The sequence below is a fragment of the Ovis canadensis genome, chromosome 11 (assembly GCF_042477335.2).
Source record: "Ovis canadensis isolate MfBH-ARS-UI-01 breed Bighorn chromosome 11, ARS-UI_OviCan_v2, whole genome shotgun sequence".
Lineage (NCBI taxonomy): Eukaryota > Metazoa > Chordata > Mammalia > Artiodactyla > Bovidae > Ovis > Ovis canadensis.
Genome location: NC_091255.1, coordinates 59,047,810 through 59,168,703, shown reverse-complemented (window position 1 = coordinate 59,168,703; position 120,894 = coordinate 59,047,810). Strand labels below are relative to the sequence as shown.

At 56.9% G+C, this 120,894-nt stretch overlaps 11 protein-coding genes and 2 long non-coding RNA genes across 29 annotated transcripts; 5 read left to right on the top strand and 8 right to left on the bottom strand.

Moving 5' to 3' along the window:
- Positions 1-2,502: 2,502 nt before the first annotated feature.
- MAFG (MAF bZIP transcription factor G) lies at positions 2,503-7,826 on the bottom strand. 5 transcript variants are annotated; one of them, XM_069541924.1, is made up of 3 exons: positions 7,481-7,826; positions 3,676-3,739; positions 2,503-3,578 (listed from the first exon to the last, which is right to left on the bottom strand). In XM_069541924.1, the coding sequence occupies exons 2-3, from the start codon at positions 3,709-3,711 to the stop codon at positions 3,126-3,128; spliced, it is 489 nt and encodes a 162-aa protein (XP_069398025.1). In that variant the 5' UTR covers positions 3,712-3,739; positions 7,481-7,826; the 3' UTR covers positions 2,503-3,125. The 5 variants fall into 5 exon arrangements, with proteins under 5 accessions (XP_069398025.1, XP_069398026.1, XP_069398028.1 ...); XM_069541925.1 differs by having other exon boundaries at positions 7,485-7,802; XM_069541927.1 differs by lacking the exon at positions 7,481-7,826 and adding an exon at positions 4,436-5,451.
- A 3,353-nt stretch (positions 7,827-11,179) lies between these two features.
- PYCR1 (pyrroline-5-carboxylate reductase 1) lies at positions 11,180-16,026 on the bottom strand. 3 transcript variants are annotated; one of them, XM_069543760.1, is made up of 8 exons: positions 15,795-16,026; positions 15,258-15,370; positions 14,929-14,999; positions 14,007-14,186; positions 13,536-13,757; positions 13,134-13,226; positions 12,822-12,985; positions 11,180-11,994 (listed from the first exon to the last, which is right to left on the bottom strand). In XM_069543760.1, exons 2-8 carry the CDS (start codon positions 15,322-15,324, stop codon positions 11,829-11,831), a joined length of 963 nt encoding a protein of 320 aa, XP_069399861.1. In that variant the 5' UTR covers positions 15,325-15,370; positions 15,795-16,026; the 3' UTR covers positions 11,180-11,828. The 3 variants fall into 3 exon arrangements, with proteins under 3 accessions (XP_069399861.1, XP_069399864.1, XP_069399862.1); XM_069543763.1 differs by lacking the exon at positions 15,795-16,026 and adding an exon at positions 15,523-15,659; XM_069543761.1 differs by lacking the exon at positions 15,795-16,026 and having other exon boundaries at positions 15,258-15,409.
- A 2,391-nt stretch (positions 16,027-18,417) lies between these two features.
- Positions 18,418-22,681, bottom strand: MYADML2 (myeloid associated differentiation marker like 2). Its single transcript, XM_069543764.1, has one exon. It carries the CDS (start codon positions 20,585-20,587, stop codon positions 19,664-19,666), a length of 924 nt encoding a protein of 307 aa, XP_069399865.1. The 5' UTR covers positions 20,588-22,681; the 3' UTR covers positions 18,418-19,663.
- Positions 22,682-31,716: 9,035 nt separating this feature from the next.
- NOTUM (notum, palmitoleoyl-protein carboxylesterase) lies at positions 31,717-39,795 on the bottom strand. Of its 2 annotated transcripts, none has more exons than XM_069541920.1 (12): positions 39,587-39,795; positions 38,556-38,914; positions 37,375-37,427; positions 37,197-37,292; positions 36,620-36,680; positions 36,307-36,365; positions 35,796-35,898; positions 34,938-35,129; positions 34,711-34,811; positions 34,004-34,151; positions 32,741-32,788; positions 31,717-32,503 (listed from the first exon to the last, which is right to left on the bottom strand). In XM_069541920.1, the coding sequence occupies exons 2-12, from the start codon at positions 38,885-38,887 to the stop codon at positions 32,197-32,199; spliced, it is 1,500 nt and encodes a 499-aa protein (XP_069398021.1). In that variant the 5' UTR covers positions 38,888-38,914; positions 39,587-39,795; the 3' UTR covers positions 31,717-32,196. The 2 variants fall into 2 exon arrangements, with proteins under 2 accessions (XP_069398021.1, XP_069398020.1); XM_069541919.1 differs by having other exon boundaries at positions 39,699-39,789.
- Positions 39,796-45,875: 6,080 nt separating this feature from the next.
- LOC138414454 (uncharacterized) lies at positions 45,876-48,107 on the top strand. The gene is made up of 4 exons (XR_011246837.1): positions 45,876-46,019; positions 46,307-46,470; positions 47,453-47,550; positions 47,646-48,107. It is a non-coding gene; the product is annotated as an uncharacterized lncRNA (long non-coding RNA).
- Positions 48,108-53,186: 5,079 nt separating this feature from the next.
- Positions 53,187-81,591, top strand: ASPSCR1 (ASPSCR1 tether for SLC2A4, UBX domain containing). 5 transcript variants are annotated; one of them, XM_069541916.1, is made up of 16 exons: positions 53,226-53,406; positions 54,326-54,381; positions 58,058-58,172; positions 59,446-59,546; positions 65,146-65,203; positions 66,039-66,112; positions 66,456-66,891; positions 75,555-75,694; positions 75,906-75,987; positions 76,350-76,416; positions 76,827-76,889; positions 77,418-77,470; positions 80,799-80,850; positions 81,085-81,154; positions 81,237-81,412; positions 81,497-81,591. In XM_069541916.1, exons 1-16 carry the CDS (start codon positions 53,305-53,307, stop codon positions 81,508-81,510), a joined length of 1,659 nt encoding a protein of 552 aa, XP_069398017.1. In that variant the 5' UTR covers positions 53,226-53,304; the 3' UTR covers positions 81,511-81,591. The 5 variants fall into 5 exon arrangements, with proteins under 5 accessions (XP_069398016.1, XP_069398014.1, XP_069398017.1 ...); XM_069541912.1 differs by lacking the exon at positions 53,226-53,406 and adding an exon at positions 53,560-53,969; XM_069541915.1 differs by lacking the exon at positions 54,326-54,381 and having other exon boundaries at positions 53,187-53,406.
- Positions 81,592-82,782: 1,191 nt separating this feature from the next.
- Positions 82,783-86,403, bottom strand: CENPX (centromere protein X). The gene is made up of 5 exons (XM_069541917.1): positions 86,332-86,403; positions 83,977-84,028; positions 83,723-83,776; positions 83,347-83,435; positions 82,783-83,259 (listed from the first exon to the last, which is right to left on the bottom strand). The coding sequence occupies exons 1-5, from the start codon at positions 86,359-86,361 to the stop codon at positions 83,245-83,247; spliced, it is 240 nt and encodes a 79-aa protein (XP_069398018.1). The 5' UTR covers positions 86,362-86,403; the 3' UTR covers positions 82,783-83,244.
- A 185-nt stretch (positions 86,404-86,588) lies between these two features.
- LRRC45 (leucine rich repeat containing 45) lies at positions 86,589-94,434 on the top strand. Of its 2 annotated transcripts, XM_069541902.1 has the most exons (17): positions 86,589-87,277; positions 87,795-87,856; positions 88,237-88,307; positions 88,586-88,764; positions 88,984-89,112; positions 89,927-90,039; positions 90,390-90,448; positions 90,740-90,817; positions 91,274-91,409; positions 91,490-91,567; positions 91,668-91,779; positions 91,866-91,936; positions 92,341-92,433; positions 92,531-92,623; positions 93,149-93,322; positions 93,412-93,559; positions 93,805-94,434. In XM_069541902.1, exons 1-17 carry the CDS (start codon positions 87,058-87,060, stop codon positions 93,999-94,001), a joined length of 2,013 nt encoding a protein of 670 aa, XP_069398003.1. In that variant the 5' UTR covers positions 86,589-87,057; the 3' UTR covers positions 94,002-94,434. The 2 variants fall into 2 exon arrangements, with proteins under 2 accessions (XP_069398003.1, XP_069398004.1); XM_069541903.1 differs by lacking the exon at positions 88,984-89,112 and having other exon boundaries at positions 86,626-87,277.
- RAC3 (Rac family small GTPase 3) lies at positions 93,805-97,477 on the top strand. Of its 4 annotated transcripts, none has more exons than XM_069541908.1 (7): positions 93,917-94,673; positions 94,843-95,092; positions 95,683-95,754; positions 95,947-96,064; positions 96,211-96,273; positions 96,674-96,833; positions 96,962-97,477. In XM_069541908.1, the coding sequence occupies exons 2-7, from the start codon at positions 95,058-95,060 to the stop codon at positions 97,090-97,092; spliced, it is 579 nt and encodes a 192-aa protein (XP_069398009.1). In that variant the 5' UTR covers positions 93,917-94,673; positions 94,843-95,057; the 3' UTR covers positions 97,093-97,477. The 4 variants fall into 4 exon arrangements, with proteins under 4 accessions (XP_069398008.1, XP_069398009.1, XP_069398011.1 ...); XM_069541909.1 differs by having other exon boundaries at positions 94,388-94,513; XM_069541907.1 differs by having other exon boundaries at positions 93,805-95,092.
- A 645-nt stretch (positions 97,478-98,122) lies between these two features.
- Positions 98,123-112,470, bottom strand: DCXR (dicarbonyl and L-xylulose reductase). The gene is made up of 9 exons (XM_069541904.1): positions 111,183-112,470; positions 100,666-100,934; positions 100,491-100,588; positions 99,853-100,007; positions 99,713-99,755; positions 99,537-99,636; positions 99,372-99,436; positions 99,163-99,280; positions 98,123-99,043 (listed from the first exon to the last, which is right to left on the bottom strand). Exons 2-9 carry the CDS (start codon positions 100,715-100,717, stop codon positions 98,940-98,942), a joined length of 735 nt encoding a protein of 244 aa, XP_069398005.1. The 5' UTR covers positions 100,718-100,934; positions 111,183-112,470; the 3' UTR covers positions 98,123-98,939.
- On the top strand, positions 103,441-108,132 carry LOC138414450 (uncharacterized). Of its 2 annotated transcripts, XR_011246836.1 has the most exons (4): positions 103,441-103,570; positions 104,138-104,342; positions 106,621-106,780; positions 107,069-108,132. It is a non-coding gene; the product is annotated as an uncharacterized lncRNA (long non-coding RNA). The 2 variants fall into 2 exon arrangements; XR_011246835.1 differs by lacking the exon at positions 103,441-103,570 and having other exon boundaries at positions 103,818-104,342.
- LOC138414449 (L-xylulose reductase-like) lies at positions 111,601-114,227 on the bottom strand. The gene is made up of 8 exons (XM_069541911.1): positions 114,088-114,227; positions 113,968-114,007; positions 113,331-113,484; positions 113,191-113,233; positions 113,015-113,114; positions 112,850-112,914; positions 112,641-112,758; positions 111,601-112,521 (listed from the first exon to the last, which is right to left on the bottom strand). Coding segments are annotated over exons 3-8 (432 nt in total). The 5' UTR covers positions 113,333-113,484; positions 113,968-114,007; positions 114,088-114,227; the 3' UTR covers positions 111,601-112,417.
- A 2,480-nt stretch (positions 114,228-116,707) lies between these two features.
- On the bottom strand, positions 116,708-119,218 carry LOC138414447 (carbonyl reductase [NADPH] 2). Its single transcript, XM_069541905.1, has 8 exons — positions 119,010-119,218; positions 118,401-118,498; positions 118,142-118,296; positions 118,009-118,051; positions 117,823-117,922; positions 117,636-117,700; positions 117,298-117,415; positions 116,708-117,200 (listed from the first exon to the last, which is right to left on the bottom strand). Exons 1-8 carry the CDS (start codon positions 119,059-119,061, stop codon positions 117,097-117,099), a joined length of 735 nt encoding a protein of 244 aa, XP_069398006.1. The 5' UTR covers positions 119,062-119,218; the 3' UTR covers positions 116,708-117,096.
- Positions 119,219-120,894: the final 1,676 nt, after the last annotated feature.

The following is a 120,894-nucleotide window of genomic DNA, read 5'->3' as shown; positions in this document are numbered from 1 at the left end:
CATGTTGGGATAAGGGAAGATGGGCGAGGGCAAAGTGTAAAGGAAGGTGCACATTATGGTTTACTTAGCGGACAAGTTTGGGAGAACTGGCCTGGGCCAAAGTCCTCAATTCGCTGTGTCAAAAAGTTGAGGAGAAAGAGAACACGACACACTCACAGTAGGAAAAATGAATTAACAAGAATCAAAAAGACACCAAACAGCCACATATGGACACAGGATCTACTGTCTAGAACCAAAGTGAAGTGGGGGAGGGGCAGAGCAGCCCCAAGAGGCTGGCTTAAAGGGAGCAGGATGCTCCCCAGATCCAAGGAAGAGTCGCTCCAAATCCAAAAACCTCAAAAGGAAGCATAGCCTCACTAACTCCAGACGTGTCTATAAACCAAACCAAGGACCTGTAATTCTGTTCAGCACATGCCCACCCTCAAACCTCCTTTCTCCAGGTCTACAGCATGGCAAGAGTGCACAGAGATGGAGGCCCCACCTCTGAACAAAAGTGGGGACTGCACTTGGACAGACAGCCTGTCCCTCCCCTTGCCCAGGACAGGGCATGATCTCTCTTTAGAGATTCTTATGATGTGATTCCAACTTGCTGCTACAAGCAACATCAACCACTCTCTTCTGGACCTTAGGTAGACAAAGCCAGACTGCAGGGAGCCAAAGGAAGCCACTAAGTGATTCAGAGTCAATGGTCAAAATCTCCATTGCAGGCCAACCTGGGTATAGCCAGGAATGTCTCTGAGTGTCTAGGGTCAAGATCAAGCCCATCAAGACAACAGAAGTTGACAGCCCCAGTTCCCCAGAGTTTGGGTATGCTGCGTCAAACTCTGGGATGAAGATTCTACTGTCCACAAGGTTAAACCCTGCCAGGCCACATTGTTTTTCTTTTCACCAGCCCACTTCTGTGCTTTTTCGAGTGTTTCAAGGCCCCCAGAGAAGCCAACCAGCGACCCCAAGTAGTAGCCAAGCCCCACATGGCCAGAGCCAGGGGAGTAGCCTCTTGGGGGGAGGGAGGGGCAGGCACCACAGGCAGCCCCCATCACGTGCCTACAAGTAGCGGCCCAAGCCAAGTCTGAGACTGGCTGCCTCACTGAGTGGCCACGATGGGAAGGTGGGCTCAGCCCTGGGGAAGCACCTCCACAAGCCAAGCAGCGGATCCCTGGAAGACACAGACCCCAAAGGGTGGTGAAAGAAGGCCCAAAGCCGAGAGCTGCCAGCATGTTTTGGGGGAGAGGAGGGACAGGACCTGGCCCTGGAGACCGTAGCCCTTGTCTGGCACTGGTGGGAACCCCCAGGCCTTCAGGCAAGAAGGGGCTGCTCCAGGTGGGCCCCAAAACCACCTGGCTCTGCCTGGGAAGCACCGTCCCGCAGCATGGAATCAGCTCTGGGATGAGTGGGCAGTGGGTCCCCTGGGCTTCCCCTGCTGAGGCCCACCTGAAACCCACAGAAACAAATCTCAGATCGGTGGCTGGAGCCCAAACACGGTGACTGGAGGCCAGAAGGAAGACAGCTAGGGGCAGCTTGGCCCTGGCCTGGTGGGCACCCACAGTGACTCCTTGATCCCTGCGAGCCCCCACCCAGGGCCAGAGGCCGAGGATAAGGAAGTAGTGCGGGGGGCGGGGGGCGCCCAGGATGGCCCCCAGTTTCACCTACACTGCTGCTGGACCAGCCCAAGCCTGAGACACACATGCGAAGCCGAGGGTCAGCCCGGGGTATGGCAGAACCCTGCAACTGACCCCCCTGACCCCGGCTCTGGGGCTCAAGTTGAGTGCCAAAGCAGAAGAGGCAGGGCTGGCGGCACAGACCCCCAAGCTCCACAGGAGCAGGCGCAGCCTGGCACGACAGCCTGGGCCTGACAAGTCAGCAGAAGCAAAACCACAACCAAATCCAAAAAAACAAACACGGGAGAACAGACACAAGAAGTGACACCCACAGGTCAAAGGTCACCAGAAGCACCAGCACGTGACGCTGCACAAGACCTCACCAGGCACGGACGACACCACGGCACCGGCAAGAGACGGAAGCAGGAAGGGGCAAGGGAGTAAGTCACTTTCGGTACAATTGCAAAAGAGATAGCAGGGAGGACGTCAGGACGCGCCTTCCGGTCGCTCGCGGCTTGGCTTTTTTTTTTGTCTTTTTTTTTTAAACTAAGTTTTATAAATAACGTCTGATAACTCTGTGTATATAAAAACTAAACTCCAACAGCCACAAAGACTTGTCTGTAAGTTTACAAGAAAGGATTTTTTTTTTCTTTTTTTTTAAACTAGCAAAGTTTCTATTATACTTTCTTCCCTTTTCCATGTATATGGTCAAATGTTCTTGCTTTTTTTTAAAAAGACAGTTTTATAAATACTCTGCAGCTTTTTTTTTTCTCTAGCTTTTAAACATATAATTTAATAACTTCGTAAAAGGAACTTCTCTCTTTTAAATAAAGGGCTATGTAACCACACAAACAGGTCATGTAAACAGTGACACGGGACCCATCGAAGGACACTGGACACACCCTTCACGCTCACAACCAGTGATTTGGTCTTGTTCAGTGCAACACGTCAGGCGTGAGTGCCAAGGCCCCTGGCCCACAGCCACACAACGCCCCATCCCCCTAGCGCCAGACTGGTGGCCCGCCTATCCAGGGCTCTCGGGAACAGCCAATTCTGTCTAGGCCTGCGGGCTGGGCTGAGAATGAACCTCCTGGGCTCCTGCTAACCCAGTGGCCAACAGAGCCTGTGGGCCACTTCGTAGTGAGAACAGCCTCTCCTGCCCTACAGCCTTCCGTGTTCGGGGACACCCATGCCCCGGAGAACCCACTTGATCTTACTCTGTCCACTCCCACAGGCTGACTCTGGACTCCAAGCCCATCTGCCCGTGGTACACAGGGGGTGGGGGCGACCCCACGTCACCGCCAAACTGACCAATCCCAACGTACAAAACACACGATGACAAAGACGAGATCAAAGGGGCTCAGCCCAGCGCCCCTGGGGTGCAGGTTGTGCTTTGCAGGGAAGGGAGGAGGTAGGAGAGGAGGAAAAGGAGAGAAGAGGAAGAGGAGGAAGGAAGAAGGGGACAGGGCTGCCGAATTTGCCATGCGCCTACTGGCCCCTTGCAGACCCGCCTGGCCAAGTGTGTCCCTACGACCGGGCGTCCGTCTTGGACTTTACTATTGTGATGACACTGGTGGCAGCCACCTTGCCAGGGACGAGGGGCCCCAAGCCAGCAGCAAGGGGACCCCGAGCTGGCGCCACAGGGCTTCGGGCTACGGTCCTGGCGAAGTTCTGCAGGGCCTCGTACTTAGAGCGCAGGGCATCGAGCTCCAGCTTCATGCTGGCGTTCTCGGAGGCCAGCTTCTCCACCTCCTGCTGCAGCTCCGCCTTCTGCTTCTCCAGCTCCTCCTTCTGGGTCACCCTCTTCACACGGCAGCTGGCAGCGTAGCCGCGGTTCTTGAGCGTGCGCCGGCGCTGCTTCAGCTGGATGATCTCCTCCTTCGACAGGCCCCGCAGGTGCTGGTTCAGCTCCCGCACTGACATGGTCACCAGCTCCTCGTCAGTCAGGCTGGTGCCATTCTCTCCCGGCTCCCGCTTCACCTGAGGAGGGCACAGCGCATGAGGTCATGGGCCAAGTGGGGGCCATCCGGCCCTATGCCACCCCAGCCCTGAGATGCTGCCCACCCTATCTGCTCACCTTCAAGGCCTTGTTTCCTTTATTGGGGGTCGTCATAACCCGGAGGGCACAGCAAGCAGGCACTCTGCGAGACAGGGAGTGAAGGTCAGGACCCTGGAGACCACTCCCTTTCCCTCCCCAATCCACACAGACCCTTGAGCCCCCCTGACACCCTCTGTCTACCCAGAGGAAGACACCCATCCACCTCCCACCCCAGCCTCACCCCTTGCCTGCCCCTTCCCTTTGATACCTGGCCTCTCCCGAGCTGGGTTGCTCCCTGTCCACCCTGCCCCTAGGGAACTAGGTGGGAGGCTAGGAGGGTCAGATGGGGGAAGGGGAACTGAAGGGCTATTAGGGAGGCAGAGGCAAGAAAAGGGGCCGGGAGTGGGGTGGGGGGGGTAGAGATTAGAAGGATGCGGGAGGGGCCAGCCTAGAAGGAAGCCGGGAGCTTTAAAAATAACCCCAGTGCGCCCCAGAGCAAGGCTGTTCCTGGCGAGTCATGCTGACTCAGCACATCGCTCCCGCTCTCTGCTCTCTCACCGGCCTGGCACTCCCCGAGGCCGCCAGCCAACACAGCCCCAGGGGACTGGCAGCAGCAAGCTGCTGGGGCGGTGAAGACCAGCCTGGCCAACAGCAGGTGAGGGTCGGAGCCAGGGTTCTACCTCCCCTAAGCCGCCTGGGACAAAGCCCTGCTACCGTGAAGGCTCAGTGGGCTGTCCCCACTGGGGACTGGAGCAGAGGGGAGGATGCAGGAGACTGCCAATTCTCCTAGACTGCTCACTTTGAAGAGTAGCAAGTGGAGTTGTCCAAGCCGCTCTGATTGCTCTGATTTTGTCTTTAGCACAGGTGGGAGCTCCCCACCCTCCTGGTGGCAGAAACTCCTGCCAGGGGAGCCCAGCCCTGTGCCCCTCCGCCCTCTTTGTCCACCTCTGCTGCTGATGGAGTAACCATCCTGTGGCTTTGGTTGCAGCTTTTTGTACCCCTGCCCCACCCCATCCAGGGTATTTCACAAGAGTGCCCACAACTGACCCCCCAGGGGCCTGCTCAGCCCTTTCTGGCCAGTGACTGTTCTCTGGCAGGGAACAAAACTCAGAGGGCCCCCTCACCCACCCATTGGTCATCTTTTCTGCATCCTGCCCTCACTTTCTGCAGCCCTGCCTAGGACATTTCTCCCCACTGAGTCCTGGATTCCTGGCTCAGCTGGACCACTTCTGTCCCCTTGCTCCCTCTGTGACCTTCCAGGTTAGATGCAGGGAGGTAAATGGAGGCCTAACCAGGATTGTGGTGCCCTCCTGGAGAGGCTATGGAGCCACCGCTCTTCCAGAGCAGAGGGTGGGGCAGAGGAACCGGAGGTCACAAGGTCTTCAGGGCCCCATGCCTACCGCAGGAGCCAGGTCCTCCAGGTGGAGCCAGAAGGGCTCCCCGAGCCCTGAGTCCGGGTCCAGGGTCTGTCAGCGCGAAGGAAAAGCCCTGGCACCAGCTTTTCCCACACGCCATCCTCCATCCACCCCCCAACCCTCAAATGCTGAGCACACGGTGACTTCCTGAAGAGATCACACAGAAAAGTGCCGAGCGTGGCGGCTGGGAGCTGAAAAGTGCCTCCTCGGCAGATTTCACCCTCCACAGAAGCCCTGAACTCAGCACAAGTGTAGCCAATCGCCTCCTAATCAAAGGTGTGCCTGTGTGCTACTCGTGAGGGGGAGGGGCAGGTCTCAGCAAAGCAGGGGCTTCTGACCTCCTGGCCTGGTCTCCGCTACCCGAGGACTCTCACTACTGGGATGGAGACAGCTTTTGGGCATGGGCTGGGACTGATGGCTCAGGACCGTCAGTCCCAGCCCACCACAAGAAACCAGAGGGAGGGCATTTCAGAGGTTGGATCAAGGAGAACCTTTACCCTGCCTCTCATCTCTGCTTCCACTAAGGCTGAGCACACCTTGTGGAGAAGGCATGGGTGGTCCCAAGGGCAGGAACCCACCAAGGTACCCAGGGCCACTCATTCAAGGTGAGAGCCAGCCAGAAAGGGGAGAGAGCTCCATCCTCTTTCCCAGGTGTGGACAGCAGACAGGAGGCTAGTCGCCCCTGCTCCTTCTCCTGATCACAAACACCAGTGGCTAAACTGCCCTGGCAGGTGTGGCGTTGGTCACTCTGGCACCCTCACCTAGCCCACTGCACTCCCACCCTGCCCTTTAGACCAACCTTCTCCAGAAGCCCTTTGTAAAAAGTCTAAAACTTAATTTCCACCAGAGCATAAGTAGCTGAGAAGAATCTACATGTTCCTGGGGCATAGAATTTCAGCCAAAAGATCAGCTTAAGTGTTAAAACACCTGGCATCTATAAGCCCAGGGCTGGAGGGGAAGGACAAACCACAAGGTCAGCCTTGGCTAGCCATGAACCTCTGGGCAAGAGCAGTCAGCTCTGGTCTAGACAGAGTGCTCCCCTAACCCTGAAGACCAGGAACCACTCATACACCCAAGAAAAATAGTTCAGGCCACACCACCCTCAGGCTGTCACTCCCCAGGAGTCCCTACCACTGGCCTGATACCCAGAAGGGCCACGTTCTTTGCTAACCTGCACAGTACTGAGCCCCAACCTCAAGTGGAACCACTCTGGGGTGACGGGGATGCGTCAACTCCTGCCATCCACACCAGTCCACCCTCAAAGTTACCACCACTCAGACCCCAAGGCCAGGCTGTGAAGAAAGCCAAAGCCTGTTCACCAGACACCTCACTCCCCTCAAGTCTAAGTCCTTATGCTTCCTCTCCTTTGCCAATTTCCTGGTAAAGCTGCACTGACTTGCCCCGTGAACTGTCCACTGTCACCTAGGACTCAAGTACAGGCGCCCCTCCTTCTCCCACTGCCTCACGTCTTCCCACCTGAGACAGCTGGGCCTGGCCAACCACGCCAGCCACAGGGAAAGCCTACTTCCCAGCCCGCTAGGACGGCCCCCCCCAAGCTCCTCCCCTCTTCTCAGAACTATTTCCCAGTTTGGGGAACTGTCCCAGAGGCGGGTCAGGGACCAGCAGCCTGAGAAAAGCTTGCCTGGGAGGGGATGGACACACCAGGGGTTTCACCCTCTACCCCGGGATAACCTGCACCGTGACTGCTCCGTTTACTCCTCACCCTCCTATCGTAAACTCGTATCAGTCCAAACTTAAGCAGGCGCCCCAGCCTGGGGCCTGGCCCCTTCTAACTTCCCACGGTTTCCCTCTCACCCCTCGTTTCCCGGCCTCTCAGGCCCCTAGCTGAAATCCCCCCAGGCATTAGGACAAGCATCTAGTGACCTCATGCTGATGACTCAGCAAGTCTCCCTCTGGGCTCTGGCACGCGTGTGACGGAGTGAAGCCGGCTCGGGCAGGGTCTTCCCAGCCCGCCCCCCACGTGCCGCCTCCTGCCCCCGGCTTGCTAAAGACCCCGCGCCAGGGAAGCCTCGACACAGACACCTGATGAATCAGCAGCTCAGGCCGGGGCCGCCGAGCTCTTCCGCGGAGCCCTGGGCGCCCTGCTCGACCCCACCCTTTCCTCCCGCCACCCAGGCCGCCCCTCCCTCCAGGACGCCCGGCTTTACCTAGCCAGCCCAGAACAAGCCCCGCCCTGCCCCTGAGCGCCCCTGCGCCCACCCCATTACCCCCGGCTCAGAGGCCAGGAACTGCCCCTGACCGGTGGGGAAATCGAGGCATGGGCCGCCAGCAGGGCACAGGCAGACCCAAAGACCTAAGTACCCGGCCCGCGCCGCCGGGAGGAGCCGCAGCCCCGCGAGCACCCGTCCCCGGCCTGGAATCCCTGGCCACCCTCCGTCCGGCCCTAGCCGGGCCGCCGCCGCACTCACCCACCACACTGCGGGCCCGGCGGGCCGAGGCCGGGGCGGGGCGGGGCGGGCACTCCGAGGCCGCGCTGGGCTGGCCGAGCGAGTACTCCGGGCCCAGAGTAGGGGCTCGCCGCCTGCGCGGGCCGCGCCGAGCGCGCTGGGAAGGCCGGGCTGGACCAGGCTCGGGGCTCGGGATTCTTCGCCGCCGCCGCCGTCGCCACCGCCGCCACAGCCACCGCCGCCGCCGCTCCACAGACGTCACATGATGTTTGGTCACGTGGGCTCCATTCATGAAGCAGCGACGCGACCGGCTGGGGCTTAAAGGGGAAGGTGCGGCGGCGGCGGCGGCGGGGGCGGGGCACGCCTGCACTGCGCTTGCGCGCCCAGGCGCCGTCGCCTGGGCAACGCGCGCCGCTCCCGGTGGGTGAGGTCTCGCGGGACTGGCCCAGGAGCGCGCTCCCGGCCAGCCACGCCCCTTTCAAGGTGGGGTCTGGCTATCCTGCTCAAATAGTCTCCTGTGCCTTGTGTGCAGGACAATTCAAAGGCCACGTGTCCAGAGTGCAGGTGCGGATTAGAGGTCCCACGCATAACGGAGAAGATTCTCACGGTAGTTCTGATGCCGCCTGTCAGACTCTGCATGCACTGCCTCGATAACTGGAGCGGGCCTCAGCCCTGCCAGGAACGTTGGCCTGGCTCACAGAAGACCCATATACTCCCGGAGGTGAAGGGCTTGTCCAGGATTCAAAACTTAGGTCTGTCTGCCACTTCCAGCATCCTTCCAGTAGTGTAATCTGTCTTTACCCAACATCCTGAGACCTCACAAGGACTCAAGTGGTCCCTGGAACACGTCTGGCTCAGAGTGGGTGAGGGGTAAACATCTGTTGAATTAACAGTTGATGTAGGAATTGTACCTTTCCTTTCCTGTTTCATCAGCATCTGGCTGGAACTCAGGTCACCGATCCATGTCTGCTCCTGAACTTTCTCTAAGTTCTCACGGCTCTTCAAAATTCCCAGAGAAAAAGGTGACAAAAGGCAGACGGGAAATTGAAGGGATCCAATTTCTACCTTGAAATTCTGGATTTACCTTCTTAAATGAAAAGCCAGGAAGGGGGACCTACCCTGCCAGGAAGGTCAGAGGGATCAGGTGAGCTGAAAGAAGGGTGAGTGAGAGGTTGCCTGTCCTCAGGGGAATTCAGTGCCACTGATGGAGGCCAACCCAGGAGGCCCCCAAAGCCTGGAGACAACAAGGTGTTAGCAGCTCTCTCTCCCAGACTCTAATTCCCTCAGAATCCCACAGGACCTTGTCACCTACTTTGCAGGGTTGCATGTGTTTGTCTTATCAGCCTGTCTGTGTTCTTTAAGGGCAAGGCGTGTCCCCTGTACTGGGTGTAGCCTGAGTCTCACAATGTACTAGACCACCAAGACTTGCCCCTGAGGCCAAGAAAGAGGTCTTGGACCTCTCGCATCCTCACCACCAGCTTCAGGCTCTTCTGTCCCTGCTCATACTTGCAGGGATTTCCACAAGTGTCACGTTTTGCAGGATACCAAACACTTCATAGCATTCTCCCCACATCACACCCTTTCTCAGGCTTGTATGACTCTGCCACACTTCCCCACCTCTGGCCTTTGGTGGTTGGAATCAAGGTTCACAGACCTGCTGGCTGAAACCCAGTGTGTTCTTCACGGGGTAGCACAAAGCTTGTTGCAAAGCTCGTCTGGATCCCTGTGCCTCCTCCGAGGCTGTGACAGGTGATTCCTTACTTTGGAACCATCTTCTGGCTTTCTCCAAACGCCAGCCCAGGGCATGTGTGGGAGCAGCAAGACCCCCTCATCTTATTGGTAGACACCTGACACACAGGAGGTGCTCCAACAGTGAGACTGACTTTGACTTGAAGGGAACAGTCAAGAAGTTTGGTCCTGGGCAGATGTGCGGTCTGTGGGACCATCTCTTCCAGGACATGTTTCCCCCAAGGGATGATGCCGGGGCCTCCGTGCACTGTCAATTACTCTGCCAGGTGAGGCCCATAGCCCACTCATGCTTCTACCCACCAGCATGGAGTGCCAGGGGCTCATGCCCTAGGGAGGCCCTGCAGGGATTCCAGGCCTCAGGAGGGCCTTGGGCACTTGGTACGTGGGGAGTGACTGGGACTCTGGAGGCCACCCTGACAGGGATGAGGGGGTATAGTCTTGCCCCTTGTGTGTGTGCGTGCTCAGTTGTGTCCGACTCTTTGTGACCCGAAGGTCTGTAGCCCACCAGGCTCCTCTGTCTGTGGCATTTTCCAAGCAAGAATACTGAAGTGGGTTGCCATTTCCTCCTCCAGGCGATCTTCCCAACCCAGGGATCGAACCCGAGTCTCCTGTGTCTCCTTCACTGGCAGGCGGATTCTTTACACCTGAGCCACCAGGGAAGCCCTAACTGCGGTCATCTTGCCCCGTAACCGCTGTCTTTTCTGTCTCCCATAGATTTGGAAGGCCATGTCCTTGTCCCCAGAGTGCTCTCTTTACCCACCACATTTGCACAGGGCTTTGGTTCTAAGTGGGCCCAGGGGAAGGAAATGAATCAGAGCTGAGACCTTGCAATGCGGTTCCTGGAAAACCTCTGCCCAGGGGCTCTCCTGGTCCCCTCCCCTCACCCTCCCAGGACCCATTGCTTTACCTGGATGCCCTCCCACCAATACCCTACAGATGCCCAGTCTTGCTCCTCTGACACACTCCCTTAGGTGTGTGTGAGTGTGAACCTCTGGAGGCAAGGGGCCTTGTCTTTATGCTTAGTAACTGTTCATCAAACAAATGTGAGCTCTCTTGGCCCCAGAAAAGGTTCTGACCCTCAGCAGCTCCTCTGATCTTGTGGGCCTCTGATGATAGATAATTTTAAGTCAACCTGACTGGGCCATGGGGTGATCAGATACTACTTCTGCAAGGGTATTTTTGTATGAAAGTAACATGTACATCAGTAGACTTCAACATTAGACCAAATTAACATTTTAATCAATAAAGCAGATTGCCCTCCTTATGTGGGTGAGCATCACTGGAGCAGTTGAAGGCCTGAATAGAAGACTGACTCTGCAGAGTAAGAATTGTCCATCAGCCTACTTCAGACCTCACCTGCCTACATCAGTTCTCCCTGCCTGATGGCCTTCAAATCAAAATACTGGTTCTCTGCGGGTCTCCAACCTGCCTGCTTGACTCCATAATTGTGAGCCAATTTCTCATGATAGATCATGATATGAGCTTTGCAACATATATAAAACATGATAAACCCTGTTATATATATATATATATATATATATATATATATATATATGCCATCTCCTACTGGTTATTCCTTTGAAGAACTCTAACACATCTTCCTAAGGGGCTCCTTCTTTATCTGCCCTTGGCCTTGCCTGGGTGAGCTGGGGAGACATCTGTCTCCACCAGCCCCCACCAAACCAAAAGGTGCAGAGTGCTGAGGCTGATACCCCTCCCCACCACAGCAGGGCCTGCCAAGACCAGCTATGGTGCCAGCTTCCAGTCATTCCTCTAGGGACTTTCCCCAGAAGCCCTCTTGTCCTCTGCTCACTGGGAGACTCAGCCCCACCAGCCAGGCTGGCTGCCTTAGAATGTAGGGCTCTGGAAATGTGGGCAGCCAGCCTTCAATGTTACACCGGACAGCGATGACCCTCCGGCACAGGTGGGAGCCTCCCTCCCCACGAGGGGACAAAGTTGCAAGTCCAGGCATTGGGGCTGGAAACCAATTTATTTAACCTAAAAAGTTGAGACAGAGCTGACAGCGTCTGTGGGTCAGGCTAGGAAAGGGAGATGATGGCGTGAGTGTTGGGGCCTCGGAAGTCCAACCAACTGAAGAGCCTTCTTCTCAAATGTCCTGCTGGCCAAGAACCATGCGCCCTTCTGCGGGATGTTAGGGACCCTCAGGTCCTTCCCACACTGAGGAAAGAGGTGTGAGTGGGGAAAGGGCAGATGCTCTCCTTGGGTAGGCCTTTGTGGTGGGGGTGGGGAGGGGTGGGGCCTTGACCTTTGTACTAGAGCTGAAACCAGCTAATGCTGAGTGGGGAGGGTAAAGCCCCCTCAAGCCTCCTGAGCTTTGGAGGAAGGTGGTCCTGACATGGTTTGGGGACGGATGAATTGGGAGGCTGAGGCCAGAGAATCCTTGCTTTGGACCAGGACGCACTTGGGGGACCATGCAGGTTCCCACTGGGAGGTGATGTGACCTGTTCCTGGCTATGACTCGCAGATCCGAGTGGACCAAGCCATGGGCAGTATGGATCAACATGAGGACACCCTGTGTAGCCTGGGGCTAGATACTCCCAGTGCAAGAGCTGTGAGCCCAAGAGAAGACGGAGAGTGGCCCACAGGCAGGTCGGACCCCTCAGTCCTTCTTGCCTGCTGGGGCCATGCTGCGGGGCAGTAGCTTGGAGTAGCCAGAAGGTGCCAGCGAGGCGCCAGGAGGGGAGTCCAGTTTCACCTTGTCCAGGATGGTTTTCTTGATGGCAGCTGGTGAGACCTTCTCCTGGTCGGCCATGGACTGCAGCTCTCTGGGAAGACAGGAGGGATGCATCCAGGGCCCCATCTCCTTCCAAGCTCAGGGGCCCAAGAGGGAAGTGGGAGGAAGTCCATGGCTTCCAGTAGGGAGCTGCTGCACTGTCACTCCCACCTCAGGGCCTTTGTCCCTGCAATGCCCTTTGCCAGTGACCCCTCCCCTACACTACCATCCATCTGCCGCTCACCCCATTCAGGTCAGCTCAGGGTCACCAAATCTACCAGCAGCACCTGAGACACAGAACCGTCTCGGCCCTGAGCACGGGACATGGGCCTCATCTGCCTCCCTTGCAGGCTGGCACCCAGAGGGCAATGCTATGTTCTAGTCTCACTGTCAGACAGTGGTAGAGAAACCTGGGGGCTTGGACTGGAGGGCAGGCGGGATGCTGAGAAACAGGCCTGTCCATCCCGCAGACCTGAACTTGCAACAGGGACTCTGAGCCAAGATGCCACACCTGGTCTGTCCCCTGCTCTTTCAGCTTTCACTGACTGTGCTGACGTTGTGCCAGTACCTCTCATGCATCTCTTACTCTCCCCGCAAGGCCAAGAGGAAGGTGGTATCGTCAGCCCCACAGAGATTTCCTCCTGGCCTGCCTCCCTGGCTTGGATGACCACCCCGGTCAAAAGGCCACAAGTGATGAAACAATGAGGAGCACAGCCTGGGCCCGGGAGGCAGCGCCTCCTCACAGCATGATGGGGGATGGTGAGGGGTGCTGTACACTGCAACCCCAGGGCTCCCCGTGCCCTGCCCACTGCCAGACCAAAGCTCGATAACCATCTGCTGAGCCAGTGACAGAGTGGGTGGGCAGTGGCTGAGGCCCACCGTGTGCGGATGCAGGAGGCCTCCACGGCCTTGATGAGCAGTGAGCGAAAGCCCCCGCTCTCCAGCACGTGCAAGGCGTGGATGGTGGCCCCGCCTGGTGAGCAGACGTTGTCCTTGAGTTGGCCTGGGTGCTGTTCAGAGTCCAGTAGCATCTTGGCAGCCCCCTAAAGCCAGACAGAGGGGCTGAAGGTTGTGAGGGTACTGACCCCCCCTCCCAGCCACACCCACTGACTCTCCAACCATCCCCCCAATGCACCAGTCTTGATCCTGGCAAGGAGTGGCCCCCACCAGAGGGTCAGGAAAAACACTAACCAGCAGAGCCTGGGCCCCGAGGCGGACTGCCAGGCGTCTTGGAAGTCCCATCTTCACGCCTCCATCAGCCAGTGCATCCAGGGCTGTGAATGCCTGCTGGGAGAAAGTGCTTAAGCTGCTGTCCCAGGCCCATTCTCATTTTTCTGCAGGCACTGCTTAGAACAGCAACCCCAGGGAACCTCATGGCTCCCCGTTCCCTACCCACTGCCCAGCCAGAGCTCTATGAACAGCTGCTGTGTGAATGACCGAGTTGGTGGGCAGTAGTTGAGAACCACCGTGTGCAGTGGGTCTGTAGTAGCTCTGCTCGCAGGAGCCCAGAGCAAGGAGGAGGGTGGAAGATGGGAGACATGCCCTGAGGTCCTGGGAACTGCCTACTTGCCCCTGCCCTTCCCCAGTTCTCACGTAGGCTGGGCCACTGCCGCTGAGCCCTGTGACGGCATCAATCAGGTCCTCCTCCACCTCCGTGCAGAAGCCCACGCTGCTCATGAGCTGCTCCAGGAGCCTGCCGTCCTCCACCTGGGCGTGGGTGCCTGTGGCATACACTGTGGCCCCTTCCCGCACTACGACTGGCGTGTTGGTCATGCAGCGGATGACTTTGGGAGCTGGTTGGAATGCTGTCAGCTTCTGGAGGAGAAACCAGCTGTGTGTCCATCCCAGCCCCTTGCCCTGCGGGCTGTGCTGGATGTGGGTGTGAATGTGCTCACCCAACTCACCCAACCGAACACTTCCTGAGCTCTACGGGCTGCACCAGTGCACCCACTTCACAGGTGGGGACCCCGGGTGTGGAGCAGGCCAGGACTCCTGAGCCCTCTGCAGTGCACACATCTGCCCCATCTCCAAACCCTCGAGCCAGCCTCGAGCCACAGTGCCCACCTTCTCGATGGAGCTGATGGTGACACCGGCTGCACAGGACACCACGATGTGCCGAGCCTCAATGTCCGCGGCGATCTCATCCAGGATGAAGGGGATGATGTGTGGCTTCACGGCCAGGAAGAGCACGTCGCTGTGTTGCACAGTCTCCTTGTTGTGGTGCGTGAGGTTCACCCCCATCTTCTGCAGGGAGCGCCCAGGCAAGCTCAGCTTGTGATTCGTGGCTGGCTGGCCCCCGCAGGGTCCCCCCCAGGCCAAAAACCCCTCACGTAGCCCCTCATCATAGAGGATTCTGGGAATGTCGGCATGGCAGGGCTAGCGGCTCAGGGCATGGGGCGCTGACATTCTCTGCCACTCCCACCCCAAGGTGGAGAAGCATTCTGCTCTGAAAGGTAACCCTTTTGTGGATGGAAAAGGGAAACTGCCTGCTGTCTGGGCCACCTGGCTCTGTAGCCCCTAGACCCCTGCCCTGTGCGCTGCAGGTGTGAGTAGTGCTGTAGATAGTGGTCTTAAGCTGGGAAACTGCCAGCACCCTTGGAGCCCTCACTCAACCATGCCAAACTGAAGCTGCGTTCAGCCCTTGGATTTCAGTCCTGGCCCCCACACTGTGACTGTGATCCCTGTGGGGGCTCCACTCAGGGAACCGCATTCCTGACCAGCACCCTTTCCCCACCAGCTGCGCATGTGCCCGATGAAGGTCCCAAGAGCCGAGAGAGGGAAGCCATCTGCAGTCTGAGAGGCAGAGTCTTTAAGATAGTCTTGCCCAGGGACCGTCTTCTCATTGGCACGGGGGACTGTAGCATGGTGCCGCCCACTGGGGCCCCTACTCCTAGTCTTCCAGGGTCAAGGCTGTCACTGGCTTCCAGAAATACTGACCAACCTCCAGAGGGACAGCCGCCCAGTCACCCTCCAACCCTGCACCTACCCTGAGGGCAGAAACGGTGGCCATGTCCATGTCTGGAGAACTGGCCATTATCTTGTGGGCAGCCACAACACCTGCAGGAGACAAGAGTCCCTCCCTCAAGGCCAGGTCTGGCATCCCTCCCCCACATTCCCAGGAAGAACAGAACCCCCCCCCTACCCCCCACCCCCACTCCAGGGTAAAACAGCAATCACCGCCTTACTCTCAAGGCTACCGTTTCCCACAGGGCTCAAATGAGGCATGTTATCCCGACTCCCTCTTCACCTCCCAGCCTGGGGAAGGGTAACCGGCCCACCCTCTTACGTTTGTCCTTTCCTGGCCGTAGAGCCTACCTGCTGCTGTGAAGCCCTTAGCCAGGGCAAAGGCCAACTGGCCAGCGCCGATGAAGCCCACACTCATGGTGTCTGGAGGTCTGCGCCCACCGCCCTCTCAGCTGGCACCGGCTCTGCAAGAACAAGGCGGGACGATGGGGCAGAATCCAGCCCAAGAAGTTAGGCAGACAGTGCCAGCTCTGGCCACTCCACCGCCAACGGGAGTCCCCCGCCCCCGCCCTATCTCAGCCAGTCTAACTCTCCCCTAATCCGGTGCCCCGCCCACCGCGGCTTCCCGATCGGTTCCCGAGGGTCCCGGACACAGGGAGCAGGGAGAGGCGCGCCCGCCTCCGGAAGAGGTCGGCAGCTGCTTGGGGTGGGGAGGCGAATCATCTGCTCCCCGACGCACCCACGCCCGAATCCCTTCCCCACGCCCACACCTCCCCAGGTCCGAGCCCCCTCCAGGCCGAAGGCGAGGGCACGGACCCACATTTCCCTCCCGGAGTACCACCACCCGCCCAAGCCCGACTTCAGCCTGGCCCCCGATAACCCAGTTACCCTGTACGTGTCGCCCCCAAGTCTGCAGCGCCGCGCCCGCCACGCGGCACCCACTCCCTGGGGCCCCACCTCCGCCGCCCCAGCCAATCCGCGGCGCGGCCGCCTTGGAGCCGACCAATCCAGGAGCGCGGGAGGTGCCAAGGGGCCGTTGCATCATCCGCTAGCCCCGGCCCCCGGCCCCCGCTCCCTAGGCCCAGTTGCCCCTGCGCTCGAGAACCCGCATCCCGCTACCCCCAGCCAGGGCTCCGGACTCTTACCCACCCGAACCCGGACCGCGCTTGGGGACCGAGAGCGGCGTGGGAGGGGCGACAGGAGCCAGGTTCTCAAAGAGTGGCCCTGGGCTTCGGCTCCCCTCCTGGGGCCCTGTAGTTTGAACACGGACGCGGCTCTCGCTCGTTGTGAATCCAGACATGTTATTAACTTGATCGTCGAGTATGGAAGAGTACAACTAGCTAGGATTTTTTTCCTTTCTTTCTTGTAATGCTTTTTTTTTTAAAATTACTTGCTAGGCTTCTTGCTTTATTTTCGGGAAGCGGGGATTGAAAACAATTTATCAAATAGCATTTAAGGTATAACACTATTTTGATACTGTATTTTGTCACTGAAATTTTTTTTTTAATTGTATCGGAGGTGTGGAAACTGGAGAGACAGCCCCGGGCTTTCTCAGAATCTCAAAACTGGGAGGCACCTGGGAAGTCCAGGTCCCTCCCCTTTCCTTCCTCACTACAGTTTCCCCTCTGTTAGTCTCAGGCTCAGGTGCCCTTTTAAAACTACATGGCTCTGGGGGTCACTGGCCTATTACCATCGTGACCCTCCCCAAACACTCTCAGGGTGGGTAGTGGTCAACCAGTGGATAGAGGAAGATGACCTCCTAATGGCCCAAGTTCCCACAGAGCACCCCATATCTCTTGACATCTTGTCTGCAGGGTCTGTGAAATCTTTCAGCCCTGGATTTTCAAAAGATTCTCAAAAGATCTCTAGTTATCTTTGTGAAGGACATGCTCAGGGCTCATTTGAACTGAGCTTGCTTTTGTGGTTCAGAATAGTCTGGAGTCCCAGTCAGTAGCAAAGTTAAGAGCAAAAGTAAGAAGCGATCCTCATTGACAACCCATCCCCTACCAGGGGAGGGGATGAGCTGCTTTTTTTTGTTGTTGTTCTGTATCTTAAATGATGACAAGCTGTTCTGAAATGTAATTTCAATGCATTTGGATGTTTGTGCCCCAGAAAGCAGGGCTGAGTTCTTGACATAATAATGACCAACACTGACACCACGAGACCACTGTGCAGTGAGCTCGTGTACACAGCAGATGTTCAGGCCTCCTTGTGTTTATCGTGGTGTTCAGTCCTCACCCTCTGAGGGAGGAGCTGTTGTAAGTTCCAGTCCAAAATGGATTGCTCAGGGAGTGGCCCAGGCTCAAATGCATAGATGCAAAGCTGGGGATCCTACCATGTTTTGACTGTATGTTATTAGAGAGGGAGCCTCCCAGGTGGCTCAGTGGGTAAAGAATGTGCCTGCAATGCAAGCGACCCAGGTTCGATCCTGGGTATGGAAGATCCCCAGGAGGAAGGCATGGCAACCCCCTCCAGTATTCTTGCCTGGAGAATTCTATGGCTAGAGGAGCCATAGAATTCTACATTCCATGGGGTTACAAAGAGTCAGACGTGACTGAAATGACTTAGCATTCACGCACGCACATATCATCAGAGAACAAAGTCTATCCTTTAAAAAATATTGTTTTTCATGTGACAACAACACATAACTCCTTCCTCCAAAAAGAAAGAGTCCTCTGATCCAAGGAGTGAATATCATGAGGACATTCCCCAGTACAGCCTCCTGGGAGACAGAGGACATCTGCTACGCTTATCTTGAGCCCTGGAACCCCTCTCCTCCTCTGTCGCCCCGCTCAGGACCTTTGAAATTTAGAGTGGATGGAGCTTTGGGAGCAGAAGAGCACAGGGCAGTGAACAAACTGGGGATGCGTGACAGATAACTCATTTCAGAAACTAGGTTAGAAAAGAAAGGAAAACTGTTAAAGGCCTCCCTGTGGGCTGGGAAGGGTGTGGCCTGTAGGCGCCTTTGTCACCTAGCAACATGCTCCCAACCCCCACCCTCCTTAGCCAGCAGGGCCGTCAGGACACCTCGGGACACAGGGGCTCCTGCCCCCTCCTGGATCTGCTGCTGAACTTGGGCCTCTGCAGGTGAAGGGCCCCTGTGCGTGTGCCCTCCCTGGTGGGCAGACAGGCCATGTCTCTCTCACTGTGCATGGTGCCAGCACAGGGAGCCCTTGGACCCTGTGCCTAAAAGCTGCTTGGGCTCTGCTACCATGAGTGTAGTGGCCCCTCTGCCCACTGCCATGCCCAGGACCCCTGGAAACCCCAGTGGTGGTGGTGAGTGCTGAGAACTCCCCACCCCCATCTTCCCCTTGTTGTCACCCACTGCTTCTTGAGGAGGCTGCCCCCCGCCACCCAGTATCCCAGCACCCCCCTCCCCGCCCAAGGCTGCCTCCTTCCTCAGCCAGGTCTAGTCTAGGCTCTTCTCTGGGAACATTCTGGCAGATGGCCCAGGAGGTGCAGGTGGCCACCACCCCCTCTGGCCACCACCCCCTTAGCAGAAACTACTCAGTGCAAATCAGTGTTGGTGTTTATTTCCTGCTCAAAGCCCTGGCCCAGGCTATGGGCTGAGCAGCTACTGTGCTTGGGCAGCTAGTGGTCTGCTCCAAGCTGGCCCAGTCTGGGCCATTGAGTGGGAGAAGCTGGCTGGAGTGTGGAGAGCAGTGGCCCCAGCAGGCTCTGGTGGTCAGCTAACAGGCAAAGGAACTCTTGAGCGGAGATCATTGGTCTGTGAGCACCAGGGGGTGTCTGGTACCCAGGTTCGTGTCTCAGTGGCCGCCCCAAGCTGGTCCTCCTCTGGATCAGGGCTGCCCCAGGCCAGGCCCCCTGGGTCCTTGGCAGGTACGGCAGAAGCTGCTACTTTGGGGTAGACGCTGGGGGCTCAGTGGTGACTCCCTGGTGGGTGAGAACCCAGTGTCTTCCTAGCGTGCTGTGCCCTTAGCAGTATTGCTGGCTGCTATGGGCCCCTCCAAGCCTGCTCTGTCTCTAGCTTGCTGAGGCTGCCCTATGCGACCACTCTAGAGTCCTTGTTCGGCTTCCGAGGCTGTGGCCACCAGAGGTGGGTAAGGCAGGGTCCTAGTTCCCGGCTCCTTCTCCTCATGTGGGCACAGATACCCCAGCAGAAAGGCATCTGCCTGGATCTTTCCAGGGTTCCAGAAACTGCCCCTCCCCAAAGCCAGAGGAAGCACCGGCTTCCCACATCCCTCCGCTGACCTGGCTCTGGCACTCATCCTGGGTTCCCTTCTGACCCCTTCCCACACCTCTGGGAATTGTCGCTTTTCAACTCTACTTAGGTGACTCAACCTAGATGTGGTCTCCAGATACTGATGGGCTTTTGGGGCAACTTTGTAATCCTGGTCTCAAGGTTCCCATCTGCATAGTGGCTCACAAGAGTACCTGCTTCGAAGGGTTCTCATGTGTTACAGGAGCCAGCACTAAGGGAGGGCATGCCAGGAAATGGAGAGAGAGGAAAAGAGAGAGAGACAGAGACAGAGAGATAGAAAGACAGAGAGATAGAGTGGGAGTTGCCTGGCGAGACTCCTCCCCGGTGACCTGTTCGTGGCCTCCTGCCCTCCCTGCCTCTCTGCCCCCTCTCTGTACCTCCCTGAGCTGCACCGCTGAGCACTGCCAGAAGCCGAGGCATGGCTCTCTCGGCTGCCTCCTTCCAATTCGTCTTCACGGGTATGGGTTCACCTGGGTCCTCTCATGATGCGAGCCCCTGGAAAGCAGAGGTGGGCGGGCTGCTGCCACCTGTTATGCTAGAAGGTGGGCACGAAGCGGATCCTCTGGGAGTAGGCCAGGTCGGCGACGTAGAAGAGTAGGTTGACGTAAGTGAAGATGGCCACCACCAGCTGGCTGTCCCAGGGGCAGCTGCCCCTTGGGCAGTCGGGAGGCCGCCCAGGCTCACCGTACTTGGGGTCGAAGCAGAAGACGGGCCAGATCACTGCAGCGCTGAGGTAGAGGAGCGTGGCCAGGAAGGTGTACACCACCACCACACGGTCGAAGGGGCAGCCCAGGCCCCCTGTGTGACCCAGCACACTCAGGACCACCACCGCCACTGTGGCCAGGAAGCAAAGGCTGTAGACGGCCACACACCACTGGGTGGCCACGTAGCGCCCATAGCGGCTATCATGGACCAGCGCCCCAAATATGATGCAGGCCACGAAGGCCTGGACGATCTTGAGGAGGCCTGACACTGTGGCCATGTAGCTGGCTACCTGGCCTGGCCGGGCCCGGGTCAGGGCCACCTCCGTAGCATAGGCCAGGAAGAGGAGCCCGGCGAAGATGCTGGCTGCCAGGCGGAAGTTCCTGGCCGTGCAGCCCTCGGGCTCGGGCGGACACTCCAGCCGAGTGAAGTACAGTGGGTAGATGACCGCTGCTGTAGCGGATAGCAGCGTGGCGAGCATGGCGAAGGCCGCCGTGAAGTTTCCCCAGGACAGGTGCAGACAGCCGTGTAGCCGGGTGAACTCGCAGGCCACCACCAGGACGGAGAGTGCAAAGCAGAAGCCCCAGGCTGCCACGCAGAAGGTGCCCTGCACGCCTGAGAAGCCGCCCCGGTGGGCCACCAGGCTGAAGGTGGTGCAGCCGAAGATCAGCTGCAGCACGCGGGCCGTGCCCACGGGAGACGTCACGGCACCCAGGTGCAGGTAGCCGCCCCCGGGGGGCTCCATGGTGCTGCCCATGTGTCCGGCTGTGTCCTCGCCTCACACAGCGCCCGGAAACCCTGGGGTCTCTCTCAGCTCCGTCTCCTGCGGCAGTGGCAGGTGCCGGCAGCCTGCAGTGGCGGTGGCAGTGACGCCGCCGGTGACATTGCAGCAGAGCAGGCTCTCGGCCGCCTGTGTGTGTGGGGGGGTGCCGAGGCCCCCCCCAGCGCTATAAATAGGCGACCGGGATCAGAGCCCCGGAATAGCAGCCTGAGTGCCTGTCCCCATCCCAGAGAGACATCTGACCCTTGCGTCCCGCCAAGCCCAAGCCGTAGCCATTAACCCCTTGGCTGCTGGGCCTCTGAAGCACCTGCTTCTGTCGGTCAGTCAGCTCTGCTGCCTGGGGAAAGGGGGAGGGAAAAGAGCAGAAGGGACCAGGCGCCCCAGCTCAAACAGCTTCGGCGGCAATGGTGGGGGAGGGGCACAGAGAGAAGAGGGCAGCAGCCACTCTGAGGCAGCGATCTATCTGGGAGGCCCACGGGGCTTGGTTCAGAGCTGGGATGGTGTCAGGACCCCATTGTCCCCGTCCCTCAGCCAGCACTCAGCTCTGATTCCTGGGAGGTGGTGGGGAAGGGGAGTGGAGACCCTCCTCCGGAAGGTGCCCACCCTCATTCTCTTCACCCTGACCTGGGGGCTGAGTTTTAGCTTTTATTTGTGGGGATTATAATGGAACTTTTTACTTGATCCTCCTAGTCATGTAAACTCTTAGGAAAAACTCAACTCTCCCATTTTAGCCTAAAATATTAACAATAGGGACTTCCTTGGTGGTCCAGGGACTAAGACTCTGTGGCCTCCTCAATGTAGGGGCCCAGGTTTGACCCCTGGTTGGGGAACTAGATCCCACACACCACTGCCAAGAGTTCGCGTGCCACAACTAAAGATCCTGCATGCCGCAACCAGACCTAGGGCAGCGCAGCCAAATAAATAAGTATTAAAATAAAATATTAAAAATATATGAAATGTTTTTGAAAAGGAAAAAAAAAATTTTGACCGTGAAAGTAGTTTTTGTTCAGGCCCAATCAATTCTATCACCTGGGTTCAGTTGCCTGAATATTGACTTTCTATTAGGTATTATGTTACCTAGAGATGATTCAAAGTAGTGAGGAGAGGAATTACCTGGTGTTCAACTGATTAGAACTTGGCACTTCCGCTCTCGTGTCCCTGGGTTGAATCCCTGGTTGGGGAATTAAATCCTGAAAGCCACAAGGTGTGGCCACTAAATAAATAAATGAAAATAAAATAAAGTGTACGAGAGGAAGTGCATAATATTATGCCATTTTATACAGGGACATGGGCATCCATGGATTTTAGTATCCTGGTGGTGGGACTGGGGGTGGTCCTAGAACCTATCCCTTCTGACACAGAGAGGCAATTATAAGTACAGTCTTATGTGTATTTCCCCCAACTTTCCATTTAGAAAAGTTTCAGATTTACAGATGAGTTTCAAAATAGCACAATGAACACTCGTATGTCTTTCACCCAGATTCAAGAATTATTAATATTTTGCCCTGTTCATGCTGTTTCTCCAGACCTCCATTAACAATTAATAAACATTAATTCTGGCAGTGTGACAATTCTCCACTAGATACTTCCATGGACACCTAAGAGTGAGGCCGTTCCCCTGCAGAACCTGAACTCAGTGGCCACACTTGGGAAATTGAAGAATGATCACCTAATGCACAGTCATGTGCTTCCCTGGTGGCTCAGTGGTAAAGAATCCACCTGCAATGCGGGAAACCTGGGCTCGATCCCTGGATTGGGAAGATCCCCTGGAGGAGGAAATGGCAACCCACTCCAGTATTCTTGCCCGGAAAATCCCCATGGACAGAGGAGCCTGATGGGCTACAGTCTATGAGGTCGTGAAGAGTTGAACATGACTGAGCGACTAAGCACATCATACGCGTTCTTTCAGTTTCCCCACCTGTCCTGAAAATACACCTTATAGCAGTTAAAGTTTTTGTGCCAGGATTTAATTGGAATTATACATTGCATTCGGCTGTCATGTTTCTCACTTTCCTTTATTCTAGAATAGTCTCTCTTTTTTCAAATATATATTTCATAACACTGATTTTTTAAAAATGTCCCAGCTGGCAGCTTTATTGGTGGTCTTTCAGTGTGTTCTGTCTGTTTGCTCATGTTTAGATCCTGGCTAAATGCCCTTGGCAGGAAAACCATGTGAGAGATGTCACCTGTCAGGAGAATCACAATGGCTGTACATCCAGAGTAAGAAGTTTGACCATCTGGTTGGGGTGGTGTCCATGTCTCGTACTCTGGTGATTCTCCCAGGCATCCTGGCATCCCTTTATGCTTCTTATGGGCAATGTTCTCCTTGAACACACACCCCCTTTAAAAGCTGAATTGTGCTGGTCATCTAACGTGATTGTTGGCGATGTTTCCAGAGCAGTTAACATGATTGTAAACACAGGATTCCTGTTGCTGTTTGGGGGCTTTGCAGGCTCTCTGAGACACTGTCTAGACACTGCAGTGGAGCAGAGTGGGCAGTGAGGTCTCACCAGGCAAACTTTTTATGGAGCCCCTTAGGAAGGATAACCCACCTCCTCTCTCTAGGCATTCACAGCTCCAGGGTGCTCCTGACCCTGGACAAGGGAATGAGGGGACACGGGGCCTTAGGCTTCAGGGGTACAGACAAGCTGGTTCCAGACCTTTCTGCCCTCTGATCAGAGAAACCTGAAAGGAAGTCTTACACAGAGCGGATGGTTTAGTTTATCTCAAGCACACATGTGCCAACTTCAGCCCAAGTTCATAGCTCAGTGAGTCCTAACAGTGAACATGCCCACATTTCTCAACCACACAAACTGTCCTTGGGTCATCAGCCTTGCAGTGCTCTTGGCCCCTGCTTCCATTCCCTTCATACCCCCAACCAAAGGGGTTCAGGTTGTAGCACCTGAAGGCTTGGGCACTTTGGGGTGTCAGGGTGCTCAGGGATACTAGCACACCTGTGCAGGTAGGAAGCAGCCTCTCAGGCGCTCTGTGGCCAGCGTGGCGGGTGAGAGAGGCACCTGACTGGCCTTCTCCACCAGAAGTTGGTCCCCTTCCTCAAAATCAGACACTGCCCTGTGCCTGCATCTTCTGGCACAACGAAGCCTGGAAATCAAATTGAAAAATGGGTTGACAAATGCTGGGCAGAGGCGAGGCATGACAACATGACCATCCTGGGAAGCCAGGCCGAGAAGCTCCCTTGAAAGTGGTTGGGGCCACCAGGTTCTGAGTGAGGGTATGGAGCCCAGGTGAAGTGGCATCCTGGGACCCGTGTCCGTGGCTGTCCGGCAGTGCCCAGGAATGCCAACTAGCCCTCCACCTGGCCCCACTCGAAGTCCAATCGGCCCTTCGGAGCCTGGAGTCTTTCATCTGGGCCTGACCAGGTGAGAGCTGTGGCTGGTGTAGCTGGCCTGCAGGCCTGAACATGGCAGTGGGTGCTGTCCTGGGGATGGGGGTCAGTGTGTGGGTGTGGAGACCTCAGTGAGGGAATCTCAGATGCTAGTCAAGCCAGAGTCAGTACCATATGTTGGAACTCTCTGGGAAGCAAGGTGCCCACCTTTGGCATCCTTACTTTCCTTCTCCATGTGAGGAAACTAAAGCTGCTTGGCCTGAGCTGCCCAGCTTCCAGCAGCCACCTTGTGCTTGCATGGGTATGCCTAGAACTGCAATCAGCCATCTGGCTTGGGCCTGCTAGGGAGCTATGTCCAGACTTGAGTCCTCTCCTGGGCCCAGCTTTTCCTGACCCACTTAAGTGACTGCTGTGCCCACGTGTGGGCTTCCCAGGTGAACAGCAAGGTCCTACTGTATAGCACAGGGGACTATATTCAATGTCCTGTAATAAACCATAATGGAAAAAGAATACATACATACAGTCATCAAGACAGTATGGTACTGGCACAAAAACAGAAATAAAGACCAATGGAACAAGACAGAAAGCCCAGAGGTAAAGCCCACACACCTAATGGCACCTTATCTTTGACAAAGATGGCAAGAATATATAATGGAGAAAGGACGGTCTCGTCAATAAGTGGTGCTTGGAAAACTGGACAGTTATACATAAAATAATGAAATTAGAACATTTCCTATCACCATACACAAAAATAAACTCAAAATGGAGTAAAGACCAGAAACTATAAAACTCTTAGAAGAAAACATAGGCAGAACTCTGTATGACATAAATCACAGCAAGATCCTCTATCACTCACCTCCTAGAGCAATGGAAATAAAAACAAAAATAAGCAAATGGGACCTAATTAAACTTGAAAGCTTTTGCACAGCAAAGGAAACTATAAACAAGGTGAAAAGACAGCCCTCAGAATGGGAGGAAATAATATCACATGACGCAACTGAGGAAGGATTAATCTCCAAAATATACAAGCAGCTCATGCAGCTCTGTACCAGAAAAACAAACAACCCAATCAAAAGTGGGCAGAAGGGGTTTCCCTGGTGGCTCAGTGGTAAAGAATCTGCCTGGCAATGCAAGAGACAGATTCGATCCCTGATCTGGGAAGATTCCACATGCCGCAGAGCAATTAAGATTGTGAGCCACAACTATTAAACCTGTGCTCTAGAGCCCACATGCCCTAGAGCCCATACTCCACAACAAGAGAAACCACAGCAATGAGAAGCCCGTGTAGCGCAACTAGAGAGTAGCCCCCACTTGCTGCAACTAAAGCAAAGCCGTGCAGAAACGAAGACTCAGCACAGCCAAAAATTAACAAATAAATAAAATCTTTTTTAAGTGGCCAAAGACCTAAACAGACATTTCTCCTGGGAAGACATACGGATGGCTAATAAACACTTGAAAAGATGGTCAACCTCGTTCATTATTAGAGAAATGCAAATCAAAACTACGATGGGGTATCACCTCACACCATTCAGAATGGCCATCATCAAAAAATCTACAAACAATAAATGCTGGAGAGAGTGTGGAGAAAAGGGAACCCTCTTGCACTGTTGGTGGAAAGCAAATTGATAGAGCCACCGCAGAGAATGGTATAGAGATTCCTTAAAAATACTAGGAATAAAGCTACCATATAACCCAACAATCCTGCTACTGGGCCTATACCTTCAGAAAACGATAACTGAAAAAGACACGTACCCCAGTGTTCATCACAGCTATGACATGGAAGCAACCTAGATATCCATTGAAAGAAAAGTGGATAAAGAAGCAGTGGTACATATACAGAGTGCAATATCACTCAGTCACAAAAAGGAATGCATTTGATTCAGTTCTGATAAGACGGATGAACCTAGAGCCTATTATACAGAGTGAAGTACGTCAGGAAGAGAAAGACAGATAACGCATATTAATGCATATATATGGAATCTGGAAAGGTGGTATTGAGGAACCCTTCTGTAGAGCAGCAATGGAAACTCAGACATAGAGGACAGAATTACGAAGGAAGGGGAAAGGAAAAGGTGGGACAAACTGAAAGAGTAGCTTTCAAATGTATACATAACCATATATAAAATTAGATAGCCAGTGGAAATTTGTGGTATGATGCAGGGAGCTCAAATCTGGTGCTCTGTGACAACCTAGAGGGTGGGAGGGGGTGTGAGGTGGGAGGGAGGTTCAGAAGGGAGGGGACATACATATACCTATGGCTGATTCATGTTGGTATATAGTAGAACCCAACAGAGTATTTTAAGCAATTATCCTCAAATTACAAGTAAATAAAAAAGGAATACATACATATATGTATAACCGAATCACTTAACTATACAGCAGAAACTAACACAACATTGTAAATCAACTATATTTCAATATAAAAAAGTATCAGCTCCTTTTCTGAAAGAGGTCTTGAGAATCTGAGAACAAATCACAGCAAAGTCATCTTTCTTTGCTTTGCCAGTCGGGTTCTGCCCACCCATGAGGCCCCGGGGGAGCTCTGGGCCCCACCGTGGTCAAGGGAAGCGCTTCGTGGCTGGACCTGTGGTGAGGATCCCTGGACCCTGCCATGGGCCATGCTTCTGGGTCTAGACACCGACTCCCAGCTGGTTGGCCACTGGGCTGCTTGGCGAAAGTGTCTTCTGCTTTTGAGCTTTTGCTAATGTGTCACAATTACAGAAGCACAGTGATTCTGGATTGACAGCTTCTCATACTATGGAAATGCCAACAAAATTTTAAGTGAGTTTGGCTGGAAATCACCTAAAGTTCAACAGTAGGGAGTGGTGAGTAGACTAAGGAACATCTGTGTGAGGTACACTCAGGCTGCCTTGAGGTCACCTTGTAAAAGAGCAGGGTGACGAGGCAGGAGACCACAGGGGCAGTGCGGGAGACTAAAGGACCCGTGGCACATCTGCATCCGAAGATAGAAAGGCTGGGTAAACGCCTGAGAATGCCCTGCCATCACCTCTGAGGTGTGGGGCAGCGGGTGCTTCTGCTCTTTGGATTTTCAATATTTTCCCAGTTTTAAACGAAATAGCTACTACTTCCTAAACCAGGAAAAGAAAATAATTTTAAAAAATAAATGAAGTACATTTTGCTACAGTTCTAAACATGGTTAGGTTTACATTCTTGTATACATTTAAAAAAAAAGCTTCTTTAAATTTTTTTTAAATAAATAAAAAATATAAATAAAGAACTTCCCTGGAGGTCCAGTGGTTAAGACTGCACTTCCGCTGCGGGGGCCATGGGTTCAAGCCCTGGTCAGGGAACTAAGACCCCATGTGCCACACAGTGTGGCCAAAAAAAACACTTGCTTTTACAAAATTTTAAAATAGACTTTATTTTCTAGAACAACAGTAGACACACAGAAGAAATTGACTGGAAGAGCTCCTATATTTCTCACATCCAATGTGTTCTATTGGAAACATCTTTCGGAACATTTGTTACAATTAATGAGACATTGGCATATCATATCAATACATTATTATTAGCATTTATTCAGGCTTCCTCAGGTTTAGCCTCATGCCCTCCGACTGCTCCAGGACCTGTCGTGACCTCACATGACGAGTAGTTGTCACGCCTCCTTCAGCTGCTCTTGGCCAGGAGGGTCTCTCAGACTTTCTTGGTTTGAATGACCCCGATGGTTTGGAGGAGGGCTGAGCAATGATGCACAGACTGTCCCTCTGCTGGCCTGTCTGATGTTTTTCTCGTTATTATTCTGGGCTTGTGGGTTTGGGGAGGAAGACCACAGAGGGGAAGTGCCCTTCTCATCATGTCCCATCAGGGCTGTGCTCTCAACCTGACTCCTCACCTTTTGCCCTTGATCACTTGGCTGAGGTGTGTCTTTCAGGTGTCACCTCTGAGGAGTTCCTCTTTCTTTCTCCCCCTTCCCATCCTGTTCTCTCTGGGGAGGGGACCCACACTTGTGGCCCACACTTAAGGGGAGTGTATTCTCCCCCTCCTTGAGGGGACAGTATCGACATAAATTACTTGGAATGCTGCAAAGAGGTTGGTCTTTTCTCCCCCACTTAGCTTTCTTCAATTATTTACTTATATCAGGATCGACTTGAGGATATTCATTTTATACTTTGGGTTACAATCCAAAACTACATTCTTTTATTCTGTTGCTCAAAGCCTTCCAAGTGTCCCCTGACATACCCCATCAGTGGGGGTTGGGGTTTGTTTTCAGCACCTCCTCACTGCAGGCACTGCAAGATATCCCGGTTTCATCCTGCGCATTTCTCGCCAGCCTTACAATCAGGGGTTTTCGAAGAAGCCCTGGTTCCTGTTACTGGAGACGGTGTAAGAGACCAAGATCTGGACTTTTCTGGTGGTTCAGTGGTTAAGAATCTGCCTGCCAGTTCAGGGGACAAAAGTTTGTTCCCTGGTCTGGAAAGATTCCATATGCCTCGGGGCAGCTAAGCCCATGTGCCACAACTACTGAGCATGCACTCTAGAGACTGAGCGCAGTACTGCTGAAGTCTTCGGGCCCTAGAGCCCATGCTCTGCAACAAGAGAAGCTACTGCAATGAGAAGTCTGAGTGCCACAGTGAAGAGCAGCCTCTGCTCACTGTAACTAGAGGAAACCCTGGCAAAGCAATGAAGACTCAAAGTAGCCCAAAAAATTAAATTAAAAACAACAAAAAAAGAATTGGCCACTTCCACTCCAGAGGGCATGGGTTTAATCCCTGGTTGGGGAACTGAGATCCTACCTGCAATGTGGCTCAGCCAAAAAAAAAGAAAAGAAAAAGAAAAGAAGTTGGGATGTCAGGGTAGACAGTTCTGTCTATCACGTTGATCATGCACTGAACACTACATGTTTGGCATCACTCACTCTCCTTATGGATCCCAGGCTCATTTTGCCAATGGTACCCACAGTACTTTGGCCACCTGATGCAAAGAGCCAAATCATTAGAAAAGACCCTGATGCTGGGAGAGATTGAAGGCAGGAGAAGGGGACAACAGAGAACAAGATGGTTGGATGGCATCACTGACTCAATGGACATGAGTCTGAGCAAGCTCTGGGGGATGGTGAAGGACAGGGAAGGCTGGTGCGCTGTGGTCCATGGGGTCGCAAAGAGTCGGACACGACTGAGCGACTGACCAACACCACTTGCAGTAAGGCGCAGACGCTGGAGGTAAGCCAAGCCTCCTTCCTTCTTTATCAGGAACATGGGGAGAAAGGAGTTATTCATTTGGTGAAATCCCATTGGGCCTAACCCACAAGTATAATGTTCAGTGGGACTGGCACGCCCAAAACACAAAAAGCCACCCTGTTACTCTTTTCAGTCTACCTCATACAGAGTAAGGCACCTGTCTGTGCTGATGTCACCACCTGCCGCCCTTCTCCGCACAAAGAACTGGCCTCCAGCCAGCGCCTCTGGGGTCCCTCCCCCAGAGGCCCAGCTTTGACCGAAGCATGGACCCCTCCCTCCATGCAAGTCTCCCCCAGTAGGTGAAGGCCAGGCCCCTTTTGGGTCCTCCCAGCCCCCATCAGGCAATGGCATCCCACTCCAGTACTCTTGCCTGGAAAATCCCATGGATGGAGGGGCCTGGGAGGCTGCAGTCCATGGGGTCGCTAGAGTCAGACACGACTGAGCGACTTCCCTTTCACTCTTCACTTTCATGCACTGGAGAAGGAAATGGCAACCCACTCCTGTGTTCTTGCCTGGAGAATCCCAGGGACGGGGGAGCCTGGTGGGCTGCCGTCTATGGGGTTGCACAGAGTCGGACACAACTGAAGCGACTTAGCAGCAGTAGCAGTAGCAGCCCTCATCACTGACTCGATGGACGTGAGTTTGAGTGAACTCCGGGAGTCGGTGATGCACAGGGAGGCCTGTTGTGCTGCAATTCACGGGGTCGCAAATAGTCGGACACGACTGAGCGACTGGACTGAACTGAACTGAGCCCCCTCTCCCACTGGAAGCCCACTGTCATGCTGGGAACCCTGTTCATGCCCCTCCAAAGAGGCTGTTCCCCAAGCCAGCAGGCACCCCAGGGTCCCCCTTCTTTCATCTCCAGCCTTTGGCCACAGCCCTCCCTGACCTCACTGACTCACTGGGTCAGTGAGACTCTGTGGCCTCCCATGGGAGCTGTCCAAAGAAGAAACCACAAGAAACTGGGCCATTTAAGCTCCCCTTGGGGAAGCCAACTTTGGTGGGTCCAGAGCTGGTCAGACATTAGGGCATACTCCCAGTCTTGGGGGGCCGTTGAGAAGATGGGGTCTCTGTGATGCTCCCTACTCTGAGATTGAAGCTGCAGGCTGCCTGAGAGAGGCTGGGTGGTCGGAGGCTAGGAGCAGGGTCCAGGCATGAATCCTTCCTCTGTCCCTTCACATAGCCTCTTCAGGCCTCAGTTTCTTTTTTAAAATTTGTATTAAGATATTTGGTTGTGTCAAGTCTTTCCTCTATCCCTTCGCATAGCCTCTTTGGGCCTGTTTCTTTCTTTCTTTCTTTAATATTTATTAAGATATTTGGCTGCATCAAGTCTTTCCTCTATCCCTTCACAGAGCCTCTTTGGGCCTCAGTTTCTTTTTTAATATTTATTAAGATATTTGGCTGTATCAGATCTTAGTTTCAGCATGTGGGATCCTTTGTTGTGGCTGGAGGTGGGGGGGTGGGGGCTTACTGGCCTCAAGGCATGTGGGAGATCTTAACTCCTCAACTAGTGATCGAACCCATGTCCCCCGCATTGGGAGGCAGAGTCTTAACCACTGGACCACCAGGGAAGTCCCAGGGCCTCAGTATCCCAATCTGCAAATTGAGGCTTGTAATAAGACCTACTTGTTGGGCACCTGGGGGAATCAGGGTGTCCTGTGTGTGGGGCACTTGGTGCAGGGAACGCTGAGGAAGCCAGGTCTGTTGGAGAGTCATGACCTGGCTACCTTCCGAGGGGGTGCTTATCAGTATGTCACAAAACCCACAGGGGCTCACTATGCCACCTCGAGGTGCCTCCATGGAGATGCCAGCCTGTGAGCCTGTGTGCAGTGGCGCTGACACAGACTAGTCACGCGGCCCTTTGTACCTGAAGAGGGTATAAAGCACAGAGCTCACTGAAGACTGGGAATGTTCTCTTCAGCCCCAAGTTGCAGCGGGAGGTAGAAACCAGGCAATGAGTGTGTGGTGTGCAGTCACATGTGGAAGGACAAGATTGTGTGTGTGTGTGTGTGTGTGTGTGTGTGTGTTTATGGGGAGGCTGTGTCCTCTGGGACTAACCACAGAAGCAGAGCCAAGGGCTGGCCTAGAGGGAGAATTTTCACCCTCCAAAATTCTGCCTCTTTCAAATTCTGGACCATGTGCATGTGTGATGTTGTGAAAATAAATACAATACAAACTTCAAAGAACGTGCTAGCTGGGTAGGGAGTGTTTTGCGATAAAGTTTTGAAAGTGGAGGTTGCTGTTGGAGACACAACATTGTAGATGTACAAATGCCGAGTCATGCCCTTAGAAATGGAGGGGGTGTGGCGTGAATGTCACCCCAAGATCAAAATAAAGAAGAAAGGGAGCTTAAAACCATGCTGGGGGCTTGTCTGAGATAGGCCCGTTACTGCTGTGTGTGGAAAGGATGAACAGAAGGAGCAGGGGTTGGAGGTCAGGAGGCCCCAGAGTCCTTCTCAGCTTCTCCCTGCTGCCCTGGGTTTGTAGGGGGTCCGGGTCAGGTCGGGGTGTGAAGCAGGCAAAGTGCCCCCTCAAATAAACACGTCTACAGGGTGAGGCTCTTTTGTTATCTTTTCTTCATTATTTAAAAAAAATATGTTACAAAACAATATCATTCACTATATATTTGTTATTTTTCTTTTTTTAAAAAATTAATAAAAAAGTCACTTTATAAAATAATACAAAAGGGCAGAAGAGGCTGGAGGGCTGGGCTGGGGGAGGATGCCTTCTGGGCTGGAGGCTGAGGAATCCAGTGCTTCTGGCTCCCTACCATGGGTTGGAGGTGGAGGGAGTGAGGGGGGTTAGGAATGAGGGGATGGGGATGGGGGGGTGTCAGGAGGGAGGGGCGGGAGGGGGCCAAGGACCACAGCCAGGCTGATGGCAGGTCCACCATCTCTGGCTGGGGGCCCTCAGAGGCAGTAGGAGAGAGACAGTGAAGGTTGCCAAGGGAGGGCGTCCAGACCCAGGGCGGGGACAGCCAGGGCCCTGCGGTCCTAGGAGAGCGGGAGGGCCTGGAGGGGAGATGGCCAGGGCGAGGGGCCCTAGCTCCCGCTGCTCAGCATCCCCAGCAGTTTACTGGGCTCCAGGCCCTGCTGCTGAGCCACCGTCTGCACGTCGAAGCCCATGTGCATCAGGAACTGGGCCACATTCATCTCCTGCCCCGTGAACTGGTCCCGGATGGTGGGGCACGAGGGGTTGCAGTGGGGCCAGGGGCAGCTGTCCACCAGGTGGATGGGGCAGCCCTTTAGGGGGGCTTTGCTGGCCTTGTGGCTGTCGTGGAGGCTTCGGTCCCAGCAGTGCAGCGCCCGGGGCAATGAGGTCCCCTTCACCTGGACGTCTGTCCAGTGGCTGCAGACAGAAACCCAGGTTGGGGATCACTCGGGTGTGGCCAAAGCAGGGGACGGCATTGCCACCACTGAGTTCTTGCCACACAGCTGGTTGTGCAAGTGGTTTTGAAAACCCTCAGAAGAAGCCAGAGCTGGGGAGGCTGGTGGGCAGGCCTAGGCCTGCCGGGGATGGGGGCGTTGCAGATGTCTGGATCGAGAGCCATGGATACGAGCTGTCCTGGGGCCAGGGGCCACTGACCTTCGGATGATGATCTCGTGAGAGAGGCAGGCGGGGGCAAAGCTGGCCCTGTTGGGGAGAAGGCAACCTGTGAGCAACCACATCCCACCTCAGCTCCTTTCGCACCCCAAAGCGCACAGGTCACAGCTCCTCTCCTGGGAGGCTGTCCCCTACCTGGCTCCTACTTCCCTCCTGCCACTTGCTGGGTTGGCCAGTGGCTCCCCCCAGGCCTTATCCCCACCAGCTCCCAGGTGCCCTACTAACCCCTGTCCCTTTCTGCCTCCAAATCCTGCTCAGAGTGGGGGCTCTGCTGGACAGGTGAATATTTGTTTTTTTAATAGACTTTAGTTTTTCATAGAATTTTTAGGTTCACATTGAAATTGAATGGAAGGCATAGATTCTTTTTCATCCCCTGCTCTTATACATTCACAGCCGCCCCCATCATGAATATCCCCCACCAGTTGTTATGTTTGTTATAATCAAGGAACCTAGATGATACATTATCACCATCCAGAGTCTGTAGTTTACATCAGGGTTCATCTTTGGAGCTGTACTGTCTATGAATCTGGACAAATGTATAATGACACGTGGGCTTCCCTGGTGGCTTAGATGATAAGAATCTGTCTATATGAAGGAGACCAGGCTTCAGTCCCTGGGTTGTGAAGGTCCCCTGGAGAGGGGAATAGCTACCTACTCCAGTATTCTTGCCTGGAGAATTCCATGGACAGAGGAGCCTGGCGGGCTACATGTCGCCGAGTCGGACATGACTGAGCGACTAACACTAAGACTGTAATGACATGTGTCCACCATTGTGGTACCATACAGAGCAGTTCCTCAGCCCTAAATATCTACTGTTCTCCACCTATTTATACCTCTCTCTCCCAACCCCTGGCCACCACTGATCTTTTTACTGTGTCCATAGTTTCGCCTTTTCCAGGATGTCACAGGCGCTTCCCAGGTGGCACAGTGGTAAAGAATTCGCCTGCCAATTAAGGAGAGGCACAAGACTTGGGTTCAACATCATGGAGTTGGAATAACACATGTGACCTTTTCAGACTGGCTTCTTTCACTTGGTAATATGCATTTACAGTTCCTCCTCTTTTGGCAGCTCAGGTGCTCACCCCTCTCTAGCACTGGGTAGTACCCTTTTGTCTACATTGACTGCAGTTTATCACCTCAAGGACCCCTGGGCTGCTTCCTGTTTTCCATCTTTGCGGCCTCTCTTTTCAAGTCAAGTGGTTTACTATGGATCTGGGGGGCCAAGTGGGGTCCCCACACACTCACGGCACATCCTTGAGTGTGTTCCGCAGCTCACGGCCCAGGTTCTGGATATACAGCCACTGGCCCTCCTGCACCGGCTGCCCCGTGAGATGCACATTGTCCACAGTCAGCTGGGCCTCGTCAAACAGCCACTGCACCACGAAGACTGGGCCTGCGGGGACGGCTCAGCTGGGCCTCGCCTCGGAGCCCTGCCCCCCGCCCCAGGCTCCAGGGGCGGAGGCCACCGCCAGCTCCACAGCAGGCTCACAGGCCGGCCAGGCTCTGGCTGCAGAGTGCTGGCGACTAGCTCCCCTGGCATGCTGCCTGGAAGAGGTGTCTCGTTCCCTCCTCCCACCTTGGCCTGGCTCCCAGGACTCCGCTTTGACCAAAACACGGCGATTATGTCGCTTTGAGTGTGGTGCTGGCGAGGGACAGCCAAGGCCCCACACAGGGACAGCACTGGGATTCAACTCCAAGGCACGTTCCTCACTGTGGGTGTGGTCAGCGTAACCAACCATCCTAGTTTGCCTTGAACCGAGTGGACTTCTAGTGCTAAAACCGAGAAAGTCCCAGCCAGGCTCAGATGACTTTGTCAACCCTTCTTGGGTGTGGCAGTGGTCTCCAAGCCTCGCCTCTGAGGACTGGACTCCAGGCTGGGTTTCCAGCAGACACAGAAAGGCTTGCACACCCCCTGCCGCCCGCCCCCTCCGCCGCCCTGCATGCCCACTCACAGCGCAGAGTTGGGTAGACTTTGTAGCCAAAGAAGCAGTTCCATTCCTCGCCCTCCTTGAACTGGCGCCGACAGCGCTCCGGGACCACCCCATTCCAGTACCTAGGCCACACACGGCAGGTTAGGCTGCTCACCCACCTCCCACCCAGCCCCCATGAGCTCCTCCACCCCCCGATGCCACCCAATCCCAGGCCCTCTGCACAGAATGGGCCCTCCCTCCTGGGGCACCTGATGCCCCGGCGGATGGCCTCTGTGGGCGCGCAGGTGATGGTGTCGATGCAGTCTGTGCGGCGGTACTGCTTGTTGTCCAGGAACCAGCCGGAGTCAGCCAGGCCCCGCACCTGGATGGCTGGATAGCCCAGCTCCTCCAGCTGCTCGGCCACACGGTCCACGTTTAGCAGCACCCCCGTGCCCCCCGCACTGCAGGGAAGGTGGGAGGTCAAGCCGGGCAGATTGAGGAAGGACACTCACCCACCAGGCCTGCCCAGCCTCAGCCCATTCCCCAGGGCACAGGGAGCCAAGAGCCTTCTGAGCTGCCACCACGTTCTGGGTTTGTGTGTAAGGCCCCTGGACCCTTCCAGGTCTTGGAGGCAGAGAAGGGCTGGCGGAGCTCCAGGCACTGACACAGAGCTAAGTGTTGGGTCATCTCACTTCCTCCCACCCTTCTTTCCCTCCCCTGCTTCTCACTCTCTGACTCGGTTCCCTTATCTGAAAATGAAGGTGAACTCTGTGGTCCAGGCCCCTCTGTCCATTCCTTAGACGACCCCTGAGTCCCTTACATGCCCGCTGGGATACAATGACCAGCGGGTATGATCTTGCCTAGAGGGACCCCAGCCCTTGGCGGTGCATTGGTCCACAGCTAGCCCTTAGTCAACTGCCTAGGTCACTGTGATCCAAAGCCTCCCTCACACCCAAAAACCACGGAGCCAGAAGTGACTGCAGGACAGCTTCCAGCCACATGGCATTCAGGAGCCAAACCTCAGAGATGCCCCATGTTGCTGAGCCTCCTGGCCACGCGTCTGCCCTGGCTCAGCCCCATCTTCTCCCTTCCATCCACACTCCCACCCCAGCCCCTGCCCAGCCCACCTGCTCCCTGCCAGCAGCAGCACCTTGGCCCCACTCAGCCCTTTGCCCAGGAGCTCTCGCACAACCTCCTGGATGATGAGGGTGCCCATGAAGGCGTACTCGTCTGCACAGAGGAGAGCTGGCTTCAAGTGGTGGCCTGGACAGCCAGCCAGTCCTCCCATCCCCAGGTTGGAAGGAGGTCAGGTATAGCTGGGTGTCTGGAGGGTCTTCCATGGGATGGGAACAGGGGCAGGGGTAGATTGGAGGAAGGTGGGTCAGGTACGCAAGACTGTGCTGGGGGCCCTTCCCCGGGGAACACCTAGAAGTGAGGAACCCCCTCCCCCAGGGTCAGGCCAGCCATGGACAAGCCAGGCAGTGGGTGCTGGGGGCAGGCACCCTGGGACACACTATTGAAGAGTTAGAGGGAGACACAAGGCTGAACGTCTGTATTTCCCCAGAAGTGCTGTCCTCCCTGCCCTGCCACTGTGGGGGCGGGGGGGAAGGGAGCGGAGGGGGGAAGCATGGGACTCACTCTTCTCAGACTTGGACGAAGCCCCACTCCACACATCGCTGGAGCAGTAGGGGATGAAGCTGTGACACACGGATGGTGTGAGCCTGCCGTGTTCCTCTGTTGCCCGAGGACCCCAGGAAGGATCACCCTCCTCGGGAAGGACTCCTGAGGACAGGACCTCCCTAGGAAGGACCTCTCCCAGGACCGGACCCCCTTAAGGACAGGCTCCCCCAGGATAGACTTCCCCTAAGAACCTCTTAGGAAGAAGCCTCCAGGAAGGACCCCCAAGACAGGACTCCCCCCCGCCAGGAAGGACCTTCTGGCTCCCTCTTACACCATGTTGGCGTTCCACCAGTGGGGGTTCTCCTCTGGCTGGGAGGACAGGATCCCTGTGCCTGTGGCCGGGAAGGACAGAGGCAGTGGGTCTTTCTGGTGGGAGCAGGGCATGCAGGCAGGGGTGAAGACTACAGGAAGGTAAGCGGATGTGGAAGGATCCTATCAAGCTCCAGCAAGGAGGTGGGTGGTGACACCCACCTGAACTAAGGTTGTGGGGGAAGTAGGGAATGGATGGGTTTAGCTACTCCAAGGAGTCTCCATGACCAGGATGCCCAGCCGGGCTGTGACTTTTGGACATGACCCTCAACCTCCCCCCTTCCACCAGCTACTTTGACTAGGGACCAGCTCTGTACTGTGTAGCCAGGGTGAGCCCTGGGAAGCTGCCTGTGGAATAAGAATGAAATGTTAGAGTGAATGTTCCCTAACCTTGGTGGGGTGGGGGATAGATGGGGTGGGGCCTCTCTGGGGCTCTAGGGAATGAAGGAGAAAAGGCTTCTTCCAGGACTTCCAATTATGAGCCCCTTTCCCTTCCCCTCGCCTCCTGGGGATTCCTGGGCAAACCCTGGCACGCTGACCTGTGCGAGTGCGGGGCCAGTCCTTGGAGCTCATGAGGCGCCGCATGGTGTCATATCGGGAGTCGCAGTTCTCCCGGTTGAAGCAGTACCAGCCTCCTGCGGGCACAGCCCCCAACCTCAGGATCTAGTGCCGAGGAGACCCTCCTCCTACCCCGCTGCATCCGCACCTGACACTCACCTTCCAGAAAGAGTAGCCATCGCCGGCTGCCCTTGGATTCCTTCAGGTAGTAGCTGCAAGGGAAGTGGGTGGAGTGCGTGGTCATGGGGCGGGGGGCGAGCGGGGGCTGTAGGGTCCAGCTCCCGGGAGATAGGGGTCATTCCACCTGTCGCCGGGCACGCGCCGGCCGCACGGGGGCGCCAGCGGACAGGCCCCCGCAGAGCGCGCCCGGCCGGGCGAGCGGCGGTCAGTCCCGGGAGGTGGCGCTCGCGAGGCGGGGAAGGGCGGCGAGGGGCTGTGTGGTCCGTGGAAAATCCCCACGGCCCGCCCCGCGCGGGACCCGCTGTAACCTCGGCGCCGGTGGCCAGGCGGGGTGGGGTCTTCGCCAGGGCTCAAGATCCTCCTGGGATGCGCAGTGGGGCTTGGAGAGTGAAAAGCACTCTCGAGGGTGCGTGGGGCAGGAGCACCGGGGTCGTACAGGCGGGCATGGAGGGGCGAGGGCGCCATCGGAGCGGGGTCGCATCCTTCCTACCAAGGCCGGACCTAACGTCGTGTTCCTCAGGCTGTGCAGTCACTGAGGGCATGGGCACCCCTAACCCCTCCCCAACCCTCAGCCTCGCATCCTTCCATTATCTGCTAGGGGCTGGAGAGGGGGTGAATGCGGCACCCAGGTCCTTCTGTCCCACCTGCGCCCCCTGCCTATTCCTCCGGCTGGCTGGATCTCTGGCAGTCCCAGCAGCAACACGGAGCAGACGGGCGAGTTGAGCTGGGATGGGGGTGGAGGTACGGACGCCAGGCGTCTCTCCGCCCCCCTGTGTCACCTCCTCTTGCTGGAGTCAGGGCCACTCGAGGACTGCCATCTCCCCGCCCAGGGAACGAAGAACGCGAGCACAGGGACTGGGTACCGGTGGCCGACGGGTCAGTGCCCGGGGCTGGCCCAGGACCAACGCTGCCCCAACCCCCGCGCAGCTAGTTGCCTAGCAGGGCCCTACCCGGAGCCAGCACCTCCGAGGCCCGACGGGAGCCCTTTCCCCTGTGGGCGACCACCGCTGCGGCCAGCAGGGACGGTCCAATGCAGGCTCCGTGCGTCTGAGCGGGGACAGGGAGGCGGGTGGTGCGCACCCGCTGGCGACCAGGCAACCCGCGGTCCCGGGACCACAGACGGGGGCGCGCTGGTCGCGGCGGGCGGGTGCAGGCCTTACCCGGCCGGGCTGCCGTCGTTGCAGGTCACCGACGTGTTGAGCAGGAGGTGCAGGCGCAGGTCTTCGTTGAGCTGCTGCGCCGAGCAGGGGTACAGGGACTGCGCCAGGCTCTTGACCTGTGCCATGAAGCTGTCCATGTTGCCCTCCACGGCCGTGAAGTCCAGAGGGAAGCTCTCCACCGGCTGCCCGGCTGCCGGGGCCGCCTCGGCCCGCGGCGGGGGCGGCGGCGGGGGTGGCTGCTGGCCGCGGCGCCGCCAGGTCTTCCTGCCCTCGCCGCCCCCGGCCCAGTGCAGAAGGCCCAGCAGCAGAAGCACGCGCACCCCTCGGCCCATGGCCGCACCGCTCGGGCCCGCGGCCACCTGCGGAGAGCAGGCGGCGTTGAGGCGGCGCGGCGGCGAGGGCGCCAGGCCGGGGGCGCCCGGGCCGCGGCGCGCCTGCTCGCTCGCCCCGCTCCCCGCGTTGGGCCCGGCCAAGGAGGCGCGGGCGGCTTGGCGTCGAGGCTCTCGGGGCCGGGCGCCGTCGGCCTGGGCAGCTGGGACTCCGCGCGCGGCCGGCCGAGGGCAGCGCAGGGTCTGGGTGCGCTGGCTCTGGCCCGCGCCAATGAGCGGCGGGGGCCGAGCCTGGGCGTAGTTTGCGGGGGCCGCGGCGGCCCGGGTGCCCGCGCGTTAGATGTGCCGCCGCCGCCGCCGCCCCGGCTCGGCGGAGGGGGAGGGGGCCGCGCTCGCTCTTTTCTTGGCGGAGGCATCGCCTTTTCTTCCCAAACCGCAAGCCTGACGGAGGGGCCTGGACTACCCCGCCGCGGCCGCCGGAGGCGCTCCCGGCCCGGCTCCGTGGGGGGCAGCGCGGCCCGGCGGCCCCGGCGGCTCATTCACCGCGGCCAGCCCGGCGCCGCCGCCCCCGCCCCCGGGCGGCTGGAAGGGGCGGCGGGCGGGGGCCAGGGGGGAAGGAGCGGGGTTTTCCGCGCGGGGGCAGCTCGGTTGGCCACGCGGCGGGTCGGCCCGACGGGCTGGGGGCGCAAGGGGAGCGCTCACCTGAGCCGCCGGAGGCCCTTCGCTCCCGCCGCCCAGGCCCAGAGCAGCGGCGGGCGACTGGCACCCCGGTCGGCACTCCCCACCCCGAACCGGCTCGGAGTCCCGCGCTCACCGCGGCCCGCGCGGGCGGCCCCGCGGCCCCGGCTCCTTGGCGTCGCTCGCCCAGCGCCAGCCCGCTGTACGCCCGGCTCGGCTGCCTCCCCTCTGGCGCTGGCGCGGAGCCGCCCGGGACTTTTATCCAGCGGGGCCCCCGGGATCAAAGCGACGGCGGACACAGGGCTCCGCGCCGAGGGGCCGGCAGCAGAGGCGCCGGGGCCTCCCGGAGGAGCGGACAGGTGTGGCGCGAGGCCCCGGCGCCCTCGGCGACCTGCCGGAGGGACTGGGCGCCGCAGCACGGCGCCACGGGGGAGTCGCCCTGTCCCGCGCCTGGGTGGACAGATTCTGGGCGGCCCTCGGAGGCAGTGGGGGCAGAGGGGGCGCCACCACTTACCGAGGTCGGTGGGCCTTGGGGTGACGTCCTGGTTCCTCCCCGCGTGTTCTCTGGCTTTGCATCCTGTGCCAGGGACCCCCAAGAACCTCTCCCCGCCCCGGCCGGCACCCGGGCGTGGGCCAGGATGGAAGAGCTGCCGGCTTGGTCTCTGTTCAGTGACCTCCGGGCGGTAAAGTGTATCTGTGCCTTCTATCTCACCTTCCCAGCGCTCCTCACTGGGGTCAGAAGGAGAGTCCTCAGAATCCAAAATGGGGTATGTGTGGGGGAAAGCTGCTTACTTAGGGGCTTGTTCCGGGCTGCGTGGACAGACAAAAGGAAAAACGGGGCATTTATTTGCCCTGCACACAACACACACAAAGCACCATAGACAGCTTTGGTAGATAGACCTCTCATTCCCCTCCCAGCCACAGCATCGCGGATGTCATTAAGCCATTTCAAAGATAAGAAATAGACCTTGCCTTTCAGAACAGGGGTCTAGAGCTGGGGCACAGCTTCCTGAGCTCCCTCTTGACTTGGGGCAGTAGAGAAGCTGTGTCCCCAGGGAGGCAGGCACCTGCAGCCCCTCTGAGGCAGGAGAAGAGAGGTTGCCAGAGCCTCTGGCCACACCAGGGACCCCTGCCCCTGCCTTCCCCTCCTGCCCTGTTGGCCCCGAGCACTGTCCTCAGCAGTCCCTGGGCTGGGTAATGAGCTGTGGGGTAAACAGTTACCACACCCACCCTGCACACACACACACAGCAGCCTGCTCCAGCGGTCTCTCAGAAGACACAGTGAGAGACCAGACAGGGCCCTTGAGAGCTTCTCTGTGAGGCTGAAACTGTAACTTCAACCTCGAAGCCTGGTATCAGGCTGAGGTGCCCCAGAGGTCAGCCTTGGCTGGAGTCACGCAATGGAGAAGAGGGCAGATTGTGACAGAGGGCCTCCCCACAAGAACCCATGGGGCAGCTGGGCACCCGTTTTCCTGCTGAGGGGACCTGAGACTCAGAAGTGCTAGCAGAAGAGCTGAGTGTGAACTCTGTTCATTCAAAAACCCACACTTGCCACACTGCGGTTTGTCAGGTCAGTATACAGGCTCTCCATAGGACTGGCCAGAGGCAGGCACTTCAAAGACAGATTCCCCCATTTGAAGGTGTCCCTAGGCATTGGGGAGAACGTGCCCCAGGAACCTTCTCCGTCTAAGAGTCTGTTATTCTAAGTCCCAGGCAGGGAAATGCTGCTTCCAGCCGGATGGCAGGATTGCATAGAGTTCTGCTTCACACGGACCTGGCTCTGAGCCATTTCCTGGCAGGAGATCCTGGGCAAGCTCCATGACCTCTCTGTGTGCCTCCGTTTCCTCTTCTTTAAAGCGGGGCAACGACCGTACCTCCATCAGAGGGCTGTTGTGGGATTACGGGAGCCCATGCGTGAAAGTGCTCAGCGCTGCGGGAATGGCAGTTACGACTGCCAGTGGAATTCCAGTGTGAGGGGGGAGCTTGCATGCTGCACTCACTGGCATTGCTGTAATGAGATTTAGCCTGCACTTTGACCAAAACGAGTTCCTGTTTGCTTTATTCAACACTACTAGCAGTAGTGAAGAGCCTTCCCCAGAACTTCCCTGTCCTTCCGTGTCTCTGCCTTTCCCACATCCTCTTCTTTAAAGCTTTAGACCCCGGACCCCAACTCTTGGGGGCAACAGCTCCTGAGAGCCTTCTGGAGCGGTTCATACCTCCTTCTCCTCTCGACTGTCACAGACTGGCTCTGTTCCCTCAAGGGCCAGCTTTACCTTCTGCACCTCGGACTCCTCCAACTTAGTCTTCAGCTCCCAAAATCTGGGAGGGAGATTCCCAGGACAGCAGGTTGGCCTCAGTTTCCAGGCTGCCTGCACCTAGCCTAGAGGCTGCTGTGGCCCTGACACGTGGGAGGAAAGGGATCCTGGACTGAACAGTGGAAATTCAGATAACACCTCACACCCACTAGGATGGCTGTGATAAAAAAAATATGGAAAGCAGGGAATTCCCTGGGAGTCCAGTGGTTACGACTCAGTGCTTTCACTGCCAAGGATCGGGATCAATTCCTGGTCAGGGAACTAAGGTCCAGCAAGCCATGTGGTGCAGCCAAAACAAAAACAAGCAAAGGAAAACATTGAAAACAATGAGCATTGGCGTGGGTATGGAAACACTAGAGCCCATGCATTGCTGGCAGGAATATAAAACAGTATAGCTGCTATGGAAACAGTTTGGTGGCTGTGCAGTAAGTTACATACAAAATCATCACATGGCTCAGCAATTCCACGCCTAGGTATAATCCCAAGAGAGTTGAAGACAGGTGTTCAAACAAAAGCCTGACCATCACTGTTCACAGCAGCAGTACTCACTGTAGCCAAAAGGGGGAAACAGCCCAATGTCCATAATGAATAAAATGGATGAAGAAAATGTGGTCCATCCACACAATGGACTATTATTCAGCCATGAAAAGGAACAAAGTACTGACATGCTTCAACATAGATGACCCTTAAAAACAATAAGCAAGTGAAATAAGCCGGAAACAAAAGGCCACCTATCTTATGATTCCATTCACATGAAATATCCAGAGTAACCAAATCAAGAGATAGAAAGGCCTTTCTTGCTCAGTCCTGTCTGACTCTTTGCAACCCCATGGACTGTAGCCCTGCCACGCTCCTCTGTCCATGAAATTCTCCAGGCAAGAATACTAGAATGGGTAGCCATTCCCTTCTCCAGGGGATCTTCCCGATCCAGTGATTGAACTCTGATCTCTTGCATTGCAGGGAGTTAACTTCCGGGGGACAGGGAGGAGCCGGGAGTGACTGCTAAAGGGGACAGGTCTTCTTTCTGGGATGATGAAAATGTTCTAGAATTGACTGTGGTGACGGTTGCACAACATTGTGAATGTACTACGTGCCATGGGATTGCGCACCTTAAGGTTTTCTTTGTTTGCTTGTGTTTTGGTTTTGGTTGTGCTGGATGTCCAGTGCAGCATGTGGCCTCTTCCTTTCAGCACTGGGGCTTTCTCCATGTGCGGCCCATGGGGTCTTCTCTAGTTGTGGTGCGTGGGCTTAGTTGCCCTGTGGCATGTGGGATCTGAGTTCCCCGACCAGGGATTGAACCCATGTCCCCTGCTTTGGAAGGCAGATTCTTAACCATGGACCACCAGGAAAGTCCCTAAAGTGGTTCTATATTATGAATTTTACCTAAACCCCCCCCCAAAAAAACCCCAAACACCTAAGGGTCTGACCAGTGGTGGTCAGCAGGCTGGGCCTGAAGCACCAGGTAACTGGCAGGGAAGGAGGGTAGGTGAGTGAATGTGGTGGGCTGGTCCCACCCTGGAGATTCTGTTGGGACATGGGATATGCATGCCACTATTCACTTATTAGACAGATGTCTATGGGACCCACACAATAACAGATGTAGCCGTGGGGCTGAGAGCCTACATCTGCCCCTGCTGGGCCTGCAGCTGGTTCTCTGAACCTCAGGCTTATTATCTGTAGGGTGGGGATGAGAATACTACCTGCCTTCCAGGGTCATAGGAGCATGAAATGGGGCAGGACTTGTATAGGCCAGTGAGCACGTGATCAATGATAGTTGTTGCCCCCCAGTGGATGCCAACCATTCTTCAGGAACCAAGGCAGACGCGGTCCTGGGCACAGGGGGCTTGTGTGATGTCTGGAGGGCTGACACTCAAGCTTGAGGAGGAATAGCGGGAACAATGGCCCATGGACACCAGATATGCTGGACGTGGGACTCACTCTTCTGCCGACCCCGCCCCAAACCATTGCCATGTCCAGGTAGTTTCTGCATCATTTCTGTCTCTTGGCTTCCTGGTTCCCGTTCAGGTGGGCGATAGGTGCTTCTAGCCAAGCTTAGATCCTGTGCATGCCCAGGTCCAAGGAGGCCTAGGAAAATGAGAGCCCAGAGGGGAGCCTCTGCCTCTTTTGAAGTGCCATCTTTAGATATAGGATGGGGGTTCAGGGGCTGGGCCTTTTGGGAGGAAGTTGTAGGGGAGGGAGCACAGAAGGAACTGATGAGACTGGTCCATGTGTGGCACGCGGGCATGCTCAGCCACTTCAGTTGTGTCTGACCCTGTGCGACCCTATGGACTGGAGTGTGCCAGGATCCTCTTTCTATGGGATTTTCCAAGGCAAGAATACTGGAGTGGGTTGCCAAGCCCTCCTCCAGGAGATCTTCCTGACCCAGGGATCGAACCTGTGGTATCTCCTGCGTCTTCTGCATCGCAGGTAATTTCTTTATCACTGAGCCACCCAGAAAGCCCTGTCCATATGTGTCCACATGTGCCCAGTTTCGGAAGGGGGCATCAGAGATGGAACATTTTGGGAAACAAGACCTAGAGCCCGAGTTGGGACAGGCTTGGGGTCCCTGCTGGCCAGCAGGCCCTGGGGAGGAATGTATGGTGGGGGGAAGTCAGTGGTGCAGGGGATCCCACCTGTTGGACTGGGCCTTCAGGGTCTCAGGATGTCCAGCAGCTCCAGACTCAGTGTCTTTACCTGGATATGGGTCGGCCCCGTATCACACAGCCAACTCCCTCCTGGGGATCAGCCCAGGGGCCTGAGCCCAGGGCTCCAACAGCACAAGGCTGCTCTGGGATGCAGCTGCTGCCTGCCGTCTGGGGCCCAGCTGTTCCTTGCTGGCCTCAGCCGCCCCGCCTTGCACAACCACCTGGGCAGCTCTGCATCCCAGCTGCTGGCCTCTGAGGCCCAAGAGGGCAGGAAAGTGGGGCAGACCACCACAACCCCCACCAGTGGCTTGCCCTGAATGGAGGCCCTACTCCCCAGCCAGCCAAGAGCCCACAGCTAGCTTTGAGCTGGGGGAGGGGCCTCAAGTCGAGGTCATGCAATCGCAGAGCTTGAATCCGCCTGGTTTCCCGACCCCTGCTCTCCATCAGCAGGAACCGCCTTCGCTTCACATCCTGGGGCCTTGATGAGAAAAGCCCATCACTTGGAGCTGTCTGGTACAGGGGCTGGGGCCACCTGGTCAGTTCCAGGCCTTTGCAAACAACTCTGAGGCATGATGTCAGAAGTTGTCCTCTCCTGTCTGCAGGTGGCCATTTGTAGGCCTGGCCTGAGCAGCCTTGGGGTCACCTGCAGAAAGGACCCATACGCCCCTCACTGTAGGACTGGGAGCACGTGGGAATCAGAGCCCCCTTTACTTAGGGGTGAGGAAGATGAGTACCAGACGTGCCCGTCACTCTGCTGCAAGCCCTGCCCTCCCATGCCTGTGAATGGAGGACTGATAGGGTTTTCTGGCCCCAGGCTTGACCCCAGCCCACCCTCCCCACACAGCCCCACCTGGCTGGTGGGCAATCCTGGCTGAAGGACTGTCCTGGATGCCAACCCACAGCTGACCTGGGCTAACTATGGAGTGTCAGGGTCCACTGGGGTCCCCCTGGGACCAGCCACATTCCAAAGCTGAGGGGAGGAAGGCAATGGGGATGGGAGGGGCTTCCTACACATCTGTGGAGACGGGGCTTCTTGGGGGTGTCACCAGAGTGTCTGCAAAGTGCCAGGGCATGCTCCTCACTATATAGGTGAGAGGGCGCGGGGGAGGTCAGGCTGCCCCAGGCCTGTGGAGAGGGCCAGAGACAGCTCCTCCTTAGCTTTCCCAGCTGCTGGCTCTGCTGAGCCCTAATGAGCTCCAGCCGGCTGATCCCCATCCGAGCAGCCTGCAGGTCCTCAGCGCTGGCTGCAATAGCGGCTGCAGGCCATGTGACCTTCGGCCCTCCCTCCCTCTCACCCTGTGATCCGCACGTGGCCTCTGGGGAGGCAGAAACAAACCCTCAGATCTGCCACTGGGAACCTTTCAGCGCCAGCGACTTCAAAGGGGGCAGCAGGGCGGCGGGGGCGGCGGATGCTTTTCTTAAAGAGCTACACCACTTTTTAATTCAAAGCAGATCCTGGGAACAGCTGTCAAGCCGCTGCTTGGGAGGGATGAGGAGGTGAGGAGGAGCAGGAAGGTGGCTCCCCTGTCCTCTCCAAATCCCACTGTGTTTGCTTACAGAACTGACTGGAGGGTGGGGCGGTGGGGACTATGCTGAGCACTTTCCTCACACCATCTTGCAGAAGCACCACCACCCTCCACCCAGGAATCAGGATCCACTTCTCAGAGGAGGACACTGAGAGCCAAGCAAGCTCCTGAGTGAAGGGTGTTGATTCTTCTGCCAGCTGGTGGCAGCTTAGAAACGGAACTAATTTCATGAAATTAACAGTGTGATCTCCTTTGCAGGTGTGAGTAGGAGCCGAGATTCTTACCTGTCCAGGTGTCTGCCTGGCCTGGAAGCCACCGAGACCAAATGTGGGGCAGCTCCATGCATGGTGGTCCATGCGTGGGGGTCCCTGACGATCTCACATGCACTCACCAGAGCCCTGTCCCAGGCTTGTCTGCTGGGGGTAAGGGGGCAGATGATGGAAACAGCTGCTCATGGGACTCCACAATGTGAGGTCAGCAGTGGGCAGAAAACGAGAAAACGAGGCAGAGGGCAGCAGGTGGGAAACTGTCAGGGAAGCCCCCCAGCAGATGACCTGTGGGCATCATCCTTCTGATGGGAGGCAGCTGAGGAAAGGCCTGGAGAATGGGCTGAGCAGGCGGCCGTGAGGTGGAGAGTGCTGAGGGTGGACAGCAGGCCGCCATCAGGAACTCACATTTTTTTTTTTCTTTGGCAGTGGAAAGCCTGAATGATAATACAGATAATTGCCCAGAGAATCTATGCTGGAAAGTAGATTTAAAACTTATTAAATTTAAATTGCAATTTTACTACAATTATATCTGTCTATATAATCTTTATGTATATTTTAAATGCATTCAGCTGTAGTCTAAGCACAGAGTGAGGCAGGGCTGATCCTCCCCAGGTCCAGCTCAGAGGAGCCTCAGAAGCCACTTGCTCTGAGAATGAGCCACAACTTTCCCAAAGAAACAGGTGGAAGGAGCTTTAGTCCCCAGGTCAGCCCAGCCAGGGGCTTTTAAACCTTAACCTACAACCTGAAGTTCTAAGAGAACTAGTTTGGGACATTGTTTCTTTGGAAGATACAGCCTTGGTCCCATTAGGGGCACTGGGGAAAATAACCGCTATTACTGGCCCCTCACCCCCACATTCAGGTGGGTTCTGGGCCAATGTTGAAGGGAGTCTGGGCAGCCTGGGGTGAGGACTCTGGCCTCACCTTCTGACCTGGCTCAAGATTTCCCACAGACACTGAGTGGAATCGCTGCCTGTGATGTTTGTCTGGCTTACCTGCACTGAGTCTCCACCTCCCTGGGTCTAGCTTTACAGATGAAGAATAGAGGCCCAGGCAGCCAGGAGATGTCAAAGCTCTGCTTGGTGTAGGGAGGGGAGCCTGGACCCCAAGCCCTGACCACTAACCTATATGACATCAGGACTTCATGCTCTGGATGTACCGTATGGTGGAGTGGAGCAGAGTTAGACGAGGTTCCAGAGTGAGTCGTACAGGCTGCAGAGAAGACAACAAATGAGGGTATGTTCTGTGTTACCTGCTGTGTAAAAAGGAGGGAGAGAATCTGCATCTGTGTCCACTTAGCTTCTGATACATGCACATGCTCATCTTTGCAGAAAAACAGGAGGGCTACTGCGGAACTGGAAGATTACTTCCTATGTGGGTGACAGTTGGAGTGATGAAGAGGGAGTGACCCTTTTCTGGCTATGGGTCATTTTATATTTATAACTTTTGAATCAAATAATATTTAACTCAAATGAATATTCTCCATAATCAAAATATTAAATAGAGAAAGAATGAAAAAGACCCTAAAATTCAGTCATAAATGATTTTTTGATTCCTTTATTGTATATCAAATCAACATAACCACACAGAAAAAAAGAGAATTCAAACAGCTTTGAACACCATATTCTGAATTTCAGTGTGATATATTCTGAGGACAAAAATAATTACAAAGAGATCTTGAGATTTCCTTAGTAGGTTTGGTTAGTAGCAGGATTGTTATAGTAATTCCAAAGCTATTTGGAGGGCATTTTGGAACAGAGTAAATTAATAAATATGTTGATACCACTGAAAAAGGGTTCTTACTGTGGATAAGGGTTTATCTGGTTGTGCCTTTTTTTTGTATATTGAAAATGGTTTAATATTTACAAATGCATACAGTTCAGTTCAGTAGCTCAGTTGTGTCCGACTTTTTGCGACCCCATGGACCGCAGCACGCCAGGCCTCCCTGTCCATCACCAATTCCTGGAGTCCACCCAAACCCATGTCCATTGAGTTGGTGATGCCATCCAGCCATCTCATCCTCTGTCATCCCCTTCTCCTCCTGCATCAGGGTCTTTTCAAATGAGTCAGCTCTTCGCATCAGGTGGCGAAAGTATTGGAGTTTCAGCTTCAACTTCAGTCCTTCCAATGAGCACTCAGAACTGATCTCCTTTAGGATGGACTGGTTGGATCTCCTTGCAGTTCAGGGGATTCTCAAGAGTCTTCTCCAACACCACAGTTCAAAAGCATCAATTCTTCTGTGCTCAGCTTTCTTTACAGTCCAAATCTCACATCCATACATGACTACTGAAAAAAACATAGCCTTGACTAGGCGGATCTTTGTTGGTAAAGTAATGTCTCTGCTTTTTAATATGCTGTTTAGGTTGGTCATAACTTTCCTTCCAAGGAGCAAGCGTCTTTTAATTTCATGGCTGCAGTCACCATCTGCAGTGATTTTGGAGCCCCCCCCAATATAAAATCAGCCACTGTTTCCATTGTTTCCCATCTATTTGCCATGAGGTGATGGGACCAGATGCCATGATCTTCGTTTTCTGAATGTTGAGCTTTAAGCCAAGTTTTTCACTCTCTTTCACTTTCATCAAGAGGCTCTTTAGTTCTTTTTCACTTTCTGCCATTAGGGTGGTATCATCTGCATATCTGAGGTTATTGATATTTCTCCCAGCAACCTTGATTCCAAGTTGTGCTTCATCCAGCCCAGCGTTTCTCATGATGTACTCTGCATATTAGTTAAATAAGCAGGGTGACAATATACAGCCTTGACGTATTCCTTTTCCTATTTGGAACCAGTCTGTCATACAATTCAGCCAAGTATAAATACGGAAGGAGGGAAGAAGAGGAAGAATAAGGGGTGGTGAATTCAGGATGCTAGCACTGTCTCCTAGGGGGTCTACAAAGCAGAGGCATCCCGGTAGCAATGAACACCTTCAACTCCAGACCTTGGTCGCTAAATCCCACTCCCCTCTAGCAGGGACTAGGGCTTCCTTGGGAAATGGCATTCAGGGCTGGGGCAGGGACAACCTGGGTAAGCTTAAGACACTTTCTTGTGGCTGAAGTGAGGAAGTGCTCAGAGAACAACAGAAACATCAAAAAGATGCAGGAAAAGTGTGAGTGCTACAGGTGACTGCTGAGTAGCTCAGATTGTTGTATCAATTAAAGATCTCCCAATGTTGTATCATAGTTTGGTGGTGAAGTAAGAGTGGCCCTTCTTCAGAAATACATACTGAGGTATTTAGTGGCAAAGGTGTACAATGTCCCCACTTACTCTCAGATGGTTTCAGAAAAAAAAAAGATATATATACACACAGTGACAAAGAGAGAAAAAAATATACATAGAGAGAAATGATAATGATGAAGCAAATGGGCAACATGCAAACAAATGGTGTGTCTAGGAGGTATGCATGCAGGAGTTAGTTTATGTACTGTTCTTGTAACTTCTAAGTTTGAAATAATATGAAAATAAAAAGTTACTGTCCTCCCTTCCCCAAAGAAGCACAGGAGCCAGCTTGAACGGAGGGTCTAACTGGTCAAATGTGGATCAAATTTTAGCATCAAAAGCATAACTGAATGAAGAAAAAGAATCCATGCGTTCATGCTAACATTTAGGAATTTTAAAAAATTCTCAATCAGAAAATGCCTGTTAAGTATAGAGGGAATGATAAGGTTGCAAGACTGATTTTGCACCATAAATGTAATGATGGATTCAGGCAAGGACTATCAGTTGGTGCTAAAACCACTGGGTCAGTGGTTCTTAGAAAAACATCATATTTGTGCTCTCAAAGAATTACCTCCACACACAGCTCATTCAGTTTACAAGGTACCTGGAATGGGGAGGTTCAATCTTTGCATTCTTACTAATGGGACAAACTGAAACCCTAGAGCTTCTGAGAGGCTGTCATCTACACTGCCTCACTGCCCTGAATGTTTAACTCCAGGAAAAGACCATGCAGATCCAGCCTGTGGGCTCTAAAATATGTGAATGTCATGAAAAATAGAAACAAAACAAAAAACAGAGGCACTGTGGTTATTATTATTATTATTTTTGGCTGTGCCACACAGCTTGTGGGATCTTAATTCCCTAACCAGGGATCAAATCCATGCCCTCAGCAGTGAAAGTGCAGAGTCCTAACCACTGGACCACCAGGGAATTCCCAGGACTGTGGTAGATTAAAGGAGTGTAAACAGGCCCAACAACCAAATGCAATGTGACAACCAGCTATAAAGGACCATTTTGGGACAAAGGAAATTCTAACGTGGACTGTGTAGATATATCATTAGATAATATCATTATATCCATGGTTGTTGCATGTGGTGACGGGTTATGATTAAACAGGAGAAGGTCCTAGTTCTTAGGAGCAGCTGCTGCAATATTTGGGGAGAAAGGGCCTAGATATCATCAACTTACTTTCTTTTTTAACAATACTCACTCATTTATTTGGCTGTGTCGGGTCTTAATTGCGTCACTTGGGATCTTTCGTTGTGGCACACGGGCTCCAGAGCATGTAGGCTCAGTGACTGCAGTGCTCAGTAGCATGTGGGATCTTAGTTTGCTGACCAGGGAGTGAACCTGCGTCCCTTGCATTTCAAGGTGGATTCTTTAACCACTGGCCCACCAGAGAAGTCCCTCATTAACTTACTTTAAAATATAAATACGTATGCACATATTAACACAGAGAGAAAAAGGCAAACACTGTCATTTCCATACAATTGCAGCCTTTGGGGACCAGCTCTTTTTTATTTTCTTTCGCCACGTGATGTAGCATGCAGAATTCCCCAACCAGGGATAGAATCCGCACCCTCTGCAGTGGAAGTGTGGAGTCTTAGCCACTGGACCACCAAGAAATTCCAGGACCAGCTCTTTTCACTCAGCGTGACTCACCCAGGTTGCAGTCAGTATTCATTCCCTTGATTTCTGAGCAGTGCTCTGAGTGTGGATGTGCCGCATTGGTGAAGGACATTTAAGTTCACTCCAGCTTTCGACTATTAGATAAAGCTGCTGTGAATATTAATGGACAGATATGTAATTTTTTTTAATGGCAAATTTGGAAATAAAAAATAAGAGCTACAAAAAGAAACTGAACTATGAGCACCAAGAAGGACTCCCCTTTAGGACCTTGCATGATTCCCAAAGATAATCTTTGACCCCACAGTCATCTCTGTGACCCCTATTGTGATCCCACTCTCAAGGCTGTAACCAGACCCCCCGTAGGAGGCCCTGAGGCCATGAGGGAAGGTGCCAAGTTGCAGTGAGGAGCTCAGGAAGGCAAGCGCAAGGAGGCAGCCTCCTCATGGAGCAAATGGAGGCGTTCTAATGGAGGAGTTCTGACTCAGGCTTGTGAGTTCTAATCTGTGGCAAACTTGCCACGAAACAGGTAAGGGTCCTTCCTGCTGTGGTGAGGAGCTGGTATGTCAAGCCTGAATTTTTGCCCCTGGCCTGAAATTATCCCTTGTCCCAGGGGAGCCTCTGCTGGGCATTTCCAGCCTCTGGAGGCTTCTCAAGCTGTGTCCAGCATCAGAGGTCGGCTCTGGGGCTTGCTTCATGGATGCCTCACAGACTCTGGTTTGTAGTGCTTCGTCTTCAAAAGGTCACACCCAGCCAGGCTACTAAGGGAGGCGGGTCTGCTCTGTCTCTCCCGTCTCCTAATGCCACCACCAGGACACAGACCCCATGGAGCCGATCTGCCTGGCGGGCGGCAGCAGCCAGAGAAAGCACATGTGGGGGACTGCGCATACGTTTGTCTCCCCATCAATAGTCATTCCTCTCACAGATGTTTGCAGAACTCCCGCCCCGTGTGAGACTCCGGTCTGCGTGCCTGCCAGTGGATAGCCAGGCAGACAGGGCTGCCCTGAGTGGAGACAGCCAGTAAACAAGTGAGCAGGCACGAAAGGCCTGTCCCAGCAGATGGGGCTCTGAGGAAACCCTGCAGTGCTGAAGAGGCCAGGTTGGGGGCAACCAGGGACCTGGCAGCCACAGAACTGCATGGGAGGCCCTGGCGGGCTGAAGGGTGGGTTAGAGAGCTTGCAGGCAGTGATCAGAAGTGCCCCCCAGGAGTCTGCTCCAGGTCTTGTGTACTCAGCTACACATGGATGGTGTGACCCATGCGAGCAGGTGGGAAGGGAGGGGCAGGTCAACTGAAGCTGACTCTGAGCCAGAAAACTTCTCTGCCCTGTATCCTGTGCGGCTCCTCTCCCCAGAGGGGACTGGCTGATAGTGACTAATTTGGGGGCTGGGTGAGGCACTGAGGTTGCACAGTCAGTCCAGTAGGACTGTGAGGCAAACTGTGAAGGCTGGCCCTGGAGCTGTGGCTACCCTGAAGCTTTCCCGTTTTCTCGCATACACATGCGGTCAGTATGAGGCTGCCGGTGAGACGGATGTGTCAGCTACACGAGGGCGCCTTGCAGCACCCACTCCTGAGAGGTGGCAGGATTCACATGCCGCTCCTCCCGGTACCTTCCACTGACTTGGGCAGCTGGAATCGGAGGACAAGTTCTGTCACAGGAAACGGTGAGAGCACGGAGAGTCAGAATGCTCGTCGCAGACTTTCACCGAATCTGCTCTCTGATTTGGAGTTTCTGGCGGGCCCTTCTCCAAAGCTGCTCCCAGACTTTCACACCACCCCTCGGCCGGCAGGCATTCACTCCACAGAGGTGCGGGAGCCTGGCTTCACCCCTAGGGACCATAGGGGGCAGGAAAAGGGGCAGTGGGGCCCAAGACGGGCCGGAGGGGATAGGGAGCCCAGGGCACCCCAAGCCCGGACCCAGGGCCACGTGGCCCAGCTGGTGTGACCGCGCTCAGGTGTCGGGCGCGCGCTCGGGTGTGGGGGTGGGCCAGCAAAAGCGTCGGGGCGTGGCCACGCAGGGGCGGATCCGGAGGCGCGCTGGCCCCGCCCCATCCAAGGCCCCGCCCCCGAAGCCGCGAGGGTGTGCGTCCGGCTGTTGCGGATAAAGTTGTTTGACGCCGGGCGGGCGGGCAGCGGGTCACGTGAGCGGAAGATGGCGGCCCCGGCAGGCGGCGGGGGCTCCGCGGTGTCGGTGCTGGCCCCGAACGGGCGGCGCCACACGGTGAAGGTGACGCCGAGCACCGTACTGTTGCAGGTGCGGCCGCGGGCGGGCGGCGGGCGAGCGAAAGGCGGAGACGCGGCGGCGGAGACGTGGCGCCGGCGTCTCCTGCGGTTGCTGCGAAGGCCGCGGGGGCGGGGCCGGGAGGGAACCTTGGGGCGGGGCCTGCTGCGGCCAATGAACGGCCTTATGGCGCGGCGGGCCCTCCCTCTTCCGCGTCCGGCTCCGGGCGCATGGGGATGGGGGCTGGCTATCCTCCTTGAGGGGATGGGATGCCTTGGGTCGCGGCCCCCGCCACCCCCATCCGAGCCCGCGGCGCTTCGAGCCCAACTCCGAGGGTTCCAGCCCCATGTCTCCACTCTAGGGTCACCTTCCGGCTCGGTGCGCTGTGGCGGCGTGTGCTGAGTCACTTGCTGCCCTTAACCTGGCAGCTGGCCCATGTCGAACCCGTTATGTTGGAAATGCTTGTTGGGCCCTGTTATGTAGGGGCCGGCGCGAAAACACGGTGGGGATGGGGGCTGAGCCGATAAATGGCAACTCAGTGTGTGCAGAGCATGATGAAAGAGGGGTTTCTGTCGAGTGGGGAACCCAGGACCTCCGTGAGTTGGCTCTCTTTGGAGTTTGAACATTATTCTCTGGGGGTGGAGGGGCGTCCCTGAGTGTGTAGGAAGATATCTGTGGTGGCCAGTTGTTGAGGGCATGATGTGGAAGGTCTTGCAGAACTGAGTTGACACAGCAGGCCCAGTGAGGAGAGAGTAAGCAGGATTTGCAGGTGAGGTGTGTGGAGCTGCTGAGTGAATGGTCCACCACTTGTATTACAGGCTTTGTCCTGTGGAGCCAACGGGCTCTGCAAGAGGTGGACTGTGTGCCCTCAGCTGCCTAAGTGGCACTTGCCTGCCCCCGCCTGGGGCGACCAGGCCTGACACAGTGGCTCACACCCTCATCTCACCCTTAGGTCCTGGAGGACACGTGCCGTCGGCAGGACTTCAACCCCAACGAGTACGACCTGAAGTGAGTTTGCTTTGGCCAGGCCACGGGCTCCAAATCCATAACCCACCCTTCACCCAGGGCCCTGCTGGGGCTTCAGCCCACGTGGGTTTATTGTCTCACCTCCTGGAGGCCAGAAGCCCCTGATGACGGGGTTGGTGGGGCTGCATCCCCTCCAGAGATCTGGGCGAGTACCCTGTCTTACCTCTTTCAGCTTTGGGGGACTCGAAGTGTTCCTGGGCTTGTGGTTGCCTCCCTCTTATCTCTGTCTCCCTGATCCTTGTGTGTTTGTGTCTCTTGAAAGTGAAAGAGGAGAGCAAAAAAGTTGGCTTAAAGCTCAACATTCAGAAAACGAAGATCATGGCATCTGGTCCCATCACTTCATGGGAAATAGATGGGGAAACAGTAGAAACAGTGTCAGACTTAATTTTTTGGGCTCCAAAATCACTGCAGATGGTGACTGCAGCCATGAAATTAAAAGATGCTTACTCCTTGGAAGAAAAGTTATGACCAACCTAGATAGCATATTCAAAAGTAGAGACATTACTTTGCCGACTAAGATCCATCTAGTCAAGGCTATGGTTTTTCCCGTGGTCATGTATGGATGTGAGAGTTGGACTGTGAAGAAGGCTGAGTGCCGAAGAATTGATGGTTTTGAACTGTGGTGTTGGAGAAGACTCTTGAGAGTCTTTTGGACTGCCAGGAGATCCAACCAGTCCATTCTGAAGGAGATGGACCGTGGGATTTCCTTGGAAGGAATGATGCTAAAGCTGAAGCTCCAGTACTTTGGCCACCTCATGCGAAGAGTTGACTCATTGGAAAAGACTCTGATGCTGGGAGGGATTGAGGGCAGGAGGAGAAGGGGACGTCAGAGGATGGGATGGCTGGATGGCATCACGGACTCGATGGGCCTGGGTCTGGGTGAACTCCGGGAGTTGGTGATGGACAGAGAGTCCTGGCGTGCTGCGATTCATGGGGTCGCAAAGAGTCGGACATGACTGAGCAACTGAACTGAACTCTTCTGTCTCTTATCAGGGCACTTGTCTCTGAATTTAGAGGCTAGCAGATAACCCGGGATGATCTCATCTCGAGATTCTTAATTACATCTGCAAAGGCCCTGTCTCCAAATAAGGTTACATTCATGAGTTCTGGGGGTTTGGCTATGGATATGTCTTTTTAGGGGCCATATTCCAACCACGGCAGAGGGCTTTGAGCCTTTGGTTGTGTAAGTTCCTGGTGAGGCTCTGAGGGCAAGAAGAGGTGATCATGGAGAAATGGGAAGAAACCTGCAAACAGCAGGTAGCTTCTGGTGGCCTCAGGCCCTGGAGCACCAGTCTTCGTGTACAGGCATTTTTCCAAAAAGAGGGCTTTCACCAGATTCTGGAATCTAGGGCAGTGAAAGAGTCAAAACCCCACACGAGTGGGTGCGGGTTTCTGTCGCATATGGGGAGCTTCCTACCTTAAGCACATCCATAACAGTATGGCTGTCCTCACATCAAGGGTACACAGGAGCCAGAGGTGTGGGAGACTGCTCTGCTAGACCTGGCTCGCGCTGCCTCTCACGTGGGGCTCTATAGAGGAGGTCTGAGCAGGCATGCCTCCGTGTCATCCCAGATCCCTGCCTCCTGCCCAGCCACGGAGAATCCCAGGGCCTGTACTGGGCCTTCCCCTGGCATCCTGTCACAGAGCTGTGTATTCTTTCTTTGCTCTCCCTGAACCTGCCTGAGATTTCCATGTGGTGCCTGGTTGGACTCTTACAACACGTATTGATTTTTCTCTTGTTTTCTTTGTATCCACTGACTGTGTAATTTGTTTAAAAACTGCTGCTCCTGCCAAGGAAGGCAGCCTCTTGCCCACGTGTGTGTGTGTGTGTGTGTGTGTGTGTGTGTGTGTGTGTGTACTTCATGAGGCCCCTTCCCTTCATCTCCAGGGCTCCGAGCGCCTCCCTTCTCGAGTTTTCTGTAGCTTTGCTGTCCTGTCTTGCACTTAATGTTGAAGTTGTTGTGTGGCAATTTCTAAAGTGCTGAAGATGGGTATCAAAGTTCTTTCTTTCTTAGGTCTTCCAGACGCCCTTTGCATGTTCAGAAAACCGTTGTTTCCAAAGGCATCTTGGTATTCATGCTGCTGGGTGACCACTTCCTTGTGTATTCAAATCTCATGTTCTCTTGCCAGTGCTGTAGTTCCCCCTCTTCCCCTAAACTTTCATTAAAAATGGAGCTCAGGGTCTGACTTCCGAGAGGCATAAATAAGTTCTCTTATTCACTCTTCTGGTGATTCATTCTGGCCGCTGTCTGTGTCTTATAAAATCACGACCGCACGGCTCCTGTTTTCTGTTATGGGCAAGAGCTTTCCTCACTCCCAAGTGATCTGTAGGGTTAACAGTGGTGGTTCTCCTTTCCATAGCATTCGTGGGAGCAGAGAGGATCAGGGGAGGGCCCAGGGTCAGGCAGGCTCCAGGGCCACCTGGCTACCACCCTCCCTCCCCTACCCAGGTGAGACAGTGTCAAGGCCTCCAAGTCCCAAGCCCCTTTCTGTCCCTCCTCTTGTCAGGTGTGGGTATCTGACTCTTTCAGTCCACAGACAAGATATGATCTGAGCTGAATATCAGGAGCTGTATAGTGTGGTCCTAGCACTGCCTTTGGGTGGCCTGGGCTACCTGTAGGTACTTCCCATCTTGGTTTCCTGTTTGTGATGCAGGCTGATCCCAACCCTGGCCATGCTTCCTAGGAGGGCTGGCTGCCAGTGGAGACCAGCAGGTGTCTCGGAGGTCACTGGATTCTCTACCTGTCCTCTTGGCTGTGGGTATTTCCCTCCTGACTCACTACTTCACTTTCCTCGCACCAGTTCCTTGCAGGAACCATCCGTCTTTGGATCCAGGAGCTCTGTAGATGAGGGTTAGAGGAGGCTGTGGGCCCATGCGGGCCTCTTCCTTGATCTGCTGGAGGCTCTAAGTTGCCAGGTCCCCAGCTCTAAAACATGCAGGACATGGACAGAGAGATGATGGGCCACTCCAGGGTTGGAGGACCTGGCTTTGTGAGCCAGGAATGGTGGTCTCAGCCCTTTACCCCCATATTCCAGCCACTGTGAGGGCCTGGCTCTCCATGGGGATTTTAGGTCAGGTCATTCCATTTGTGATTCTCTAAAACCTTTGCCTCTGTCACTGGCTTTTGGGGTTGTGGCCCTGCTTCCAAGGATAGCAGGAAGCAGGGCGGACGGGAGCAGGTCATTTTGGCCGGTGGCCTGCAGTACAGGGGCGTGGCCGCAGTGGCTGGAGTGCTGCAGCTCCGGGCAGTAGCAACAGGGCTTTGTTCCATTAGAACTTTTCTGTGCAGAGCAAGGTGCATGCCCTTCAGTCGTGCCCACCTGTGCTTTCATTTTCTGAGTTTGTAGTTGGACTGATCACTGCTTCATGGTCTGAGGGAGCAGGTGCTTGCTTTGCCCCAGAGGTGACCTGTGTTCTCACTGTTCCTGCTCGAATTGTATCAGTGCTCACTCTCTTTCCTTCAGAAGATCCACTACTGGAGTCAGGGACCCACCCTGTCTTTGCAGGCTCTCAGGCCGACCCTCAGTTCTTGCAGCTTTGCCGCCAGGGACTGTGGAAGTGCTGGCCAGACATGGGCGTCTGCTCACACGCTGCTCCTGGCAGTGCTGGGCTGTGTTCGGGTCAGGGGGCAGCCTGAGGCTTTGATCTGTTTTGCAGGTTTCAGAGGAATGTGCTTGACCTCTCTCTCCAGTGGCGATTCGCCAACCTGCCCAATAACGCCAAGCTGGAGATGGTGCCCATCTCCCGGAGCCGCGAGGGGCCCGAGAACATGGTAGGTAGCTCGGCGGCCGCGCCTCCCAGCTCTTCTGTTCAGACCACTGGGGCCGAGCAGATGGGTGGGGTGCGTGGGCTGCGCATGTGAGGCACTCATCCCCATCCTTGGGTGAGACTGGCTTCTCTCGGTCAGGCGACAGCCACTTTTCTATTCCCCAAACTGATGATTGGAAATGAGACTTTTCATTCTTTGTGCTGACTGTGTTTTGGGGTGGGGGCGGTTACTTATGTCCATGTCGGCATGCTGGCAGCGTTCACCGTAGAACATCGCCAAGAACCTTAGAGCCGGCAGGACTCTCTGTGTGGCGTCCAGTGCAGCCTCAGCTCTGGGATGAGGACACACAGGGTGAGGCGCAGGCTTCCTCTGACTGGGCGCAGCAAGAGCACAGCCTGAGTCTTCTGACCGCAGCTCACTGGTTTCTACCAAATCCGCAGCTTTTGCTTCCTAGGGATTTAGCAAACGGTGAGAATCATGGTGATAGCTGCCCTCTTGTGCTCAGGCAGGTCCTTTAAGAACGAAAGTGCAAATCCTCCCAATACTGCAGGGAAGCAGTTTTCATCCCGGTTGAGAGACCAGGCTAGAGCCTCAGGGGTGTGAGCTTAGCGCCCACCAGAGTCAGGCACCTGGGGCTGAGCCTGATAGATCTCTTTTTCCATTACAGTTGTGGTTCGCAGCCTTTGATGTGGAAAGAACCCTGACTTCCATAGGGGATTCCTTGGGTGTGGCTGGAGACCCCCTCTCGCTCTCCCACAGAGCGGTTTCTCCTTTGTCTTTTATTGGGATTTAATGTAAACAATGGCAACCCACTCCAGTACTCTTGCCTGGAGAATCCCTTGGACAGAGAAGCCTGGTGGGATACAGTCCATGGGGTCGCAGATCGGACCCGACTGAGTGACTGACACACACAGTGTAAATAAATGTGCCCTGGAGAAGCCCCTTGGCCAGAAGGTCAGGAGTAGCTGCGACCTAGAGAATCACTGCACTGTGGCAATGGGCTGAGCAGGCCCTCACCTGGGGACTTTGAGCTTTAGTGTGTCTGTCACTTGACAGAGGGACCAGAGTATTTGTCCCTCTTGTGGGTTAATAGACTTACGTCTCTATTTTGGGAGATAATTATTAAAAGCGTCTCGTGAAACAGTATGCTCACTTATTTAAAAAAAATTCAGCAAACACAGTACCTTCCGCCTGTGCCCTGAGGACCAGACCTGGGCAGGGTCCAGCCAGGACAGTGCTCCTCTTCCTGACCTGGCTCCAACGTCTCACCCCTCAGGTGCGCATTGCTCTGCAGTTAGACGATGGCTCTAGGTTGCAAGACACTTTCTGCTCAGGCCAGTCGCTCTGGGAGCTTCTCTGCCACTTTGCCCAGATCAGGTAAGTGCTGATGAGCAGGTTCTGGGCTGTGCCTTCCTCCACCAAGGGGATGTTGCCACGGTCACTGGGATTGATCCAGAGCTGCAAGCCGGAGCTGTGCTTCGGCCTCCACCAGCTACTGCCGGTACCACCTTCGGCCTACACCAGTAGCTCGTCTGTCTTTATGGATGTCCTGGTGTGATGGCTGGGCCTCACCCTCCTGAAAGAGCTTGTGGGGGACCCAGGTGACCCCCTCCAGTGTGGTGAGCATTGAATAGAGAAGTAGGGTGCTGACAAATGCTACAGCTATGAAACTCCCTTGTCATGAGAATGGGCTGTATTTAGAGAAAACACTTTAATGACAGTTGCCATGGTTCAGTTTCTGTCTCGTGATTAACGGTTTAAACTTTGTTTCTGAAAGTGTCAAAATGGTAGTGTTTTAAGTTTTGATTTTTCTTTGTGGGCTGGAAGTCTTTGTCCACTTTTAAAGGTCTCCAGCCACAGAATGGAAGGGACCATGGAAAGATATAGTGGTTGCTGTGTGGCCTTGGGCAAGTTGTTTGCCCTCTCTGGGCCTCCCAATGGTGATATGATGATATGAGTTGATATTTCTCAAGTGCCGAGAACTAGGTTTGTCTCTGTGGAAGAGGGGACTCTGGGTGGGGTCCTCACAGTGACAGGGTGGAGAGGGCGAAAAGGGGAGGTGTGGGGGGGGGCCACGGCAGGCGCTGGAGGAGATGAGGTCCTAGATCCCCGCAGACTCCACACTGCTGATGCCGGAGGTGGTTCCCTGGGTAGGGTGGGGCTCTGCCCACACTATCCCGAGAACAGGGATAGGTGAGCGTGAGAATTCTGGAGGCTCCTAGTGTTGGGGGCACGGGTGGCTCCTCAGATCACCACCTGGTTACTGATAGCCAGCTGTACCGTGACCAGAGTCCCAGTGTAATTGGGAGCTCACAGCCAAGGGGCCCAGACATTTGAGTGAGCCTGACGTGAGAGTCCAGTGCAAACAGGAAGGGACAGCAGCTGTCAGGACAGGCCAGAGCATTTGATCCTTTTCTTAGAGGATGGGGAGGCTGTTGGAACTGGGGAGCTGGATGCCATTAAAAAGGAGGGTTCAGAAACAAGAACTCTCGGAAGCAGATGAGGAAGCCGCAGTAGAAGGTGCCGGGGTCAGCCACAGCTGTGGATCAGATGGCAGGATCCCAGACACATGCCAGTGCGCTGCATGTCTGGGAGCGCTGGAGCCATTCTGCTGAGGCACCCGAGGGTTAGCTGGCCTGGCTGGTCTGTGGCCTGCCCAAGCGCATTCTTCCCGTGGTAGCAGATGCCTGAGGGCACATGGGGCCCCAGAGGCGTGGGAGCAGGCCTTGGACCTGGGGTGCAGAATCGCTGCCCTGCCTCCTCCTGGGAGGAGCCACAGAGCCAGTGGCCAGGCACGAGCACAGAGGCCAGAGGACGGGGAGTCCGGACAGGCCAGCCTGCCAGCTCCCGCTGCCTCAACTCTAGCAAGAACACAAAAGCGCAGGAGGAAGCTGGTGGGGAGTGGTCCTGGAATCGAAGGGCATGCGTTTCCAAGTGACAGGCTGGCTGTGCCTGGGCCAGTGGGGCCCCACCTGGTGGCATCACTGTGACTCGTCAGGAGCTGGGGATGCGGGGATGGTTCCGCACTCTCAGGGGGCTGGCGGGCTCGGGGTCAGGCTATCTGTGGTGGCACCAGGATGGTGGCCGCACAGTGCCTTCAGAACACTGTAGGAAATGCATTTGTTCTAGAATTCTGTTTTGCTAGACAGTTCTGGGGATGAGGATGAAACAGAGCCATTTTTAGACACACAAGGTCACACATGCACCACGTGCACTCTCTGAGCAAACTGCCGACGGCTCCATCCTGAGATCTATTCTGGAGGCAGAGTTGCTGGACCTGTAGATGGCACTTGCCAAGGCTTCGTCTCCAGAATCGCAGATCTGGGCCTTTGCTTGGAAGCTGGCATTAGCTAACTGTGAAGCAGGGTTCAGATGTGGGAGGGTGGGTGGCGGGTTTGGCCCCAGAGCCATGGCCAGATGCCCAGTGAACTGGTGTGCTCACGCTGGGGCCGCTAGAGGGCCCTGCTGCTGGAGTTGGGGGCGGCCACCTGACAGGTCCAGTGTGGTGAGGGAGCTCCAGCTGGCTCACAGCAGCTCCCTCACTGGCTGGGTGGGTGAGCGGCTCTGGGAATTCCAAGTGTCCATGTGCCCGAGAGTGGGACAAGCAGGAAGTTAGTTTTTCTCACTTGACACTTTCAGGAAGTGGTTAGTGTCCCTGAGTGACTGGTGCCATGCATGGCCGGGAGCTGCGGGTTTGAGCTCGGCATCCCAGGTCCACTGTGGGTCGGGCGGTGGGTCCTCTGCTTGGGGATCACTGTGGACAGTGGCCCAGCCCTGATGGCGGCATCTGGAGCGACAGACTGTCCACGGGATGTGCCATGTGGGCCACATGTGCGGGACAAGGAGGTAATTCAGAATTTTCTGGTAGCCACATCAAAGAAAAGTAAAAACAGGGGCAATTAATTTTAGGAATATAATTAACTTGACTCAGTATATCCAAAATATTATCCTCTGAACATGTAATCAACAGGAAAACGGAGATATTTTACATTCTTTGTTGGTAGGAGGTCTTTGAAATTCGGCGTGTCTCACACTTGGAGCTGGCCACCCTCTGGGCCGGCTGCCCTGTGTGTGCTCAGCACCCGTGAGGACTGGCAGCTGCTGCGGAGGATGGCACTGGCTCCATGTGGGCTGGCCATCCCCCTCTCTGCTTCCCAGGTGTCTGCGGCAGGGAGGCTCCAGGCGTGCCATGCAGGCTCGGTTCTCCCCTGAAGCCCATTGCCCCTCGGCACCTGGCCTGATTTCATGGCTGAGCTTGCTGGTCCATCTCAGCCATGTTCACTCTGTGGATAGGAAGAGCAGGGATTCAGGGGTCCTTGGGAAAGACAAGCTGTCTGCCTGTTCTTTTGGGATTGTACAGCCCCCAAGGCATTGCGGGCTGCAGGGAAGGGCTGCCTGTGAGGTTAGGGACCAGCTGTGGTCACGCAGAGCCCAGACCAGGGCCTTGTGGGCGGTTAACACAAGGCATAGATGCTGGGCTATTCATTCCGTGGTCTCAGGCGGGCCTCCCTCCCCGCCCCCAGCCTTGTTTGGAAAGGCCAGAGGCCGCTTTGCTCTCGAAACTTCCCATTCTGTCTGCTCAGGGGAAGGAATCCCTGTGATTTGGCCAGTCCTTGTCCTTCTTGCTCCATCTGGCGCTACCCTCATCTCTTTATGGGCTAGGTTGCTGAGTGTGGTGGGTGTGAGTCACCTGGCCCCTCAGGACATAGCTTCGCCCACCCTTGGGCCTTCTGGTGGCCTCAGGGCCCCCTCTGAGCGTGCAGGCACGGCTGTTAGTTTGGGTTGGTTTCTGTCAGTTTTGGTTCTTCTTGCATGGGAGTGTTGTGGTGCCAGGCTTGTGTCAGAGGCACCTGAGTTTGTACCAGCCCCACTTGGTCAGGCCCAAACGCGAACGTGAAGTCCCTCAGTCGTGTCCAGCTCTTTGTGAGTCCCCATGGACTGTCGCCTACCAGGCTTCTCTGTCCATGGGATTTTCCAGGCAATAGTACTGGAGTGGATTGCCATTTCCGTCTCCAAGGGATCTTCCCAACCCAGGGATCCAACCCGGGTCTCCCGCGTCGTAGACAGACGCTTTACCATCTGAGCCACCAGGGAAGTCCAAACAAGTGACAAAAACAGAAGGGGCTCCAGATAAACTGCCTTGCCCCCCCATTCACAGCATCACTTCCCTGGGGGCCCTGCCGGGAGCCCACGTCTGTGGCGGGGCACTCTGTGGTGGGTGAAGGACAGCAGGACCTGCCTGGGCTGGGGAAGCTGAGGGCAGTTCCAAGGGCACAGGGGTCCCCGGGAGGGCCCTGCTAAGTTCCCTCTGAGAATGAGGATCTTCAGCGAGGCCTGTGGCAGGGAGTGGCGGCTTCAGCTCGCCAATGAACTGGAACCTCTTGGTCCGCTGTCCTCGGCTGGACACAAGAAGGCTGCTAATTGGCCAGGAAAGTCTGGAAGCGATCGCGGCTGCCACTCCCCTCAGCGTGTTTAGGGGCCTCCTCTCAGATCCCACATGCGGGAACCCGATCCCTCTGGAGGGGCCGACATCAAAGCAGGGCTGCTGTTTGATGTCCAGAGGCCTCTGAGGACAGCAGGCAGGCAGGCCGGCCTTCCCGGGTGCGGCCGTGCTCTCGTCCCTGTTTGTGATTTGCGGTTCCCGGGCTGCCCTCAGGTGCCGCGGGCGAGGATTTTGGAGGGAGGACGCGTGACCGGAGCCCCCAGGAGCAGAGAGGGCTCTGCTGTCTTGCAGTGGGCAGTCAGCCAGCTATCTGAGCCTGGGCAGCTGCTGTCTCTGTTGCCGTTGAAAGGAGCAGGACCTCTGTGTCTCCCCTTCCTTCTTCCTCTCTGGGCCTGGGATCTTGTTTGCTGGAGTATCTTCCCTTGCTCCTCCTCTGTTTTGGCGTCAGGATGAATAGCGTGTGGGTCTGGCAAGGGCTGACTCTCTGGCACTTTGGGGTCTTGTGTTTTCCTGAGGCCTGGCTCTGTAAAACGTGAAAGCAAACAAGAGAGATGGGAGAAAACGTGCTGAACCCGCCCAGAGGACATGGGTCCTCTGTCACGGGTCTGGGGTGGCCCAGGCAGTGTTCCAGTGTCCGTACGTTTACCAGCTCAGCACCTGTGTCATCCGGTCCCAGCCATTTCTGTGCTTGAGCCCTGGGGCCCGGCTGGGGCTGAGCTGCATGGCCTGAAGGGGCTTCAGGTCTCCTGCTTGCTGCACGTCACCCTTCCTGGAGGAGAGGGACAGGCCTGGGGCACTGCTGGTGGGTCTGGGATGGGCCTTTATTTGGGGGCTGATTCTGTGGTTGTGTCAGGAAATGCAGAGATGAAGAAAAGAACTTGAGTCGGTTGTCACAGGCCTGCCATCAGCAATTTAACCATCCAAAGCCAGGGCTTGGCCACCGTGTGCTTAAAACCTCGGTGGCCATCGAGGTACAGGCCGGTGCAGGTGGTATGGACTGTCCTGAGAACGTGTGCCAACCGTGCACCTACATGCCCTCCACCCTCCAGCGTGCCAAGCTTCCCTAGGGCCCTCCCCTCCCATCTCAGGGTCTGCTTTACAGGTGGCCGGGCCTGTTGCCTGCCTCCCTGTTAGTCCCGGGGTTGTCCCACTCTCTCCTTGGAGTCCATATGATAGATCCATGCCAAATGATCCTGGCGTCTCTGGTGGCAGCAACCCGCTCAGGGGACAGGTTCAGATAAAAGCTCAGATCATGGTCCCCCAGGACTTGTCGTCACCGACCGTGGGGACAGTTGCCAGAGACGTGAGGCACATCCGGGAGGTGACTGGTGCTGCCCGTCTCCCTGTTCCGTGTCCTTTCTTTGCTCTGAGCCCGGATGCTAGGGGCGGGTGGGAGACTCCGCCAGGCTGATGACCAGCTGTGGGGCGGCCAGGGTGGGCGGGTCCCCATGGCGCTGGCCAGGGTGCCATCCTGAGGGCAGCAGCGTCCCCAGGCAGTGGCTGCCTTTGATGCTTTCTTCACTCTCCTCACAGGGAGTGTCTGGAGCGGCCGTGTGAGGCCAGCCCGGTCTGCGTGTATATGAGGGATGAGGTAGGTGAGCTGCGGACCCGCCCGCCTGGCCCACACCCCGCCGCCCACTCCTAGCTGCCACACAGGCCCAGCCCCACTTTCCAATCTGGAAAATTCACTCCCTCAGACCTGCTTTCAAAGCAGCGACCGGCAGACTTGGGCCCTGAAAGCATGATGTGTTTCATGGAAAAAAGGCAGGACGCCGGCTCCGCTGGAACCGACCGCGGGCCGCCCGGGCTGCTCCCAAACCTCCCTCAGAGCCCTGTTTGTTTTCTCAGCTTCTCTCAAAGCCCAAGAGTCACAAAAGTGGTTTCATTTTAATAAATATTTGCTTTGCTCCCTGTTTTGATCTTTTTCAAAACCGAGTGTGGCGTGGTGCAGGCTTGGCCTGGCACCGAGGCCCTGCCTGTCCCCGCCCGCCTGCCCGTGACGGGGGACCCTCCTGGCGCTCAGTGCCCTGGCTCACAGGGGCTTTTTGTTTCAACCCTGGCCAAGTGCCCTTTCCTGGCCCGGGGTGGCCACTGTCCCCGAGGGGCCTCTGGTATGGATGGGCCACACCCACGTATTTATCCCAGCTTGAGGTTCCTGATCCAGGGCTCAGCAGGGTGAGGGTTCCAGGGCTCTGAGGGGGAGGGACCTGAGTGGAGACATCTTTTGCAGGAGAGAGACCACTGGGCCTTGGGCACCTGGGCCGGATTGAGGCCATCATGGGCCTTTTGGGTGCTGGGGCTGGCAGGGCGACTCCACAGTGCTGGTGACATAGTGCCCAGGTTGGGGGAGGCAGCATGCGGCAGCCTCAGTGGATGGGGAGCTTCATCAGCACGGGGTCAGCAGGATGTCCTGTCCCCCCTCACAGGTGACCGGCAGAGCCGCCTTGCAGAGCACAACGCTACAGTCACTGGGCCTTACTGGGGGCAGTGCGATCATCAGGTGAGGCATGTCTTTGAGTCTGGTTTAGAAAACAGGGGTCTCATAGGAAAGGGAACAGGAAACATGGGGATGGCCAGACCCTCGCCAGTGGCTTCTCCCGCCCACAGCCTGGGGGGCTGGGTACCGGTGCAGCATCAGGTGGGGGATCGGCCCTTGGCAGGGTTGCCATGGTGACCCTGTGCCCGTTCCTTCCCCTGGGAGGTGAGGTGTGTTGGGAAGGGCTGTGAGGTGCTTTCGGGGCACTGGGTTCAGTTTGGTAGTCATCAGAGGCTAGGGGGCGGCACCGTGAGACCCAGGGCTCCACGTGTGGAGTTTCACTTGCTTTCTGGGCCTCTCCACTCAGGTTTTCCATGAAGCGATGTGACTCTGCCAGCAAACAGGAGCCTGGGGCCTCCTGGAGCAAAAGCCCAGGAAGCCCGACCCCCTCCATGTCGGCTGACCAGGCAGCCAGCAGCCCTCTGCTCCCACTGAATTCGGCGGGGCTCAGCCAGGGCGATGTGAGCCGTCAGGATGAGGCAGTGAGCCCAGGTGCCAGCTGTGTGGATGGCTTAGGCCCGAAACCAGTGGATGCTCAGGCGAAGCAAATCTCGAAGGAGCCCCCACCTGCCCCTTTTGTTCCTTTCTCTGGTGGGGGACAGCGACTGGGGGGCCCCTCCGGGTCTGCAAGGCCTCTGATGTCATCTTCAGCCAAACTGCCAAAGTCCTTCTCCAGCCCTGCAGGCCCCTCCAAGCCGAAGAAGTCGAGGCCTGGCCAAGAGCCCCAGCCAGAGCCAGAGCCGGTAAGGGGTGAGCTGGGCTGGGCACTGGGGTCTTTTTTCTTGACAGCACCTGACCTCTTGGCTGGTCAGCCTAGGGTACAGTAGGGTCACTTGGGTACGTTTCATCTTCTCAGGGAAGTGATGTTTTGGCTTTGTTTTGCTTGAAATTAACTTTCTTGAGGCACCATTTTAGATATACTGTTGATGGGTTTTGACAAACCTGTGTGTCCCTGTGGCCGCATCACAGTCGACAGGGCCATCCTTCCAGAGCCTCAGAGCTGGCACCTCGCCTTCTGCTGGGCTGGTGGGCTTGGCCGGCACTGATGCAAAGGTGGTTTGGCCTTGATTGTGGCACGCCACCTCTACTCCTGAGCCAGGCGTTCGCCAGCTCACCCGTTGTGTCCCATCGCTGGCCAGCAGAGGGTGAGTTTGCTCACTCTTCACAAACGTTGTGGCCTTGTGGTTGGGCCTTGGACATCTCTTCTGGACATTTCTGGGAAGTTCCTGGTGGCCACCTGAGCCGTGGTGGGGAGGAGGGTGCACGGCCCTCTCTGAACTCGGATGGAAGGGTCCAGGCTCTGGATTGTCTCCGTGACGCCATTTTCCTGTCTGACCAACTCTGTTGAAGTGTTGGGTTGGCCCAAAAGCTCATTCGGGTTTTTCTGTAAGATATTATGGGAAAACCAGAACGAACTTTTTGTCCAACCCAGTACAGCTTACTGCATAGACACCTGCCACCAGGGCAGCGTGGGGCTTTTGTAGATGTTGAGGCTCTCTGTGGGCACCTTTGAGCTGTCGTGAGTCTCACACCCTCCCCTGCAGTGAGGCCCGCTCCCATCTTTTCTCTGACCACACACAGACATGCACAGTGGCCGGGTCCCTGCATCTTGGATCATGCTGAGCAAGGGGACCCCCAGGTGGCCAACACCTCTGCAGAAGTCAGGCATGTGGCCAGTGTCGGCCTCCCCACTGTCTGATGGTGCCAGCCTCCAAGGCCATCTCTGGTCTTCTGTAGGTCAGGCCAGCCCTGCCCTGGTCAGTTGCAGCCTTGGCAGAGCTCCTAAGAGGGAGGACAGGCGTGACTTCTGTTGGATCCAGTGCTTGAGCTGAGTGCTGATGCAGGGCTTTCCCCTCGGAGTGCCTCTGGGACTTTGTCCAGTGGGGCTTTCATGAGCCGTAGGGCAAAGCTCCCATGGGCTTGTGTCCCTCTGTGTGACTGTTCCCTCAGCAGTGCTGAGACCCTGTTTTCAGGAATGGCCTGTTGTGGATTTCTTAGTGTCTTGGGTTCCTGGGCACCAAGGAATGTCTTGCCCTGGGACTGTCCTGGGCACCCTGCCTCCTGGGCTTGGCCCCTAAGGAGGCTCTGTGCGTTCATCCAGAGTCCAGCTTAGGCCTCTGGCTTGTGGCTGGAGAGGGTCTTTCCTAATGGAGACCTTACGGTGGCGCCGGCCTGGGTTGGCAGCCTGGGCGGCAGGTTCTCACCTCTGGAGCCCTTGCGGTTGCACAGGTGTGTGTGGGCATTGTCTGAGACGCTACTGCACCTTCGGAGTGGGGCCCCCAGGTTCTCCACCCTCCTCTCCCCTTCCTTCCAGCCAGAGTGACTCCGTGTGCCCACACTCCACTCAGGGTCCACTTGAGGTTTTATGTGATGAGAAGGATGCCCCTGCCAAAAGAAACTGCTCTTTACAAATCACCTTTCCAGGTGATGGAGAGCCATTGGAGGATTCCCTGCTTGGACTGGGAGCTTCTGGAGTGAGGGTGGTGAGGCTCCACCTGGGCGGTAGGATGCTCACCTGCTTTCCTGGTTCCAGCAGTTTCTCAGTGTCAGTTGGAGTCTGCAAATAATGTCAGGTTTATCTTTTTCTTTGAGGTCCTTCTTCCATTTGTTTTTTTGCTTGTCGTATAGCAGTGATTGGGTTTCTGGTGTCTGTTGAATATCAAATTTAGTGAGCATTCTTGTCTTGACCTTGATCTTACAGGGAGTAACCTTAGTTTATCTGTGAAGTATGCTGAAGACAGTGAAAAGTCTTTTATTAAATCGAGGGTTTCTGTTTCTAATTCTCTGAGAATTTTTCTTTATCATCAACATGGTTATTTTATGAACGGCTTTTCCTGAATTGAGGTAACTCCACACCTTATGTCTGCTTCAGTTCATTTGCATGATGTGAGTTTGGGTAGATTTCCCCCATCAAGCCATCCTTGCATTCCAGGGCAGTTCCAGTGATGTGTTAGTGCTGGAGCCTGCGTGCACCCTGTCTCTTCTAGAGCCCCCTCCTCACTCTTGCTCCAGGTCACACACCGGAGGATGGTGGAAAAGTAGGGGCACCTGTGTTGTGGGGAGGTGGGGCAGCTCGGCCATGAAACAGAGCCCAAGTCCCTGCAGGGGAACAGGCTTCGGAGATCTCCTCCTGCTCCCCGAGTCACCCTTCGTGTGTTCTTGCTGAAATGGATGGTGGTGGGAGGGAGGTACTGGAGGTGGGGTGGGGACTGAGCCAGTCCCAAGCCCCATGAATGGCCATCCTAGGGAGTTGGTGGTGGCACCCTGGCCTTTCAGGGACCCCACTGGCTTCTACACTGATGTTTGGGCTGCATTAGATGGTGGTATAAAGCCCCCAGTCTCATCACCTGGGCCCAGAACCAATGGTTGAGTGCAGAGCCTTGTGGTTGGGGTGAACCAGGGTCGGGCTCCTGAGTCCCTTCAGGCCTGCCCTTTAGGGGAGGGGTCCCTGAGTTTGGGGGTCAGAAAGCTAGAACTGGGGCTGGCTGTCTCCTCCTCCCAACCTAAAGCCTGTGGCTCTCTGCATCTCCTGGGAACCCCTGACACCCGTGGCTGTGTGGGGAGTGGCTTGGGTTGGTGCCGGCCTGGTAGTGGTTGCTGTCAGGCGCAGGTTCCCAGTGCATCCCCGAGTGCTGACCCCAGGGGCCCCAGGAAGGAGAGGTCCTGGGAGGGTCCGCCTGGCCGCCAGCAGTGCGTGTCTTTGATCTGGGAGCCCCAGCAGCTGGTTGATTGTGGAGCGTCCCCCGCCCGCCCGCCTGCCTCGCGCCTCCTGTCACACTGACAGCCGCGCACCCGGAGGCCCGGCTGGCCACATGGTGTCTGCTTTGTGTCCCCTCGAGTCCTGGGGGAGGGGAGAAGGGAACAAAACAGAACTTTTGGGGGAACTTCAAAGGTACATTTTAGTAATCAAGAAGAGTTTCCAAGTTTCCCATTAATGTTTTGCCTGTGTGTGGTTTTGGATTTGAATGAAGAGTCAGAAGAGACAGGATGAAATACAGGCAGGTCCTCGGCTGAGGCCCAGGATGGTTTACAGACCCGGGCGGCTCCTGCCTTTGATGTCAGAACATTAATTATTAGAAGGTAGTTTTACTGGCCGTCAGAACCGGGTGCGGGGAGAGGTTGGGGCTGCCCGGCGGCCCCTGGCCTGTCCTTTGAAGTCCTTCCGCTGGCCCGGGAGCCTGCCCCGCAGCTCTTTGTGCTGCTGGGCCATGCTCCCAGCAGGCGTCCCCTCACGCAGCTGGCACAGGGGTTCGTGATCAAAGGCTCCGACCCCCTAGGCAGGGCTGGCTGGCCACAGTCCCCCCTGCCTGTCCCCCACCCTCCGGGGGGTGGTCTCTTCCCTTGGAGACGTGGTCCCGCGGACTTGCTCCGCACCTTGCACCCACACCTTGGAGCAGGCGTCAGCTTCATCTCTGGCTGTCCCCGGTTACTGGAAGGTTTAGAACACACGGGACTTGGGGGACCCTGGCCAGGACCTGGGGGCTGGAGTGGACTGGGAGCAGCGCCCCTTGCTGGCTTGCCTCCCTCCTTCTCTTGGTCTGGGGTGTCTGTCCATGACAGCCCCCAAGAGCACAGCTCACTGTCTCCTGTGTGTGAACCCAGGGTGGGGTATGAGCTGTCCCTGATCTGCTGGTGATTGTGGATACCCGCGGGCGTCAGCCTTGGCCTTAATTGGGATGTCCTCTAAGGGTTTTTGGCAGCTAGGTCAGCCACTTTGAAGGCCCCAGCTGAGTCTCAAGGCGGTTTCTGAAGCCTGGTGACCGGCAGGTGCCCTCCAGCTGTCCCTGTGCTGTGTCAGCCGTGACTGGACTCGGGGGAGAGACAGACACCCAGCCTGCAGAGCCGTGATGGAGAACAGACGGGCAGAGCACCTCAGCCACTGGCACATCTTCTGGTACCCAGAGCTGCCCACAGGGCCAGGAGGCCTCTGATTGGGCCCCGGGGGCTCCCTGTGTGGGATTGCTCCTGGCCCTGGTCCGCTGTGTGCATCCACCCCCGGGCCTGCTGGTCTGGAACATGCGTCTTCCCCTGTGGATGAGGAGAGCTACCCCATGCCCCGCGTCTGCTTATTTCAGTCCTTTGGGGGTCCGTGCACTGCACAGAGAGATGCCAGCTTCAAACTGCCCGTGTCGCTGTTGCAGCCCAGCATTTCTCTTTTAAAGATCTGCTCTGTTTCTTCCTGCTCGGAAGGTGGGCAGAGTCAGGTGTGGACCTCGGCCCTGGGCTGGGGCAGACCTGGCTTCAGCCTGTGTCACAACGGGCCCAGCGGGTGAGGGGCTCAGGTTCAGTGTGGCCTTGCCCGTCAGGCCTGGCCTCACATTGGCACAGCGCGCGCTCCGGAGGGCGGCCGGCTCTGAGAGTGACGGAGGCTTGGCCCACGTCCCTCCCGCGTAGTGATTCATTTCAGCTCCAAGCCTCAAGGGGAAACGCTCCACATTCCCTGTTACCAAAAAGCATTGTCAGAGGACAGTCTGGGCAAGAGGGAGGCAGGAGGGCGGGAGGGACACAAGAGCCCTCACAGGGAAGCTGGAAAATCTGGGGTTGAGGTCACCTCCAAATAGTTTTTGCATTTTTTCTCCCTGTGTCATCACGTCCTGGAAAATTACTGTCAAGAAAATGAAACCTCAGCGGGCAGTGAGGCTGCTTCTGACACGAAGGGACCCTCGTGTGCCCAAGTGGGTCCTCAGCCACTTGTGCAGCGGCCCCTGGAGCATGTCCACCAGCTGTCGGGGGACGCCATGGGCCCAGATCTAGGCCTGGTGCCCTGTCCCCTCCAGGCCCAGCCCCTGGCTGTGCCTGTGGCCTTGCTGACCTGGAGTGGTGCTGACAGTGGGCAGTGCCCTCACTTCCTCCCCTCGGGTCTCCCTCGCGGGGTCTGTCCCCCTGTGGCGGCGGCTCTTTCTAAAGGCACAGGTGGCCGTCACAGCTGGTGGCTGGTTCCCAAGTCCCCATGGCTGAGTGGCCCAGGCGTCAGCCCGGTGTCTTTCCAATCTCAGGCATTGCTCGGGGCCTCCTCTGAACGTCACCCGCAGAGAGTGCTATCACCCCACCTCCAGAGGGTCTCTTCCCTCCCCAGGTGCTGTCTGTTCCCCGCACCAGTTTCATCCAGTTTGCAGACCCCCTGACTCATCCCCTCTTTCCATCTACCTTCCTCCTTTCTGGTTTTCTGGGTGTTGTCTCCAACTTTGGTGGAGGCTGAGACAAGGGAATCTTTGCCAGGGTCACGTGTTTGCAAGAAATGAGGGACCCCCGCGGGGTGTTTCACCAGCAGGGTTGGGTCCCTTAAGGCCCTACCCTTGGAGCCTGCAGACACCCACTGTGCCTCCCCTCCGGATGGTGCCTGTTTGCTCACCTGTCAGGGGCAGTTGTATAGACCCCCCCACCTCGCAACTCCATGGACTCAGGCCCCAGGCCCTGGCTGCTGCCTCATCATTCTACTCATCTTCTTGCTGACAGATGCCCACAGCGTTGAGGCCATCAGGGAAGAGACCAGCTCCTCTGGCATTCCGGGGGTTAAGGGGTAAGGGAGTCAGAACCAGTCTCTGCCCTGAATACTGACAGCCTTCAGGAGCTGGACTCTGAGCCAATGATGGAAAACTTGCGGTTTTGCCAGGATGACCCAGGCCTGGTGACATTGGGTTCTTGGTGGAGGCGCATCCTCTGAGCGGCTCCCACAGGCTCTTGGAGTAGACCTGGAGTTCTGGGCTGTGAAGACAAGCTGTCAGGCGTACTGAGGAGGTTCCAGGCCTGCCACCCCACAGGGGGCGTTTCATCTCGGAGCCCCATCCCAGAATCGGGGGCTCTGGCCCTCGACCACCACACAGGAGCCCAGTCTCCGTGGTGAGGGTGCCAGGGCCCTCTGACAGTGGCCATTGTGTGCCTTTCTTTTTCCTCCCCTAATGGTCTCATCCTCGGCCTCTAGTCTCTATCCAAAAACATCTCCATAAATCCATCTAGGATGGGAGCTGTGTGCGTAATAACTGCCCATGACCACGGAACAGCGGGTGAAGGGACAGCAAATGAGGGCCAGATTGCCGGCAGAGCATCCGAAGTGAGCGGGGCCAAGGCTTGGCCTCCCCCGGTGCCGTGTCTGCCGTACTTCCTCCCACGTGGAGCTGCCAGGTCCTCTTCTCCTTTCCTGGTCTCTCTCCTCTTTGCAGTGGGAATATCTCCACTGGGCAGGCTGTGTGGAGGTGTTTGAGGCCCCTGGCTTCTCCCTTGGTCATTTGGCAGGACAGGGTGATGCGTCCTACCAACCAGCCATGGAAATCCACTCTTCTCATGGGACGGGGCCCTCCTGGGGCCGGGTCAGGGTGGCAGCTCTGGGACTTGGGTGGTCTGGGCTCTGATGGGCGGCATCAGACCTCTGGCTCCTCTGCCCAGGAGCAGGGAGTTTCCCCAAGGTGCAGGCGATGCGGGCGGGTCAGAGTCATCCTGAGGTGGCCCTCTCCTGGCCCTCTGGCTCCTGTGTGGGACCCTGGCTCCAGGCTGCTGTCGGATAGAAAGACAGGCTTCTAGAGGCTTCTAGAGCAGAGCTGAGGCGTGCGTGGGAGGAGGGGCATGAATTGAGGGTGGATCCAACACTGAGAGAGAGTTTTCTCAGTTTACTGTCTGACTGAAGGTCAGTGGCCCCTGAGCAGCATGAAGCCAAAGGCTGATGTCGCCTATGTCCTTGTTCTGAAAGTTGTGGGAGGGCTGTGGAAAGTGCTAGTGGCCCGCGGTCTTCCAGGTCACCCCTGGGCTGTGCACCGGAAGCACCCAGGATGAGGACGCCAGAGTGGCCCCACGCTCTCCGGGTCAGGCTTCACCAACGTGTCCCCCGGAGATCAGGGGCACTTCTGGATGGTCAGGCTCAGCTCCAGGCCACAGACCACAAGTCACCCGATGGCTGGATTCTCAGGGCAACTCACTCGTGTGCCCACACGGGGCCCTCTGAGGGCAGGACTGGGGCAGGGTGGCCTGTGGGCTCTGTGCTCGCGCGTCCAGGGGCCTGGCACTGGTGGACACTGCAGTGCCCAGCTCAGGCACATCCATGTCTGCCCTCCCCCTCCCCCAGGAGCCCAGGCAAGTGCTCGGCCCTTCTGGAATGCAGGCGCCGTGGCTGTGGGGGGCAGCCTGGCGCCTGGCATCTTGTTATAAAAAGCTTGGCGTGGACTGCCTGTGGGCTGCAGGAGGGTTGTGGCTTTGAGGGGGCAACCCCTGGGGGCCTTGGTCAGCCACCTACCAACCCCACTGCCCGGGCCTCAGCCAGTCTTTCCTAGCCACCCTGCCACCAGTGCCCTAAGATCAGAGGGGCTTCGTGGCGAGAGCCCACCGCCCTTTGTTACGAGGCGTGACGCAGCTGTGCGCTCAGGAATGGCAGAGACCTGCCGGCCTGGGCAGTCAGGGCCTTGGGGGTGGCTGGGGGAGCAGCCCTGAGCTACCTGGCAGGTGCGCTGGCCAGCCCCAGGACGGTGAGTCTGACCTTCAGAGCCAGAGGGGCTGGGTGCAGGAAGGGACGATGAGAGAAGCCTGCCAAGCCTGGCGTTGGGTTTCAAAGGCAGAGGGTGGGATTCCTGTGCAAGGCTGGGGCGTGGAAGAGAGGGCAGGCAGGAGCAGGAGGCAAAAGAGGCCTCACCCCAGACGTTTGTGGACAGTCTGTGCAAGGGAGGGCAGGACCTGGCGTGGGCCCCGTGGGACACCTCCATCTGCCCGGGCTCCATAGGCAGCCTCAGCACCGCGAAGGTGTCTTCCCCCGTCATCAGTTGGGCCACACCCGGAGGCACCGCAAGCAGAGTGAGCCCTGCCTTGTAATTTCCGTTGCCGTTGGCTGCCAATTAGGAGAGAGGCTGTCCCTTCTTGTGTCCCCGTGGTGGGCGGAGGGAGGGGCTGACTGCTCCCCCAGGGAGGGGAGGTGGGGTCAGTCTAGCCACGGGGCCAGCGGCTGGCAGGTTTTTGCCAAACCTCTAATTTAGGGGCTGTTGCTTGTCCTGCCCCTCCCGTGGAATCCCTGACGTGGCCCTGACCAGGGTGCTGCTCTCCAGTTTTGTTCCCCGCTTTGGTAGACTGTGATAACAGGTGGCTTCCTGGGGCTCGTGGGGAGCCCTCGTGAAGACAGGATGCGAACAGAGATGCTGCCGTTCACTCACTGTCCAAGTCCCCTCAGTAGTCAGGGTGCCCTCTGACCTGGCTGCACAGAGACCCTCGGGCCCTGCGCCCTGTTGGTGAGGGTCTCGGCATTGTCACTGCTGAGCAGGCGGGCCTGGGGGGAGGGGCCCTGGTCTTGGAGAGGCTCGGGCGCCCCACGCCCCACCCTGGAGCCTGGCCACGGGCTGACAGGTGGGGCCGGCAGCACAGAGCTCAGCTGGGGTCTGCATGGCCAGCCCAGCCCCGGGCCTTGCATCAGCTGAGCTCTCTGCCTGCCCAGCCAGTGGACCGAGACCCCGTGGTGTGCCACCCGGACCTGGAGGTGCTGCTCCAGGCCTGGCCTGCGGAGCTGCCTGACGAGTTCTTCGAGGTGACTGTGGACGACGTCAGAAGACGCTTGGCCCAACTCAAGAGTGAGCGGTGGGTGTGCCCTGGCCCCTTCTGAGACACCCATGCGCTCAGCAGCACCTTGGAGGGTGGGGGGGCCCAGGCAGGGGTTGCTTAGTCCTTTCTGACCCTGTGAGGGAGAGCAGCTCATGGAGCCTGAGGGAGAAGCTGAGTCCAGCTGGTGTGGGCCTCCGTTCTGGCTGGGGAGACCTGGGACCTTCACCACTCCCCGCCCCCTCCCCAGGAAGCGCCTAGAAGAAGCGCCCTTGGTGACCAAGGCCTTCAGGGAGGCTCAGATGAAGGAGAAGCTGCAGCGCTACCCTAAGGTACCCAGGGCAGGGGGTGCAGTCTCCACACGGCTCTGCGCTGGGGCCTCTTGCGGTTCCCACAGCCCACAGGTCACTGGCCATGGTCTCCTGTACTTCAGCCCAGGCCGGCAGGGCTGCGGTTTGTTAATGAACCAGTCAGCCCTGTTTTAAGATGAAAACTGGCACTGTGTTTTCACAAGTGCACGTGGGTGCTTGTCTGGTCCTTCCGTCCAGCGCGTGGCCAGGAGTTTCAGGGGGCAGCCAAGGTGAGGGGGTGCTGGCCCAGTGTCGGGGAGGCCTGGACATTGTGGGCCCAGGGGTGCAGCTGCCTGGGTTGGACTCCAGCTGTCCTGCTGACAAACCGGCTTGTCCTGGCCTAGGTGGTCTTGAGGGTCCTCTTTCCTGACCGCTACATCCTGCAGGGCTTCTTCCGCCCCAGCGAAACTGGTGAGGAGCCCCGTCTGGGCGGCCAGGAGGGTGGGAGGCCCCACGAGCCCCTCCAGGCTTCTTCCGTCTGGGCTCTGGGGCAGGCAGTGGGCACGGGGCTGGGGGCTGGCTCTCGCCAGAGGCCCTGCAAAGCAGCTAGGCAGTGCCTCTGGAGCTGGGTGCCCTTCATGCACCCACCTGTTCTGGGCATTGGTGGGACAGAGGGGCAGAGAAGGTGGGCTCCCCTACACCCAGTACCGGGGTCTCTGGCCTGGGACTGCAGCTCACCTGGAAGAAAGACAGCCATGCCACCAGTTCTGAGTGGGGTCCTCCGTGGCCTGGGGGGAGTGAGGTTGGACCTGGCTCGTCCCGTTGCAGAGGGGGCGTGGCCCAGGAGTGGGGTGCTTGCTTACCCACTCTTCCTCCTGCAGTGGGGGATTTGCGGGACTTTGTGAGGAGCCACCTGGGCAACCCGGAGCTGCCGTTCTACCTGTGTGAGTGCTTCCTCGGGACCTCCTTTCAGCGGCCCTGGCCCCTCTCATTTGGGGCTTGAAGTAGCTTTTCCCACAGAAGCAGCAGCGGGGCTGGTGGGTCTTGCGCTGGGGTCTGAGCATGAGCTAGGGGAGTAGGGGAGGGAGGGTGACCATTGCTCTGCTCAGTACACCTGTGCCCTCGGCTGCCCGCCTGCCCTCGGGGAGGTGGGGGCTGGGGGCAGGGGTGTCAGGGAGAGCTCCTGGCCACCTTTGGAGAACATCCGGGGGTTGAGGGGTCAGGTGTTCCCCTGCAGTGAGTCTGCCCCTGGTCCTCTCCCCAGCTTCTGGCTGGGCTTTTGCAACAGCACAGAGACGGACAGGGAGATGTGAGCTGAGGGGGCTGCTTCAGAAATCCTCTGACTCATTCTCAAGCCTGTTCTGGGAGTGGGGTCGGGGGTGTAGGGGCAAGCATGGGCAAAAGGTGGGGGTGGTGATGGGGGGAGGGGAGGGGCAGGACACTTCCTGGTGCAGACAACCACCTCTCCACAGTCATCGCTCCTCCAAAAACCATCCTGGACGACCACACGCTGACCCTCTTTCAGGTACCATCTGGGGCTGGCCTGGGAGGGACAGTTGCGAGGGAGGGTGGGTGAGGCCACAGTCAGAAGTATTATAAGGCCTTGTCGAGGGGTAAACTTGTACTAGAGTGCCTCTGAAGGCAGTTTTGGGGCTTTCCAGTCTCTCATGCCTCCTGCTTCAGTGGGGATGGGCTTGCTCAGTTGGCTGCCGCCGGCTTGAGCCAGGGCTGCCTCTGGATCTGGGTGAGAAGGGGCTGGCACAGGGGGCTGCTCAGGGAGCCCCCGAAGGACCAAGGGTCAGAGGCCTCAGTTCAGGTGGCCAGCCGCCCAGGAGGCCCCTGGGGTGCCAGCTGCCGGGCAAGTTTGGCTGCAGACTGGAGGGGCTGTTGCCAGGCCTGCTGCCCTGCCCCTGCCTGTCCCCTGGATCCCATGGCCTCTGCTGGGAATACCGCGACGGGCCCTCCCCAGGCACTGGGGCCCCCCAGAGCTCCCAGGGTGAGGGGTGTGGATCCGGTGCCCTGCTGGGCTGCAGTCCAGAGCCAGGAGGAATGTCCTGTCCCTTCACCCCAGGAGAGCAGCCCGGGGCCTCCCCAGCCCTCTGGCCTAATGGTTTCCTCTTAAAGTCTCTTCAGATATTTTAATTAGTAACAGAGGCTGGCCTTTGTTAAATGGCCAGTAGGCCCTGCAGAGGTCTGAGTTGGGGCAAGGGGATCTGCTTGCCACCATCTTGGGGGGATGGGGCCAGACCAGCAGAGAGGCTAGAAGCCCACCAAGGAAAGGAGTCGAGGTTGGTGGGATCAGGGTGCTTCCCTGCACCCCCACTCCCCCTTAGCCCCCTAGGAGCCCCAGAGGCACTGGGCTGCCTCCTTCTATCCCCACCCGCCCTGCCTCCCTCCCTCCCCACTCTCCCTCTTTGGCCAGCCTGTTGATAAACATTGAATTTGGAAGATGCTTTGGGATGGAGGGAGGCCAGCGTCCAGGCACCCCCCTCCAATTACGAACCCTGGGGTGCCGCCTGTCCCACCCACGTGGCCTGATTCCTGGTGACACTCTGCCCCCTGCTACTAGCAGCCGTCTCCTTTCATCTGTCAGCTCGCCCTGGAGCCGTGGGGCCTCCGCTCGGGGTGGTGTCCCTGCCCGCCCGCGATCAGAGAGCTGGCAGGGCTAGGGGAAGGAAGCCTTCCTCCCACCCGCGGGTGAGCGGGCGCGGAAGCTGCCGGCTTTCATGTCCCTGGCAGGGCCTCGTGCTGGCTGCCGGCTGCCCTGGAGGCTGCCCGGGGCCAGTCCTGCGCCCCGGGAAGTGACAGCTCAGGGTGGGTGTGGGGGCTGGAAGCCTAGCTGCCTGTTTTGGCCACGGGGCCAGGAGAGTGACTGTTCGTTGGGCAAGACGAGTGAGGTTGAGGATGGGCGGTTGCCAAGGATGCCGTCCGTGGACACAGAGGTGCCCAACAGCCCATGTCATATCTGCTTCCTGGGCTCGAGCCCTCTTCATGCTGGTGCAGCCCCGAGCCTCAGGGACCTCCCTTCGCTCCTGTCAGCCCCCCGGCACTGCCTCACCCAGAGCCCCAGCATCAAGCCCCACCCCTTGGTGATGCCCTTAGAGGGCCCCGAAGACCACCACAATCTATGAACTTTGTCAGCCTGAGCAGAGGGGTGCGCCTCCCTCCTGGAGCCATGGTGGTCTTCTGTGCTTTCTGTTCACCCTTTTTTCCAGTGGGGTTGTCCCCTGGGATACAAGCAGGCGGGTGGGGGGCTTCCAGCAGGTGCAGAGGGCAGGCAGGGAGGCCAGGTTACAGAAGAGCGGCCTCTAGGGGCCCAGAGGGGTCCTTCAAGGCTTTAAGCTCTGCAGCCCCTAGACGGCCCCACTGGGATGATCCGACCAGTGCCTTGGGTTGGCCAGGTCAGCGTCTGGCCTCACTGGGCCACCTGAGAAAGGGTGAGGCACTGTCCTACCTGTTTCCAGCCCCTCCAGATTCCGGTGCCTCCAGGGCCAGGGGCAGCCCCCGAACACCATCCAGGCCATCCCTCCACAGTAGGCTGGGATCCCAGGCCTCAGAGTGGGGTTTCAGAGTGTTCATGGCCCTTCTCTGTCCCTCTGTTTTGCCTGCAATCCCAGCGTTCCTGGTCTTTGAAACTTCCTTCTATGAATAAGTCCCCACCCAATTTCAAGAGTTCAGAGCTGAGAGGACACACTCAGCTGGCAGCTGCGGCCCTTCCGCTGAGGGCTGAGGACACGGCCGTGGGTGGTGACCTTGCTGTTCCTCAGGCCAGCTCTGGGGGTTGCAGCCACTCCTGCCTCAGATGCAGAGGTGGGAGTGGAGGCAGGTGATGATGCTGGGGGGCTCTGGGATCCTCTCCTACAGCCCTGATTTCTGCACCATAGTCTGGCCTCCTGCCTGGGAGGCCTCCAGGGACGTTTCAGGGGCTGTGTGATGCGTCCTATGCAGGTGGGGCCAGTCCTTGAGCGGAAATCTTGTGCCACCACCCCCACGGATAGGATGCCAAGAAGAATGTGGGGACCCCCCTACCCTGCAGGAGGGCCTTCTCGCTGGCTAGCACTGGCTTTTCCTCATAAGGTGACCTAGTGCCGAGTCAGGGAACCCTTATGTGAGCTTTCAGGTCAAGGCAGTAGGCCTGGGGGCACCTCTGGGCCCAGGCTCCCAAAGCAGCTTGGCTCCAAGAGGCCCCCTGCCCACTTCCCCATGCCTGGGCCCCACTGGAGAGCCCTGCACATGGCACGCCCACCTCCCATCCAGCTGCTCCCAGGGGACCGGGCTCACCTGTCAGCCCCTGCAGAGTCCCCCCTCCATTCTTCGGGCAGCAGAGGTCGGGGGGGCTGGTGGGGGTACAGTGGGCTGTGCCTGTGTTGGCGGCCACCTTGCGCCCCATGCCCCCATCCCCATCCGTGCACTTCTGTTCATCTGCATCTCCTCTGACCTCTTGATGTCTCCTGTAGTCTCTGGTGAGGGTGGGGGTGGCCACAGCCTTCAGAATATAAAGTGTTGACCCTGGGACCTGGGCAGGAAGGGGAGGTAGTTAAAAATGCCAGAGCACGCACACCACAAGAGCTTCCTGTTCAGCTGGTGCTTGGGGCTGGGCCCTGGCAGGACCCTGTGGTTTGATGCCCTGGCCTGGCTCGCACTGGGGTTGGTGCCAGAGGAGGAACAGGTGAAGCTGGGCAGTGGGCGGCGTGATGGGAGGGGCCTGATGGGGCTGTAGGCCTCCTCAGTGGAGCCCTGGGCCTAACAGATGCGGTGCCCGTGAGGCCAGCACGGAAGCCCTGCTCCTCCCTGCCATCCTGTGCCCCACGGTGCCCACTTGGTCCCTGAGCTCCCCTCCGCCCTCCCTGCAGGCGAACCTTTTCCCCGCTGCCCTTGTGCACTTTGGACCTGAGGAGCCGACAGGTGGGTAGGGTCCCCCTCTGCCCACCAGCGCCGGCCAGCCCTGGGCCCCACATCCCAGCTCCTGAGATGCTCCAGAGCAGAGGACTTCGGGTCTGGGAGGGAGACCTGTGGCCCCAATACCCCCATACCCTACTACTCCCCAGGGCCAGGCCATACTCCCTCCCAGAGCAAAGCAGCTGTAGGCAGGTGGGGTCCCCTTGTCTGTGGCCTGAGGGTACACTGGGCCTCCTGCAGGCATCTACCTGGACCCCAGGCTGCTGGAACACACCGTCTCCCCGTCTGCAGCTGACGTGCTCGTGGCCAGGTGCGTGTTTGCAGAGGGTGGGGGAGCACACTGGCACAGCGCCCACCCTCTGGCACCTCGGCCCTTGTGCCTTTGTTTTCAGGTGCATGTCCAGGGCTGCGGGAACCCCACCCCCACCGCCAGCCCCTGACACTGCACCCCTTGAGTTGGAGCCAGCTGCTGAGGAAGGGACAGTGGGGCCCCCTGAGCCCAGCCGGGGGACAGCCCAGCCTGTGAGGAGGGATCTGGGCAAAGTGCCCAAGTGGTTGAAGCTGCCAGGTACCCTGGGGGTGTGGCCGGGCGGGGTGGGGCTGTGGGCAGGAGCCCAGGGCCCCGAGGTCACCCTGTGTGTTTGCCTTGCAGCCGGGAAGAGGTGAGAGCCGCCAGAGGTGCCCACTCTGCCAGCCACAGGACCCCTTCCCACCCTGAGCGGGAATAAAGACGCGAGCCTCTCTTGAGACCCTCCTGTCATCTTTTCCAGGGGAGGGTCCTTTGGTCCTCTGCCCTGTGCCAAGCTCCCAGCCAAAGGCCCCCTAGCCTAGCTAGATGGTGATATGTGAGCCCAGAGGCTGCTTGCTGGGGCTTGTTCTTGTTAAGGACACAGGTGTCTTCCTTGAACTGCCTGCCCTTTGGTTTTGAACCTCACTGACGTTAACAGCCCCCCCCCCCCCCCAGTGGAGGACACGAGTCTGGGGAGAAAGGCCTCCGGGCATCGCCTGCTTGGCTGCAGCTCAGGCCGGGCCCCCAGCCCCTGACAGGAGAGGATGTTGCCTCCACCCCCGGAGGGCGGGGCGGGCAGGGCCGGCCTGGGGTTTCCCGGGACCCCACCCGCCCCACCGTCTGAGTGCACTTCAAAGTGGCTGGGGGGGGGGGGGCACAGGCCCTGGCACTTGTCGCCAGCCTCTCCCCTCAGGTCTAATTACTTCCACATGCGCCCAGAGCTTTGAAGCCCTGAGACTCCTTGTGGGAGGGGGGAGAGGAAGATGGGGGGCAGAGGCGGGGAACGGGTGCAGGAAGGAGCCAGCGGGGCTAAACTAGGGAGGGCGGACGGGCTGGCCCCCTACCTATGCCACCCTTTGGCGGTGGGGGGAGGTGGCTCCTGGGTGCCCATGGCAGTTGGGCAGATGTCCCTCCCCAGCAGGCCAGATCCCGCTGCTTCATGAGAGTCCTGACTCTGAGGTCACTGGGCCCAGAGCCCTCGGGGTGTTTCAATCCTAGGTTGACAAGTCCAGGCAGCTTTCAGAATTAATGGGAGGTAGGTGCTGGGGGGTGTGGGGGGTTGGTTGCTGGGCCTCAGAGGGCAGCCAAGCCTCCTGACTGGGTTCCTAACAGGTCCTGAACAGCCCTGACCTGCCTGGCCTGGGCCCTGGGGGCAGTGGTCCTTTCCACTGGCGTGACCCTTCTCCCCCCAAACAGCCCTGCCCACACATCCCTGGGCATCCCGGCCAGTCGGTGGCACCCCACGCCCTCGGCAGCCCCGGGCAGAGGCACCATCCCAGGTGGGCAGCCACACGTGCGAGGGCTCCGATTTCACAGCCCTCGAGCCCGGCCCACGGCAGGGTACTCACACATGCTCTTTGTTACTCTGTCCTCTCCCAGCTTTGAAGCAACTTGACTTTGGGTGATTAATGGCAACAGGAGGCTGTGCCTGGGGAGGTGGCTCTGATTTATTGATGTTGCTTTGTTGAAAACAAATATATAGCTCAGGGAAGCATCTTTTGAGGGGAGTATCAGATGGCTAGAAGGTGACACGCTAGCTTTGGGACCAGTGGCAGAACCACACCATTCTGCGTGTTCGTGGAGGACACATGGGCTACCTGTTCAGGTGGGCGGGTCTCCCGCACCCGCTTCCCAGTGACCAAATGCTTCCCTCACACCAGCGGGCGCCTAGCTGCCCCGGGAAGTGGGGTGGGCACCTGGCCCCTGATCCTGTCAGCGACCCCTCCCCTCCATATGCTGTGTCCTGGCCGTCAGCAGCAGGCAGAAGGAATGACCTGGGGAAGAGGGGTGGTTTGCTGGGAGCTGGAGAACGTTGTGGGTCAGCAGCTTCTGTCATGTCTGCAGCCAGAGGCCATGACTCCCGACAGGCGGCCACAGTGAGGGTGGAAACCCTAGAAGTCCAGAAGCTGTGGGGGAGAGGCGCGCTCAGAGCCTATGGGTGTGGGCCACCCACCCGTTCCCGGCCCAGGCCCTGTTCCTGGAGGCCCACTTACCAACTGAGGCAGCACCTTCTCCAGCTGTTCCACGTCCACACGGGCCAGGCCCTCTGCCTGGGCCTGCCGGACGCTGCGGATGGCCGCTTCTGCCGTGATGGCCGGGGGAAGTAAGGTAGAGAAAGCGGGGGGGGGGGGGCTTGAACCCCAACCCCCCTGGGCCACAGCCCTGGCTGTTCCCCCACCCCTGTGCCAGCTGACAGCTCAGAAGACTGAGGCTGGGGCTTCTGAAACACAAGTTTTCAGGGACAAGGTGCTTGTGGGAAAATGGGAAAAAGGTGTCTTGATAGCCTCACTGAAAAATGTAAATGGATCACGAGTGGTCCAGACAAGCCTGGGTGGGACCCAGAGGACACTATCGGGTCCCTCTGCTCACCTACAACGAAGATCTTGAGCAGCTCGGCCATGAGCTGCAGCGCATCCCCACTGACTGCAAGGCGAAGGGAGCAGGTTACAAGCATTAACTCTCCCTGCCGCCCCACTCCGCCCTCACCCCTTCGGACTTGGCTCAAGCTCAGGCTGGTGACCTCCGCCCTCTGTCTGGTCCACCCAGCCCTCCCTAAGGCCCTGGCTCCCGCAGAGCTGCAGTGCAGGGTCCCAGCACCCCACCCCTGCCTCGGGCCCACACACCTTTGGTCTTCTTGTCTTTAAAGTGCAAGTGCAGCAGTTTGCTCACCAGCTCCTGGGGAACGGAGGGCACATCAGTGAGCCACTTCCCCCACCCCTCCTGCTGACCCTTTAGTCATTGCATTGCGGATGGGATGGGGTTATAATTTCCAGCTGGAAATGCTGTCTGTGGGGCTGGGTCTCCCCAGGGTGGAGGACTAGGCATGGGGGGCTACCTCCCTGCAAGTGCCTCCAGGAGAGCCAGAAATCAGATGCGTGTGGCAGACATGAGGAAGCAGCCCAGGTGCCTGCCCACTGCTCTGGGGCTCCAGTCCTCACGGTATCCAGAGTGGTCTTGTGCTCCTGCCCCCAGAGACAAGTTGCTTTCCCCACAGTGGGCCCCTCCACAGGCCTGCCCATGTCACTAACACTGCCTGGCTTTGCCAGACCCTGTTCTGAGCACAGCGCCAGCTCCACCCCAGGTCCCTCCTTGGGGCCTACAGCACAGCATGGAGAAGGGGATCTTCCTGTAACGGGGAAGGGAACTGTGAGAACCCTAGAGCTGAGCAGGAGCCAGGCTTCTTTGTCAATGGGCAGTCAAGGTAGGGGACCCAGGAAGGTTGCTGAGGGTAGGGACTAGCTGGAAGGAGCTGTGAATGAGGAGCCCGCAGAGCGCCTGGGGAGGTAGGACAGCAACAGTGGGTGCCCAGAAGCCGGGTGTCGTGCAGAGGTGAGCTGAGGACCCACCAGGCCTCCAGCCTTGGCCATGGAGATGGCACTGCCTCACCCAGTGCAGCTCAGCAAAGCTGGAGAGCAGAGGGGAGGGAGTGGACCCCGCCAGAGACCCAGCTCCGGAGGGGAAGAGTTTGCCACAGGTCACTCGGGCAGCGCTGAAGCAGCTTCACCCTTCCAGCTGTGACCACGGGAGCCTGGCGCCATCTGCTGGTCCTACTCGTGTCCGACTCTTTATGACCCCATGGCTGTCCATGGAATTCTCCAGGCAAGAATACTGGAGTGGGTTGCCATTCCCTTCTCCACAGGACCTTCCCGACCCAGGGATTGAACATGGGTCTTCTGCATTGCAGGCAGATTCTTTACCAACTGAGCCACTGGGGAAGCCTGTGTACCTGGAAAATACCAGGAAGGGCCCAGAAGGCTCTACCGCTCCACCGCTCCATCAGCTCCCAGACCCAGGCGAAGAGCTAAATCAGTCAGATTGCTGCTGGGGGGCAGCTGCATGGGGTGGTTTGTGACAGAGGGATCAACACCAGCTGGGAGCGGAGATTCCCGAAACTTGCAGAGGGGAGGATGGGACCTGGGACGTGGTCAGCCTTTGTCCCACTGTGTGGAGGCAACACAACCACTTCTCCTCCAGGTCACCCTCACGGGGACAGCCCTGGTCATGGGGAATGGCCACAACCCCAGCTCTCGGTGATAAAGACCGAAAATCCCCACTAAAGACAGGCTGGACAAGGCAGCGCTCACAGGGCGCTGGGATGCTCCTTCCCGCCCCAGGTTCACAAAGGCCTGACATCAAGGGCTCAGTGTCTTCTAACCTTAAGGCAGAGTAACAAAGAGACTCAGATCACTCATAGCTGGCAGGCCTCCCTATCCATCCACCCAGGGCAGCACTCACCAGGTGCAGGGCAAAAGGAAGTGGATGGCCTGGGTTTGACCCTAGTTCTGCTGATTTCTCCCACTGGCAAGTAGGGACAGTACTAGGACCCATGTCCTAGGGTGTTGAGCATTACACGGGCTAATTCATGCCTGGTGCATATCCAGTGCCTGACTGTGCTGGGTGTGTTGCTAAGAAGAGTACTCGTAGAGCCACAAACACACCAGACAACCGAGCCAGCCCGGCTAAATCAAGACGCAAAGCACAGGGCTGGCATGACAGCAAAAAGGCCAAAATACACAGCTTTAGAATACACAGCCGAGACTACCAGCGAGCTGGGCCGCACTGTGCTCTGCGCTAAAGCCTTGAGGGAGGAGAGTCCTGCCGATCCCGTAGCAGCGGGGCGAGGGGCAGGGGTCGGCGGCCCAGGCTCCTCTCCGAGTCTCCCTGCATTTGTGCCAGCACCTACCCCTGCGGGATTTCTGCAGACCCTCTCCGTCTGGCCACAGACCAGGGCGCCTATTCAACCTTCTGCTACCGGGCCACGGGACCACGGAGGACGAAGGGCGCTCGGGATGGGGGTCATTGCCGGATTCTGGAAACCGGCTCACCCTAGATGGCACCGGGGGCGCCGGCTCAAGACCCGCACGTGAGTCAGGCAGGGAGCCGGGGTCGCAGCGTCCCCGCCGGTCCGTGCGCGTCCCCCAGCCGCGGAAACCTCGCCCGCCGCCCCCAGCCCGCCCAGCCAGCACACCCTCTCTCACTTTCCGGAAGACAGCTCCGGTTTCCTCCATGACTGCCACAAAAGCGCGCGCCCTCTGGAGCCCCGCCCCCGCCTCCCCAGCCAATGAACCCTGAGCGCGCCCTCTGGATCCCCGCCCCCGAGCCGCCAGCCAATCGACCCAGAGCGCGCCTCCCGGAGCCCCGCCCTCGCACCGCCAACCAATGGGCCCGCCGCGCGCGCCCGCTCCTTCGCCTTCATTGGCCCGTGGTGAACGCCCTCCTCCGCAAAGCGTCCTGGGAGTCGTAGTTTCTACCAGGCCTTCCCGGCGCGCCCTGCTCTTCCTGGATACTGAGGCGCGCGGAGGCCGCGTACACCTGCGGCGAACGAGCCAGGGTCAGCTGCAAGAGGGCTAGGACCTTGGGCCCGAGGCCCAGGGGTACGTCCGACGCCCGGACAGGCTCTGCCGCTGGAGGCTCCACCCCGAGGACGCCCACCTCCTCGGTCCCCCGTTCTTGCCGTCCCCTGAGCATCAACTGCCCCCTCCCTCCTGGGGCCTCTTGCCTGTTGGACCAACTCAGTTTGTTCCTTGTTCCTCGCCTGCTGAGGACTTAGGGTCTTTGTGCCCCCACTTAGCTGCCGGGGTCTCTGTAGGCCCCCATGGGAGAGGCCTTGCCCTACTGCCTTTCCCTGGCTTCCTGGCTCCAGCTGGCTTCTGGTGAGTCCTGTCTAGGAATTTTGAGGGAAGCCCTTCCTGCACTCCACGGACATGGAGGAGTTCCGGCGCGCCTACAGCCGGCTGTGCAAGGAGAGTGGAACCGAACCCCAGGAGACTGTCCTGCAGCAACTGCACCAGCTGCCACAGGGCCGGCTGGACCTGGCCACACAGAGCCTGACAGTGGACACCTGCAGGGCTCTGGGCAGGCTGCTGCAGAAGGAGTCACTGCTGACGGAGCTCATCCTGAGTGACTGCATGCTGAGTGAGGAAGGTGGGCACCAAGGGCCGGCAGCGCCCAGGGCAGTCCTTGCAACTTCAGAGTTGGGGCTGGGTTCAAGCCCTTTGCTTCAAGCCCACTTCCCCTGACTGCTTTTGCACTGCTGTTTGTTAGCTACATATACCCCAGTCCTTGGTGCTTGGCACCTCTAGCAAAGAACTCTGTCCCACCTGATCTCTTTTTTTTTATTTTTGGTGAAGTTTCTCAGTTTCATTGTCATTAAACCAACACCTTTGGAGACCTGGGCGCAGAAGGAGATTTCTCTTTTTAATGGGAAAGCCCTTAGCGTCCCCCAGCTTCAGAGAGTCCTGCCGTGCTGATGAGCACAAGGGTCAGCAGCCTGACTTGGCACTTGGAAGCAGTTTCAAACCTGACTCAGAAGTGGGGTGACTTTTGGCATGAACCCTGGCGGGTGGGGGCCAAGTGGACTGCCATCCTTCCCCTGTGCCTGGGGAGCTGCCCCAAGATGGAGCCACCAGGGGTGGGGAGTGACTGCCCTGCTCTCTTACAGGGGCCACACTGCTGCTGCAGGGGCTGTGTGTCAACACTGTCGTGCGGTTTCTGGATCTCAAGGTGGGTGGATCTGGACTCAGGGGCATGCCACCTGAGTGCAGGAGTAGAGAAGATGCAGGTGTCCCGGCCACCAGGAGTCTGCCTGGTGGCTAGAGGCCATGTCTGTAAGCGCTCTGGGCACACAGGCTCCACACTGTTTTCTCATGGTCTCATGCATGTGTGCTGGTGTTCTGAGGGTGGAAATGTGAGTTCCAGAGGATTCTCACAAGCACACTGAAAGATCCCGCATCAAAAGGCCACTCTGGTCAGGGAAGGCAGAATCTGAAAGGAGCCACACGTCTGTCCAGAGCTCACCGTGGCCTCACCCACTGCCTGACCAGGGTATTCAGAGCCCAGCCCAGGACACCGGGGAGTGACTGGATGGCCTCTTCCTGTCCTAGGGCAATAACCTTCGAGCAGCAGGGGCCGAGGCACTGGCAAAACTCCTCCGACAGAACAAGTCCATTCAGAGGTAAGGTTGCCATTCAGAGGTAAGTCCCAGCCCCCAGCTCTTCCCCTAGCCCCTGCTCTCTCTCTCTCTGGTTCTGGGTTGGCTCTCCAGGGGACATTTTTCTGCAACACGAGAGTTCACACCTTCATGGCAGTCTTTTCTGTTGGGGGGTAGGTGGGTATAAGTTACTCAGTTTCTGCCAGAGACACCCCAAGCCTGTGCTCCTCCTTGAGCCCACTGGATCCCATGGGAGGAGGATGTCCTTTAGGGTATGCACCTCATGTCCACCCTTCCTGCAGCCTCACCCTGGAGTGGAACAACTTGGGCACATGGGACGAAGCCTTTGCCACCTTCTGCGGGGCCTTGGCGGCCAATGGCGCCCTGCGGCAGCTGGACCTCCGCAACAACCAGATCAACCACAAAGGTGCCGAGGAACTGGCCCTGGCCCTGAAGAGCAATGCCAGCCTCCAGCAACTGGGTGAGGCTGCCAGCGCCAGCCTTCCCCATCCTCAGGGCAGGCAGGGAGGTCTTGCATCTCAGCCCTCCCAATGCTTCCTCTGTCCTCTCCCAGAAGGGAGGGGGTGGTGAGGAGGGGCACACCGAGCTGGGCTCCTGATCTGTGGCCGATCACCGAAAGTACCAGCGTCTTGGGCTGGGCCAGCCCTCCCACCCCTGGCAACACCACATTTCCTTCCAGACCTGCGCTGGAATCACATTGGCCTCCTTGGGGGCCGCGCCCTGGTGAACTGTCTCCCCAGCAACAGAACCCTGTGGAAGCTGGAGCTGGCTGGGAATAACATCCCGGGCGACATCCTTAGAGCCGTGGGTATGGGCACATGGGGCAGCTGGCAACTTGCACTGTTTGAAGCAGGGCATAGAGCTGATTCCCTGTTGACGGGATCAGCTGACTCACCCTTTAAAAGCCACATTTTGGCCTTTAACCTTTGGGGCAGAACCCACCGAGGGAGGAGAGGCTTGGGCTGGAACCATAAAGGCATCACAATGGTAGAGTATTAGAAACAGAGGGAGCAGGGAGCAGACACCAAGGAAGAAAGGGGCGAGGTGGGAGCCCGCAGAGTGCCAACGGCCCAGGTTCACCATGGTCCCCTCCTCACACCACGGTCCCTTCCGTCATGACCCCCAGCTCCTCCATCCCAGGCCTGCTGAGCACTCTGCCACTCCGCATGGCAACTTGTTCCACTGGCAGCACCAGCCCCTTGAGGGCCCAAGCTTGGGCTGGAATCTAGTGTGTGGTTACCATCTCCTGAGTCTGCCCAACTCATGTCCTCTCCTGTTTCTTGGTTCTTGCACCTGCCTCTGAGTCACCCCAGTTGACAGCGTGGCCGCTTCTGGCCGGTCCCTCTCCAAATGCTGCCTGGATCTGTCCAGAACATGGGAGCTGAGCATGACATTCACCTCTTAAAAATCACATGTTGGCTTTTAAGCTTTGGGGCAGAATCCAAATGCCCACCTTTTATGACTGTTGAGCAGCCTCTTCACCTCTTCCACGAGCCTGTCCCCCCGACCCGGTGCCTCCCCTGCTCCTCGCTTCACTGTTGCCCCATCCCCTAGCCCCACCGCCTCTGAGCCTCTCACCTGCTTAGTGCACTGAGGGGTCTGATCTGTGCGGCTTCCAACAGAGCAAGCCATGGACCACAACCAGGACCGGCAGACTGTCTTCCGGGAGAGTCAGGCTCGTGCCCAGGTGCTCAGCAAGGAGGTGCGGCACCTCCGGGAAGAGAAGTCCAAGCAGGTAAGGACAATGCTGCCTCTGACTGCAGAGCCTCGCCCCGCCCTGGCTGTGTGGACAGAGCTCCCTCAGCCCCCATGCCGTGGCCTTCTTCCCTCCCTCTGAGCCCTGGAGCCTCTCCAAGAAGCCAGTACCTAGGCCCGAGGCAGCCTCTTTTCTGATGCTTTTCAGCTGGGTGGGTGGGCTTCCCCTCTGGGCCTCCCTGTCTGGCAGCCACCCTCTCCTTGGATGAGGCTCAGCTCCTTGGTGTCCTGCTGCCTCAGTAAATGTCGGCCTCCTTTCTTGCCAACCGTGGGGCATGAGCAGGCTCTGGGCTCTGGGCTCTGATGGGCTCTGCCTGGCTCTGTCCCCAGTTTCTGGACTTGATGGAGACGATCGACAGACAGAGAGAAGAGATGGCCAGGAGCAGCAAGTGAGCTTGGCCCCGGGCCCAGGGCAGGGCGGCAGTGCAGTGGGGGAACCTGGGAGTCTGAGTCCTGGCTCTGGCCTTGGAGTGACCTAACATGTGAGCCTGGTCCTCTCCCCACAGACAAGGATGTGGGCTGTATTTCCTGAGGGAGTTGGCTGGAGGCTTCGAGGCTCCACTGAGCACTGCCTTAGCCCGCACCTGGGCATTGTGTGAGCATGAGGGGCAGCAGCCGCTTCAGGGAGGGGCTCAGACGACTCGGCTTTGGGCCCCTGGGACCCTCTTCTCTGTCCACAGGGCATCGGCTGCGCGTGTGGGGCAGCTTCAGGAAGCCCTGAACGAGAGGCACTCCATCATCAATTCCCTCAAGGCCAAGTAAGGAGGGGCAGAGGGCAGGATGGGAGTATGAGGAGGTTTCAGAACACTTTAGAGACCTGCCCACAGGGCAGGAAGACCATCCTAATAGGGACTCAAGTTCCACTGCACAAAGGAAGTCAGGGAAACCACTAGGGTAGTTACTGAGAAGGCTTTCTGGGAGGAGCTCCAACTCATCCGCTTGCAAAGCCGGGCACTGGGCACTGAGGGAGGGAAGGTTAAGCTTCGTCCGCTTTCCCCAAGCCCCACCCCAGGCTCCCCAGAAGCCTGGTCCCACTCCCCCACCATCCCCTTCCCTGGTTTTGCAAAAGCAAGTTCTTTTCACTGGCATCAGACAAGTCTCTGAGGAGCCTAGACTAGCTCAAGGGGCACTAGCAGGGGCAGTGGCCTGGCAAGAATGACCTTAGCAAAGGCTAGAGGTTGGCTGGGGTGGGGATGGCCCTTCCCTCCTTGCAGACTGCAGATGACGGAGGCCGCCCTGGCTCTGTCGGAGCAGAAGGCCCAGGACCTGGGGGAGCTCCTGGCCACTACAGAGCAGGAACAGCGGAGCGTGGTGCAGAGGCAAGCCAAGGAGCACAGGCTGGAGCAGCAGGTGGGTGGGTGTGGGGTGGGCAGGCCGGGGGTGCGTGGTGGCAGATGGCCACCGACACCCTTTTGCCATGTCACCCCCAGGAAGCTGCAGAACGGGAGTCTAAGCTCCTCAGAGACTTGTCTGCTGCCAATGAGAAGAACCTACTTTTGCGAAACCAGGTATGGGGTGGGGGTGGGAGTGGGGCCAGCCCCTGGGAAGCCTGGGGTGGGGCTTCGGGAAAGCAGAACGTAGCTTCCTCCCTCCGTGCCGACTTTGCAGGTGGATGAGCTGGAGCGGAAGGTGAAATCTCAGCAGGAGCAGCTGTTCCTGACCAAAACGGAGCTGACCAACACGACGGCTGAGCTGAAGATGCGGGCCATCCAGGCTGAAGGTCAGCACAGCCAAGCCTGCTGCTGGGGCCTGAGGACCAGGGGCCCCCTGAGGAGTCCCACTCACACGCCTCCCCTGTGCTTCCAGAACGCCTGGAGCTGGAGAAGAACAGGTCCCGGCAGAGCTTGGAGGACGCGGAACATCTGCGCTTCAAGGAGGTGCCTTATCAGTTGTGTCTTCTGGGCTTCGTCCTCCCCGCTCCCCCGGGGCATGCAGATACCTCAGTGGGGCACGGTGTTCCCCAGGCAGACTCCTGGCCTGGCTTCCCTCAACAACCTTGGGCTGCTGATGACAGTCCCGGCAGATGTCAGACCCAAACCCTCCCCACCGGTTTCTAGAAGGGACCCTGACTGACTGTGCCCGAGCCACAGTGCAGGCTGCACCTGGGGTGCACCCCTGGGACCTGCCCTCCATCCTAGCTTCCTACGAAGCCACTTGGGGTAGCCTCCACTCGGAAGGAACAGGGTGCCCAAGATTCATCTGCCCCCCAGGGTGGGGATCCCATGAGGGGAAACCTGCGGGACCAGACTGCCAGCCCTGTCCTCGCCCCGCACCTGGGCAGGTAGAGCACATGACTCGCCACCTGGAGGACAGCGAGAGGGCCATGCAAGAGAGGGTGCAGAGGCTGGAGGCTGCGCGGCTGTCCCTCGAGGAGGTAAGCTGGGTGGCAGGCTCGGGAGGCTGGGTGTGGCTAGAAGGGGTCCCCGGGCAAGGGCCGAGGACGGGTGCAGCGGTTACAGTCTGTGGTGTAGGAGCTGAGCCGGGTGAAGGCCGTGGCACTCAGTGAGCGAAGCCAAGCCGAGGAGGAGCTCATCAAGGCCAAGAACCAAGTCCGCCTGGAGGAGGTGAGCGCAGGGTCACGGCGCACTGCTTGCAGCACCCACGGAGGAGAGAGCACTGAGGGGCTGGCATGAGCTGCCGGGCTTGCACAGCCCTTTGGGCTTAAGTGGGTATGACCAAGGCTGTCTCCTGGCTCTGTAGGGAGGGACAAGGGAACAGGAGTTCCAGGGGTGCAGAAGAGCCAGACGAGGACACTCAGCCCATCAGTACTACCTCCAGCGCCCCCTGCAAAAAGCCAGTGTGCTCCCTCCCCACGCTGGGGAAGGGGTTTGTCCCAAATGTGCAACCTGTGACCACTTGGTGGAAGCGGGGTCCAGACAGCAGGATGGTGTCAGCCTGGCACACGGGGGAGGCTCCTCATTTGAGTTGAGCCCATTCAGAGCAAGACATGTGTTAACTGTAGTGACAAAGTGGTTTCCACATTGCAAATATAAGCTCCCTTCAGCCTGAAGGGACAGGGGTCACTCCTCACAGGAGCTCAGAGCCACAGGCCAGAGAGCAGCTCACCTGTCCTCCTCCTGGGCCCACAGCAGCAGCACCAGGCTCACCTGGAGGAGAAGCTGCGGCTGCTGGCACAGGCACGGGACGAGGCTCAGAGCACCTGCCTGCAGCAGAAGCAGATGGTGGCCGATGCCCAGGTGCGGGCCAGCCAGCTGGGCCTGCAGGTGGAGAGCCTGAGGCGGCGCCTGGAGGAGCTTCAGCAGGTAGCTGGGACACTGAGGGCTCCCCGTGATGCCCCTGGACTGCCCCACCCCCAGCCACCACCTCACACTCACCCCTCCTCGCCTGGCAGGAGCTGAGCAACAAGGACCAAGAAAAGGTAGCTGAGGTGACGAGGGTGCGGCTGGAGCTGCAAGAGCAGAATGGCCGCCTGCAGGCCGAGCTGACTGCCCAGGAAGCACTGAAGGAGAAGGTGGCGGCCCTGGAACGCCAGCTGAAAGGCGAGCTGAGCCCCAGGTCCCCCCACCCCCTGGCATCTCTGTAGGGCCTTTCTTACTAGGCCATCCCACAGGAGGAGGAGGAGGGCCGGGAGAGCTGAGCTTGGCCTAGGTCTTCGCTCCGGGAGGTGCTGCTGGTAGGGGAGGCTGGGTGTGTGTACGCGCAGAGGATCCTGAGCAAACCCCACCCCGCCAGCCCCCTGGGGACCTCCTGGGCCCCCTTCCTCACTGAACTTCCTCTCCTGCAGTGATCGCGAGTGACCACCGGGAGGCGCTGCTGGACAGGGAGAGCGAGAATGCCTCTCTCCGAGAGAAGCTTCGCCTTAAAGAGGCTGAGATCGCCCGGATTCGGGATGAGGAGGCCCAAAGGGCCAGCTTCCTGCAAAATGCTGTCTTGGCTTATGTGCAGGGGTCCCCCCTGAGGACCTTGAGCCCCCAAAAGTGAGGGAGCAGGGAAAGTCTGAGAGCGGCAGGAAGGTGGCATCTGTCGGACATGTGTCTGGCTCCTGCCCCTCCCTTCTTCACCAGGAACAGGCTACTGGCAAGTCTGGGCTCTTTGCACAGAGTCTACAGCCAATAACGTGGAAAATCAGTGCTGGGCAGGATCTGAGAGCAGGACAGCTGCAGCTTACAACCAGGGTGCCTGTCTGGGTGGTGGGGTGGTCAAGAACCTGGCTGGCGAAGAGGGCCTTCCCCACTCTGTCATCCCCATCGCAGGGAGTGACATGCCTGAGAACAGACCCAGGAAGGGAGGAGCAATGTGTGAGCTCTCCCGGCCCCACCCACCGTGGTGCAGTCACCTTTTATAACCAGAGCTCTGCAGACCCAACTGCTCACCCTAGGGTATTTTGAAATACAGAATTTTGCACTTTGTGATACATTTTGGTTCCAGTGCCTTTCTCCCATATCAGTCTGTGCTCCCAAGCCCGGGCCCTGCAGGAAAGGCCGGCTTTCCAGGTGTGGCTGGGTCACCCCTTCTAACTGCTACCAGGTGGGGATGGTCTGGCTACTGCAGCGGACAGGAAGGGATGGGGGCGCAGCGGGCTGCTGGCCTTGAGGGTCTGTGGTGACTGACAGCAAATACCCGAGTTTTCACCAGCTGCCTTTTGGTTGGAAGGTAGGTGGGCCCAAGGGGTACTTTTGCCCACCGACCGCAACCTGTCCAGGTGGGTGGGAGCCGCCTGTCTGCGCTGCCCTCGCCCCATGAAGTGGGTCACAGGGAACTGGGGAGAGCCAGCCCGGGCTCAGACTCGCTGAGGGGTTCGTTGTGTCCCGCCCCTCACCAGATTTCTCTGCAAAGCGCATCTGCCCGGGTTCGGGGCCGGTCCGCGCCCCCCGCCCGCCCTGCCGGCCGCGCTCGGCTGTCTCCGCGCCCGACGCTCGGCAGCGCTCGGCTCTCTCCGGCCGCTCGGCTCCGCGCTCGGCTCCGGTCCGCGGCCGCTGCGGCGCCGGGCATTTCTCCGCAGCTCGGCTCGCGGCCGCGCCCTCCCGGCCCGCGCCCATGCAGGCCATCAAGTGCGTGGTGGTCGGCGACGGGTGAGTGCGCGGCGCGGAGGCCGCTCGGCCGGGCTCGCCCGGCGGGGTTGGCTCAGGGGATCCTCCCGGGCAGGGCGCGCGGCTCCGGGGCGCGGCCAGGGCGGAGGAGGCGGCGCGCGCACGGGCCAGGGATCCCGGCTGGGGGTCCAGGCGCGGCGGCCCGGATGTGCCCCCGACCGGCCTGTGGGCGTCCGGGGACCGGGCAGGGGCGGGAGGACGTGGTGGGGTGGGGTCCCGGCTATTCGCCGGGCGCAGGCCTCCAGCCCAGGCCCACCTGATGCTGCCAGCTGCCCGCGGCCCCGCCCGGCCTCCGGGTGGGTGGGGCCAGGGCTCTCACCTGGGCTCAACCCTCAGCGGGTGCCACCCTCCCGATACCTGCCTGGGGCGCTGAGGCGGCTTGCCGCAGCCCGCACCCACCACTCTGTCCCCAAAGCCCACCTGCCCTGGTCTCCCTCCTGTCCCTCTTTCACTGCGGATCTGCAGGGCAGGCACCCCTGTCCCCACCCTGGGACCGTGGGAGGGGGGCGCCCTTGCTGAGCGGTGGGCAGAGGTGGACCTGGGCGCAACGTGGGCTCGCCCTCTCTCCACAGCGCCGTGGGGAAGACCTGCTTGCTGATCAGCTACACAACCAACGCCTTCCCGGGAGAGTACATCCCCACAGTGTGAGCAGGCGGGGTGGGTCCAGAGGTGGGGAGCAGAGGGTGTGGGCGCCTGTGCAGGAAGCTCCTCTGGGCTTTGAGGTGCGTCCCACGTGGCCCTAGTCTGGGCTCCTGGGGTGCAGCAAGGTGCTGACAGAGCTCCAGGTCTGTGCAGACTGAGAGCCCAAACACTGGCTGATCTCTCTGTTTCTGCAGTTTCGACAACTATTCTGCGAATGTGATGGTGGATGGGAAGCCCGTCAACCTGGGGCTGTGGGACACCGCCGGGCAGGAGGACTACGACCGCCTGCGGCCCCTCTCCTACCCACAAACTGTAGGGACCGCAGCGTGCCTGCAGGGGCCGGGTGGCTTGGGTAGAGGCCCGGAGGGCCTGGTGCGTGTGTGTGTTGGGGGCTGAGGCCATTCAGAGCCTTTTGACCCTTCCCACATGGTCCTCTCCTTCCTTCCCTTTCTCCCAAGGACGTCTTCCTGATCTGCTTCTCCCTGGTGAGCCCAGCCTCCTTTGAGAATGTTCGAGCCAAGGTAGGGCAGGGCAGGAAGCCGGGTTGGGCTTCCTGGGAGGGGCGGAGACTGCCCAGAGAACTTGTCCTTACAAGGCAGGGTCTCTTGCTTGAAGGCCTGACAGAGGCAAATTGTCCTTTGGAGGCAGAAGAGATGCCTATTCCACTTGGGGTAGGGCTGGTGAGTGCAGCTCTCAGAGAAAGGAGGGCCCTGACTGAGAGGCCCTGATGAGCTTGGAAGCTTCTTGGCATATTTTTGTTCTTGGTCATTGCTTTACCAGACCTACTGGTTGCCCTGTGAAGCAAGAAGGGCTAAGTGTGGGTCTAGGCACGAGGAAGGGCCCCTTGAGAGCTGTGGCTTGCTCTGGGCCAGGCGGAGGGCAAGGCCCCAGGGGTAGGGATCAGAGCCTCCATCCCCACAGTGGTACCCAGAGGTTCGGCACCACTGCCCGCACACGCCCATCCTCCTGGTGGGCACCAAGCTGGACCTTCGTGACGATAAGGACACCATCGAACGACTGCGGGATAAGAAGCTAGCGCCCATCACCTACCCCCAGGGCCTGGCCATGGCCCGAGAGATCGGTGAGTGGGCCCGTCTAGGCCTGCTGGTGCAGGGAGGAGAGGAGTGTGCTCTGGGAGCCACAGTGTTAGCCTGTGCTCCTCCCGCCCCATGATCTCTCCTAACTGCCCCCTTTCCTGGCCACCCCCAGGCTCTGTCAAGTACCTGGAGTGCTCAGCCCTGACCCAGCGGGGCCTGAAGACAGTGTTCGACGAGGCCATTCGGGCTGTGCTCTGCCCGCCTCCCGAGAAAAAGCCAGGGAGGAAGTGCACGGTTGTCTAGAGCCCCCGCTTCTGGAGGAACAGCCCCTCCCTGCCTGTGTCTGTTGTGCTGAGATGTGTCCTTGAGTCTGCTGTGGGGGGTGCTGGGGGTGGGGAAGGGGAAGAAGCATGGGGATGAGGCTGCTGCTCCCGGGGCGCCGCGGGGACCATGGGGTCCTGTCTGCTCTGCCTCATCTTCGTGGGGACGCAGCTCCAGCCTCCCCTGGCCCCCACGGGAGGCTGGAAGGGAGCAGGGTCTCCCTCAGGCTGTAGGGGCGGGTCCGGGGCAGCCCCAGGATGGGCTTCCCAGATGGGGGAGTTTGGGGGGGGTGGGTTCTGTCCTTGTGCCCCACGATGGGGTAGCCCCTTCTTATTTTATACAATAAACCTTCATCTCCTGTTCTCGACTCACTACCTGCCCTGCCCAGGTCTCTCCCAGCCTATTCCTCCACCCGGGGGTGCTAGGCCCCCAACCCCTGCCAACCAAGGGTACAGAGCAGGTGAGCTTAACACTCCCCACCCCCCAGCCGAAGGCCAGTTGAGCCCTCTCAGTCTCCATAGGAGGGACCCAGATCAAAGTGAGAATGAGTGTGCTTGGCCCCTTCTGAATAAAGCAAGCTCCTCCTGTGCTCACCTCAGGCCTCTGGGAAGGCACAGCACCCTTCAGCAGCTCCCAGGGGTGGCACAGAACAGTCTGCAGTCAGGCCCTAGGGGGCCCTGTGGAGCCCAGGCCAAGGCCAGGGGTCATTCAACTGAGTGTTCACGAAGACACACCGTCAAGAGGGAGGGCGTCCTGCAGCTGTGGAGGTGTGGAGAAGATAGGAGGGGTGGCAGACAGGTCAACAGGTTGGGTTTGCTGGGCAGACACGGTGGGAGGTGAGGGGTGGGCCTGGCCTGTCACTAGGACTTCACCCCTGGGGCCTGCAAGGCACCACTCTGGGCAGATCTGTGACATGAAGCTAAGCTCCCCCGCAGTGGTGTGCAGAGGGTGGACTGCTGGAGTTCAGGAATTCTGCTAGCCAGTTTTTAAGTAACCACTATTAAGAATTACATAAACGTGAAATCAGTTGTATTTTTAAATGAAATTAACAAATACTCAACATTTGTTCCATGACTTCCTAAACATTTTTGTACATGTACTGTTAGCTGTGCTTTGGGGTGTAAGCCTTTTGTGTCTGTGTGGTGAGGACAGCATGGAAAAGTGGAGGACAGGCATCTCTGTGCCAGCTCCACCTCAAGGACATCACACAGGAGGGAATATGTCACCATGAAAGTTGGCAAATTCTACAGCTGGATCTTGCGCTGGACTGTGCCCAGTACATGGCGAAGGACTCACAACGCTGAGGGAATATTCTCTCCGTAACTGAAAACCACCACCTGATTCAGCAAAGAAGTCATTCAATCGTGAACAAAGCAGTGAAGTTCCAGCATGCAGCCTGCTCAGCTCACTTTTGTTTTCTGCGCTGACTTAAGGAACACCAATGAACATTCATGTTAAAAACACCACCACTTCCACCCTAGAGGTCTCTGGACAGGGCCGAAAGCCATCCTCAGTCAAATTCACTACCCTCCTTAGAAGCTGGCCTTCTGGAAGGTCCTACATGTCTGCCAGGGACTTAGGCCCGAAAAACTCTGGCAGAAGAGCCAGGCTGCCACTGACCCAGGATGAGAGCTGAAAGGGTGTCTCTACCTGGGACTCATCCCCATGCCCAGCTCTGAGCTTTGCATCTTCCGGCCACATGACTGCAGCCTAGGTGTGAGTGTGCAGGCTGGACGGAAGAATCATGTTTACTGAAGAGATGGGGAAGGGGGATGGGGGTAAAGGTGGGTTCAGCATGGAACAGGGGTGTGTGGGGATGGAGGGGGCGCTTAGGTAGCCAGGAAGCCCCCATCCACCGGCACAGTGGAGCCTGTGGTCATGCTGCTGCGGTCACTGAGCAGGAAGAGGATGGTGTCCACCACGTTCTCCATCTCTGCGGGCAAGGTGGCGTTCAGGACGTGCATGAAAGGAGCTGCCCTTCGTCCCTTCCTCCCACCCCTCACCTGAGCAGGCCACTGGCATGACTCCCAGCCGGGCTCCCGCCCAACTCACCGGCAAACCTGCCAAGGGGGATGCGGTCCAACATGGCCTTGGCCTTCTGAGGGTCACTCCAGGCGGCCTGGCCCATGGGTGTCATCACCACCGTGGGGTTGACTGCATTCACACGGATCTGCACTGGCGCAGGCAGGGGGGCAGCTCAGGGGACTGAGGCTCTCTGAGCACATGGATTGGGTGAGGGGAGGCGTCCCACTGGGGCTCACCTTGTGTGGCCCGAGCTCCACAGCCATCACTTTGGTCAGTATGTCCAAGGCACCCTTAGTGGAGCCTGTGAGGAGGGACGGCATGTGTGGAGCCTGAACTGCCTGCTCAGATGGGGGGTGGCAGGGGGTGGGGGTGGGTGCAGGGCACAGCCGGGGCTCACTCACAGTAGACACTGTGGTTAGTCAGTCCCCGTTGGGAGGCCTGGCTAGAAACATTCACGATGACTCCTGGGGCTCCCCGAGCTATCAGGCCTCGGGCCACAATCTGAAACCGCAGAAGAAGGATGAGGCAGGGCTGGCATCACCCAGCAATCCCCACTCCTGCCCTGAAGCCAGCGCACCTGGGACACCTGGATGACCGCCCGAAGGTTCACATTGAAAGACCTGGAGGCAGATGGACAGACCCTGGTCAGGGACTGAGGCCGCTGCAGCAGGAGACAGCCCTTCCCCAGGGGCGTTCCTCCACCCCACCCTGGCTTACATGTCATATGCCTCCTTGGTGACCTCCAGGAAGGGCTGGAGAAACGCCACGGCTGCATTGTTCACCAGCAGGTCCACAGGGCCAACACCTCTCAGCGCCTGCTCCGTGGCCTCCCAGTCAGCTAGGTCCACGCACACGGTCTCTGTCCCGGGGCACTGTGTATATTAGGTGGTAACGGGGCACGTCTACCACAGGCTCCATGCCCCGGGGAAGGGACAGCTGGGCCTCTCCCATTCAAGGGAGAGGGACTGTGTTTTCGTGACTTTTCAGTCTCACAGGGGTAGGGGGTTAGGGGGTCTCAGGGGAACCAGCCGCCTTTTTGGGGCTCCCAGGGTGCTGTCGGGAGAGAGTTAACTTGGCGTTTGGGCAACTCAACTCGGGGCTTCAGCATCAGGGATCTAGCCCCGCCTCCAGCCAGTCTACTTCCTCCCAGCGCCAGAGCGCCTCTGGCCCAGCAAAGCAGCCATTTCTGCCTCCTCCTAAGTCCAGGGAGAATCGTCGTTCTTCCGCGCGTCCGGCGAGGGGCGGGGGTGCTAAGAGTCCTTGCTGAGCCCCAGCGCCCAGCTCCCGTGTGTCCCTGCTGGGCCGCCCTCAGCTCCCCGCTGCTGCCCCCTGGGCCGGGACAGGGCGGCGCCTACCTCGCGGACCAGGCTGTCCAGGTCGGCCTGGGTCCGGCTCACGGCCACCACTCGGGCGCCAGCCGCGTGTAACGCCTTGACAGTACTGCGACCGATGCCTGCGTGGAGCGCGGATGAGTGAGGGTACCCATCTCCGGCCACCTTTGCCCGCCCCCGGCCACCTCCCCAGGCCCACCTTTGCCCGCCCCCGTGACGAGCGCCCGGCGCCCCGCGAGCCTCAGATCCATGATGTTCCGGCGGCCACAGTGCGAATCTCGAGCGGCGCTCCTAGGTTCAGAAGGGCGCGGGGCGGGGCACGGGGCGCGGGGCGGGGCACGGCGGGCCAATCGCAGGGAGGTATCCTTCCGCGGGCGGGGATATTCAAATAATGGTCTCCCCGCGAGGGCGATTGGCCGAAAGGAGTGGGCGCGGCCGAGGTGAGACACACTGGGTCCTCGCCTGACCCTAAGGCAGAGTTTAAACATCAAATTGCCTTCTTTGCGGTCCTTCAACCCGGCGGGAAATAAGGTTAGCGGGCCCCGTCAGCATTTCCCCCCTGCCAAGTAGGCTATTACAAAATAAATAAATAAAACCAGATATGGTCATTTTTACCGGAAAGAAGGTGAAAGAGTGCTAATCCCTTTTTTGTTTCTGAGAAGAAAAGTTTCCCCAGACCTGGGAGTAGCTCAGGCAAGCTCACTTGTAGTGCTTAGAGCGAAAGGGTTTGGACAAGCCTTATAAGCCTGAAGAAGAACTGATGCGAAGAACTGACTCCTTGGAAAAGACCCTGATGCTGGGAAAGATGGAAGGCAGGAGGAGAAGGGGATGACAGAGGATGAAATGATTGGATGGCATCATCGACTCGATGGACATGAACTTGAGCAAGCTCCGGGATATGGTGCTGGACGGGGAAGCCTGGTGTGCTGTAGTACATGGGGTCACAAAAGTTGGACACAATTGAGCAACTGAACTGAACTGGCTCCCAGAGGATCACGGGACAAGGAAAGGATTTGGACACCATTCTGGGTCCAAATTGAGACTTAAATTGAAGAAAATTGGGAAAACCACGAGACCATTCAAAGTGAAAGTGAAGTCACTCAGTCGCGTCCGACTTTTTGCGACTCCGTGGACTATAGCCCACTAGGCTCCTCTGTCCATGGGATTCTCCAGGCAAGAATACTGGAATGGGTTGCCATTTCCTTCTCTAGGGGATCTTCCCGACCCAGGGATGGAACCCAGGTCTCCTGCATTGCAAGGTAGACGCTTTAACCTCTGAGCCACCAGGGAAGCCCGTAGACCATTCAGGTATGACCTAAATCAAATCCCTTAGGATAATACAGTGGAAGTGACAAACAGATTCAAGGGACTGGGTCTGATAGACAGAGTGCCTGAAGAACTATGGTCGGAGGTTCGTGACATTGTACAGGAGGCAGGGATCAAGACCATCCCCAAGAAAAAGAAATGCAAAAAGGCAAAATGGTTGTCTGAAGAGGCCTTTCAAATAGCTGTGAAAAGAAGAGAAGTGAAAGGCAAACAAGAAAAGGAAAGACATACCTATGTGAATGCACAGTTTCAAAGAATAGCAAGGAGAGATAAGAAAGCCTTCTTCAGTGATCAATGCAAAGAAATAGAGAAAAACAATAGAATGGGAAAGACTAGAGATCTACCAAGGGACTATTTCATGCAAAGATGGGCACAATAAAGGACAGAAATGGTATGGACCTAACAGAAGCAGGAGATATTAAGAAAAGCTGGCAAGAATACACAGAACTATACAAAAAAGATCTTCATGACCCAGATAATCACGATGGTGCGATTGAAGGAGGAAACAGACAGAACAGGCTCCATCTTGAAAGCAGGACTCCATCTTGGGCCCGACAGTGGACTTTGAGCTTTATGTCCAGTATCTATGGAAATGACATACCAACTGGAAAACCAGGCCCCCTGAAGGAACAGCCCTAGGGCTCGTACCTAGACTCTCCATCACCTGAAAGAATACCCTAATTATCTGTGTAACCAAATAGAATCATACATTCTATTATGCTTATTGGGGTATGACCACAGGCCTATTGATAATTATCTACTGTTAACTACCTAGGCTTAAGGCATATGAATCACAGGTTAACTTTGATTGTATCTTTCTTTTCCTTTATTCAAACTAGTTTCAGGGATTTGGGGAGGTGGGTTTGGCACATACACTTAGGGTATATAAGGTTTTCAGAAAAACTGGTCGGCGTCCTTGGCTAAGAGGAGACTCTTCCTTTGGTCTGCGGGTGTAATAACCTGCACTCCACTATCTGCATTGTCCTTCTGAGGGAGCTTGTTTCCCGGAACGCATGGCTACATTTGGTGCATTGGCTGGGAAACGCCTCACTTTGAGGAGACAAGTCCCCTTTGGGACTACTCCAAGGGCTTGCAGACTGAATCTTCTAGAGGAGGGAAGGCACCTCGCCCTTCTGGAAGGATTCTGCTTCCCAACACCCGGACCTTTCATGTTAGCAGGTAGTGGACGGCAGCAGGGGAACGGAGCGCTCAGGTGAGGAGGAACTCACCTGGAGGGTGGAAGAGGGGGCTTGATCACCCCCCTGGGAGGGACTAGAAGGGACACAGACCCACAGGAGCCTGGAATAGGCAGGTGGCAGCGATTGCTTGGTATGCAGGTTAACGAGCGTGTTAGGGCTTAGGAAGGAAATTTGTGAATGTCATTTAGGAGGTAGTGTCCATGCTATCTTGGGGAAAATTATTACCAAGCTATCTCCAGGAGATTGTTAGGAGAAAGACTTGGTCTTTGTGTGCTCGTATTCTTCCCTCCCCAAGAAGGCGTCCCATCTGCTGTGAAATTCTTGACCCCCTCGGAATTGTCAGGCTAGAAGGAGGGGGATACATAAGTGAGTATGAATTGGCTTTTCCAGAGACAGCCTGGGATGTGGGATATTTAACCCATCTGTGTTTTTATCTGCTTCTTATCAAGCCCACCAAGGCAGAATGGACTTTAAAAGCTAAGGGGGAAACAGTTTTGGACCACGTGGTGTTCTGGTTCGGCTGCGCTGACCGGCAGGTGAAGACACGCTGATCCCCCTTCTCCCTCTGAGATCTGGCGGGTAAGGCTCCTCTCACCCCAATTAGGAAACCCCAATGGCAATTTAAGTGTTTCATTGAGTGGAAATATCAGAAGTACATATGGTACCAAGAACTTCATAGACAGAACAAAAAGGAAAAGTAGAAGACAGTCTGAGAAGGTAAGCAAGATGGGAAGAAATGAATCTAAGGCAACTGTATTGGAGTGCAGGATTAAAAATTTAAAGAAGGGATGTGGAGGAGACTATGGGGTGAAGATGAAGCCTAACCGCCTCCACATACTCTGTGAGGTCGAATGGCCCCCTGTGGGAGTAGGATGGCCCCCAGAGAACACCATGAACTTAAAACTGGTGGAAGCAGTCTGTACGGTAGGAGAGCCAGGACACCTGAATCAATACCCATATATTGACTCATGGCTAGGCTTAGCTCAAAACCCTCCTACTTGGACAAGGTTCTGTATCCAGAAGGGAAAGGGAAAAATATTAATGGCACAAAAATTGACTGATGATAAAAAAAGAAGTTCTACAGGATTTGGACGGGGATGACCTGACCCCTTCCCCATACTCGATAATGATGCGCCCGCCACCCAGTGCTCCACCAGGACCAGAGGCCGCCTTAATGCCCGATCCAGGGCCAGGTGAAGTTCCTGCAGCAGCCGCTGCTCCTCCGCCAGCTCTCCTGGAGATCGTAGAGCCGCCGTTTCGGCAGGCTCCTATCCCAGCGATGGATACCTCTGGTCAGCGCCCCCAGGATTCTACCTCAGCTGGACCTCCTAGATTGTATCCACCTCTCCCAGTGAGTACTGATGGGAAGGGGGAAGAAAACACAGAAATTAGACAGAGGCTGTGCTCCACCAAAGAGCAAGGGGAAAGAAGCCCACTACAGATGCCCCTCAGAGGGTACGACAGCCTCCAGTTCAGGATGAATGGGGCACTACCATCCACCCCCCGTAGCCTAGTATTACCAGCCATTTTCCTCTATGGATGTATTAAACTGGCAGAGACACACTCCACCATAATTAGGCTAATAGACACTACTTCTCGAACCCACTGCCCTGCATGGGATGACATAATCCAACTACTAGTCTCCCTTTTCAGCACTGAGGAAAGACACAGGATCCTAACTGAGGCCAGAAAATGGTTAAGGGAAATGGCATCTGAGGGTACTGCAAACCCGCAGCGGTGGGCAGAACCAGCCACCCCCGATGAGAGGCCCGATTGGGACTGTAACACAGGAAGGGAGGGGCCACCTGGAGAGGTATTGGGTGACTCTTTCACAAGGCCTCACAAGGGGGGCCCGAAAACCTATGAATATGGCAAAACCCTCCAAAGTGATTCAAAGGGAAACCAAATCACCCTCTGAGTTCTATGAAAGACTGTGCGAGGCCTATAGAGTTTATATGCCAATAGATCCGGAGGCCACTGGGTCTCAGATGGTGATAAATGCAGCCTGTGTGTCTCAAGCTTACCCTGAAAATGTAAGATGTGGGGCACCAAGTGACTCATGAATTTTTATACATCCCTGAATGCCCAGTACCTTTGTTGGGAAGAGACTTGCTGTCTAAATTGAGGGCACAAGTGGCCTCCCCCCACCCACAAAAGACACACTCTTTGAGTGGGCTCAACCACCTATTTACTCTTCCTCTTGGTAACCCCTCAAGATGAATGGGGGTTGCTCAGTCTCCCAGGAGGGAAACTGGACCTGGACTGGACCTAAATTGTTGAGAGAGAGAGAGAGAGAGAGTTAACTAAACAATTCCCTGAGGTCTGGGCAGAAGACAACCCCTCCGGCCCCGGGCTTGCAAAACAAGTCCCAGTGGTAATAGAGCTCAAACCCAATACAATTACATCAGCACTCACTCGCCTGGGGCCTGCCAGACCTTGCTAAGCTGTTGACTCTGCACAGGACTGAAAAGGACAAGGTGGCTATGGGAATGTTGTCCCAGACTATGGGGACGTGCGACAGACCCGTGGCTTATCTCTCGAAACGGCTGGACATTGTTGCCACTGGGTGGCTGGGATGCTTACAGGCAGTTGCTGCTGTTGTCTTACTGGTCTGGGAGGCAACCAAGCTGACTTTGGGCCAAGATTTGATCATAAAAGTCCAGCATGAGGTCAACACTCTCCTGTGAGGGGACCCCCATAAATGGCTGTTGACATCCCAGATTACTCAATACCAGGGACTGTTATGTGAGAACCCCCATGTTACAATTGAGGCTTGTCAGGCCCTGAATCTAGCCACTCTCCTTCCTGTGGGAGAAGGTGGGCCCTCACATGATTACAAGGAAATCCTAGAAGTTTATGCCAGCAGACCTGTCTTGAGAGACCGGCCAATCCCAGACCCAGATTTGGTCCTGTAAACCAATGGCACCAGCCTGGTGAAACAAGGACAATGACTGTTGGGATATGCAGTAGTCATGGAAGAAACCATCGCTGAGGCTAGCTCTCTGCCATCACACTGGTCTGCTCAATGGGCCGAACTATATGCTCTAATCCGGGCCCTCCAGCTGTCGAAAGGTAAGAAGACAAACATTGACACTGACTCCAGGTATGCTTTTGCCACACTACATGTACACAGGGCTCTGTATAAGGAGAGAGGCCTTTGACAGCTGGTGACAAAGATATTAAAAATAAGGAAGACATTCTGACCCTATTAGATGCTGCCTGGGAACCAGAAAAGGGGTTGCAGTCATACACTGCTGAGGACGTCAAAAAGAGGATACTCCCCAGGCTCCGGGAAACAGACTGACAGATAAGACCGCTGAACAAGCAGCCGAGGGCTTGGGGGTGACAAGTGAAGCCCCTATTAAAGCTCTCGTATTGGCAGAGCTGCCTGACCTAACACTGGACTCTCCAAAATACAGTGAAGCCCAAAACCAATTAGCCAAAGTGGAAGGGGCCATCGAGACTGAAAAGGGACGGTGGGAATTGCCAAGTGGCAAATTATTGGTACCAGAGGAATTGGCACCCACTCTGGTAAGCCAAACACACCAAGCGACTCACCTAGGCCATGATAAACTGGAAGAGGTAATTCAAAAATATTTCTTGGTTCCGCACCTCTCTTCCCTATGCAGGACAGAATCTCAGAGCGGCACTGCCTGCTCACAGGTCAGTGCTGCCTCTTGGCACAGAGGGAAACCTCTGGGGATTCAGCTAAAAGGCAGGCTGCCCTTTGAACACCTGGAAGTGGACTTCACTGAAACGAAACCTCACCAACACTACCTGCTGGTCATGGTATGTACATTCTCAGGATGGGTAGAAGCTTTTCTTACTGGGGCTGAAAGAGCATCAGAAGTAGCCCAGTGCCTGCTTAGGGAGATAGGAGATAGTTCCCAGATTTGGATTTCCTACCAGCATTGGATCAGACAATGGCCTGCCTTTCGTAGCTGATTTAGTACAACAAATAAGCAAAACTTTAAACATCAAATGGAAACTACACACTGCATATATGCCCCAGAGTTCTGGGATGGTGGAATGAACTAACTGGACACTTAAAGAGACACTCTCCAAAATGGATCATAGAGACTGACTGCTCCTGGGTGGACTTGCTTCCAATGGCTCCGCTAAGACTCAGGATGACCCCACGGTCCCATGGCTCTTCTCCATACGAAATTGTATGGGAGGCCCCCTCCCATAATAAAACAGCTATCAACAAATTTGCCTCGGGTAAGGGGAGATGAGATTTCACAGCAGATGGAACAACTGGGTAAGGTAATAAATCAGGTAACTAAGTTTGTACAAGAAAGGGTGCTGTTCCCCCTTGGGGAACAGATTCACAAATTTGTGCCTGGGGGTCAGGTGTGGTCAAGGACTGGAAACATGACTCCTTGGCCCCACATTGGAAGGGTCCATATACTGTTGCTCTAACCAGCCCGACTGCAGTTAAACTTGCAGGTGTCACTCCCTGGATCCACCACACGAGGGTGGAGAGAGCATACCATGCAGACCCGGAGGACGCTGAGTGGACTACACAAAAGGACCCTACTGAGCCCCGTGAAACCAAGATCGTCTTAAAGAAGAAAAAGAGGTGAAGCTCTACAATCAACTGCTGCTACAAGGACTTGCTGGTATCATCGTGAGACTAACCATAGTTTCAGTACAAAGAGAATGAAAACATTCCTTTCTGGACTTCAGTCCTATCTTGGGTGAAGGGGGATTGGTAGAAGACTATATTTAGCATTGTTAGAGTTCCCTTGATAGTTCTGCTTTGTGGACCCTGCATTTTACAATGTATTATGAACTTTGTAACTCAAAGGTTGGTGTCGTTCTCCCAAATTGGTGGTCAGAGAGCCAGGGTCCAATATATCCCTATGAATGATGCTCATACTATGAATTAAGAGCATCAAGAGTGGGGAATGAAGGAGTAAACAGACAGAGCAGGCTCCATCTTGAAACCAGGACTCCATCCTGGGCAGGACTGTGGGCTTTGAGTTACATGCCCAGTATCCATGGAAACGACATACCAACTGGAAAACCAGACCTCCAGAAGGAAGAGCCCAGGTCTCGTACCTAGACTCTCCGTCACCTAAAAGAATACCCTAATTATCTGTGAAACCAAATAGAATCATACATTCTATTATGCTTAATGAGTATGACCACAAGCTTATTGATAATTGTCCACTGAGATCCAACCAGTTCATCCTAAAGGAGATCAGTCCTGGGTGCTCATTGGAAGGACTGATGTTGAAGCTGAAATTCCAATACATTGGCCACCTGACTGGAAGAGCTGACTCATTTGAAAAGACCCTGATGCTGGGAAAGATCGAGGGCAAGAGGAGAAGGGGACGACAGAGGATAAAATGGTTGGATGGCATCACCGACTCAATAGACATGGGTTTGAGTGAACTCCAAGAGTTGGTGATGGACAAGGAGGCCTGGCGTGCTGCGATTCATGGGGTCGCAAAGAGTCAGACACGACTGAGCGAATGAACTGAACTACCTAAGGCATATGAATCACAGGTTAACTTTGATTGTATCTTTCTTTTCCTTTGTTCAGACTAGTTTCAGGGAATTTGGGGAGGTAGGTTTGGGCATATACATTAGAGTATATAAGGTTTTCACAAAAACTGGTCAGGGTCCTTGGCTAAGAGGAGACTCTTCCTTTGGCCTGCAGGTGTAATAACCTGCACTCCACTATCTGCATTGTCCTTCTGAGGGAGTTTGTTTCCCAGAATGCGTGGCTACAGCACGATCACTCACCTAGAGCCAGACATCCTGGAATGCAAAGTCAAGTGGGCCTTAGGAAGCATCACGACGAACAAAGCTAGTGGAGGTAATGGAATTCCAGTTGAGCTATTTCAAATTCTAAAAGACGATGCTGTGAAAGTGCTGCACTCAATATGCCAGCAAATTTGGAAAACTCAGCAGTGGCCACAGGACTGGAAAAGGTCAGTTTTCATTCCAGTCCCAAAGAAAGCCAATGCCAAAGAATGCTCAAACTAGGCACAATTCCACCCATCTCACATGCTGGTAAAGTAATGATTAAAAGTCTCCAAGCTAGGCTTCAACAGTCATGAACTGTGAACTTCTGGATGTTCAAGCTGGATTTAGAAAAGGCAGAGGAACCAGAGATCAAATTGCCAACATCTGGTGGATCATCAAAAAAGCAAGAGAGTTCCAGAAAAACATCTATTTCTGCTCTATTGACTATGCCAAAGACTTTGACTGTATGGATCACCACAAACTGTAGCAAATTCTTCAAGAGATGGGAATACCAGACCACCTGACCTGCCTCTTGAGAAATCTGTATGCAGGCCAGGAAGCAACAGTTAGAACTGGACATGGAACAACAGACTGGTTCCAAATAGGAAAAGGAGTGCGTCAAGGCTGTATATTGTCACCCTGCTTATTTAACTTATATGCAGAGTAAATCCTGAGAAACGCTGGACTGGAAGAAACACAAGCTGGAATCAAGACGGCCGGGAGAAATATTAATAACCTCAGATATGCAGATGACACCATCCTTATGGCAGAAAGGGAAAAAGAACTAAAGCCCCTCTTGGTGACAGTGAAAGAGGAGAGTGAAGAAGTTGGCTTCAAACTCAACATTCAGAAAATCAAGATCATGGCATCTGGTCTCAGCGCTTCATGGCAAATAGACGGGAAAACAATGGAAACCTTGGCAGGCTATTGTTTTGGGCTCCAAAATCACTGCAGATGGTGACTGCAGCCATGTAATTAAAAGACGTTTGCTCCTTGGAAGAAAAGTTATGACCAACCTAGACAGCATATTAAAAAGCAGAGACATTACTTTGCTAACAAAAGTCCGTCTAGTCAAAGCTATGGTTTTACCAGTAGTCATATATAGATGTGAGAATTGGACTATAAAGAAAGCTGAGTGCTGAAGAATTGATGCTTTTGAACTGTGGTGCTGGAGAAGACTCGTGAGAGTCCCTTGGAGATCCAACCAGTTGATCCTAAAGGAAATCAGTCCTGAATATTCATTGGAAGGACTGATGCTGAAGCTGAAACTCCAGTGCTTTGGCCACCTGATTGGAAGAACTGACTTATCTGAAAAGACCCTGATGCTGGGAAAGATTGAAGGTGGGAGGAGAAGGGGACAAGAGAGGATGAGATGGCTGGATGGCATCACCGACTCAATGGACATGAGCTTGAGTAAACTCTGGGAATCGGTGATGGACAGGGAGGCCTGGCATGCTGCAGTCCTTGGGGTTGCAAAGACTCGGACACGACAGAGCCACTGAATCACAGCACATTGGAGGACACAGTGGGTGCGAATGACAGGGCACGGTTCTCCTGGCACCCACACATTGGGTGTGGATGTGGAGGAAGGTGGTCTGGTTAAGGGATGGGCCGGTGGAGCACGTGTGGGAGTGCAGGCCAGTCGGGCAAAGCCAAGGTGTGGCCCTGCCCTCTCCCCTTTCCTGGCCGCCCCCAGGCTCTGTCAAGTACCTGGAGTGCTCAGCCCTGACCCAGCGGGGCCTGAAGACAGTGTTTGACAAGACCATTTGGGCTGTGCTCTGCCCGCCCCCCGAGAAAAAGCCAGGGAGGAAGTGCACAGATTTCCAGAGCCCCCGCTTCCAGAAGGCCCCTCCCTGCCTGTGTCTGTTGTGCTGAGATGTGTCCTTGAGTCTGCTGTGGGGGGTGCTGGGGGTGGGGAAGGGGAAGAAGCATGGGGATGAGGCTGCTGCTCCCGGGGTGCTGCGGGGGCCATGGGGTCCTGTCTGCTCTGCCTCATCTTCGTGGGGACGCAGCTCCAGCCTCCCCTGGCCCCCACGGGAGGCTGGAAGGGAGCAGGATCTCCCTCAGGCTGTAGGGGCGGATCGGGGCAGCCCCAGGATGGGCTTTCCAGATGGGGGAGTTTTGGGGGGGGTTCTGTCCTTGTGCCCCACGATGCGGCAGCCCCTTCTTATTTTACAGAACAAATATGCTTCATCTCCTGTTCTTGACTTACTACCTGCCCTGCCCAGGTCTCTCCCTGCCTACTCCTCCACCCTGGGGTGCTAGGCCCCCAACCCCTGCCAACCAAGGGTACAGAGCAGGTGAGCTTAACACTCCCCACCCCCCAGCCGAAGGCCAGTTGAGCCCTCTCAGTCTCCATAGGAGGGACCCAGATCAAAGTGAGAATGAGTGTGCTTGGCCCCTTCTGAATAAAGCAAGCTCCTCCTGTGCTCACCTCAGGCCTCTGGGAAGGCACAGCACCCTTCAGCAGCTCCCAGGGGTGGCACAGAACAGTCTGCAGTCAGGCCCTAGGGGGCCCTGTGGAGCCCAGGCCAAGGCCAGGGGTCATTCAACTGAGTGTTCACGAAGACACACCGTCAAGAGGGAGGGCGTCCTGCAGCTGTGGAGGTGTGGAGAAGATAGGAGGGGTGGCAGACAGGTCAACAGGTTGGGTTTGCTGGGCAGACACGGTGGGAGGTGAGGGGTGGGCCTGGCCTGTCACTAGGACTTCACCCCTGGGGCCTGCAAGGCACCACTCTGGGCAGATCTGTGACATGAAGCTAAGCTCCCCCGCAGTGGTGTGCAGAGGGTGGACTGCTGGAGTTCAGGAATTCTGCTAGCCAGTTTTTAAGTAACCACTATTAAGAATTACATAAACGTGAAATCAGTTGTATTTTTAAATGAAATTAACAAATACTCAACATTTGTTCCATGACTTCCTAAACATTTTTGTACATGTACTGTTAGCTGTGCTTTGGGGTGTAAGCCTTTTGTGTCTGTGTGGTGAGGACAGCATGGAAAAGTGGAGGACAGGCATCTCTGTGCCAGCTCCACCTCAAGGACATCACACAGGAGGGAATATGTCACCATGAAAGTTGGCAAATTCTACAGCTGGATCTTGCGCTGGACTGTGCCCAGTACATGGCGAAGGACTCACAACGCTGAGGGAATATTCTCTCCGTAACTGAAAACCACCACCTGATTCAGCAAAGAAGTCATTCAATCGTGAACAAAGCAGTGAAGTTCCAGCATGCAGCCTGCTCAGCTCACTTTTGTTTTCTGCGCTGACTTAAGAAACACCAATGAACATTCATGTTAAAAACACCACCACTTCCACCCTAGAGGTCTCTGGACAGGGCCGAAAGCCATCCTCAGTCAAATTCACTACCCTCCTTAGAAGCTGGCCTTCTGGAAGGTCCTACATGTCTGCCAGGGACTTAGGCCCGAAAAACTCTGGCAGAAGAGCCAGGCTGCCACTGACCCAGGATGAGAGCTGAAAGGGTGTCTCTACCTGGGACTCATCCCCATGCCCAGCTCTGAGCTTTGCATCTTCCGGCCACATGACTGCAGCCTAGGTGTGAGTGTGCAGGCTGGACGGAAGAATCATGTTTACTGAAGAGATGGGGAAGGGGGATGGGGGTAAAGGTGGGTTCAGCATGGAACAGGGGTGTGTGGGGATGGAGGGGGCGCTTAGGTAGCCAGGAAGCCCCCATCCACCGGCACAGTGGAGCCTGTGGTCATGCTGCTGCGGTCACTGAGCAGGAAGAGGATGGTGTCCACCACGTTCTCCATCTCTGCGGGCAAGGTGGCGTTCAGGACGTGCATGAAAGGAGCTGCCCTTCGTCCCTCCCTCCCACCCCTCACCTGAGCAGGCCACTGGCATGACTCCCAGCCGGGCTCCCGCCCAACTCACCGGCAAACCTGCCGAGGGGGATGCGGTCCAGCATGGCCTTGGCCTTCTGAGGGTCACTCCAGGCGGCCTGGCCCATGGGTGTCATCACCACCATGGGGTTGACTGCATTCACACGGATCTGCACTGGCGCAGGCAGGGGGGCAGCTCAGGGGACTGAGGCTCTCTGAGCACATGGATTGGGTGAGGGGAGGCGTCCCACTGGGGCTCACCTTGTGTGGCCCGAGCTCCACAGCCATCACTTTGGTCAGTATGTCCAAGGCACCCTTAGTGGAGCCTGTGAGGAGGGACGGCATGTGTGGAGCCTGAACTGCCTGCTCAGATGGGGGGTGGCAGGGGGTGGGGGTGGGTGCAGGGCACAGCCGGGGCTCACTCATAGTAGACACTGTGGTTAGTCAGTCCCCGTTGGGAGGCCTGGCTAGAAACATTCACGATGACTCCTGGGGCTCCCCGAGCTATCAGGCCTCGGGCCACAATCTGAAACCGCAGAAGAAGGATGAGGCAGGGCTGGCATCACCCAGCAATCCCCACTCCTGCCCTGAAGCCAGCGCACCTGGGACACCTGGATGACCGCCCGAAGGTTCACATTGAAAGACCTGGAGGCAGATGGACAGACCCTGGTCAGGGACTGAGGCCGCTGCAGCAGGAGACAGCCCTTCCCCAGGGGCGTTCCTCCACCCCACTCTGGCTTACATGTCATATGCCTCCTTGGTGACCTCCAGGAAGGGCTGGAGAAACGCCACAGCTGCATTGTTCACCAGCAGGTCCACAGGGCCAACACCTCTCAGCGCCTGCTCCGTGGCCTCCCAGTCAACTAGGTCCACCACACGGTCTCTACCCCGGGGCACTGTGTATATTAGGTGGTAACGGGGCACGTCTACCACAGGCTCCATGCCCCGGGGAAGGGACAGCTGGGCCTCTCCCATTCAAGGGAGAGGGACTGTGTTTTCGTGACTTTTCAGTCTCACAGGGGTAGGGGGTTAGGGGGTCTCAGGGGAACCAGCCGCCTTTTTGGGGCTCCCAGGGTGCTGTCGGGAGAGAGTTAACTTGGCGTTTGGGCAACTCAACTCGGGGCTTCAGCGTCAGGGATCTAGCCCCGCCTCCAGCCAGTCTACTTCCTCCCAGCGCCAGAGCGCCTCTGGCCCAGCAAAGCAGCCATTTCTGCCTCCTCCTAAGTCCAGGGGCAATCGTCGTTCTTCCGCGCGTCCGGCGAGGGGCGGGGGTGCTAAGAGTCCTTGCTGAGCCCCAGCGCCCAGCTCCCGTGTGTCCCTGCTGGGCCGCCCTCAGCTCCCCGCTGCTGCCTCCTGGGCCGGGACAGGGTGGCGCCTACCTCGTCGCGTGTAGCGCCTCGAGAGTGCCGTGCCCGATTCCTGCGAGGAGCGCGGAGTGAGGGTACCCATCCTCGGCCACCTTTGCCTGCCCCCGGCCACCTCCCCAGACCCACATTTACCCGCCCCAGTGACGATCGCGGAGTTCCGGAGGCCACACTGCCAATCTTGAGCGGCGCTCCTGGGTTCAGAAGGGCGCGGGGCGGGGCGCGGGCGGGGCGCGGCGGGCCAGTCGCAGGGTGCTGTCCCGCCGCGGGCGGGGATATTCAAATAGTGACCTCCCCGCGGGGGCGATTGGCCGAAAGAAGTGGGCGCGGCCGAGGGGAGGCACACAGAGTCCTCGCCTGACCCTGGGGCAGAGTTTATCAAACTGCCCTTTCAGCGGTCCTTCATACCGAGGGGAAATAAGGTTAGCGGGCCCCGCCTACATTTTCCCCTTTTCAAGTAGATTATTACAAAAATAAATAAATAAAATCAGATTTGGTAATTCATACCGGAAAGAAGGTACCTCGTGAAAGAGAACGCAGTGCTAACACTTTTTGTTTCTCAGATGAAAAGTTTGGCTAAAAGGATCTCGTGATCCCCTCCCCCAGACCTGGGAGCAGCTCACGCAAGCTCACTTGTAGTGCTTTGAGCGAAAAGGTTTGGACAAGCCTATAAGCCGGAAGAAGAACTGATGTGAAGAACTGACTCCTTGGAAAAGACCCTGATGTTGGGAAAGATTGAAGGCAGGAGAAGGGGACGACAGAGAATGAGATGGTTGGACGGTATCATCGACTTGATGGACATGATCTTCAGCAATCTCCGGGATTTAGTGCTGGACAGGGAAGTCTCGGATGGTGCAGTCTATGGGGTCAAAAAAAGTCGGACACGACTGAGTGACTGAACTGAACTGATAAGCCTGAAGCAGAGGCCAAGGACAGCAGAAGTGCACTTCAGCTGCAAAGGGTGTTGAGACACTAACTCATCTGACCCACCCGCAGAAGGTCACTAGTACTTCAAAGACTAGGATAGGTTGGCATAGGCTAGACTTGGGGTCATCAGGGTACCAGTGGCCCGAAAAGGGCAAGCATTGCTTCCTGGAGCTTTAGGGTCAGTTAGAGATATATGTGTGCTCACATGTCCATGCATGCACTGGTTCCACTGTTAAAGCTACTTTGTTCTGTGGATTATGGTGGGAAAGTCTAGAACCTGCCCTGAGGGCCTTCTTTGGCCAGGATTATGTAAGCAGCTGGTGACTGCAGGGCCCCTGGGTCATGTGGCTTTGGGCCCAGAGGGGTGGATTGTCTGGAGGAGACGGTGGCCTGGGGTCAGCAGGAGGCACAGATTTGAGAAGCCCCTGGAGGATCGCCAAGTGAGTTCTCCCTACCAAACCTGGTCATGTGGTACTGCCCATCCCCTCTGGGCTCCCACCTAACCCTGCCTTCTGCTCCTAACCTTGGACCCTGCCATCTGCCTGCCAGAAGCCAAGGGGCAAGGAGTGGGGGGGGACAGTCCCCAGCCTGTCCTTCCTGAGAGGCACATCAGCTCAGATCTCTTCACTGGCTTTTCCTGGCCCCCCAGAATGGTGTCCAAATCCTTTCTTTGTCCCGTGATCCTCTGTGGGCCAGTTCAATTCAGCTCAGCTGTGTCTGACTGTTTGCAACCCAATAGATTGTAGCATGCCAAGCTTTCCTGTCCATCAGCAACTCCCAGAGTGGGCCAGTTGCACTGATCCAAATCAGTTTTGGCACAGACCTTGCTCTGGAAGCCATGAGGCTGAGCAGAAGTGCCCTTTGCTCTCTCAACCCAGCACTACCAGTGCCTGGATGGCCCCACCCCAGCCCTTTGTCTCTTGCCTCCTTGCCCAGGGTTGTACACTGCACCAGGCCAGCTGACTGACCACCTCAGGCCCTCATCACACACTCAGATGGCATGGGTCCTGCAGGAAGCTGACTAGGGCAAGCACAGCTGAATCCCAGCAGGCCCTGGGAGACCCTCTAGCTGCCCTAGCTGCAGGGCTCTTGTGTCCAGGGTCAGGCCAGGAACAGTAGGCAGGACAGCAGCTCTGGACACTGCCCCAGCTGGGGCTGCCCTCCTCATGGATGGTCTTGAGGGGGAAGGTGTGCCCCAATGTGAAACTGGGTTTCTCACGGTTGGAGAAACCAGCCCCCTGCCTCCTTCACACCAGGGCTGAGAGCTCAGGACCATCTTCCCTAGGGATGGTCCAGAGCATCTCCCTGTAGCTCCTCAGATCCTCTTCCTTCTCCAGCGGAGGGTAGTCACAGCAGGGGGTGCTGGGCTGAAGGTCAGAGCCAGAACCACAGGGAAGGAAAGTTGGGTGCAGGCTGCCAGGCTGCCCTCTGCACAGAGAAGGCTGGGTGTAGCAGGGCCATGGACAACAAAGACAAGGAAACACAGCCATTCAGATCAAAGTCACGGGTCAGCTGTGGAATTCCTTTGGCTTTGGATCTGCCCCCTCTCTACCTCTTGGAAGATTTTGTGTGGCTCAGTCCCTGATCCTCCCCTCCCTGCCCTTGGGGCAAGCCCATCCAGAGCCCTGGCAAGGCTACTAGTTTAGGAGAGACCCCATGGACTGTAGCCTACGAGGCTTCTCCATCCATGGGATTTTCCAGGCAAGAATACTGGAGTGGGTTACCATTTCCTTCTCCAGGGGATCTTCCCGACCCAGGGATCGAACCCGGGTCTCCCACATTGGAGGCAGACGCTTTAACCTCTGAGCCACCAGGGAAGATCTAATAGTTTCAGGAGAACTTCTATTTATTTAAGCAAATCCACCCTAGCACATTGGACCACACAGTGGGTGGGATCGACAGGGACTGGGTCTCCTGGCAGTCCACACATGTGGTCTGGTTCGGGGGTGGGCAGGGTGGGGCAGGTATGGCTTTGCAGGCTGGTGGGGCGCTGCCGAAGTGTGTCGTGGAGGTGGGACCAAACCGTGGGCCGGGGCCTGCAGATGGTTGTCTGGGCGTGGGCGTGGATGGCGTCGGGGGCGTGGCCTAGGGCGTGGAGAAGCGTTCGCCTGGTGGCCCTGGAGGCCTGAGGGCGAGGCGGCGGGGCGTGGAGGCGGGGCGTGGAGGCGGGGCCAGGCTCGCCGCGCAGCATCCCGCTGGCGCCCAGAGCGTGGCGCTCTAGGAGGCCAGGTACCCGGCGTCCACCAGGATACCTGACCCGCTGGTGGAGGCGCTGCGGTCGCTGAGCAGGAAGAGGATGCTGTTGACCACGTCTTCCACCTCTACAAGCGGGTGGCAGGCGGGGTCAGCGCGGCTCGGCCCGGCTGGCTCTGCCCAGCCTCCCCATCCACGCCCGCCACTCCGCGAAGCCCCCCTGACCTGCGAACTTCTTCAGCGGGTGGCGCTCCTTCAGCTTCCGGGAGAACTCAGGGTCAGCCGAGACTTTTTGGCCCATTGCTGTCAGCACCACCGTTGGATTCACGGAGTTCACCCGGATCTGGGGCCGGAGGGGCCAGAGGGGCCAGCGGGGCCGCCTCAGACGGTGTAGGAACCCCGCCCTCACGGCCCCCACTGAGCTTGCTCACTCACCCCTTGAAGCCCCCTTCCCCCGTTCTGATCCCCAGGCCCCAGCCTTGCCCACCACCACCCACCTGACCCCTACCCTGCGTGCCTTCTTAGGCTTGGGTTCCTGGCACCCCCAGGGCCCCCATGCCTACCTTGTATGGTCCCAGCTCCAGGGCCATGGATTTGGTCAGCGTGGTCATTGCACCCTTGGTGGAGCCTGTGAGGAGAAGGCAGCGCTGAGGATCCTTAAGGTTTCAGCAGGCTTTACATGAGGCCCAGCCTGGGAGCCCAACTGCTCCTGCCCGGAATAGGGGCTCAAGACTGGGCAGAGGGACTCACTGTAGGCAGCTAGGCTGGGGAAGGGGACATGGGCCACCATGCTGGAGACATTGACAATGGAGCCAGGCACTCCACGGTTGATCATGCCCCGGGCCACGATCTGGAAGCCAAGACGGGAACGGCCTGAGCCCAGCGCACCCCTACCTGGGCCATGTCAGTGCTGAGCCACAGCCTCCCCTGCCTCACCTGGGACACCTGGAACACAGCCTGCAGGTTCACACTGAAGGACCTGGGGAGACAGCAGACAGTCAGACCACGGTCACACCCGAACCACGTCCTGGACAGCTCTCTCCCGTCGACTTCCTTCCCTCCTCCTCACCTGTCAAAGTCCTCCTTGGTGACCTCCAAGAAGGGCCTCATCAGTGCCACGGCTGCATTGTTCACCAGCAAGTCCACGGGGCCCACATCGCCCAGAGCCTTCTCCGTGGCCCCCCAGTCACCCAGGTCCACGCACACAGGCTCTATCCCGGGGCACTGTGGGGAGGCATTGGCCGGTGACCAAAGGGGTGGTCCTGGTAGGCTCATGAGGCATCCCCAAGCGTCATAGCTCCAGGGCACACCAGGCCTGCACACCTCACCTCCTTGGAGAGGCTGACCAGGTCAGCGTTGGTGCGGCTCACGGCCACCACTCTGGCTCCTGAGGCATGAAGGGCCTTCACCGTGTCCCGTCCAATCCCTACAGGGGTTCACCAGGCAGGAAGATGGCCCAACAAGTCTGGACCAAGACTGCGGGTGGCAGCTGCAGATATGCTGCTCAGGAAAGAGTGATGAGAGGGTGCTGGCCAGAGGGGTGTTGGCCCAGGAGGTGGCAGGAGGCAGGGATCTGGACAACCAGGATCCAGCCAAGGGAGGCCCAGAGGGCAGCCCCTCCCTGCTGGGCCCATGGAAGAGGCTTTGGCTAGACGCGCCCCCATCTGCCCAGACTGAGTCTGAGGGCCGTCCTCTCTGGAGGGCTCTTGCATTGGCCAGGGAGAGGCCAGTGTCCTGTCCCAGTGGGGCCTGCTGGATGGTAGGGAGCAGCACAGGCCCACTTTGGCTGGTTCAGTGGCTGGAGTTGGGGCCACTTGCCGGCAGGGCAGGCTGTGACAGGCATAAAGGGAATGTGCAGGCCCCAACACGAGGCTCTGGGTTTGCGCACTTTGCTCTCTAACCTCAGTTCCTCTCACACCTGCCCGGATCACACCCACCTTTTCCTGCTCCTGTCACCAGGGCCCGAAGGCCACTGAAATTCAGCTGCATGGTGCTGCTCCAAGCCACTGTTCAACTGGAAATGAGGGTGTGGGGACTTTATAGGCCGGGGCTGGGGCAGGCTGGGCGGTTTGGGGTGAGGCTGGCAGGAGAAGGGGAAGCTAGGGGCACTGGGCGGAGCCAGGCATCAGCACAGCTTCTGTTTCCTGTTTACAGAAACCTGCCTCCCTGGAAGGGGTCACCTTCCTTGCCCACAATCCAAAGGGGCCAGCCAGAAGCTCCATCCTGGGTTTGGGAAACAAGCTAGAAATAAACCCTGGGGTGTGGAACATGTCCCTGGCTGGCTGGAAGCAGATAGCCTGGAGCTGGTCCCTGCGAGCCCTGGGTCTGGTGCGCTGGGGTGACGGCCAAGAAACACTATGCTTCAGGCTGGCCCCCTGCACCTGCCGACCTGGATCACACCATGCCCCAGTCTAGGAGCCACTTTGGCCTCAGGAATCTTCTTCACCTGCCCCTTGCCAGCCCAGACTCACTTCTCAGACATGCCTGTGGGCCCTGGCCACCTACACCCCACTCTCATTCAGGGCTCCTGCCAGAAATCCCATCCCACCTCTCTGAGATGTCCCTGACTCCTGGAGGCCTAGATGGGCTTGCTCTTCTGATCCTGTGAATTCATCAGTGACTAAAAGGAAGGCAGTCCCTGCCCTGCCAGGGACTCAGGTAACACATCCAACCTGGCTTTCTTCCCTCACACTTGTTAGAAACTCATTCTTTTTTTATTTCTTGGTCTTGCTTGCAGCATCTTCGTTCCCAGACCAGGCACTGAATCTGGGCCTTGGCAGTGAAAGTCCTAACCCCTGGACCACCATGAAATTCCCAGGCCATTCTTTTTTTTTTTCTTTTTCAAATGAGCAATAATCCCACACTGGATAAACCTCATTGGCTATGGTACTGCTGCCGTGCAAAGCTAGAGAAACATTCTTAAAAGAGACTCAGGATGCAGACTGGAAGTAGAAAACTGACAATCAATTCTGTGCATGAGTGAGCTGGCCCAGAATACTCAACAGGGGACGCCCTGAGCAACAGAGGGCTGAGTCCTCATATACAGTGTGACCAGCAGGTTTCTTCACAGACCGGACCACAGGACAGGGCACACCTGCTCCCAGCCCGTTCCTGAGCCCTGGGAGCTAACCTCCAGGTGGCCTGATGAAAAGGAACGTCCGCTGGCTGTGGCATACTCCAGCCCTACCCGCCCCCACCCCACCCCGCCCGCACTGCCTGCCTGATCTACTCTCAGAGGTCCTTCTGGCAAGTGTTCTCCCAAATGCCTATAACTTAAAAAGTCTCCCTACCTCCATCAATCCCCACCCCAAACAAAGCCCCACTCAACCAAGGCCATCACTACACTCTAGACCCATTTTCAAACGCTAAAGACAAAATTTATTTTGAAGTAATTCAGTTGCGAGGATAACAGGAACTTTTCTCCTTGAACCATTTGAGAGAAATTTGCAAAACTAGCATTCCGTCACCCCCAGATAGCTTAGCGTCTGTTTCCTTTGAACAAAGACATTGTCCTATACAACCACAAAAACACACAATAAATACAACAAAATCTCAACATAACACACACCACCACCACAAATATACAACATAACAATCAGAGTCAGGAGAATAACACCATGTGTCCCTACCACGTGTCCTCAGCCCTCATTCAGCTTTCATAAGTTGTCCCAATGATGTTCTCTATGTTTCTAAACGACATAAAGCTTTATAAAGATTTAATTGATATATATAAGAATACATAATTTAATGTATACAGTTTAATGAGTTTGGACAAAACACCTGGAAACCATCACCACAATCAGGGTCATGAACATATCCATC

Coding starts and splice junctions, on each gene's coding strand:
- MAFG (XM_069541923.1), bottom strand. CDS start 5,158: ATGGAGGATGGCGTGTGGGAAAAGCTGGTGCCAGGGCTTTTCCTTCGC. Junction 3,740..5,036: donor TGGAGGACCTGGCTCCTGCG/GTAGGCATGGGG, acceptor CCTGTCTCGCAG/AGTGCCTGCTTGCTGTGCCC. Junction 3,579..3,675: donor AAGGAAACAAGGCCTTGAAG/GTGAGCAGATAG, acceptor TGCCCTCCTCAG/GTGAAGCGGGAGCCGGGAGA.
- PYCR1 (XM_069543760.1), bottom strand. CDS start 15,324: ATGAGTGTGGGCTTCATCGGCGCTGGCCAGTTGGCCTTTGCCCTGGCT. Junction 13,758..14,006: donor CCATCAGCTCCATCGAGAAG/GTGGGCACTGTG, acceptor TTTCTCCTCCAG/AAGCTGACAGCATTCCAACC. Junction 13,227..13,535: donor GCGGCAGTGGCCCAGCCTAC/GTGAGAACTGGG, acceptor TTCTCCCAGCAG/GCATTCACAGCCCTGGATGC.
- MYADML2 (XM_069543764.1), bottom strand. CDS start 20,587: ATGGGCAGCACCATGGAGCCCCCCGGGGGCGGCTACCTGCACCTGGGT.
- NOTUM (XM_069541920.1), bottom strand. CDS start 38,887: ATGGGCCGAGGGGTGCGCGTGCTTCTGCTGCTGGGCCTTCTGCACTGG. Junction 36,366..36,619: donor TGGTGGAACGCCAACATGGT/GTAAGAGGGAGC, acceptor CGTGTGTCACAG/CTTCATCCCCTACTGCTCCA. Junction 32,504..32,740: donor CACGAGATCATCATCCGAAG/GTCAGTGGCCCC, acceptor TTCTGTCTGCAG/CCACTGGACAGACGTCCAGG.
- ASPSCR1 (XM_069541916.1), top strand. CDS start 53,305: ATGGCGGCCCCGGCAGGCGGCGGGGGCTCCGCGGTGTCGGTGCTGGCC. Junction 58,173..59,445: donor GCGAGGGGCCCGAGAACATG/GTAGGTAGCTCG, acceptor CTCACCCCTCAG/GTGCGCATTGCTCTGCAGTT. Junction 76,417..76,826: donor CTTCCGCCCCAGCGAAACTG/GTGAGGAGCCCC, acceptor TTCCTCCTGCAG/TGGGGGATTTGCGGGACTTT.
- CENPX (XM_069541917.1), bottom strand. CDS start 86,361: ATGGAGGAAACCGGAGCTGTCTTCCGGAAA. Junction 84,029..86,331: donor CCGGAGCTGTCTTCCGGAAA/GTGAGAGAGGGT, acceptor TCCGTTCCCCAG/GAGCTGGTGAGCAAACTGCT. Junction 83,777..83,976: donor TAAAGACAAGAAGACCAAAG/GTGTGTGGGCCC, acceptor TTCGCCTTGCAG/TCAGTGGGGATGCGCTGCAG.
- LRRC45 (XM_069541902.1), top strand. CDS start 87,058: ATGGAGGAGTTCCGGCGCGCCTACAGCCGGCTGTGCAAGGAGAGTGGA. Junction 91,568..91,667: donor ACCTACTTTTGCGAAACCAG/GTATGGGGTGGG, acceptor CCGACTTTGCAG/GTGGATGAGCTGGAGCGGAA. Junction 92,434..92,530: donor CGCGGCTGTCCCTCGAGGAG/GTAAGCTGGGTG, acceptor TCTGTGGTGTAG/GAGCTGAGCCGGGTGAAGGC.
- RAC3 (XM_069541910.1), top strand. CDS start 95,058: ATGCAGGCCATCAAGTGCGTGGTGGTCGGCGACGG. Junction 96,274..96,673: donor TTGAGAATGTTCGAGCCAAG/GTAGGGCAGGGC, acceptor CCATCCCCACAG/TGGTACCCAGAGGTTCGGCA. Junction 96,838..96,961: donor ATGGCCCGAGAGATCGGTGA/GTGGGCCCGTCT, acceptor GGCCACCCCCAG/GCTCTGTCAAGTACCTGGAG.
- DCXR (XM_069541904.1), bottom strand. CDS start 100,717: ATGGATCTGAGGCTCGCGGGGCGCCGGGCGCTCGTCACGGGGGCGGGC. Junction 99,637..99,712: donor CGGTCATCCAGGTGTCCCAG/GTGCGCTGGCTT, acceptor CTGCGGTTTCAG/ATTGTGGCCCGAGGCCTGAT. Junction 99,044..99,162: donor CCCCCTTGGCAGGTTTGCCG/GTGAGTTGGGCG, acceptor CCTTGCCCGCAG/AGATGGAGAACGTGGTGGAC.
- LOC138414449 (XM_069541911.1), bottom strand. Junction 113,115..113,190: donor CGGTCATCCAGGTGTCCCAG/GTGCGCTGGCTT, acceptor CTGCGGTTTCAG/ATTGTGGCCCGAGGCCTGAT. Junction 112,522..112,640: donor CCCCCTCGGCAGGTTTGCCG/GTGAGTTGGGCG, acceptor CCTTGCCCGCAG/AGATGGAGAACGTGGTGGAC.
- LOC138414447 (XM_069541905.1), bottom strand. CDS start 119,061: ATGCAGCTGAATTTCAGTGGCCTTCGGGCCCTGGTGACAGGAGCAGGA. Junction 118,499..119,009: donor GGTGACAGGAGCAGGAAAAG/GTGGGTGTGATC, acceptor GAACCCCTGTAG/GGATTGGACGGGACACGGTG. Junction 117,416..117,635: donor TGGAGCTGGGACCATACAAG/GTAGGCATGGGG, acceptor CTCCGGCCCCAG/ATCCGGGTGAACTCCGTGAA.